Source organism: Rhinopithecus bieti, unplaced genomic scaffold, assembly GCF_001698545.2.
Source record: "Rhinopithecus bieti isolate Rb0 unplaced genomic scaffold, ASM169854v2 scaffold_20777, whole genome shotgun sequence".
Taxonomy (NCBI): domain Eukaryota; kingdom Metazoa; phylum Chordata; class Mammalia; order Primates; family Cercopithecidae; genus Rhinopithecus; species Rhinopithecus bieti.
Window position 1 is genome coordinate 133,578 of NW_016810099.1, and position 133,930 is coordinate 267,507.

Below are 133,930 nucleotides of genomic sequence, written 5' to 3' on the forward strand. Positions count from 1 at the left end.
AAATTTTGAATATATTGATATAAAAAGGTTGATAATAAAACTGAAAAAAAGATATTCCATACAAACATTAAAACTGGGTTAAGGGTACTGTCAACCTCTCTGTACTTCACAAAACTTCATAGAGGTACACACACACTTTGTGTCAATGTTACTTTCCTGGTTTTGATATTCTGTAAAAATGTAGTCATTAGAGAAAACTGGGTTAAGGGTACTCTCAACCTCTCTCTACTATTTTTGCAACTTCCTGTGGATCTATCATTATTTCGCAATGAAGGATTTTAAGAAAAGGTTGTGGGCATTTGTATTACTTTGCATTACATTTATAAATTGAGGGAAAATAACGTTTATTTTGTTGAGAGATATAAGAAATGTCATTAAATTTGCTCATCTACCTTTGTGTCTTTGAGTTGAAAATTTTTCTCATAAAGGCTTCTAACATTTCCTAGATTGTTATTGCTAAGGACCTAACTACTTCATTGCTATTGTTAATAGAGGTTTTTTCTTTTTCTCTTCCACTATATCCTATCCTGACTGCTTGTGTGTTTATAAGATAAAGGCTACTTTTTTTTTTTTTTTAACGGAGTCTTGCTCTGTCGCCCAGGCTGGAGTGCAGTGGCGTGATCTCAGCTCACTGCAACCTCTGCCTCTGGGGTTCAAATGATTCTCCTGCCTCAGCCTCCCGAGTACCTGGGATTACAGGTGCGTGCCACCACACCCGGCTAATTTTTTATCTTTTTCATAGAGATGGGGTTTCACCATGTTGGCCAGACTGGTGTCAAACTGCTGACCTCAAGTGATCTGCCTGCCTCAGCCTCTGAAAGTGCTGGGATTACAAGCATGAACTACCACGCTCAGCCTGAAGGCTCCATTTTGTTTAAATTAGTCTTACCATTAATTGTGCAGGATTTTCCATGTTTCATCATATCATCTACATATAGAGATAGTTTTTCATCTTCATTTCTAATTATTCTTTTAGTTATTTTTCCTTCCCTAATTGCATTAGCTCATATTTCCAGTGCAATTGAAACAGTAGTGGCAATACTATGCATCCTTAATCCTCGCCTTATTCTTGACCTTAGTCAGTGTCTCTAGTGTTTCTCCAAGCTGCTAAGATATCTGGAGAAACAGATGAAGTTTCTAATATTGAACCATGGTTGAATTCCTAGAATAAATCCTTCTTAGTTGTGCCATAGATTTTTTCCTTCAGAGTTGTGTTCTCACTATGTTGCCCTGGCTGGCCTCAAACTCCTGGGCTCAAGCAATCCACCCGCCTCAGCTTCCCAAGTAGCTGGGACCACAGGTGTGTGCCACCACGCCCAGCTAAGTTGTTTGGTTTCGGTGTTTTTAGAGACAGGATCTCATTATGTCGCCCAGGCTTGTGCTATATCTGTTCAGTAGGGTATGGATTCTGTATATTAACATTTTACCAGTGATTTTTGTGTTGCAATTTATAAGGAAAATCATTTTCTGTGTTTTTATTTCCCCCCACTGCAAGACCATGGAGCATGCTTGGTAACACCGTGTTCTGTCTCACTGACCATGAGCTTAACAAGCAGTCTCACACTGGAGGCTTTAGTTTCTAAGGTCCAAATGCAGTGTATAGAAGTTCCCATGAGGGGTTCCATACTGCATATTCATGAAAAAAGAATGGCTATGTGAGGACTCACTTTTACTCTTGAGGATTCCAATGCATGAGGGAAGAAGGCTGCCCTACACACTACGAAATTTAATTTCTCTCAGTCTCAGTATCCTCTCCTTTTGCCCCACTCACCCTCTCACTCATCCCTAAAGTGACCAACATAAATTTGCCACAAAACCTTTTAAAAAGTTAATTATAGTATTTTTAAAAAATTGTGGGCTGGGCACAGTGGCTCACGCCTGTAATCCCAGCTCTTTGAGAGGCCAAGGTGGGCAGATCACCTGAAGTCTGGCCAGGTTTGAGATCAGCCTGGCCAACATGGTGAAACCCCGTCTCTATGAAAAATACAAAAATTAGCCAGTTGTGGTGGTGCGTGCCTGTAATCCCAGCTACTTGGGAGGCTGAGGCAGGAGACTCACTTGAACCTGGGAGGCAGAGGTTGCAGTGAGCTGAGATCACACCACCGCACTCCAGCCTGGGTGACAGAGCAAGACTCCATCTCAAAAAATAAAATAAAAAATAAAAAACATTGTGGATAGTTTGGACTCACAAAAAGGGAAGTTTTCAATCCCTTTCGCATATTTGCATTTAATAGAAAAGGCAATGCCACTGGGGTCTGCTTTTTTATTTTATTTTATTTTTCTTTAAATAGAGACAAGGTTTCACCTTGTTGCCCAGGCTGATCTCAAACTCCTGAGCTAAAGGGATCCATTGGCCTTGGCCTCCCAAAGTGCTGGGATTACAGGCATGAGCCACCGCGCCCAGCCCGGGCCCAGTGATCCTTAAAAACTCAGAGTAATGGAGCCAGATCAAATTGCTGATAGAGTCTGCAAGTTTACAGAAAATAAACATACTGTCTTCTTCCTCAGTAGGTTCATTTCTGGAACCCAAGCTGATTTCTGTCAGAAGACTGGAGGTGTGGTGCTCTTGCTGAGAATTTGGGACTAGAGCAGGGGGTGCATGTGGATACCCACACTCTCAAATGAGAGAGAGCCAAGAAATGCATTTGAGAAATCAGGGTGGGGGGTGAAAGAGGACTCACTAGACATTATGTTAACTATGGATTCTTCTGTGCCTGGGGTAAAATATTTAACAATGAAATTAATTTTTCATGGTAAGTAAATATGACTTAGGGCTTCCCAAGAGAGCTGCACTGGGATTCCAGGACTGGGTTATCTAGTTGTTCAGCCCAGTGGACGAACCAAGCTCCCTGTCAAAGGCCATTGTGCAGTTCTTTTTTTCTGATGCCCATCCTTTCCCTAGTGTTCACCAAATTTGCTTTACAGTTTTAAGTCTCTAGGCAATCCCACGCTGGGGAAAGACTTACAAAGCTACCTATCTTGGGGGATCGTAGAGAGCCACCCGCTTTCCTTCTCACCCTCTTTCTAGGATCCCTTGTCCCCAGTTCTAAAACTCAGTCTCCTGCTTCATGAGCAGGCCCATTGAAGCTGACGGTTCTGGCAGTCCCCGTGGTTAGACAAGGACTCAAGCAAAGGAGGAGAAGTGGGAGAGGAGAAGCAGCCGGGAGGAGCAGGGATACATCCAAGGCCCTTGTGTATCATCCCAAACTTCCCTGCTGACCCATCTCCCTGTATTCATGCCTCTTAGCACTTTTGTGACTTTGCCATTCATGTTTATTTTAACCTAATTTGCATTAATCTACAGGAGAGGAACGTATCACACACGCTTTGTCCCCGCCCTAAGCCCTGCCTAGCAGGTGTGTTATACTCCCCCTAACAGGGCATACTCACATACGCAGGAAGTCCTTTCAAGTTTATCTGAGTTGGTCTCATCTTTATCAAGAGAGAAGGATGCATCCTCCCGAAGGGGGACTGACAGCTCCTGACCCTGATTCTCTACCACGACTAAGTGTGTCCAGGCCAATTCCCATGGAACCTGGTGCAGGCACGACCTCTGGCAAGAGCGGTCACAGTGGACGACAGATCTGGGCCTCTAGAAGTGACTGGCATCACCTCATGTCTAATCTTCCTTTCCTTGGGACATTTTACTCTGTTTCTCTTAGAGCTTCCAAGGAATACAGGACAGAAACGTCCACACATAAAGACGTGTGCATTTAATGCCCAGGGACCTACCATGGGCCCAGCCCTGGTTATCTTCCTAGTTGGTTCATAGCCTTTTGGTTACTCCTTAAATTCCGCCAGAGCTGCCCACTTGAGGGAAGAGGAGCAGGTAGCCATCCCCTCCTATGCAAATGATACAGACTGTGCCTCTCTCCATCCAGCATTTCATCAGGCAGCAGCTGGAACCTGTCACGAACACACAGGGTTAGAAATGGTGTAGGGTAGGCTGGGCGTGGTGGCTCACGCCTGTAATCCCAGCACTTTGGGAGGCTGAGGCAGGCCGATCACGAGGTCAGGAGATCCAGACCATCCTGGCTAACATGCTGAAACCCCGCCTCTACTAAAAATATAAAAATTAGCCGGGTGTGGTGGCAGGCGCCTGTAGCCCCAGCTACTCAGGAGGCTGAGGCAGGAGAGTGGCGTGAACCCAGGAGGCGGAGCTCGGCAGACAGCCGAGATTGCGCCACTGCATTCTAGCCTGGGTGACAGAGTGAGACTCCATCTCAAAGAAAGAAAAAAAAAGGTAATGGTGTAGTGTAGGGTGGACAGGAGGAAAGGCAGGCCCTGCATCTGAGCTGTACCTCCTACTGTCTCCAACACCTAAAACATCCCAGTCTGTTCATCTACACAATGAGCAGAATATCCATTTTGAGAGTGTTAGGAAGAGTGGAGATAAGGTCAGTATGAATATAGAAATAAGGTATAGATATCCTGCTTGAAACCTTCCAAATGCCTCTGTTTCACTTAGAAAAAATTCTAAACTTCTGTCCACGGCCTATAATGCTGGATGCACTCTGGCCCTGCCTGGCTCCTGAGTCTTGTCTCCCTGACTCTTCCCCTCTCACCATCCTCCAGGGAACAATCTCCTTCGGCTCTGCAGACGCTCCAAGCTTGTTCCCAGTCTGTTTTTGCACTTGCTTCTCCCTGCACCCAGCATCCTCTCACATGGCCCAGGCCTCCATGAGGCTGTCTCTGACCACGCAGTCCACAGGAGCACACCCAGACACTCTCTCACCACTGCTTTTTACTTTCTGTCACTTGACACCAGCTGACATGATCTCATTCACTTACTGATGTGTGAGGGCAGGAAATGTGTCTGTCCCGCTTATCACCAACTCTCCAGCTCTTACTGCCTAGGACAGGGTGTGTACTGGAATATGTGATGGGGGAGTGAATGCATGCTAAGTCTAGACGATACCCGGAGCGGGCTATAGACCCACTCATGTGAACTTCTGCTCACCCCTGCCCCGGAATCTTCCCAGGCCCAGATCTCCCCTTTCCCTGAGTGTTCCCACTCCCCAGCCAGCAGGCCATGTTTTAGGGCTGGACCCAGCACCATCTGGAATTGAAACTCCTGATTAGGCCTCCTCGCATGTGAAACTGGGCTGCAGCCTCACTCCCGGAGAGAGTGGCCCTCACTTTCTTTTGTGATACAAAGCTGCTCCTACCCAGGGAGAGCCTGATGGAGTTCAGTGTCCACTTATGGTCCAGTCGTGCCACCCTGGGTACTGGGGCCAGGCACTCTCCTCCTGGGTAAGCAGGAATCAGGCTGGGGTGGGGAGAGTGTTCTGTTACTCTTGAACATGTGCTTTGAGTGGAGCAGCATAAATAAAGAGACACAGCCAAGGGAAAGGTGTATATTTAAAATTCCTCCCCTTCATTTTCTTCTTCAAACGAATCAGTCCCCACTTCTTCATAATCCTTCTCCAGGGCAGCTAAGTCTTCCCTGGCCTCAGAAAATTCTCCTTCTTCCATTCCCTCTCCGACATACCAATGCACAAAGGCCCGCTTGGCGTACATGAGGTCAAACTTGTGGTCGAGGCGGGCCCAGGCCTCCGCAATGGCCGTGGTGTTGCTGAGCATGCAGACAGCCCGCTGCACCTTGGCCAGGTCTCCCCCGGGCACCACGGTCGGGGGCTGGTAGTTGATGCCCACCTGAGGGACAGAGAAAGAGGAGGAGCCACAGAAGAAGATCCAAGTCAGCCAGAGGACAACTCAGGATGGGGCATCTTGGTCACCTGGCATGGCCACAAGTCATGGTCATGGGCGTGGGAGTGGGTCTGTGGGATGCAACAGGCGGGATGGGACTCGGGAAGCCAGCAGGTGGCGAGGGAGGAGCTGAAGAGAAAGTGAAAGCAGGCAGGGCAACAGAGCACAAACCCATCTCTACCAAAAAAAAAAAAAATTAGCCAGGCACGGTGGCCACGCCTACTAGTCCCAGCTACTCAGGAGGCTGAGGTGGGAGGAACACTTGAGCCCATGAGGTCAAGGCTGCAGTGGGTTACAGTGGTACCACTGCACTCTAGTAGCAGGGACAGAGCGAGACCCTGTCTCTCTTTTTTTTTTTTTTTTTTTGAGACAGAGTCTCGCCCTGTTGGCCAGGCTGGAGTGCAGTGGCCGGATCTCAGCTCACTGCAAGCTCCACCTCCCAGGTTCACGCCATTCTCCTGCCTCAGCCTCCTGAGTAGCTGGGACTACAGGCGCCCGCCACCTCGCCCAGCTAATTTTTTGTATTTTTAGTAGAGATGGAGTTTCACCATGTTATCCAGGATGGTCTCGATCTCCTGACCTCGTGATCCACCCGTCTCAGCCTCCCAAAGTGCTGGGATTACAGGCATGAGCCACTGCGCCTGGCCAACCCTGTCTCTTAAAAAACAAACAAACAAACAAAAAGTAGGTGGGGAAGGGCTGGGCAATCAAAGGCTAGTGAAGGAGGACAGGGCTGGTATAGGGGGCTCAGCAAGTAGCCAATGAGAGTCACGAGCGACATTAGGAGCGGGTGGGGAGGTGTCTGGTACATGTGTATGTGTAAGAGGGAAATGCATTCTAGATTCGAAGCTATTCAAAAGTGTACTCTCTCCCAAGTGGTCATCTGAAGTTCCTCTTAGTTGTGTTGCAAGTAAATTTAAGGAAGTTTCCCTGCCAAGAGTGAAAACTGTTGGAAGAGGTCACAGGGATATTCCAGAGCAGTAAATAAAGAGAGCCGAAAGGCCCTGGACTGGTGTTGGTGTTAACCAGGCTCTATGTTTTTGGAAATTGGGACTTCTTAGAAGAAAAGCAGGGACTCCAAGAAGGTTGTTGAAGGTCTTGCCAAGTTCTGGCAGCATAGCAGGTCTCCCAGGCTCAGCCCAGGCCCGTCTTACGGTGGTGCAGCTATCCTGGAAATCTCTCTTCTTCCCAACACATGTCCCAAACCAAAGCCAACCCCAGGAACCATGGGAAACTGGGACAAGTCTAACGTGGCAAACCGTGACATTACTTATGGGGACTGAGAACCACAGTGATGTCCTTGGCCACCTCTCCCACTGAGACCACCACATTTTAATTGTCAGTCTCTTAAATCCATAGCTTTAAATGCACATCCTCCTGAGGGGCTGGGGTGGGAATGGCAGCCAGCTGTGCAGCAACATGGGTAGCCAGCCAGCCACTGCGCCCACAGCAGCCGTCATTCCTCTCAGGCACAGGTGGCATCTTGGAGAGGGGCAACGTGGGGAAGGGAAAGGCAATGAATATTAACTTGGCCACATTACATATGTTGCTAGATCTGAACCGACTGCCATAAACCTTGAGCCTGGGCCAGCTTGCCCTCCTCTAAGTGCTAACATCTCTTGACCTGAGTCAAGTGGGGACAAGCACTGTTGGAGAGAATGCAAGATGCAGTTTCGCAGCATTCACTCCAGGGAACGTACTTTTCTTAGCTTATGCTAATGCTACCATAATGATCCTTCAGGACATAACCCCAGAGCTTCTGCTTGAAGGAGAGAATGAGGGGACATTTCCTTTTTGTTAATTTCCCCATCACCCGCCATGTCTCTCTCATTCATTCTCTTTTTTTCCCATTCATTCTCCTACTAGCTTGTTGTTTGTTTCCATTTGAAAAAGAAAAAAGAACTTCATGTTTTGGAAGACTAGGTTTGCCAGGATGATTAGAACTGCCACAAAAAACATAAGCATAGTGTTGAAGCAAAATTATATATGTAGCTAGGAGGAGAGCAGTGAAAAGGAATGCCACACTCTTCACTCAGCAGAACAGCCAGGTCAAAGCCTCAGACTCACACAGGGCAGCCATGAGGCCAGCATGCAGCTGGTGCCTCACACTTGTAACTCCTGCCAGAAAGAACTGAGGCATGCTCATCTCTTCACCTCCAGCAACGGAAACAAATCCCGACACATAATAGGTACCCGTAAAACCTCTGAATGATTGAAAGCATGACTAGGGGCCGGGCTTGGTGGCTCATGCCTGTAATCCCAGTGCTTTGGGAGGCCGAGGTGGGTGGATCACCTGAGGTCAGGAGTTTGAGACCAGCCTGGCCAACATGGTGAAACCCCATCTCTACTAAAAATACAAAAATTAGCCAGGCGTGGTGGTGCACACCAGTAATCCCAGCTACTTGGGAGGCAAAGGCAGGAGAATCACTTGAACCCAGGAGGCGAAGGTTGTAGTGAGCCGAGATCGCACCACTGCACTCCAGCCCAGGCAACAGAGCAAGACTCCATCTCAGGCGAAAAAAATTTTAAAAAATAAAAATAAAAAGAGAAAGCGGCCGGGCGCGGTGGCTCAAGCCTGTAATCCCAGCACTTTGGGAGGCCGAGACGGGTGGATCACGAGGACAGGAGATCGAGACCATCCTGGCTAACACGGTGAAACCCCGTCTCTACTAAAAAAATACAAAAAACTAGCCGGGCGCGGTGGCGGGAGCCTGTAGTCCCAGCTACATGGGAGGCACAGGCATGAGAATGGCGTGATTCCCGGGAGGCGGAGNCCAGGGCCTATCCTCGCTATTTCGTATCTCCCCACTGACTCTCTGAGCCTGGCATTTTCCAGACTGCGGGCACTTGGTCAACCACCAGTCACGCGGCTTGCTGGTTTTTGCTGATTCCTGGTTAATGGCAATGGAAAATAGCAATCATAGAATAACTATAAAAGCATCTTATTACTCCAAATTGATTAAGATGTGCAGGATAGATATTTAAGTTTTCAAAATAAATTGGGAGAACACATCTTTTTCTGAGAGGGAGGCATCATACTCCTCTGGCAACTGGAATAATTTGGTTAACTCTAAAATTAAAATGGCCACAAAATCATGCTGTACAAGGAAGCGTAAAGTACCCATGAAAACTAACTTTAGGTTGGAGGCCGGGCGCAGTGGCTCACGCCTGTAATCCCAGCACTGTGGGAGGCTGAGATGGGTGGAGCACAGGGTCAGGAGATCAAGACCATCCTGGCTAACACGGTGAAACCCCGTCTCTACTAAAAATACAAAAATTAGCCGGGCACAGTGGCAGGCGCCTGTGGTCCCAGCTACTTTGGAGGCTGAGGCAGGAGAATGACGTAAACCCGGGAGGCAGAGCTTGCAATGAGCCGAGATAGTGCCACTGCACTCCAGCCTGGGTGACAGAGAGAGACTCCGTCTCACAAAAAAAAAAAAAAAAAAAGGCCAGGAGCGGTGGCTTACGCCTGTAATCCCAGCACTTTGGGAGGCCAAGGCAGGCAGATCACGAGGTCAGGAGGTGGAGACCATCCTGGCTAATACGGTGAAACCCCGTCTCTACTAAAAATACAAAAAATTAGCCAGGCGTGGTGGCTGGCGCCTGTAGTCCCAGCTACTCAGGAGGCTGAGGCAGGAGAATGACGTGAACCCAGAAGGCAGAGCTTGCAGTGAGCCGAGATCCCGCCACTGCACTCCAGCCCGGGTGACAGAGCAAGACTCACAAAAATAAAAATAAAAAATAAAAAATAAATAAAGGCCAGGAGCAGTGGCTCACGCCTGTAATCCCAGCACTTTGGGAGGCCGAGGCAGGTGGATCATGAGGTCAGGAGATCGAGACCATCCTGGCTAACACGGTGAAACCCTGTCTCTACTAAAAATACAAAAAATTAGCCGGGCACGGTGGTGGGCGCCCGTAGTCCCAGCTACTCGGGACGCTGAGGCAGGAGAATGGCGTGAACCTGGGAGGCGGAGCTTGCAATGAGCCGAGACTGTGCCACTGCACTCCAGCCTGGGCGACAGAGTGAGACTCCATCTCAAAAAACAAAAAACAAAAAACTAACGTTAGGCAAATTGAACTAAATCATGAACACCAAAAGCATGGCACTTCAGGTCAGTAGATTCTGGCCAATACCAAATCATTACTTGTTGCTCAGTAAACAAAACCAAAGGTGATTAACCAATTAACCAATTTAAAATAGCACCAAACTTTTCTAAAATGGCCGAAACAGACAAAACTTTAACAGCACTTGTGTCTCAACCAAAGCCGAATTCCATTCATGTTACATTTGGTTGAAGTCCCCCTCCCCTCATCATCACATAAAGCCTGAAGCACCCATGGAATTGCATATCTTTGGTAATCTCCCTCTGCTTCTCTGGTCCTCTCCCCTCTTCCTAAGTCATCAGCTCTCACCTTGAAGCCTGTGGGACACCAGTCTACAAACTGGATGGTCCTCTTGGTCTTGATGGCAGCAATAGCGACATTCACATCCTTGGGCACCACGTCGCCCCGGTAGAGCATGCAGCAGGCCATGTACTTGCCATGTCTCGGGTCGCACTTCACCATCTGGCTGTTGGGCTCAAAGCAGGAGCTGGTGATCTCGGCCACAGAGAGCTGTTCGTGATAGGCTTTCTCAGCGGAGATGATGGGCGCATAGGTGACCAGCGGGAAGTGGATGCGGGGATAGGGTACCAGGTTGGTCTGGAACTCAGTGAGGTCCACATTGAGGGCCCCGTCAAAGCGGAGAGAAGCAGTGATTGAGGACACAATCTGACTGATGAGGCGGTTGAGGTTGGTATAGGTAGGGCGCTCAATGTCAAGGTTCCTGCGGCAGATGTCATAGATCGCTTCGTTGTCCACCATGAAAGCACAATCTGAATGTTCCAGTGTGGTGTGGGTGGTCAGGATGGAGTTGTAGGGCTCCACCACTGCAGTAGAGACCTGGGGGGCTGGGTAGATGGCAAACTCCAGCTTGGATTTCTTGCCATAATCCAGGGAGAGGCGTTCCATCAGCAGAGAAGTGAAGCCGGAGCCAGTGCCTCCACCAAAACTGTGGAAAATCAGGAAGCCCTGCAGGCCAGAGCAAGCGTCTGTCTGGGGAGAGCAGGACATGAGAAGAAATCATGAAGACAAGTTTCCGAGAACACCCCACAGTGAAAAAAGCCAGACCACCCACTCTGTCTGCCCCACCGCACTTCTCGACATTGTTTTGTAGATGAAATCAAAACAGCTATGAAGAAGTAAGGAAACAAAAGGAGTTGTATTAATCTTTGGAGGAGTGGCTAAAATATGGGATGGGGCCAGGCACAGTGACTCAATGCCTGTCATCCCAGCAATTTGGGAAGCTGAGGCAGGAGAATCCATTGAGGCCAGGAGTTCCCAACCAGCCCGGGCAACATAGTAAGTTCTCACATCTACAAAAAATTGTAAAAATGAACTGGGTGTGGTGGCGCACACCTGTAGTCCCAGTTACTTGGGATGCTGAGGTAGGGGGATCACTTGAGCCCAGGAGCTCACGGCTGCAGAAATCTATGATCACACCACTGCACTCTGGCCTGGATGACAGAGCAAGACTCTGTCTCTATTTTTGTTTTAATAGGATGGCAAGCTGCAGGGGCACATGCCTCTAGGTACATGAAGGTTTCAGCCCACTAGCTTGGTTGAACAGGGAATAAGAGTTTCAGAACCACAGTGGATGGTGACTTTGCCCTTTGGGGGCCCCAACTCCTTGCCCACTTTCCCTGCTCTTGTCATTTGATTTTGTGGGAACTGCTACCTACACACTTCAACCCAACCTTGGAAGGTGACTCAGGGCACCAATTTCAGAAAGGTACATGGAGCCGGAAAGCCTGAGTTCTAATATCAACTTTGCCATTTCTTGGTTGTAAGAACTTGAGCAAGTTACTGAACCTCTCCAAACTTCTGTTCCTTCTTTTTCTTTCTTTCTTTTTTTTTTTTTTTTTTTTTTTTTTTTTGAGACAGTGTCTCGCTCTGTCGTCAGGCTGGAGTGCAGTGGTGCAATCTTGGTTCACTGCAACCTCTGCCTTCTGGGTTCAAGCAATTCTCCTGCCTCAGCCTCCTGAGTAGCTGGGACTACAGGCGCCTGCCACCATGCCCAGCTAATTTTTTGTATTTTTAGTAGAGATGGGGTTTCATTATGTTGGCCAGGATGGTCTCCATTTCTTGACCTCGTGATCCACCCCCTTCACTCTTCCAAAGTGCTGGGATTACAGGCATGCGCCACTGTGCCCGGCCACTTCTCTTCCTTCTTAGTGAAAATGGGGACAATAGAAAATCCTCATAAGGTTATAGTGACAATTAAATGAAATAGCATAACATGCTGAGCAAGGACCTGATGCGTTGTAGGCACGGATGTCACCTCTTATCAGAGAATTCACAGAATCACAGGATTTTCCCACTGGGTGTAATTTGAACCACAGACAGCTTTGAGGCCAATGACCCTGACAAGCCCTCCTCTCAACAGAAAAAGTGAACATATGCAAAAATTTGGCACCCTTAGCTCCCAGGTAAAGAATATGTGATCAGGTCCAAGCTTTTCCACTTACAGATTAGCAAATGGAAGCTTAAAGAAAGAAAGTGACACAACCTACAACTCAGAGCTTTATAGTCCAACCAACCGAGTTCAAACCCCAACTCTGCCACTTGTTAGCTGTGTGACCCAGGCTAAGATATTGAACCACCCCGGCCCTCACTTTCTTCATCTGTAAAGTACAGGAAGGAGACCTCCTAAGTATAATTTTTTTTTTTTTTTTTTTTTTTTTGGGGACGGAGTCCTTGCTCTGTTCCGCCCAGGCTGGAGTGCAGTGGCCAGATCTCAGCTCACTGCAAGCTCCGCCTCCCGGTTTACGCCATTCTCCCTGCCTCAGCCTCCCGAGTGGCTGGGACTACGGCGCCCCGACCTCGCCCGGCTAGTTTTTTGTATTTTTTTAAGTAGAGACGGGTTTCACCGTGTTAGCCAGGATGTTCGATTCCTGACCTCGTGATCCGCCGTCTCGGCCTCCCAAAGTGCTGGGATTACAGGCTTGAGCCTGTATAATTATTAAGTATAATTATTAAGGATTAAATGAAGGAATGTACTTGACATTTGTAATGGCATTTGTAAGTGCCCAAATGGATCAGCAATCTCTTCCTCTCCTCTTCCAAGTTAAATGCTTTGTTAACCTGTGTTTCCAACCAGCAGAGACCTCATCCTGCCTTACACCCGGAACCTTCCCCAGATACTACCAGAGAGTATCAATGAGTAGGGCCTCAGCCTGGAACACAGTCTATGATGCCAACACAGAGGAAAGGGCATCATCCCTTTGTGTGCTTCTTACAGAATTTAAGCAGAAATTCCCAAACCTTAGGAGCTCCATCGTATAGCCGGGGGTCACATGCCTCTCCCCAGCCTGATCAAAGAGGCATGAGGCCAATCGTGTCCACTCCAGCCTGGCCCACCCATCCCCTGCCCTCCTGACTCTTACCAGCTTCCGTATGCGGTCCAGCACCAGGTCAATGCTCTCTTTGCCCACCGTGTAGTGGCCCCGGGCATAATTGTTGGCTGCATCCTCCTTTCCTGTGATGAGCTGCTCTGGATGGAAGAGCTGGCGGTAGGTTCCTGCCCGAACCTCATCTTCCAAGAGAGGAACACCGTTAGGTCCTACTGCCCAGGGGAGAAGCCTCCCTCCCTATCACACTACCGCAGGACCCCCTTCCGGTCTCCCCTACCTATACAACTCCACAGAGGTTTTAAGCCAGACCACCTCATAATGAATCCACAAAAGGCTAAGAGAATTCCCGGGGAGCTCAGGGACTAACAGAGCCAAGGCCTGTGGCTCATGTGGGTGGTGAGAAGCAGGCTGCCCTGCTGGCTGGAACCCTAAAAAGCCTGAGCTTTACAAAGCTCATCCAACACCGCCGGCGCAGTGGCTCACGCCTGCTATCCTAACACTTTGGGAGGCCAAGGCGGGCGGATTGCCTGAGCTTAGGAGTTCAAGACCAGCCTGGGCAAGATGGTGAAACCCCATCTCTACTAAAATACAAAAAATTAACCGGCTGTTGCAGCGTGTGCCTGTAGTCCCAGCTACTCGGGAGGCTGAGGCAGGAGAATCGCTTGAACCTGGGAGGCAGAGGCTGAGGTGATCCGAGATCTTGCACTGCACTCCAGCCTGGGCAACAAGACAGAGCAAGACTCCATCTCCAAAAAAAAAAACCCACAACGACAAAACTTGGGCCGACCGGGCGCCATGGCTCTTGCCTGTAATCCCAGCATTTTGGGAGGCCAAAGGGGGCAGATCACGAGGTCAGGAGATCAAGAACATCTTGGCTAACATGGTGAAACCCCGTCTCTACTAAAAATACAAAAAATTAGCCGGCCGTGGTGGCGGGCGCCTGTAGTCCCAGCTACTCAGGAGGCTGAGGCAGGAGAATGGTGAGAACCTGGGAGGCGGAGCTTGCAGTGATCTGAGATCACGCCACTGCACTCCAGCCTGGGCGATAGAGCGAGACTCCGTCTCAAAAAAAAAAAAAAAAAAAAAAACCAAAATACCAAAAAACAAAAACCAAAGCGCATCAAACACCAATGCCAGCTGCCTCTCCTCCCTTCCACCTTGACCCTCAAGGTTTCCCTTTCGTTTTTCCTTTCATGCTGCAAGGTGTACCAACAGTTTAACTTAAGTCCATTTGCATTAACATGCTCTAGGGACATGGAGAAAGATTCAGGATGATCTGCCCAGAACCTAGACCCTCCCAAGAGTTGTCCCACCCCTCAACTCCACCTCGTGGTGGCAATAATACATGCCAGGCATTACACATATTTTAGAATAATGTGAAGCAAAGCTATGTTCCAGGTCCTAGAGGAGCAAGAGCCCTAGAGAGGTCTTTAAGGGGTCTCTGCTCACTTCCAAGTGTCCACACAAGCAGATCAAGACACATCAGGCCCCAACTATGTTGCCTCTTCTCTTTGGGGTTCCTCTACTGCGTGCAGAAAAGTCATCTGTGCAGTGGCCTGGGAGGTAACCTGCACTTTGTGCATTGGTGCAGACCATCCAGGGGGTGGAGCATCTGCCCTCTGTTGCCCCTAGACATTGGTGTTCAGGCACTATAGTTCACGCCCAGTCCTCTTTGGGAAACTGTCCATGTCTTGCTTGATGAGCGAGGCTTGAAGCTGGGGAAATCCTGATGTTCAACTGAGAGTTGACCCAGGGGTCAGAAACGGGGAAGTGGCACTACTGGGGATAGTGTGGGAGGGGAGATCTGCCCAGACACGAGGCAGAATTCCTCTATGTTTCCTAAACCTGAAGGAACCTCATTCCAGAACTCCAGCAGCCCCTGTTTGTGAAGGAATGTGCTTGCCGTGATAGGCCCCTTTGTGTGTAAGATGCTCTGAAGTTATACCCACCCCTGAGGGCAGACTCAGAAACCTATACTTAGGGAAACTGGTCACTTAGGGGTGTCTTATAATTCCTACAATTATTTGGGTTTTCTTATCCTTAGTATTTAGTAGCGATGTGACCATTTTGGCATGGTGCCGCAGGTCTCAGGGGTTTGAGTGGGAGGCATTTTGTTCGGCATACAGTCTTGATCACTGTTATGAGATTCTCCGAGACTGTGGGGACCCTAAGGAACTAACAGATGTTACGTGGGGTGGGAGGCTCCGGTTGCACCATCCCCACCTTCCAGCTAGAGATGCTCCTTCCTTAGCTACTGTGGGCCAATGCCTCTGTGGTTTCACGATGTTCTCTGTGGAGAGGATCTCCGCCCCCACTCACCCACTACGGTAGGCTCCAGATCTATCATGACGGCCCGGGGCACGTGCTTCCCATTGCCAGTCTCGCTGAAAAAGGTGGTGAAGGAGTCATCATCATTGATCTTGCTGGCTTGAGCATCAAAAGTGCCATCTGCCTGGATGCCATGCTCCAAGCAGAAGAGCTCCCAGCAGGCATTGCCAATCTGAACTCCTGCTTGGCCCACGTGGACTGATATGCATTCCCGCTGTGGGAAGAGGGAAGCATCGAGGTCAGAGAGTCCAGGCCCCCAGCATGCCTTTGCCCTACACCCCCACAACATTCACCTTGCAGGCCAGCCAGGCCCCAGCCCCACATTGCCAGCTGGCGTTGAGGCTGCAGGTGCCCCAGCTCTATAGCAGCTGGACCAGGACTTAGATCCAAAGAAGACACAGCTGTTTTGTGCTTTGCTCTAAAGGTTGCCTCCCAGGGTTAACCTTTTACACCAGGAAAGAAAAAAAGAGGGCGGTTGCAAAGATGAAGCAAGGGGCTAATTCCAAACCACAAGACTCCTGCACTGGTGAAGAAGGCCCAAGGAAGAACTGGCGATCATGGCAGAAACTCTCCTTCAACCTACTCCCACGCAAGGCAGCATTCACAGGCACTCCTGACCCTGACTTTCTGAGCATTGCGCACACATGCGCACACACACGCACACACACAGTCTCAGGGTATCACAGAGCGAATGAGCACTCATGAAAGGAACATGCTTTGGAAGTATATGCCATGGCTGTCAGTAGTATCATGGTTACCAGTGTAGACATAAAGGATTATTTGTTATCCCAAGAGAGGATTGGGAGGGTATAAATTAGGCCCCTCCTGCATGCCGAACAATTGGAAAATCTTTGCGGCCCCATAGCCTGCCCCTTACCTATGCCAGGCCAAGTGTCAAGTAAAGCTGACCCCGGAGTGTCCTTAGCTCTGCCTTGCTCTGATGTGAAGCCACAATTGCCTGATTGGTATTCGTACTAACAGCTTAAGATGGTGAGTGCGCTGACGGGAATGTAAATTGGTTCAGCCACCGTGGAAAACAGTTTGGAGATTTCTCAAGGAACTTAGAACTACCATTTCACTCAGCAATCCTGTTACTGGGTATACATCCAAAAGAAAATCGTCCTACCAAAAAGACACGTGCACTCACACGTTCATCACAGCACTCTTCACAACAGCAAAGACACAGAACCAACCAGGTGCCCAGCAACAGTGGGCTGGATACAGAAAATGTGGTACATATACACCATGGAATACTACGCAGCCCCCAAAAAAGAATGAAATCATATCCTTTGCAGCAACATGGATGCAGCTGGAGGTTATTATCCTATGCAAATTAATGCAGGAATAGAAAAACAAATACCACATGTTCTTATAAGTGGGAGCTAAACATGGGGTACTCATGGACAGAAAAACAGCAACAGTAGACATTGGGGACTACTAGAGCGGGGAGGGAAGGAGGGGGCAAGGATTGGAAAACTAACTATTGGGTACTATTCTCACTACCTGGATGATGGGATTAACTGTACCCCAAACCTTGGCATCACGATATATACCAATGTAACAAATCTGCACATGTACTCTCTGAATCTAAAATAAAAGTTGAAATTATTAAAGAAAAACGGGGGTGGGGAGAGTGTGTGTGTGTGCGTGCATGCACGCGTAGGGATGACAGACTCATCGTCCCACCCACACCTTGCCCTGGGGAAGCAGTGGCCCACACAAGGTGGCACTGTGCCTGGGGCAGCTGCCTGAGCCCAACAGGAAGCATGTGCCAGGTCTATGGGTTTCTATTTTTATCTATGACCTGCCCTGGCATTTTCCAGCTCCAGGTAACCCAAGCCAGGGTCAGAGCCTCCAGAGGGCACAGCTGAGCACAGAAGCCAGTAGAGTCCACGTCAAAGTGTGGGGCTCCTGGGGACGTGGAAGAATTTCTGGGCATGGAGAGCAGGGCAGCTGCCTTGAGTAGCATCTTGAGGGGTCAGAGTGTCAGGACCATTGCCCCCTAGTTCAATTTTACAACGGTGCCCCCACACTAATCCTGTCTCTGCGCTGGAGCTGAGCGACACCTGGTCCTTGCCTTGAGGGAGGATGAGCACGGGGATGAGCACGGGGCAGCCCGACATGGGGGGAAGTCCGACGGTGGACACAACCCGCTGGATCTCCATAAGCCTGGTGGCTAGGGAGAGGCTTTACCCACAGAGCTGCCCACACCCCAGGTTCACATCTGGCCTTCTCAGTTTACTTTCTGTGCTATATGGCCTGGGCTGAGTTACTGAACCTCTCCTCATCTGAAAAGTATAAGTTAGCCAGAGTTGTCAATGCTGTCTTGCCATTATCATTTTCATTACAGTACTACCTGGCAGCATTTTTCTCCACCCGGAAGCAGCACACATAGAAAGAGCTCTCAGGTCCCTGCTCCTCTCTCCTTTATTGTGGGGTCTATTCTCTGCCTCCATCTGAGGGTTCAATTCAGGCCTAAGGAAAGCAGCGTCTGCATCCAGAAGCCACCAACAACCAGCGAGTTATCCACCCGGACCACGGCGTCACATTCAGCACGTGGCTGTGGCTTCCCAGGGAGGTGTGGAAGCTGAGGGGACACTGGAGAGGCCCGAGGGGGGCCTGGTCCTATATATTATCCTTCTAAGTGACAGTATCCTCTGTGGTCCTAACCCTCAGCATTCTGGGTCTGTCGCCCCCTCACCACCACCACATCCCGACCACCCTCTAGTCCTGCCTACGGTGCTGCCCGGCCCCCAGCCTGCTCTCACTTCTGGAACATTCTGGGGCTTTCCAGGGAGGATGCAGGGATATTTTAGGAAAATCAAAGATCATGGGAGGAAGAGTCAAGGATCTGGGGAACTGAAAACCACTAGCATGACAACATTTTTAGCCTCTTTTAATGCCCTCTTTAATCTCACACTAATACATATGCCAGTCTTTACAAAATGTCTGTCTCTTTCTCTCTCCCCTGCCCCCGTCATGCACACACACACACAGACACACACACCTTAGAAAGAGCTATTTTCCCTATTGAACTCGCTCATAAGAATAATAGGAGGCATAAAATAGACTCAGAAATGACTGACAGATTCATAGGTGCTCCCAAAAGCGAAAAGCAGCTACAGCAATCAAGAGAGAAGGAAGGTCCCTGCTAACAGGAACCAGGCTCCTTGGAGAGAGGGGACGTGTCCAGGTCCGGGGTGGGGAGTGTGCTAGATGAGCCTGGAATGTTGCATAGCGCCTGGAGGCACGGAGGCTAACCCTGGCGCTGCCAGAGCACCTGAAGAGGCTCCTGTTGCCTGAGACAGACAACCTGAGCCTCACAAGGAGTGATGGCAGCATTTGAGTGAAGCAGGATGCACAGATGAAAATCTGCAAGTCCTCAAAGAAAACCCCCAGAGAAAAACTCATTTGTCCCTATCCAGACAGCCCCATTAGTTAGGGAAGGCTCTTTTTCTTTTCTTTTTCTTTTTTTTTCCTTTGGAGACGGAGTCTCGCTCTGTCGCCCAGGCTGGAGTGCAGTGATGCAATCTTGGCTCACTGCAAGCTCCCACTACCGGGTTCACACCATTCTCCTGCCTCAGCCTCCCGAGTAGCTGGGACTACAGGCACCTGCCACCACGCCCGGCTAATTTTTTGTATTTTTAGTAGAGATGAGGTTTCACTGTGTTAGCCAGGATAGAGAAGGCTCTTTTCTTTTCTTTTCTTTTTTTTTTTTTTTGAGATGGAGTCTCGCTCTGTCGCCCAGGCTGGAGTGCAGTGGCCGGATCTCAGCTCACTGCAAGCTCTGCGCGCCCTGGGTTCACGCCATTCTCCTGCCTCAGCCTCCCGAGTGGCTGGGACTACAGGCGCCCACCACTTCTCCCGGGTAGTTTTTCATATTTTTTAGTAGAGACGGGGTTTCACCATGTTAGCCAGGATGGTTTCGATCTCCTGACCTCGTGATCCTCCCGTCTCGGCCTCCCAAAGTGCTGGGATTACAGGCTTGAGCCACTGCGCCCGGCGGAGAAGGCTTTTTTCCTTTAATCGAAGAATGTCTGCTAAGCAATGTGGACCAAATAATAGATTATGCAATATTGCCCTATTCCATCTTCTAATTACGTGATTGATTTGGACAAGAATGCCAACATCATTAGGTGAAAGACTGACGGGAACTGAATCTTCGCCTAGAGCCAAAGAATCACCGTTACAGTCACAAGGGGGAAAGTAAGTCCCAGGGTCTCCAGCCTAACACTGCGATCAACCTCAGCATCGCTAATCGTGGGCCACCCCGACATTGAGGACCTCCTGATGGGACTCAGTATGACACGCACTACCTGTGAGGACTTCTCAAAAACACTCAGCCTTCATCACTGAGCCTGGTAGATTCACCTTCCACTTCACAGGCAACATAGGGATCAGAGGGTTAAGTTCAGTGACATCAGAGAAAACAAAATCAATCCAGAAGGTGGAACGTCCTACAGGGCAGCTGGTCCAGGCCTTTTTTTTTTTTTTTTTTTTTTTTTTTTTTTTTTGAGATGGAGTCTTGCTCTGTCGCCCAGGCTGGAGTGCAGTGGCATGATCTTGGCTCACTGCAAGCTCCGCCTGCCAGGTTCATGGCATTCTCCTGCCTCAGCCTCCCAAGTAGCTGGGACTACAGGCACCTGCCACCATGCCCAGCTAATTTTTTGTATTTTTAGTAGAGACGGGGTTTCACCATGTTAGCCAGGATGGTCTCAATCCCCTGACCTCGTGATCTGCCCGCCTCGGCCTCCCAGAGTGCTGGGATTACAGGCTTGAGCCACTGTGCCCGGCCCAGCCTTTTCAACTCATGAGAAATGAAGAGCTGGGAGGGGCTGTTCCGTATCAAAGGAACTAAAGCACCACCACACGCGTCATGGAGACTCTGACTGAATTCTCGTTTGAACAAATCAAAATATTTGGTGGACAAATAAATTGATTTGCTTTGTTCAGCGTATTCATACAATTGTGGTTAAGTATGAAAACATCCTTATTGTTTAGAGTTGCATCCGAAGCATTTAGGGGTAAAATGTCCTGATGTCTGTACTTTAAAATCCTTCCCAAACACAGCAGATAACAGATGGAAAAATCATTCTTCTTAAATCCAGACAATAGGTATATGGGTGGCACATTACTCTACTTTTCTCAAAGTTTGAAATTTTCATAGTAAAAGCAAAATCATCATAACAAAGGAGACAGAGAAAAAATAGGAGCAGGGACTGCCCTCTCCAGAACCCCCTTACCCTGGGTCATTGCACACAGTCACTTACTCAAATAATATTGACTACGTGCCTACTGTGTCAAGGCTTTGAAGTTCCAGGAAGAAATCACAAGTGAAATTCAAAGTTGCATGAGGCTTCATGGCACCGTGAGGTCCATGCCCAGCCCTAGCACTCTGCAGGCCTCTTGCACCTGCTCCTAGCAGGGACGAGGAGCAGCCCACAGCTCCAGCATCGAGCTCCCAGCTCAGGCACTGAGCTCGACTCCTGCAGCCATGCTGTCTCATCATCCTACCCAGCCTTTGGCCTGGAAGTTCCACAGAGCAGACCCAGTGCTGATGCCCGTGGGAGGCATCCTCACGTCCAAGAAAGGGTATCCATTTATCATAACCAGGGATGCTGTATCGGATCTGAACATTTAGGATACCAGAGCTGGGCCAGCCTCATGGACCACCTAATATGATTCCCTCTCCATTATTTTACAGATGAAACCGTTGAGCTCAGAGAGGAAAAGGGACAAATTCAACATGTCACAGCTCTGCAGCAGCAAAAGAGCCCAGATCAGAATGCAGGGTTTCTGACCCGGGCCTGACTTCTTTCCTTTAGATCACACAGCCTCCTGCCTCACTTGCAGCTCTGAACTCCCAGGGCCCTGAGGTGTGCCCGCATCTACATCAATGCAAGACCAAGTTCGGATAGCAGAACTCCAAACAGGAAATGTCTCTCATGCAGAGCGAAATGGAGAATGGCTCATGGGGCGGCCTCTTTGAAAATGCGTCATCCTTGTCTGACAGAACCAGGCGTCTGCTTCTCGGTGTCCATGTGTGCAGCTGGGGTTGGGGGCAAGGGGCAAGCTGACCCAGCAGAGGATACTTAAGTCATGCGCTCGCTCCAAACTCATATTTCAGATTCCCCTGTCTAGCCAATCAGAGCACATGCCTGTCACTCACACTGCTTCTCTCTCTCAGTTCTATTTTCAGTCTGGGCTTGTAGAGCTCAGACAAGTTCTGTCCTCCTTGGGCCCTGTGAGGGGAGGAGGTCCCCTGTTTGCTGCAGAAGCCTCTCCACCCAGCTTCTTCTAGGGGGTGAAGAGGAGGGAGGTGGAGAGACTAAGGAGGTCCCTTCCTCATGAAAAGCATGCCACTTCTCACACAGACCTCATGCTGGGAGAGCAACAAAAGGCAGCTACTCGTTTCTACAGCAAATCTTTTTGTGTGGTTGCATTTGAGACAGCATTGTGAGGTACTGGGCTCTCAATCATCCTTCAGGTCTCCAGTTAAATGTCACTTCCTAAGGGAAGTCTGCAAAACCCCAAGACAGCATAGGGCCCTGTCATGTGCTCCCCCATCCCCTTCAGTCCTGTCATTGTAATCATCACACTGTATTATAGCTGCCTGTTCATTTTCCAACCTTTCTAGTAGAGAACGTAAGCTGCGTGAGGGCAAGGAATCTTTCACTCGTGGACTCCCCAGTACCGAGTCCAGTGCTTGAATGTAGCAGGTGCCCAGTTAACACAGGGAGGACTGGAATGAAAACATTCCCTGAGGGGCTGCAGTCCATGCAACAAGGACAGTGGCCAGTGCCTAAGAAGCATACGGGTCAAGTGCAGAGGGAGTTCCAAGGAGAAGGAGACATCTTCTAGCTTGGTTTCCTAAAGGAGAAATATTCACAGGGACCCTGAAGAAGGCAGACAACCAAGATGATCTGGGACAGTCCAGGTGGGTGCAGAAGCAGTGTGAGCAAGAGGCAGGAAAATGCAGGGTGGTTCCCGCACACTGCCCAGTCTGTCTGGAGCGCAGGCTGAGGAAAGGCAGGGCCAGTGAGACATCTGGGCCACCTGTGACCACTCCGCCTGGGGAACCACTGCCCCGTGAGCCAAGGCCCCTCGCTGGGAAGCATGCGCCCAGTGCCTATGTTTTGCAGAGCATCAATAAAAGAAATTCTAGAAATTTGCAGGCCGTTTATAATTTTGCTGCAAGAAGCCCTTTTTTACATCAATCTTCTATTCTATTTTAATAATAGTCATTTCCTTTTGCTTTGTTCTCAGAGGACTAAGATAAGCTAATCACCATCCTTGGCAGAGGGAGACTTTGAAGCCTTAAAAAGGCTGTCTTGTGATACTATTTCCAAGTATCACAAGACAGTAAAAGTGGCATATCATCTGGGAGAGGGCCGACCTAGGCCACAGTGTGGGCCCTGTGAAAGCCGGGGACCGCCCCCACTCCCTGACCACCTGTGCTCTCATGCCCCAGTTGCTCTCAGGAAGCACGTGATTACACCAAATTCTCTCTACTTGTCAGGCTGGGAAAATAGATCACATATATTTTAGGAGCTAGGTCAGGGATGGCAAGTGAAAAGCCGGCCCACAGTGTCACAGAGGGGTAATTAAAGTAAGGACAGATGTGGCCCCTGAAGGGCTGCTGAATTCTCTCTGCTCAGAACTCTTCCATCATAGAGCATAATTGAAATCACTCATAACAAAGAATAGATAGCAAGCCAGACACAGCAAATACAGAGTCGGCCTAAATTCACTTTAGTGAGTGAAGGTGGCTCGCGACAGGGGCTCAGATGATAGCACTGCAGTTGGGGCAGCAACAGGGCTCACAGGAGGTCAGCTCTGGCCATGAGGCCATCTGCTAAGGAGACTCCCAGCATAAGAGGCTGGAGGATGTCAAAGGCCCTTGGGCTCTGGCTGGCACTGGGGCAGATGCAGGAGACACTTAGGAGTTTCAATCCGAAGCACACAGTGCCTGCTCCATCTCCTGCTCTCTTCTGCAGCTTATTATCTGAGAGAACTCCTAACAGGAAGACACTGCAGGGGAAATGCCAACCACAAAGGCCACAGATAGTGCTGTCCGTCCCTTGTGGCCCAAGGGAAAAGGAGCATTTGGTCTGCTTCCTCCCCCGGAGAGTGCCACATCCTCCCGCCCACCCCCATCATGACCGGCCCTGTATCCACCAGCTATTTCCCCTTCAAAATTATTTTAACTTTTAATCTCCCTTTGAAGGTCACTCAGGAGCCTCATCAGAAAGCACTCAACAATAGCATTAACCCCCACCCCAAGCTCTGCATGGGTCTGGCCCGAGGTTGGGGGCTCCCACTGGACTTACCAACCCAGCAGCTCTGCCCCAGCCACTGCCCTGTGAGCCAAGGCCCCTCACTCGGAGGCATGTGCCCAGTGCCTCTGGGGAAACCTGCCCTTCGTGATGGGAGGGGAGGAGGAGGCAGCCATGACCTGCAGCGCCTGGGAGCCCACACCGTGCTCTGAGGTCAGAATACACCTATCAACTCCATAGAGCTCAGCCATGCCTGCCTACATGGGGTGATGGGCAGAAGGATGTCCATTTGGCCCCCAGAACCCTCTAACTGCTCCTTCGTGCTCCCAAGTTCTAAAGGAATGCACTTAAGGAAGCCGTGTTGCAGATGTTCCCACCTCTCTATAAACCACAGAAACTTTGTGCCCTGGTATCATTGGCACGCGCTTGGCTTAGGGCACCTGGCCAGGATTCTCCTACCGCTTCCCAAAAAAGGTGTCATAGTCTGAGTTCCCAGAGAGGTGCGTGCTAGAAGGACACTGGGAGCGGACGGGAATGGTCTGCTGTGGGAGTAGCCTGCTGGTCCCAGCATGGGCCAGTGGCTCAAGACAGAGGCTCTGGTGCCCAGCGGATGTAAATTCCAGCCCCTACTCAGCTTCTTACCAGCTGTGTAACTTTAGGCTCCAGGACAGAAATGCTAAAGGGTATTCGTGGTACCATGTAGTGGGTAGCTGGTGAGAAGGGGTTGGGGGGAAGTTCACAGAGGAAAAATGCTCATCTGCCTAGTAGCTAGAGAAATGCATTTAAAAATATACATAAGGATTAGTTACACTTTTCTTACTCAGAACCTACAGAAATGCCAAATCCAATTCTCCTTAACACCAAGGTCACTTCCCCCAAACCGCCTCCAGGGAGGGAAGTGGAGGGGACAGGACAGCAGCCTGAAACTTAATCCTTGGATTAATAAAGTCATTTTTGTAAGGGTGGGATTCTAGGGGTCTGGGTTTATAGATGTGTCATTTTAGCTTTTTACAAATGAGCCAAATGATAATTTAAAAGTTTCTGTGAGTATAAAATGTTCAACAAAAAATATTTGCCATCAAGACACTGCAACGCACACAAGTTAAATGTTCTAGATAGAACCTACTATACAAAATTGAGTGTTTCAAAATAAATGAAAGGTATTCCCATTTCAAAATATTTAACCTTAGGTTTTCTAAACACCTAAATTCTTAAGCACATTCAAAATAAGGTTTTGCTGTTTGAATTGTTGATTTACCAGGCATTGTCAGAAACTCGTCTGTGGATCACACATTGAAGCTTGTGCACAGGGCTGGGTTAAGATCCTCCATGCTCCTGTAAACATCCTCTGGGCTCCACTATGTACCACAGTGGCATTCAGATCCAAATTAAAGCATTCAAGGGAAGCACTTGGAAAATCCTAAAGCACTAGCTACCTGCTAGATATTATAAATATTAAATATCAATTCTAAAGTATGCAGCCTAGCATTTGCTTCAAAATTACGGAGGGAGGGAATAAATGAAGTGAGACAGGTCAGAAGTTGGTAATTACTGAAGTTAAATGATGTGTATAATGGCTCATTATACCATTTGCTTTCCGTTTGCATATGTTTGAAATTCCCTACCATAAAAAGTTTAAAAATAATAAAATTCATGTGGAGCCTTGGAAATGTGAATTATAACCCTCTTCATTTTGGAGGTAAAACAAAGCCATCCAGAGAGGTTAAGTGACTTTCTTGAAGTCACACAGTTAGCTGCAGAGCCAAGAGTCAAAATTCTGAACTCGCAGCTTTGGGCCCCTTCTGTGGCCCCATACCAGGGGCTTCAGGCAGAAGTAGTTTCCTGTGGCCACCCTCCCTAATATTCCCAAATTCTTTCAGCTCCCAGGAGTGTCGGGGAGCCGGCGAGGAGGGAGGGTGCTGACGAAACTGAAGCTGGAAGAGTAGAGCTCCGGGGAGCCAGGAGGCCCTGGGCACTGTCCAAACGTAACTGGGCGGGGCGGAGGGGGTTCTCGCCTGCATTCTGGGTCACTGACACCTGGAGCAAGCCTGCCCAGGGAACCTGACCTTGGCCATGACATAGGCTTATTCTGCCCTCCCTCTGCCCCCAACCATTCCAGCCCATCTCCCTACTGCTGAAAGATCAGGGGTCCGGCAGGGATTCCTGGGATTTCGGGCTTTGGGAAAGTGGATTGGGGGCAAATGTTAGCCACCAGGGGCACTGGGGGGCGGCGAGGGAGACCCTAGAGAGAGGAACTGCGTGTTTGGAGCCGCCCCTCGGTAAGATCCGCGTCTGCAAATGGAGAAGGGGCGGGGGCAGGGAAGGCAGCAGCCGCGAGCCCCCTAAGCCAGGGTAGGAAACAGGTCCAAGGTCCTCTGGCCTTTGGAAGCAGAGACTTCTGAGTCCCAGAGTCCTTCGACTCTCACCGCTGGAAAGACCCGGGAGCTGAGTGCGCCCGGAGGACCTCGCCGCGCTGGGGCTGTGCGTGCAGCAAACCCAAGCCGCTGGCGAGGGGGTGCAAGAACGACCTCCACGCGTGGGGGGATCGCGGCGCCCTAAGTCCCCTGTCACATTCCAGGCCCTGTCAATTAGGCTGGGTTTGGAGACGTGACTGCATCTGGTCCCATAGCCGCCCCGGCCCAGACCACCCATCCAGAATCCCCGGACTCGCCCTTCTCTGCACTCTGTCCACAGGCTGCCCACCCGGGGACCCCAGAATCTCGCCTGCTTCTCCGTCGGGTTCCCCAGGGTCTCCCTCCACCTCGTCTGCGCGCAAAGCTCGCATTAGGTCCCTTCAAGGAACAACCGACCCCTGGTCTCTTTTTACCCCGTAGGATAAAGGGCACCAGGTGTTCCCGCCCAAGGATGCGGACTCCTCGACCCTGAACTCCCACCCCCAGAAGGCCTTGAGCTCTGCAGCTCCAGGTGGACGGGTCCGTGCACCTCCCCGCAGACGCGACCCTCCGTCCTGCGCCTGCCGCGCGCCCGCAGCCCTCCCTGCCCCGGGAAGCCTCACCATCGCTGCCGCTGTCCTCGCCTGCGCACCTCCCAGCTGGGCCTGCCCGCCCCGACTGCTCCAGATACGGCCGCCTCCGCAGTTGTGACACACCGGGAGGGGGGGACGCCGGGGACAGGCGCGCCGGGCCGGCAGCTGCCCCCCGGCATCACAGTGCCGGGGAGGGGCGGGCAGGTCACAAAGGCCCCTCCCCGCCCACCCGCGGCTCAAATCTCCGGGTCCTCGGTCCCGCCTCCGCAGCCGGGGGCGCTCGCAGCGGGGACTGCGCCCGCGGGGGAGGCTGCCCTATTACCAAAGCGCACGTGTCCACGTTCCAACACAGCCGGCGAGAGCAGCATTCGTGACCCCAGCTGCTGGAGAAGGAAATGTAAAATGCAGCCAGGCGAATCGCGCGAGTCACCCCAAACTTCCGTTCTCCTCCGACCCGCTGGAAAGGCTCCTGACTGGGGTGTAGCTGACCGGAGCGGGCTGCAGCGGCCGCGGGTGCCCAGGTGCCGTCTCAGCCGGGCGCCCTAGGGCCGTGCGTGCTTGGCAAGCTGCAGGGCCTCTGCTCCTAAAGCCTGTGCCTCCTGCCGCCAAGGCCCGCCTGGCTGGTGGAGACGGAAATGAGATGGCATACACAGAGCTCCCGGTACAGGCAGGTGCTCAAGACTGTTCCTGTTTTTACCCTCTCTCCGGGTACCTCCCACCCCCACCGGGATTTTCAAATATCCCCCCTTAATCCCTTCCTACCTTTAAGCCCCAAACGTGCCCAAGTCACATATATGTACTCCGGAACTCATACCAGGATTCCCCTGCCTCTGCCCAGTAGGAAGACCCGCCACAGATGCTGATGTTGATTGCCTTCTGCTTGGGAAGGGGTGGGCACTTGGTAAGAGCCCCTCTTCACACTTTAGATATTGGCCACGTTGTCACCCTGCCCATCTCCCCTCACTTCCCCCCAGGTGGGCGATGGGCGGGATGGTCTTTGTTCCTTGTTCTTTCCCTCCAGTGGTCAGTTCCATTCATGTTGAAAGGTGTACCCCAGCCTCTCTCTTCCACTTTCCTCAGACAACTGACCACCAAGCACCAAGCCGCCACAGGCAAATTCATAGGTTTTCCTTAAGACAATACCACTTTAGCCAGACGTGGTAACTCCCCAAGTTTCCAAGCACAGTTAGAGATCTTTCTACTCTTCCACTCCTAAGACATGCCTGTTTGTGGCCAATAGAGAATGGGAGCAGATTTCTCCTTATGTATGCAGCAATCTGTTCTGTTTTATTGGCCACTATTCATAAAGGATAGTACCTGTGTCTTAATCATCTTTGCATTTGAGAGAGTACCAAACACATTGATTTACCTACTGATACAAATGGTACTTAGTAAAGCATGCATTGAATTTTTGTCTATCTTATAATGTAAGATCCTGACAATTAAGACTCAGGATTAAGCTAATTGTGCCAAGCACGTGATAAATGCTCAATAAAGGATTTCGGTTATTATTATAACTCTATATGTATTTCTCTTCCAAACTCTCCCATAGCATATTCTATTACTTCTTCCATAGTATTTCATTCTTTTTTTAATTATTATTATTTTGGACAGAGTCTCACTCTGTTGCCCAGGCTGGAGTGCAGTGGCCCGATCTCCGCTCACTGCAACCTCCCCCTCCCAGGTTCATGCCATTCTCCTGCCTCAGCCTCCTGAGTACCTGGGACTATAGGCGCCGGCCACCAAGCCCGACTAATTTTTTGTGTTTTTAGTAGAGACGGGGTTTCACCGTGTTACCCAGGATGGTGTCGATCTCCTGACCTTGTGATACGCCCATCTCAGCCTCCCAAAGTGCTGGGATTACAGGCATGAGCCACCGCGCCTGGCCCCATAGTATTTATCACTTTCTAGTTTGGATTACAGGGGTGTGTGTGTGTGTGTGTGTGTGTGTGTGTGTGTGTGTGTGTGTGTCTAAACACTACAAAGCAGCAGCACCTTATAGGAAGGGGTGTGGTTTTTACCTTACAGGAATGGGTGTGGTTTTCATCTTAGTGCCCTCCCACCAAAATTAGCGAGCTGAGTGCGTCAGGCGAGCTCTATAAACACAGCTGGATAAATTCACTTTTTGAGTTCTCTTTGTGAACCACCACATAAATCATGAATGGGTTCTTAAGGTGCTGGTATAAAGATGATGGTGACGATGACGATACTAGTAATGACGGTGGCCCTGAATTGCCTTTCATTATGACAGGGCTCTTGAACACCTCATCTTTCCCCTTTATGAAAATTTGGTCTGGAGGGAGCCATGACTACACCATAAATGCTAAATATAGCGTCTGTGGGTTCCAGGGAGATAAAAAAGGTTGGCTGTTATGGACTGAACTGTGTTCCCCCAAAATTAATGTATTAAAGCCTAATCCCCAATGTGACTATAGTCAGAGATAGGGCCTGTAAGGGAGTGATTATGATTAAATGGGGTCCTAAGGATATGACACTAATCCAGAAAGACTGGTGTTGAAGAGACACGAGGAGGGTGCAGACATGGAGAAAAGGCCACGTGAGGACACAGCAAGAAGGCAGCCATCTGCACGTCAAGGAGAGAGGCATCAGGAGAAACCAACTGTGCCAACATCTTGACATTGGACTTCCAGCCTCCAGAATTGTGAGAAAATTAATTTCTGCTGTTTAAGCCACCCAGTCTGTGGTATTTGGTGATGACAGCCGTAAGCAGACTAAGACAGTGGTCTTGGAGTCTTTAGAGAAAATACAATTGGCTGGGCGCAGTGGCTCACACCTATAATCCCAACACTTTGGGAGGCCGAGGCGGGCGGATCACCTGAGGTTGGGAGTTCAAGACCAGCCTGACTAACATGGTGAAACCCCATCTCGACTAAAAATACAAAATTAGCCTGGCATGGTGGTGCATACCTGTAATCCCAGCTACCTGAGAGGCTGAGGCAGGAGAATCGCTTGAACCCAGGAGGTGGAGGTTGCAGTGAGCCAAGATAGCACCATTGCACTCCAGCCTGGACAAGAGTAAAACTGTCTCAAAAAAAAATCTACTTCTTTTTTGTTTTTGTTCTTTCTTAAAATTATTTGATTTGTGGTATCCTGGATCCCCCATCCCACCCTGCTCTATGCTTTCCTCCCTGGGTAGAAGTTTGGAAAGGGGAAAGGACATGTTTTTAAGTCCCTGTGATGTTTAATTTTATGCGTCAACTTGACTCGGCCACAAAGTACCCAACATTCATTGGTCGAACATTATTCTGGGTGTGTTTGTGAGGGTGTTTCTGGGAGATAAACATATGAATCAGCAGACTATGAAAAGCAGATGGCCCTCCTTAACGTGGAAGGGCCTTAGCCAACCAACTGAAGAACAAAATAGAACAAAGAGGCTGAGAAACTGGGAACTTCTGCCTGCCTGACTGTTGAGCTAGGACATTGGTCTTCTTCCCTTGCACTAGAACTTTCACCAGCAGCTCTCCTGGTTCTCAGGCCTTGACTCAGACTGAAACCTCGTCTTCAGCTCTCCTAGGTCTCAGGCTTCAGACAGACAGACTGGAACCATCATCTTTAGCTCTCCTGGTGTCAGCGCTTCAGACCGACTGGAACCACACCACCACTCTCCTGGGTCTCAGGCTTCAGACCCCAGACTGAACCCGCATTTCAGCTCTTCAGCTCTCCTGGGTCTCAGGCTTCAGACAGACTGGAACCACACCATCAGTTCTCCTGGGTCTCCAGCATGCCCACCACAGGTCCTGGGTTTCCCAGCCCCTATAATTGCATGGGCCAATTCCCTATAACTCTCTAGATATCACCTATTGGTTCCGTTTCTCTGGAGAACCCTAGTACAGTCCCTTTTTGCAGATGAGAAACTAAAGGGAAGCCTAGGCTGTTTATGAGAAAGCAACCACCCATATGATTTAGGCTTTTTAAAGAAATTACCCATATCTACTGCATTCCAGTTACTATGTGTGAGTGAAGTTCTTCTTGTATGAATTTTAATGCTATGGAGCCATATAACCAAATATAATAATTACAGTTATGGCCTAAATAGTTGAGCCACATTCATTAGAGCACGATGTAAGATAATCACCCAGGAAAAGACTCTTGGTGATATTCATTATCTGTCCAATATTCCCCAACACTGAGCACTTTCTATATGCCAAACACTGTAATGGCTTTTACTCCTCACAACAAACCTCTGAAGTTAAACTTTTATTATCCCCATTTTAAAATGAAGCATCAGAGACATAGAAACATTAACTCTCATTGCTGATCACATAATTGGTAAGACCTAGAGCTGGGCTATGCCTTCAGAGAGTCTGGCTCCAGAGCAGAGCTCAACTGGATCTGGAAGGGCAAACCTTACATAGAGAGGCTTGTCCTTGTTCTCTTAGGTTAGACTTGAGAGTTCCAATATCCAGGACGCTGCTCTGGGATAGTGGGTGTTACAGATGGAGGTCACCATGTTGGGGGAGCCTGGGATCCCAGAGGATGAGACACAAGAAAGATCTGTTCATTTCCAGGCACCCCACTGCTGGGGTGAGCCCATGAAGTCTAGAGACCAAACGATATCTTACCATTAGATTATCTAGATTCAGGTACTTGTCATGTGTATTTAACTTTGGGTTAGCCCCAAGCACCTTCCGTACATTCACCCGTGTGTCTCAGATGCTGCAGGGGATTAAGGGAAGTTGAGAGTGAACCATTTTGGCCACAGGATCACAAACAAAGTGGCTCTCCTTTAAGGTTTACATGGCTTGATTACAGCCGTAATCAAGAGATCACCAAAACGGAGGTGAATCGTGGGACAAATTCCCTTGGGAGGGGTGGACCTTTAAGCCAACATCAGGCAGATGCAAAGAACTCAGCAGTGAGAACAAGAGGCAGTGAGCACCGGGAGCGGGAGTCAGTGATAGACCGTGCAGAGAACACTGAGGCTAGGAACTCAGGAAAACTCGCCTCCTGCAAACAGGAGGAAAGGCCAACCTGTGACACCCAAGGCTCTGTCACAGATGGGTAACCACCTTCTTCCACTACCAGCTCCTAAAAGAGCACCCAAAGGGCCGGGTACGATGGCTCACGCCTGTAATCCCAACACTTTGCAAGGCCAAGACAGGTTGACCACCTGAGGTTGGGAGTTCGAGATCAGCCTGACCAAAATGGAGAAATCCCGTCTCTACTAAAAATACAAAAATTAGCCAGGCGTGGTGGCACATGCCTCTAATCCCAGCTACTCGGGAGGCTGAGGCAGGAGAATCACTTGAACCTGGGAGGTGAAGGTTGTGGTGAGCTGAGATCATGCCATGCCATTGCACTCCAGCCTGGACAACAAGAGTGAAACTCTGTCTTAAAAAAAAAAAGCACCGAAAAGTCTGTGTGGGTCTATGTGGGATAGATTAGGAAAGATGAAGCCATCGGTCATCACCTCCTGCTTTTGGTATTGCGTAGATGGTTAACTCTTCCCCTTTCTGGGCATTTCTCTCCTATCCAACACTGAAACAATTGGTTGAATAGTCTCATTTTTTCCAATCACTTCATATATTGCTATGAGTATTGCAAAGTACCCAGTCTTTCTGGACCACGTCCTGGCAGTATGTTGCAAGAGCAGAAAAACAGATCTCTATCAATGTTGTAGGTCCACTTTCAAAAAGTAGCCTAGGCCGGGCGCGGTGGCTCAAGCCTGTAATCCCAGCACTTTGGGAGGCCGAGACGGGCGGATCACGAGGTCAGGAGATCAAGACCATCCTGGCTAACACGGTGAAACCCCATCTCTACTAAAAAATACAAAAATCTAGACGGGCAAGGTGGCAGGTGCCTGTAGTCCCAGCTACTCGGGAGGCTGAGGCAGGAGAATGGCATGAACCTGGGAGGCGGAGCTTGCAGTGAGCCGAGATCCAGCCACTGCACTCCAGCCTGGGCAACAGAGCGAGACTCCGTCTCAAAAAAGAAAAAAATAAGTAGCCCAAGAAAAAAATCCGGAAAGAAAACAACACAACTATCGTCTTAACTGTCCTACTCAGCTCTCGGTGATCTCACAGCATTTTCATATGCAATCTGTTTAGAGCTTTGTTATTCACAATAGCAAAAAGGTGGTGGTAGTGCATGTGAGTGTTGACCCAGCTGGGCCAAGAAGCCTCCTCCGGGCGGGCTGCCAGGCTCTCACTGTGGTTGTGGCTCTGTATGCGACCGAGATGGGGCTGAGCTGCCGGGGCTGTGGGCAGGGTGGAGGGCCACCAGCCAAAGGACATTTGGAGGAATCGAGCTTCATGCTGTACTTCTCTTCTGCCTCTGATACAGAATTTGATGCTGTGACTGGATATTTAGTAGACAATATCATGGATGACATGTTCTGGTTATTATAGAGAAATTTGTGGACAAGTACTACCAGGAGTTTGAAGACATGGAAGAAAATCAACTCACCTCACGCCTACTTTTTGATAAATAATATTTGTACATATTATTGAAAGAGATGTGACATTTTGTTACATGCATAGAATGTGTAGTGATCAACTCAGGGTATCCAGGATATCCATCACCTTGAGTATTTCTCATTTCTATGTGTTGAGAACATTTCAAATCCTTTCTTCTGTCTATTTTGAAACATATAATACAGTGTTAACAATGGTCACTCTATTCTGCTATCAAGCATTAGAACTCACTCCTTCTATGTTTGTGTGCATCAAGCCACCTCTTCATCCCACATACACACTCTGCCCAGCCTCTAGTAATTGTCATTCTACTCTCCACCTCCATGAGATCAACTCTTACATGCCTTTTTTTTTTTTTTTTTTTTTGAGATGCAGTCTTGCACTGTCGCCCAGGCTGGAGTGCAGTGGCACGATCTCAACTCACTGCAACCTCCACCTCGCAGGTTCCAGTGATTCTCCTGCCTCAGCCTCCTGAATAGCTGGGATTACAGGCACGTGCCACCATGCCCAGCTAATTTTTTGTATTTTTAGTAGAGATGGGGTTTCACCATGTTGGCCAGGCTGGTCTCGAACTCCTGACCTCATGATTCACCTGCCTCAGCCTCCCAAAGTGCTGGGATTACAGGTGTGAGCCACCGCACCTGGCTACATGCCTATTTTTACTAAATGTATTTACTTGACAGAAAAGTATCCTGAAGGACAGCTGCTGGAGCAGATTGCTGGATTTGGCACAGTGACCTTCACAATATCAGGCACCATAAAGATGGAGGGGCTGGTGTCCTTCATCAAACAGAATTTGATGCTGTGGTTGGATATTTAGTAGACATTATCATGGATGACATGTTCTGGTTATTATAGAGAAATTTTGTGGACAAGTACTACCAGGAGTACTTGGTGCCATAGGCTGGGGACTAGACCTAAGTGATAGTTAGCAGTGACTTTGTTGAGCAAATCATCTTCTATGCCAGCTTCCCTGAACAAGCTGTGGCACTAGGTCCCACCTCCAGGCAATGAAGAGGATCATCCTGGATGTCACCAGCCCACTGGCTTGGAGAGCATGCAGCTATTGAGGACAAAACAATACATCTTGGAAAGACTGACTGTTCTGCAACTCACCATTCATGTTAAGTATTAAGGGTCAAAAACAAATGGCTTGATGTGTTTCTCCAGAAACACCTTCCTGTGTTTAGTAACCCTGGTACTCCTCCCATCTCTCAGGTGCTTTTGAATCAGACTGCTCTGGGGCAAATCCATGCCCAGCATTCCACCAGGGGCCTTTCCGCCAGCAGGCATTCGGTGTGTCAACAGTGTGGAATAAGCCACTATCATGAATCCTCTTTGTCCCAGCAGCTTTGGCATGAACTTTTTTTTTTTTTTTTTAATGAGGAAACACACATTTTAGTGATTTTCCTTGTGAAATTGCAAAGACTAGAAGAAAGTTAGACACTGACATATCCATACCTGAATCTCTACCCACTCCATCTCACCCACCACCTGCTTCACAAACTTCCTACCCAACCACCTAAGATGAGCCTTCTGGGCATTCTCTCTCCTCAGCCATCACCTGCTGTGATGTGTCACCCTCACATCACACCAGGCATTGTCATCGAATTCTCCATTCACTGGTCCTCAACAGCTTCAAGGGCCCCAGACCTCAGGTTAATGACCAAGGAGAGTGCATCATCCATCAGAGAGCTGACTTGCCCATGTGCAAGATGAGGCCATTGTAATGCCAGGTCTTAAAAGAGAGGGTGATCTTGGCCAGACATGGTGGCTAACGCCTGTAATCCCAGCACTTTGGGAGGCCGAGGCGGGTGGATCACGAGGTCAGGAGATCGAGACCATCCTGGCTGACACGGTGAAACCCCATCTCTACTAAAAATACAAAAAATTAGCTGGGCGTGGTGGTGGGCGCCTGTAGTCCCAGCTACTCGGAGGCTGAGGGAGGAGAATGACGTGAACCCCGGAGGCGGAGCTTGCAGTGAGCCGAGATCGCACCACTGCACTCCAGTCTGGGAGACACAGTGAGACTCCATCTCAAAAGAAAAAAAAGAGAGGGTGATCTCATCACTGCTGCTCTGGTTCGGGTTTTGACATAGGTCATTGCGCAGCTACTGGGAGCCTTGGAAGGTGGCCACATTCTTTTCTTGATCCTAGGCATCAGGGAAGCGTCCATACAGGTGGTCATACTTAGGCTGTGTCTTGAAGTATGAGTAAGAGATCACTTTCTGCAGCAGTGCTCCCGCCTCCAATGAGGGTGCCACATGCTCCTCCTCGCTACTCTCCACCAAGCAGTTGAGGGCAAAGGGCCAGAGGAAGGTCAAAATCAGCATGAGTCTTCTCATGCACTCATAGCTTTTTCACATAGGTCAGTTTCAGTCCTTCAACCTCAGTGGGGTTTTTGACTGGGACTGTTATCTAGGGTGTTACTCAAGCCAGCTGCCTGTCTTGAGGTTTCTGAATCTCCCAGCATCAAAGCTAGTCTTGGCTGTAGGAACCAACTGAAAGAGATGTCCTTTACCTAAAAACTACATGTGAAAATCAATCCCTAGTTCTATATTTGAATCTTTGGGTCAAAAAGTCTTCTGTTGATCCTGATATAGTCCCACTGTTTCTAGAAGTCTCTTTAAAGCATTATTTTTGGAAAAATACTTTTATAGATGAACCCTCAGCCTAACCTAGTGATATGATGTTGAGAATTCCATGACTATCTGCTTAAAGATCAGAGTATCTGTGTGCCTTTTAGTTGTTAGTGCTGTGAAGGCAAAAATGCTCTCTACATCGGAGTTCATTCCTGTTGTATGGGGTACCACTGAGTGTAGGCCACCTGCTGGAAATAGACTAAAAGCTATCCTCGTCTTCCAGCACATTAACTGTGTTTGTGCATGTTTGCCGAAAATCCTTTCCATATACATCAGTTTGTTCTGTTCTCTGGGACAGGTCGGGACTCTGCAAGTTCTTCTTCCTGTCAAAATCTTTCCACCGAGATGGTGTTCCACTCATCATCTCAGCCTGTGTAGGAAGTAGTAAATACCTTTGCTGGTCGTCTACCTGCTTTGGTTTAGTACCATTGGTAGAATATTACTGACCAGAAAATATGTACATCACATCTCTAGAAAGAAGAAAAAACATAGCAGTTTAATTCCCAATGTGTACCTTTGATTTTTTAAGTAAAAGTAAGAATCTGTACTGACTTTTCACTTGGTTATTCTGGTTTTAAAGTTGGAGCCACAAGCTATGTGTTTTTCTATAATGGTATGTTGCTTACTAAATACTTTTGGACCTGAGGTATATTTGAGGTAAATGAGGTACACTTGAGGTATTTTGCAAGAACCATCTTTTTTTTTTCAAGTTAGAAAGAGCTGGCCGGGCATGGTGGCTCACGCCTGTAATCCCAGCACTTTGGGAGGCTGAGGAGAGCAGATCACCTGAGATCAGGAGTTTGAGACCAGCCTGGCCAAAATAGTGAAACCCTGTCTCTACTAAAAATCCAAAATTAGCTGGGCGTGGTGGCGCATGCCTGTCATACTGGCTACTCGGGAGGCGCAGGCAGGAGAATTGCTTGAACCCGGGAGGCGGAGCTCACAGTGAGCCAAGATTGCACCATTGCACTCCAGCCTGGGCAACAAGATTGAACTCCATCTCAAAAATAATAATAATAATAATAAATAGAAAGAGCTGAAATGGTCAACATAGAAATAAGGAACACTGCATGGTTACTAACATGGATTAGTGGATTGAACTTTGGCCCCCCAAAGATACGTTTGCCTAAAATCTCAGAATGTGACATTATTTGGAATAATGTAATTATAGATTACATTATAGATGTATAATGATATATATATATATAATATAATTATAAAAGGTAATAATTACATTATTCCAAATAATTGAGAACCTCAAGACATAACTGAGGACCTCAAGATGAGATCATCCTAGATTAGGGTGGGTCCTAAATTCAATGACATGCATCCTTGGCAGAGAAGACACAGAGGTACAGAAGACGGTCAAGCAAAGATTGAGGCAGGGATTGGAGTGATGCTGTCGCAGGCCAGGGAACACCTAGAGCCAGCAGAAGCTGGAAGAAACAAGGAAAGAATCTTGCCTACAGCCTTCAGAGGCAGAGGCCTTGGCTGACTTCTGGCCTTCAGAGCCGTGAGAGAATAAATTTCTGTGGTTTTAAGCCATACATCTGTGGCAATTTGTTAAGAGCAGTCCTAGGAAACAAATGCATATAGTAAGGAAGTGATAACGTTGGAAGCTGAATAGGTAATAAGATTAAATGAAAAAGAATGCCAAACTCAACGTGGTAGATATATGCTTACAATAAGCACATATGAATGTATTTTGAAGGGAAGATATAGACTTTTATTTTCATGGGGTGTTTTTAGTAAGGTTGCTTGAATGAATAGAAAGCATTTCATGTATACTATAAGTAGCATGGACTGTTACAGAAACCTGAAAAGAAGTCCAGTCATCCCATCTGGCAGCAGAGCCATACTAGGACCCAGGCGATTTTTCACTCTGGCCAATTCGATTTTTTGGTTTTGACTCCAGCAATATGCACTCACAAATCCTTTTTTTTTTTTTTTTTTTTTTGATATGGAGTCTTGCTCTGTCACCCAGGATGGAGTGCAGTGGCCGGATCTCAGCTCACTGGAAGCTCCGCCTCCCAGGTTTACGCCATTCTCCTGCCTCAGCCTCCCATGTAGCTGGGACTACAGGCGCCCACCACCTCGCCCAGCTAGTTTTTTGTATTTTTTAGTAGAGACGGGGTTTCACTGTGTTAGCCAGGATGGTCTCGATCTCCTGACCTCGTGATCTGTGGGTCTCGGCCTCCCAAAGTGCTGGGATTACAGGTTTGAGCCACCGTGCCCGGCCACAAATCCATTTTTTTAATTCAAGTACCCACCCAAATCCTACCCACCTGCACCTTTTTCCCTGGGCTGGACTCTTGCCTGTCCTTCAGAGCAGATTCACACCTTCCGGTCCACGAATCTCCAGCCTTTGTCTTCAGTTACACAGAACATTCCCTCACAAACTCTACTACCTTTCCACTCACCAGCCCCCACCTTCCTCTTCCTACAAATTGTCACTAAAAGGTAAGGCAGACACCACGTCAATTTTTGGTCTGGTACCTGATTATTTTAGACAGCCCAGAGAAAGGGTTGATTTGCAGTTCCCTCTATAATTGTATGCACAGTTCTCTATCAGACCATTTAAATCTAACTTAATCCAACTAAATGTGCCTATATGCAGACATCAATATCTATTTAACCTATTGCATGCATCTATTTTAAATAGTTTTAATCTATTTTATATTTATTATGCAGTATTTTCATTACTCCATTGCATATGTATATATATATTTTATATATATGTGTATATGTATACATACACACATACACATATGTGTATCACTTAATACTTTTCTAAGTTTTTCTTACAGACTTTTACTCATTTTACACAATAATATTATAAAGAAAATGAGGGAGGTAATTTTTTTCTTTGTCTTTTTCTTTTTTTTTTTTTTGAGACGGAGTCTCACTCTGTCTCCCAGACTGGAGTGCAGTGGCAGGATCTCAGCTCACTGCAACCTCTACCTCCCGGGTTCCAGAGATTCTCCTGCCTCAGCCTCCTCCTGAGTAGCTGGGATTACAGGCGTGCACCACCACACCCAGCTAATTTTTGTATTTTTAGTAGAGGTGGGGTTTCATCGTATTAGCCAGGCTGGTCTCGGCCTCCCAAAGTGCTGGAATGACAGGCATGAGCCACTGCACCCAGCCAAGGAAGGCAATTTTTGTCCCCATCTTGGAGGTGAGAAAAATTGGACCCAAGAAGATTAAATGATTTATACAATGTTACAGGGCAAATTAGTAACAGAGCCAGAACCAAAACCAGTCCAATCCTATATCCAGGAAGCCATATATTTATACTTTTTTATGTGTGTATGTGTGGGACAGAGTCTCACTCTGTCACCCAGGCTGGAGTGCAGTGGCTCGATCTCAGCTCACTGCAAGCTGTGCCTCCTGGGTTTGAGCAATTTTTGTGCCTCAGCCTCCCAAGTAGCTGGGATTATAGGTGCATGCCACCACACCCAGCTAATTTTTAGATTTTTTTTTTTTTTTTTTGAGACAGAGTCTCACTCTGTCACCCAGGCTGGAGTGCTGTGGCACAATCTCAGCTCACTGCAAGCTCCACCTCCCAGATTCACGCCATTCTCCTGCCTCAGCCTCCTGAATAGCAGGGACTGCAGGCACCCGCCACCATGCCTGGCTAATTTTTTTGTATTTTTTTTTTTTAGCAGAGATGGGGTTTCAACATGTTAGCCAGGATGGTCTCAATCTCCTGACCTCATGATCAGCCTGCCTCAGCCTCCCAAAGTGCTGGGATTACAGACGTGAGCCACCATGCCCGGCCAATTTTTAGATTTTTTGAAGAGATAGGGTTTCATCATGTTGGCCAGGCTGGTCTCAAACTCCTGGCCTCATGATCCACCTGCCTTGGCCTCATGATCCACCTTCCTTGGTCACTCAAAGTGGTGGGATTATGGGCGTGGGCCACTGCACCTGATCTCTAGAAGGCTATATTATAATTACATTAATTAAATTACATATTGTCCTTTATTATCATCAAAATCATGCCACCTCTCTGAAAAATAAAAAAATCATCTGGGCGTGGTGGCTCATGCCTATAATCCCAGCACTTTGGGAGGTCAAGATGGGAGGATCACTTGAGGCAAGTTCACCAGCCTGGTCAGTGTAGTAAGACCCCATCTCTCTCTCTCTCTCTCTCTCTCTCTCTCTCTCTCTCTCTCTATATATATGTATATATATACACACATACACACACACACACATATACACATNCTTTCAGTGTGTACCCTGTAGTGGGGGGCGGGGTTGTGGGAAGGACAGAAACAGCCCCACCCACATCTCTCTGTCCTGGTTATTGCCGAGTTTCAGAATTCAAAAGGTTCTGCTCGTGGTCAAATGAGGCAGATTTTTATTATTTATTTATTTATTTATTTATTTATTTTTTATTTATTTTTTTTTTTTGAAACGGAGTCTCGCTCTGTCGCCCAGGCTGGAGTGCAGTGGCGCAATCTCGGCTCACTGCAAGCTCCGCCTCCCGGTTTCCGGCCATTCTCCCGCCTCAGCCTCCGAGTAGCTGGGACTACAGGCGCCCGCCACCGCGCCCGGCTAGTTTTTTTTTTTTTTTGTATTTTTAGTAGAGACGGGGTTTCACCGTGTTAGCCAGGAGGGTCTCGATCTCCTGACCTCGTGATCCACCTGCCTCGGCCTCCCAAAGTGCTGGGATTACAGGCTTGAGCCACCACGCCCAGCCTATATTTTTTATAAGAAAAAAAAGTAAGGAATAAAACAGAGTACATAATATACTACTTTTTTTTTTTATAAAAAAGAAGAAACTAGGATCTATATCCATACTGATTTTGCATTGGTGGAAAAAACTCTGGAAGAATAAATTTAAAACTAATGACCATGGCAGGGCACGGTGGCTCACGCCTGTAACCCCAGCACTTTGGGAGGCCAAGGCAGGCGGATCATGAGGTCAGGAAATCGAGACCATCCTGGCTAACACGGTGAAACCCCATCTCAACCAAAAATACAAAAAATTAGCCGGGCCTGGTGGCAGGTGCCTGTAGTCCCAGCTACTCATGAGGCTGAGGCAGGAGAATGGCAAGAACCCAGGAGGCGGAGCTTGCAGCAAGCCGAGATCATGCCACTGCACTCCACCCTGGGCAACAGAACGAGACTCCGTCTCAAAAAAAAAAAAAAAACCAAAAAACAAAAACAAAACAAAACAAAACAAAAAACAAACTAAGGCCGCAGCTGTCACTGGGGTGGGTGAACTTACTAAACGAAGAGATGGGAGGTGCTACAGTTTGGCTCTGTGTCCCCACTCAAATTTCATCTCCAATTGTAATCCCTACATGTAGGAGGAGGGACCTGGTGGAGGTGACTGGATCATGGGAACAGTTTCTCTCATGTTTTTCTTGTGATAGTGAGTCAGTTCTCACAAGTTCTGATGGTTTTAAAGTGTGGCATCCCCCCCTCACTCTCTCTCTCCTACCACCATGTAAAATGTGCCTTGCTTCCCCTTTGCCTTCCACTATGATTGCTTGTTTCCTGAGGCCTCACAGCCATGCAGAACTGTCAGTTAAACCTCTTTTCTTCAACAATTACCCAGTCTCGGGTACTTCTCTAAAGCAGTGTGAAAATGGACTAATATGGTTTTCACATTAGACTTTTCAAGCCTTTTTACAAAACCTATGAATGTATTGCATATTTAGAAAATTAAACATGGTCTTAAATGAACATATAAAAAGGCTTAGCACTTCTTTAAGAAATCAGAGCCATTTGCAAAGCCTATCTCCTAGGCTGAGAACAGGAACCAGAAGCTCTGCCTTTTCTGTGGTGTGATGTTCACAAGATCCTAAGTTCTATCACTCCAACTCTCCCCTCCTTATCTCACTTAATTAACAGCAACAATAATAACTAGCACCTGCTCACTATATGCTATGCACCTTTTCAATGTTTTACATGGATTAGCACCAGTTAATCCTCACAACAAACCTATGAAGTAACTGAGGCACAGGAAAGATTATTTGAAGGTCAAAGCAGGTGAGTCAAGATACAAACTCGGGCTGGGTGTGGTGGCTCACGCCTATAATCCCAACACTTTGGGAGGCTGAGGAACACAGAACACTTGAGGTTAAGAGTTTGAGACCAGCCTGGCCAACATGGTAAAACCTTGTCTCTACTGAAAATTCAAAAATCAGCCAGGCTTGGTGGTGTGTGCCTGTAGTTCCAGGTACTTGGGAGGCTGAGGCAGGAGAATCGCTTGAACCTGGGAGGTGGATGTCGCAGTGATTCGAGATGGCACCACTGCACTCTAGCCTGGGCGACAGAGTGAGATTCTGTTTCCAAAAAAAAAAAAAGATCCAAACTTGGGCATTATGGGCCCGGGACCCACCCTCTTAACCACAATCCCACAATGTCTCTCATGTACGCAGCAAAATTACTCCATTGGGGTTAGGCCTCGTTTCTAAAAAAATAAAAATAAAATAAAATAAATTTTAAAAGCTTTACAAAATGATGTTTCCTGGGATGATCAACAGAGCACATCTTTTAGCCACTGTCTTTAGCACCTCTGAAAACAGGCACTTGTCTCTATGGAGACCATGAAATCCACAAACAGGACAGAACACGAACAAGTACTAAAAGGGGAGTAGGAAGCATTCCCGGAATGTTCCAGAGCAGGGGGTGCCCGCTGGACGGAGGATGTCAGAGCCCACAGAGGGACTGGGAATGGGTAGGATGTCTCTGGTGGGGTGACCAAAAACTTTCACTAGCTCCCCAGCTTTCCAGAGGAAGCAGCCCATTCTTTGGGACCCCACTAAGTCCACTGGTAACGAAGAGCATGGCTTATCTGTGAGTCATCCGATGAAACGACCAGCTTGTATTTATACCCACACAGGAGGACGCCCGCCAGGCTCTGTCGTCGCTGGTACATCTGAGAAGGAATACCTCCTGCTCTTTCTGTGGAGGGAGCTGGGCAACGATACTACTAAACAGATGCCAAAGCACCGAGCCCTTGCCTGCCCCACCTCCACCCTTCAGCCCTGGTGCTGGTCTTACTGCTCACCAACTTTTGCTGCTTCTATTTCTTCCCTCCCTAATTCCTAAGGCCAAAATCCAAGTTCATTCAAGAAATCTTTATTACTTGGCCTCTTACATGGATGGCCTCATTCCAGGTGCTATGAGGGAGATAAGAACAGAAATCCTGTACCCGTATGCCTAGGTTCAAATCCCAGCTCTACCATTTAAAAGCTGTGGGCCACTGGGCACATTAGCCCCTCTGAGTCTGCTTTGCTGTCTCTAAAAATGGTAATATCTACCTCACTGGCTTCAACCCGGGAGGCGGAGGTTGCAGTGAGCCGAGATCGCACCACTGCACTCCAGCCCAGGTGACAAGAGCAAGATTCCGTCAGAAAGAAAGATAGAAAGAGAGAGAGAACGAGAGAGAGAGAGAGAAGAAAGGAAGGAAGGAAGAGGAAGGGAGGGGGAAGGGGAGGGGAGGGGAGGGAGGGGAGGGAGGGAGGGAGGGGAGGGGAGGAAGGGAGGAGGGAAGGGAAGGAAGGGAAGGGAAGAAGGGAGGGAGGTCAGGGAGGGAGCGCGGAGGGAGGCCAAAGAAAAAGAGAAACTAGCTATGGATGCAGAAAAGGCGTCAAGTGGGTCGAGAGCCAAGACAAGAAGCCAAAGAGCGGATGGCGCCTCTACTACATTTGGAATAAGCCTGTGACATAAAAAGTATGACATGCTTTTTCCTGATGCAAGACCTGGTAGGTGTACTTCTAAGTGACCATACAATCTGGTTTTCCACTAGAAACTCTCCATATAAATACGGTGAGGTCTCGTTAAGAGCTTTTTTCTGGTCGGTGGCTCACGCTAAATACCCAGCACTGTGCAGGCCGAGGCAGGGTGACACGAGTAGGAGATCGAGACATCCTGGCTAACACGTGAACCCCCTTCTTACTAAAAATACAGAACATTGCCCAGGCGAAGTGGTGGCCCCCTGTATCCCAGCATACTTGGGAGCTGAGGCAGGGAATGGCTTGAACCCGTGAGGACAAGGTTGCAGTGACTGAGGACTGGCCACTGCACTCCAGCCTGGGCGATAGGCGAGACCCATTAAAAAAAAAAAAAAAAAAAAAACAAAAAAAGAGGCTTTTTCTGGCGGTGCGCGGTGGCTCAGCCTGTAATCCAGCACTGTGCGAGGCCGAGGCAGGAGGATCACGAGGTAGGGAGATCGAACCATCCTGGCAACACGTGGAAACCCTCCGTCTCTATAAAAGAATATAACAAAAAAATTAGCCCGGGGCGTGGTGCAGGCACCTGTAGTCCAGCTAACTCGGGAGGCTGATGGCAGGCAGAATGGCGTGAACCCTGGGAGGGGGCTTGCGTGAGCTGAGATCGCGCCACTGCAACTCCCAGCCTGGAGACAGCGCGGACTACCGAAAAAAAAAAAAAAAGAGGACATTTTCTGGAGTGACACACTTCTACTAAACAAGATAGTGGCTTTTCATTTTCTTCACCAAGACTCTGCTATTATCTGAACACCTGTCCGTGCCCACCTCTGGATACTGTAGAAAAAAGTGACCAGAAGGGTGTTGAAAGTTTCAAAGCGTCCAACGGGGCTGTTGGAAATATGAGCTGGGAAACATGAGAGTCAATATCAACTCGGGTCAGTATTATAATTAGAAAGTAGGTACAGCTCACCTGCGTATTTGGATCAGCCTTGGTGAGTGGGCTTGGACTTGTGTCCTTCACTAATCCCATCTTTACCTCGCGGTTGTTCCGGCCACTGGCCTTCCCGCCTCTTTCCTAACCACGCCGCTCTTCTAGTGGACCCATGCGTGGCTCGCACACGCCATTTATCCACATGGGTCCTCAAGATGCTGGATGCCAAGAGGTTGGGTGCTTCATTATTTTTTAAAAGAAATTGGGGTCTCACCGGGCATTCTTTTCTTCATACTGCATGCTTGCCTGATACAAGATAGACACCCAGAAGGAGTGTGGCATTCTGCATACTTAACGTACTGAATCTTTGCAGCATGGTACTAGGAAGTTAAGTTTTGGAAGTAACCACTTTATTTTAAAGTTTTTTTTTCCGCGACGGAGTCTCGTCTGTGCACAGGCTGGAGTGCATGTGGCCGCGTGTCGGTCTCACTGCAAGCTCCGCCTCCCAGTGTTCAGTGGAGCCATTCTCCTGGCTCAGCCTTCCCATGATACTGTGGATTACAGGCGCCCCCACCATGCCCGGCTTTTATTGTATTGTTGTTTGTAGAGACGGGTTTTCAACAATGTTAGCCAAGATATCCTGATCTCCTGACTCGTGATCCCGCTCGCTCCACCTCGGCCTCCCAACGTGCTAGGATTACAGGCCTGAGCCACCGCCCCATGGTCAGTTGTTTTGTTCTTTAAATGAAATGGGGGTGAAATGAACATGATAGGCCGGGCGCCGTGGCTCAAGCCTGTAATCCCAGCACTTGGGGAGGTCCCGAGACGGGCGGAGTCACGAGGTCAGAGATCGAGACCATCTGGCCTAACTACTGTGGAAACCCGTCTCTACTAAAAATATAATCAAAAACTACCGGGCTCAAGGTGGGCGGGCGCCTGTAGTCCCAGCTACATGGAGGCTGAGGCAGGAGAATGGCGTGAACCCCGGGAGCGGAGCCTTTGCAGTGAAGCTGAGATCCAGCCACTGCACGTCACCCTGTGCGACAGACGTGAGACTCCGTTCAAAAAAAAAAGAAAAAAAGAAATGAACATGATTGTGCCATTGTTTGGTGAATTACAGATGCACCATCATTGGTAATGCTCGTGGATGGTCTATTGAGGGGGGGGGGTGATGTTTAATTTTCACATATTCCCCATCCTCTGTATGTATCTGCATAGACATAAGAAAACAAACCCTGCTTGCTTTTCTTGAAAGGTTTCCAGGAGCTGCGTGACGCTCCTGAGCTCCATAACACCTATATGTATTTCGTATCTCTTTGCTTGTATTTGTAATTAAAAGTAAAAATAACCCTTTATTGTTGCGCATGTTGGCATTGTCCCCTTTTTTTCTCTTTTGGGACATATGAAGCAAGTTATTCTTTTCTGTGTCTTTTCTCTTTTGTAAACGTTTTGTTTAAAAATGGCTTCATAAAAGGGCTTTTATAACACCCCCTCACAAAAAAAAGAAATGGGGTCTCATTAGGTTGCCCAGGTTAGCTTTGAACTCCTAGACTCAAGCAATCCTCCCACTCTGGCCTCCCAAAGCGCTGGGATTATAAGCGTGAGCCACCATGGCAAGCTGGATGTTTAAAAAAAAAAAAAAAAAAAAAGTCTCTGAAGCAGGAGTTGCAGGAAAAATGAATTAATTAATTAGGGAAAAAAAAGCTGAAAGAAAATCAACCAGTATTAACAGTAATTATTTCTGAGTGGTGGGTCCTGTATTTCCTTCTATGCAATTAATATTTTCTAAAATATACATGCATTGCTTTAAGACAAGAAAAATACTTGCTGTTTTATCAAGAGGCCTAGAGGTGGCAAACAATGTCTGGACCCCTACACCACGGCAGGAGGAATGCAGAGGCTGGGGGAGGGGGGGGACATGACAGGCTGCTAGGCACCGTGCCCACTGTCTGTCCTGTAGCTTCCTACCAGCCCAAAACACTGACGTTTCCAGAGGCAGCGAGACAAAAGGGCCAGACATTTTTCTGGTTAACACTCCACGTATTCAGTTCCCAAAGGTGCCAGGCCAGGGCGGTGAAGCAGACCTTGGTCAGGCCACGGCTGGGCTGCCTGACTAGGCCAGAGAGTAAATCAGTAGAATTCCCACAGGCCCCATCTGTGGCTGCGAGGTCAAAGTCCATCAGCCCCACGGCTTTTCCGTGCTGGGAGGGAGGAAAGCAGATGACGGCACAGTGAGGTGCCCTACTCGGTTCATGTCATGACTTTCTCTTTCTGACAGTTCCTTGGGCTGCTTTCAGTGGATGGCAGAGGACACCCAAGTGCCATTCTAGATTTAGAAAGAAACTGAACGTCCAGAGTGTGAAATGGCCTGCTCTCATCTCCCCTCTGCGGCAGTGGTGGCTGCCAGCTTGGTTTGCGTTTGCCCAAAAGTAACAGTAAAGAGCTCTGACCACTACTGTTCACCCTAAACTTGGGACTGCTGTGCTTGTAGGCTTTGGAAAGAATGGAGGGGTTTCTACACATTAAAAAGGAAAAGGACACCAGGTCTGTGCTCTGTGACCCCATCACGCAACGGAATGACACACAGCTATGAAGAATGAGGCTGCTCCACATATGCTGGGACTGAGAAAGGTTTTTGTGTTTTGTTTTGTTTCTGAGACCAAGTTTCACTCTTTGTTGCCCAGGCTGGAGTGCACTCACTGCAATCCCTGCCTCCCGGGTTCAAGCGATTCTCCTGCCTCAGCCTCCTGAATAGCTGGGATTACAGGTGCCCACCACCGTGCCTGGTTACTTTTTTTACATTTTTAGTAGAGACGGGGTTTCACCATGTTGGCCATGCTGATCTTGAACTCCTGACCTCAGGTGATCCACCCACCTCGGCCTCCAAAAGTGCTGGGATTACAGGTGTGAGCCACTGCGCCCAGCCGAGACAGTTTAAAAAAAAAAAAAAAGTGGCACAGTGTGTGTAGTGTATGTGACTACTATCATTAGTGTATGAGAAAGAAAAGCTTACTATCAGAGACTGTATCTGGAGGGATAAACAGACTGGCAGGGGTTGCCTCTGGGCACGAAACTGGGGAATAGACAGTGGGAGTAGAAAGAGATTTTATTAGCTGGGTGTGGCAGCGCACACCTGTAGGCCCAGCTACTCCAGAGGCTGAGGGGGAGAATTGCTCCAGCCCAGGAGTTCAGGTTCAGCCTGGGCAACATAGCAAGACTAAAAAAAAAAAGACTTTCTTTTCCATGAATACCCTTTTGTAACTTACTTTTGAATTCCATATTTTTTAATGGTCTGTGGTCTACATACACTCATGTGCAAACACACATGCAGAAGAACAGGGATCACCTGCACGAAGCTATGAGCCATTTCCTCATCCCTTCTAGCCCTTCTAGAGGCAAAGCCTCCGCCCCCCAACCCCAGACACTATCTGTCCTGCTTGCACCCACCTCCACCCCAGGCTGGCCAACAGTAGCCTGTTTCCTCTTCATTGCACCCCCCTCCCAAGCCTCCCCTCCAACCACAGAAGAGGATTACTGGTTCCTGCTTTCCTTAGCACCCCTAAATGTAAAGGTATCTGTTCTATGTTACATGCTTCAGAACCCTGCAGAAACAATCAACATGTCCACTGTTAATACGCAGATTACCCCTCTTGGATGCATCTGCAATGAGCACTCCCCAACTTTGAAGGGGAAAAAAAAGTTCACAATTACAAGACCATGGGCTCACTACCACAGAAGGGACATGAAACAGGGCCCAGGACGCGGGGGGGTGCGGTGGGGGGTGGGGGGCATGGAAAGAATTCTTTGAGTAAGCCTGGAAGGTGCCGAGAGCAGGTGCTAGGCCTTCAGCAGGACAGTGTGAGCCAAGGCACAGAGGCCCAAGGGGAGCGTGCTGTAGCTGTGATGATGGGCAGCTGGAAGGCCGTGCGTATAATGAACTGGGGCCCCACATCAAAGGGGAGGTGTTAGCCAAAACCAGCACACAGAGGCCTTCAATTCCATGAAGAATTTAGATGTTACCCTGTGAGCCATGGGAAGCCATTGAAGCATTTTATCTAGGGTAGTAAGTGGGCCCAGATTTTCATTTTAAGAAACCATTCTATAGAAGGAATCTCAAACCTCACCTGACTGCCCTTCTCCCCCCAGGGTTCTAAGCTCTACTTAAAAGCCCATATAAAAAAGCATAGATTTGCTTCCTACAGACTTGAACCATGCCCTAGAGATTTAATTCTAAGGGGCCCGTGACATTTACCTACTTTACCCATTTTCTAAAGAAAAGTTGTTGACTGGCAACCCCCGAAAATGTACCAAGGAAAAGCTAGCAAGCACCTTCTGTATTTTTGGCATCAACACCAACCAAGGACACGGTGCAGGGCAGCCTGCTTGGCCTCTGGGTACAGAAAGGCCAGCCCCTGCAGAAAGCCCTTCTTCATCCTGACAGCACAGCAGTACTCTATGCTTCCTTGCACAGAAACTCCTAAGATGCTTGTGGCTGGTAAGAAAACAACACTGAAACATTTCAGCTCCTCATATGCTAAGGCCTCGGTGCCACCTCCCTAAGGTTTTATTGTTCACTGCCTTCAAAACCCATGTCTCTCCTCTGCCCCGCCCCCACATCCCTTCCAGCTCACCTGATTACTCAGTTCCATTTTCAGCTCAGCAGTCTCTAAGGCTGGCCTACTTTTCAAGGCCACAGGAGCAGAAAAATTTGGGCATTACACAAACAACAGAACATAACTAGGACAATGGGACACAGAAAGGGAAGAACCTGCAATGGTGTGTACCAAGGAGGCAAGGATACAAGCAGAACCTGGTGAAATAGCCAATGGACAATTTGCAGGGCGGGAGGGAGGGGCTGGCGGGGAAAGAGTGGGCAGAGGCACTGAGCGTAACAGAGCAAGGCTTGGCCAGGACAACCTGGAAAATTGAGCTGAAGACCAAGAGGCACCAGGCAAGATCACTTTACCCAGTGATAAGAGTTGTAAGGCTCACTTGGTTTTCAGTAGTCAATAGGGTGGTTCTGAAAACCACGGCCCAGTCTGAACGATAAGAAGGCTCCCACAGCTTCAAGCGCATGGCAAGACCATGGGAACAGCATCTTGATACAGAATTAGATCAGCTCTGGGGAGCACAGCGCAGGCAAGAAGAGGCCCTTTCCGATCGCACTCTAGCTAATTAAGGTACTGTCCTGTGCGGCATGTTTTTTTGTTTTGAGAGAGTGCAGTGGCACAATCTCGGCTCACTGCAACCTTTGCCTCCCTGGCTCAAGTGATTCTCGTGCCTCAGCCTCCTGAGTAGCTGGGACTACAGGCATGCACCACACCTGGCTAATTTTTGTATTTTTAGTAGAGGCGGGGTTTCACCATGTTGGCCAGGCCGGTTTTGAACTCCTGGCCTCAAGTGATCCACCCGCCTAACCCTCCCAAACTGCTGGGATTACAGGCATGAGTCACCATGCCCAGCAAAGAAGTATGTTTCTCAAGAAGTGAAAGGCCAAGGGTCACTCCACCAGGCTTTTTCTGAACTTCCAGCTCCATTAACATCCTGACCTGAAGAACCAACCCCTTGCCTTTGCTGAGAAGATGGAATGTTTCATGGACACAGTCCCTGTCCCCAAACCCCTCCTTTTCAAGGGGCCGCTAGTCATCTGGGGCACTGTTCTGGAGGTGCTGTGCCTGCTGGTCCCGCTTTGTTTCCACATCATCTACCACGAACAGCCGAAGTGGGGTGCAAAGGAGAGGGCACCCAGGCAGCAAGACACAGTGCACTCCACGAGATTAGGCTGGTCCCATTTCCCCAGGGGTGCCTGTGGATGTGTCGCTCTGTCACTCTGCTTCTGTTGCCGCAGACATGAGGAGCAGAGAGGCTGTGGTGCGCAGGGACCCTCAGTCACGGATGCAGAGCTGGTAGAGGCGAGAAGATGCAGCCTTCCGGATCCAGCGGAAGAGCTGGGCCAGCTTGTAGAGGAAGGGCAGGGAGGAAGGGGAAGCTGCAGGGCAGAGGGAGACTACTGTGAACATCCTGCCCCTGTCGCCTGTCACTCTGCCATCTCCCAGCCTGGGAGACCCCACCAACAATTACACGTAGTTATTTTGCTTTGTTTTTTTAGAGGCAGGGTCTCGCTCTGCCGCCTAGGCTGGAGTACAGTACAGTCCGTGTTCGGCTCACTGCAGCCTCAATCTCCTGGGCTCAAGTGATCTTCCCGCCTCAGCCTGCAGGTGCAGTTTCTCCTCCCCTCAGCATCATCACTCCAATGAGTCAGGCCTGCTGCTGAGGGTCAGGGCCACTGGGCCAGGCCCTTCTGAAGCAGCCTTGGAAAGAGCAGTCTCCACTAGGAGACTAGGGTTTACGAGACTAAAGGGCTTACAGCAACCATAAAGAATCATAAAGAATTTCTAAATCTGTATCAGTCAGGAGGTGGCCAGGGATGAACGCTGATGATACTGAGCATTCCGAGAGCTAACTTGTGACTTCTTTGTAAAGCAAACAAAGCCGTCCATGGGGGATCCCTGCTCAGCGTTCAGCAGACAGGTTAGAAGGACACTTCTGAGCTATGTGAAGGAAACCTCACTGGCTGGGCATGGTGGCTCATGCCTATAATCCCAGCACTGTGGGAGGCTGAGGTGGGAGAATCACTTAAGGCCAGAAGTTGGAGACCAGTCTGGCAAACATGGCGAAACCCCGTCTCAACTAAAAATATAATGTAGCTGGGCATGGTGGTATGTGCCTGTAATCTCAGCTACTTGGGAGACTGAGGCAGGAGAATCGCTTGAACCCAGGAGGTGGAGGTTGCAGTGTGCCACTGCAACCTGGGCAACATTCCAGCCTGGGCAACAGAACAAGACTCTGTCTCAGAAATAAAAATTAAAAATTAGGCCGGGCGCGGTGGCTCATGCCTGTAATCCCAGCACTTTGGGAGGCTGAGGCGGGCGGATCACGAGGTCAGGAGTTTGAGACCATCCTGGCTAACACGGAGAAACCCCGTCTCTACTAAAAGTACAAAAAGTTAGCCGGGCGTGGTGGTGGGCACCTGTAGTCCCAGCTACTCGGGAGGCTGAGGCAGGAGAATAGCGTGAAGCCAGGAGGCAGAGCTTGCAGTGAGCCGAGATAGCGCCACTGCACTCCAGCCTGGGCGACAGAGCAAGACTCTGCCTCTAAAAAAAACACAAAAAAAATTAGCAGGGCGTGGTGGCGGGCGCCTGTAGTCCCAGTTACTTGGGAGGCAGAGGAGAGAAGATCGCTTGAGCCTAGGAGGCAGAGGTTGCAATGAGCCAAGATCACGCTGGTGCACTCCAGCCTGGGCAACAGAGAAAGACGAAAGAACCCTTGTCTCAAATAAATAAATTAATTATTAAAATTAATTAAAATTTAAATAAATAAAATAAATAATTTTTTTTTTTTTTTTAAAAAACTCACTGAATAAGAGAAAGAGAAATAGGGAAATAGGGAGAATCTAAAGACTAAGTTAATAAATGGCAGTTCTCAAAACAGACGAACCATTTGAAGGGTTTCTGATTTCCTCTTAAATTTTGAAACTTAATCATATTCTAAGTCTAAATTCATGAGAAGAGTAGAGATTAGAACATAACTCACATTGAGTAACACAAAAAACCTAAAAGAGCAAGTGCCTAAGTTTGGCCCCATGCACCTGAGGGGTCAATCCTCAGGAAATCACCAGGGTTGTTCCCAAATATCACTTAGGGAGCTCATTCCTTCTTCACAGCCAGGCAGAAAACAGAACCACCACCCAAATATTCAAAAACAGGGGTTGTTAAATTACTTAGGGGCATTCCTGGGAACTGGAATATTTAGCCATTTAAGGCCATGCTTGAAAGCATATGTATGACATGTAACTGCCTACAATCTCTATATCCACAGAAACAGACTGAAAGCATAGCAGAGTAGCAGATTTCTGTGCCTTTCTTTATACTTTTCTCTATTTTCCACATTTTTTTTTCTTTTTTGAGACAGAGTTTCATCCTGTCACCTAGGCTGGAGGACAACGGCGCAATCTCGGCTCACGCAACCTCCACCTCCCAGGTTCAAGCAATGCTCCCTGCCTCAGCCTCCCTAGTTGCTGGGATTACAGGCACACACCACCACAACCCAGCTAATTTTTGTATTTTTAGTAGAGATGAGGTTTAACCATGTTGGCCAGGCTGGTCTCGAACTCCTGACCTCAGGTGATCCACCCGCCTCGGCCTCCCAAAGTGCTGGGATTATAGGCATGAGCCACCATGTCCAGCCTATTTTCCACGTTTTCTAAAAGGTATGAGTTTTTCATTTACAACTTGTTTCGAATTAACACTTCATTAGACATTAACACTTGAATTAACACTTTTGTAGACATTCTGATGAGGGGAAGTTTATTTATTTATTTATTTTGAGACAGAGTCTTGCTCTGTCGCCCAGGCTGGAGTGCAGCAGTGCGATCTTGGCTCACTGCAATCTCTGCCTCCTGGGTTCAAGCTACTGTCCTGCCTCAACCTCCCAAGTAGCTGGGACTACAGGCACGTGCCACTACGCCTGGCTAATTTTTTTTGTACCTTTAGTAGAGACGGGATTTTACAATGTTGGCCACACTGGTCTCTATCTCCTGACCTTGTGATCTGCCTGCCTCAGCCTCCCAAAGAGCTGGGATTACAGGTGTGAGCCACTGCTCCTGGCCGAGGGGAAGTTTTCATAAATTCTGAGGTTCTGGTCAGAGGTCAGCCCTAGAAAAAGTGGAGGGCTATGACTCAGTCCATGTTCAGGAGTCAGCAGAGCCAAGTGGACTTTCTCCCGGCTGCTCTCATGGACTCCAGGACTGGCCTCTCCTTCTGGGTGGGGCTGACTCATGCCCCAGTCCAGCAATTCCTCCTTGTGGAACAGACTCGGGGTGAAATGCCATAGGAGAGACCCCCATCCCCAGTAGGACTCTGACAGGAGTACTGACAAATACCCACTCCCACAGGCCCAGCACTGACAACAACCCCTTCCCAGGAAGGAGGGGGAAGAGTCTCCACCACTTACCTGGATCAAACCTCACCACCAGGAGACAGAGGATCAAGGCAGCCAGGAGGCTCTTTTTGAAGGGCAGAGAAAAGAAGTGGCTCACTGCAGAGTCCCAAAGCTGGCGAACCAACATCGGTAGTGACAGGAACTTGTGGGAGACAGAGCCTGGCCAAGAAGACAGAGCACAGCTTCAGGGGAGTCACGGGAATCAGATTCCCTGACCTCAACCTCCGCGCTTGCTTCTAAGAGCTGAGCAGGCTGGGCGCGGTGGCTCACGCCTGTAATCCCAGCACTCTGGGAGGCGAGGCCAAGGCGGGCGGATCAACAGAGGTCAGGAGTTCAAGACCAGCCTAGCTAACATGGTGAAACCCCGTTTCTACTAAAAATTCAAAAAATTAGCCGGGCATGGCCACGTGTGCCTGTAGTCCCAGGTACTTGGGAGGCTGAGGCACAAGAATCACTTGAACCTGGGAGGTAGAGGCTGCAGTAAGCCAAGATCGTGCCATTGCACTCCAACTTGAGCAACAAGAGTGAAACTGTCTCAAAAAAAAAAAAAAATGCTGGCGTGGTGGCTCACACCAGTAATCCCAGCACTTTTGGAAGGCCAAGGCAGGTGGATCACGAGGTTGGATCATGAGGTCAGGAGATCGAGACCATCCTGGCTAACACAGTGAAACCCAGTCTCTACTAAAACTACAAAAAATTAGCCAGGCGCGGTGGCGGGCGCCTGTAGTCCCAGCTACTCGGGAAGCTGAGGCAGAAGAAGCATTTGAACCGGGAGGCGGAGGTTGCAGTGAGCACAGTGAGCCGAGATCGTGCTACTGCACTCCAGCCTGGGCGACAGAGCGAGACTCCCGTCTCAAATAAAAAAAAACAAAAAAAGCTGAGCAGAAGGGTACTAAGTATTAGCTAAAGCCTTCAGACCTTAACTGCAGATACTCTTGCAACTCTCATGAATATAAATGATTTTCCTCATGTTTATTACTTATTTTGACTATATATTATTTACTATATTGAATGAATCTTTGTAAAAGTTTTTTAAAACCTTTCAGAACGGCCGGGTGCGATGGCTCAGTGCCCGTAATCCCAGCACTTTGGGAGGCTGAGACGGCCAGATCACGAGGTCAGGAAATTGAGACCATCCTGGCTAACACAGTGAAACCCCGTCTCTACTAAAAATACAAAAAATTAGCCGGGGCTGGGCACAGTGGCTCACGGCTGTAATTCCAGCACTTTGGGAGGCTGAGGCGGGTGGATCACGAGATCAGGGGATCGAGACCATCTTGGCTAATGTGGTGAAACCCCGTCTCTACTAAAAATACAAAAATTTAGCCAGGCATGGTGGCGGCTGCCTGTAGTCCCAGCTACTCAGGAGGCTGAGGCAGGAGAATGGCATGAACCCAGGAGGCGAAGCGTGCAGTGAGCGGAGATCGCGCCACTGCACTCCAGCCTGGGCGACAGAGCGAGACTCCGTCTCAAAACAAAACAAAACAAAGAGACGGTGACTTTCTGTCCATGGAAGTATTCACAACTAGACTAGATCATTACTCAAGGAAAAGGGCGGAAAAGATTCAGGGACCAGGGAAAGGGTCTGCAAATTAGTTTCTTATATTCCTTTGGCTATCCCAGCAGATCTCAGCTGCGTCTGTATTGGGGCCAGCATTTAAAGGAGGAAGGACATCCCACCCAGACCAGTATGGTGGAAGCAAGAGAACTCGTCAGAGGACTCCAGCGGAAAAACGACTTTCAAAAGATAAGTCAAGGTCCCAAAACCCAGCAACACCTTCCCATGTGGAGATTCTCCTTCCACTGCCAACTTCAGAGGGTCTGGGCTTCACTTTGTTAAGCAACTCAACAGGCCTCCTATTCCGTGATTCAAGAGTTATTTATACAAAGAACTGCTCCTAAGCTCCCAGGAGTTTCACGATGGTCCCTGAGGTACAGTGCAAGGCCACAAATCCACTTTACAGAGGTCACAAAGGGATAATGTCCTACCTTCCTGGTGTGGCTTCTGGGCCTCCTCAGAGCCTGAGTGTTCCTGTTTCTGCTGCTGCCTCGCTGTGTGAATGGCCTGAAGTACATCCAGTCGCCGCTCCTCACCAAAAGCTGCAGAGCCCACCACTAGCTCCTCAGCCTCCGACAAGCAGCCCAGAGGCAGCAGCACCCGCTGCACATGAAATTCTGCCAAGGCTCCATATTCTGGAAGGTCTTGGTTGGCTGGGTCTTGGAGCCAGGCACCCACCACATCCAGCACAGCTCTAGGCTCTTGCATTTTGCTGTATAAAAGAATGCTGCAGTCCCCAAAAAACCCGATCCCAACAAAATTAGAGTCAGTGCTCAATGATTGGTTCATTTCTCATGACCACTATGCTTCTCCTATCCAACCCCTCCTCACTGTGCCCTCCAGCCCTTTCCGATGAAATGTTGATGCTAATGGGAACTTGCCATGACACACCCATCACTAACAGCATACTCAATGGGAAGCTGAAAGCCTTTCCTCTAAGATCAGGAGCAAGACAAAGATGGCTACTTTGACCAGTTTTTTATTCAACATAGTACTGGAGGTCATAGCCAGAGCAATCAGGCAACAGAAAGAAATAAAAGGTATCCAAATTGGAAAGGAGGAAGTAAAATTATCCCTGTCTGCAGATAATAAGATCTTATATAGGGAAAACCCTAAAGACTCCACCAAAAGAGAGAACTAATAAACGGACTCAGTAAAGTTGTGGGATACAAAAATCAATGTACAAAAAAACAGCGTTTATATACCACTGGAAAAGAGACCAAGAAAACAATTCCATTTACAATAGCTACCAAAAAAAAACATACCTAGGAATAAATTAAACCAAGGTGGTAAAAGATCTCTACACGAAAAACTATAAAACCTGATGAAAGAAGTTGAAGGGGACACAAAAAAATGGAACGATATCCTGTGTTCATTCACAAATTGGAAGAATATTATTAAAATACCCAAAGCAATCTACAGATTTAATGCAATCTCTATCAAAACACCAATGGCATTCTTCACAGAAATAGAAAAAACAATCCTGGTCAGGCACGGTGGCTCACACCTGTAATCCCAGCACTTTGGGGGGCCAAGGCAGGCAGATCATGGGGTCAGGAGATCGAGACCATTGTGGCTAACACGGTGAAACACCATCCTACTAAAAATACAAAAAAATTAGCCGGGCGTGGTGACAGGCACCTGTAGTCCCAGCTACTTGGGAGGCTGAGGCAGGAGAATGGTGTGAACTCGGGAGGCAGAGCTTGCAGTGAACCGAGATCACACCACTGCAATCCAGCCTGAGTGACACAGCAAGACTCTGTCTCACAAAAAAAAAAAAAAAGAAAGAAAAAATCCTGAAATTCACATGGAACCACCAAAGACTCCAAATGGCTAAAGCAGTTGTGGGCAAAAAGAACAAAGCTGGAGGTATCATATTACCTGACTTCAAACTATACTACACAAAGCTATAATAGTAACCACAACAGCATGGTTCTACTCTCATGGTATGGCATAAAAACAGACAAAATAGAACAGAACAGAGAGCCCAGAAATAAATTCAGGCACCTACAGCCAACTGATTTGCAACAAAGATGCCAAGCACACACACAGGGGGAAAGACAGTCTCTTCAATAAATGGTGCTGGGAAAATCGGATATCCTTATGCAGGAGACCAGACCCTACCTTTCCCCACACACAAAAATTAACTCAAAATGGATTCAAGACTGAAGTGTAAAATCCGCAACTATGAAACTACTAGAAGAAAGCAAAGGAGAGATGCCTCACAACCCTGGGCGGAGCAAGGGCTTTTTAAAGTAAGACCTTAAAAGCACTGGTAACAAAAGCAAAAATGGACAAATGAAATTACATCAAACTAAAAACTTCTGCATAGCAAAGGAAGCAATTAAGAGTGAAGAAACAACCTACACAATGGGAGAAAATATTTGCAAACTATCCATCTGACAAAGACTTAAAGACTTAATATCCAGAATATATCAGGAACTTAACAGCATGAAAAAAAAAAAAAAAAAAAGACCTGATTCAAAAGGGAAAAAGACCTCAATAGACATTTCTCATTTCTCAGAAGAAGATGTACCATGGCCAACAGGTATCTGAAAAAATGTTCAACACCACTAATCACCAGGGAAATGCCAATCAAAACCACACCGAGACACCACCTCGCTTCAGGTAGAACAGCTCTTATCAAAAAGGCAAAAGAAAATCAGTGTTGGTGAGGGTGCAGATGTGGAGAAAGGGAGCACTTACACACTGCTGGTGGGACTGTAAATTGGTATAGCCATTATGGAAACCAGAATGCAGGTTCCTTTAAAAAATTCAAAATAGGAAAGACGGCACTTTCTTTTGTAAGTGGTGGCAAGTGCTGAGAGAATGCCATGAAGGCCTTGGGCACACTGCAAGAGTATCTGCCGCCTGCCCACCCCCAAATGCTGCCCTTTTACTGCCAGCAAATCTCTGCACCTAAGCAAGTTGTTGCCAAGTCCCGCTTCTGGTACTTTGTATCTCAACTAAAGAAGATGAAGTCTTGGCTGGTGGGATTACACCACGCCTGTAATCCCAGCACTTTGGGAGGCCAAGGTGGGCGGATCATGAGGTAGGGAGTTCGAGACCAGCCTGACCAACATAGTGAAACCCTGTCTCTACTAAAAATACAAAAAATTATCCAGGCATGGTGGCGGGCACCTGTAATCCCAGCTACTAGGGAGGCTAAGGCAGGAGAATCGCTTGAACCCAGGAGACAGAGGTTGCAGTGAGCCGCAGCCCGGGCAACAGTGCAAGACTCCGTCTCAAAACAAAAAAAGAAGATGAAGTCTTCAGGGGCAAGTGTCTACTGGGCAGGTGTTCCAAAAATCCCCCTGCAAGTGAAGAACTTTGGCATTTGGCTACACTATGACGCTTACTGCAGCATCCACAATATGAATGCAGAATAGTGGGACCTGACCACCCAGTGCTACCAAGATGGGCACCTGGCACCGTGACCAGGGCCTACACCATCCAGACCATGAAAGTGGAGGAGATTGCAGCCAGCAAGTGCCCCCGGCCGACAGTCAAGCAGTTCCACAATTCCGAGATCAAGTTCCTGCTGCCCTACCAGGTCCTGTGTCTTCAGCACAAGCCACACTTCAACACCAAGAGTCCCAACACCTTCTTCTAGGTACAGGGAACTCTCACCGAGTGTCATCAAAATAAACTCAAGAATGGCCAGGTGAAAAAAAATAAAAATAGAACTACCGCATGATCTAGCAATCCATTATCTCTCATGTTTAATGCAGCACTGTTCACAATGGCCAAGATATGGAATCAGTCTAAGTGTCCAACAATAGATGAATGGATAAAGAAAGTGTGTGTGTGTGTGTGTGTGTGTGTGTGTGTGTGTGTGTGTGTGTGTAATGGAATACTATACAGCCATGAAAAAGAATGAAATATTTTCATTCATGACAACACAGGTGGACCTGGGGGACATCAGGTTAAGTGAAATAAGCCAGGCAGAGAAAGATAAATACTACATGATTTCACTCATATGAATCTTTAAAAAAAAAAAAGTTGATATCATAGAAGCAGAGAGTAGAACAGTGGTTACCAGAGACTGGGAAAGGAAGGAAGAAAAGGAAGACAGAAAGAGGTTCGTCAATGGATACAAAGTTACGATGGGTTAGGAGAAATAAGATGTGGTGTTCTATTGCATAGTACGGTGGTTATGGTTAACAGTAAGGTATTGCATATTACAAAATAGCTGGAAAAGAGGCTTTTGAATGTTCTGGTCACAAACAAATGATAAATGCATGAGGTGATGGATATGCCAATTACCCTGATTTGATCATTATACAACATATACACAGCATATATTGAAATGTCAAACTTACCCCATAAATATGTACAATTACAAGTGTCAATTTTAAAAACTTTGCTTTTTTTGGCCGGGTATGGTGGCTCACGCCTGTAATCCCAGCACTTTGGGAGGCCAAGGAGATCGAGAACATCCTGGCTAATACGGTGAAACCCCGTCTCTACTAAAAATACAAAAAAATTAGCCGGGCGTGGTGGCAGGCACCTGTAGTCCCAGCTACTTGGGAGGCTGAGGCAGGAAAATGGCATGAACCCAGGAAGCTGAGCTTGCAGTGAGCTGAGATCACGCCATTACACTCCAGCCTGGGTGACACAGGGAGACTCCATCTCAAAAAAACAAAAACAAAACAAAACAAAACAAAAAACTTCTTTTTTAAGCATGAGAAATTCCCAGGATGTAGCAAGCTGCTCTTTCAGCTCTGTCCACTCGGTCATCCCATGTCACTCCTATTCCCTGTCCCCTCCCTTCTTTTTTTTTTTTTTGAGACGGAGTCTCGCTCTGTCGCCCGGGCTGGAGTGCAGTGGCCGGATCTCAGCTCACTGCAAGCTCCGCCTCCCGGGTTTACGCCATTCTCCTGCCTCAGCCTTCCGAGTAGCTGGGACTACAGGCGCCCGCCACCTCACCTGGCTAGTTTTTTGTATTTTTTAGTAGAGACGGGGTTTCACCATGTTAGCCAGGATGGTCTCGATCTTCTGACCTCGTGATCCGCCCGTCTCGGCCTCCCAAAGCGCTGGGATTACAGGCTTGAGCCACCGCGCCCGGCCCCCTCCCTTCTTTATATCTATTCTACTCCTAAATTCCTCCTCCCTTATCCTTTATTGCTATGTATGGAAGTCTAGGAAAAAAAAAAGAAGTGAAGGGAAAGAATTAGATGTGGAGGGCAATAGTAGGGAAGGGGGAAAGACTAGGTATTAGGCCCTGATTGAGGAGAGGAGATGAAAATCCTCGTTTCTGAAACGATCTGATGAGTCAGCAAAGACGACTCACCACAGCTCCAGGACTTTGGGGGGTAGCTTTTCAGGGACCTGGTAATACTGAAGGACCCAGGAGAGGACTTCTTGCCACCGATCCATTTCTGCCAGGGCCTGGATCCCCACAACACACAGGGAGCACTTCACCTCCAAGGAGCTGTCAGCAAAAAAACCAATTTCAGTTAGAAGTGGTTCCCCTCCATTTCCATGCCCACCTCCACCTTGGGACTGTTCCTCTCCAGCTCCCAACTCAGCAGCCATCATCTCTCTCATCACTGTTAGTACTTAGATGGGCTGCCCTTTCCCCCAGGAACTAAAAGTTCCTGTAAACCTCTTAAGAGGCAAGTCAGTTGTTGCTCAACGTTCATCTTTTTATGCAGGTGAAATCAGATTTAAATGAAGAGGAAGGGTAATCCTGAGGGGGAAATAACACGCATCACCGGTGTGTGGGAGAAAAAAGAGCTGGAACTAAGTTTGCTCAGTGAACAAATGGGCTTGGAGCAAGGTTTCTGGCTGAATGGAGGTATAGCAACTCCACAGCTGGCTAAAAGGCACCACCTAGTAAGGTTCCTCCAGGCACTGAGAAGCAAAGCCTTCTGCATTCACTGAAATGAGCTTCCATCCAGTACCCTAAAACACAGCCAGGGCTCTCCAGATCATCCTTCTCTGAGGTCAGCTTTCGCTGTTCTACCTAACACCTCCCTAGAGTGGCCTAACCCAACTTTACAATGCAAAGAAATGACGCTCTCACCTGCCAGACAAGGCTGGTGGCATTAGAAAGAGCAATGCAAGCCCAAGGTTTTTTTTCTCCGGATTCTTTTCTTCTCCTTCTTTGTGCTAGAGAAGAGGGCTCATTATGTTACCCAGGCTGGTCTCGAACTCCTGGGTTCAAGCAATCCTCCTGCCTCGGCCCCCCAAAGTGCTGGGATTACAGGCGTAAGCCCCCGCGCGCCCGGCCCTGAATAAATTCTTTAATCCAGTCCTCCAATTGGACCAGAACACTACTCCTGCCATGACCCCCATTCCCCACCATCCGCAACGTCAGGAATAAACAACCTTGGGCGGGGCGGGGCGGAGGTACCTGGGAGAGGACTTTTACCACCTGCTTACTGACAGAACTTAGCACTTAATACACATTCAGCCTTCGCATCATGCCATTCTACCCTGGAACAAGGAGCAAATAATTGGCTGTGGGTTCGCCACTAAGCTCTTGTTATACGACTTCCCTCCTCTGTAGAATGGGCACACGATGAGCAACCACCCTCTCGGAGACAAACCACTGATGAAAGCGAGGTGTAAAGCTCCTTGTGGGCAATCTGGGAATGACAACTTCTGAGACCTTGAGCCCCACCACAAGAGCACCCGGAAATCGGTTCATTTCCGAGCCCAACACGTACGTGCCCGCGGGTTCCTCTGGCAGGGTGTGGTTGGCCAGACTCTGCCAGGCCCGCTCGCAGGTCTCCAGCGCCGCCCGGAAGTCTAGGTGCACCACCAGGAGGTCGGCCGCCTCCTCCAGAAGGTCCACGGCCGGCGCCCGGGCCGGGGCGGCGCGCACCGGCTCGCTGCTGCGCAGAGGTCCCCCAAGCCCCCTGAAGGGGGCTGCAGAGGTCGAGCAGTCGCTCTTCATAACGAGTCCGGGCCCAAAGCCCAGGTCCTCAGACGTCGGAGTGACCGCCTCCCCAAAGGTTCCGGGATATCCCGAGTTGGCCTGGGCGAAAAGCGAGAGTCCTCATCTCTTTGCCCACACCCCTTCCCGAGGTCGATTCCCCGAGAAGGAAAAGGAAGGGGCCTGAGGCAAAGGCAGGGCTCGCCTGGAGGCTGGGGAAGCAGTTTACATGTCGGATTTGCAGGATTCTTGCATCCTTGGAATACCTGGCCCTAGCGTCTCCGGTCCCGCGACACGTGCGGGAACTGCCTCAGCTCCGGGCGCCTGTTTACGATCAAAGACTCTCACCTCGCCTCCCGGCAGCGTGCGCGGACATCTTTGCGCTCGCCCCGCCCCACAGCCGCACGGCGTCCCAGCGGCGCGGGGTACTCTAGGAGTTGTAGTTTCTCAGCTCCCGGCCCATCGCCTTCTATAACGGGAACAGGCTGGAGACTGTGGACTACAACCCCCAGCACGCCGCGCTCCGGAAGCCGCCCCTGTCCCCTGAGAAAACAAAGTGCGCTACAGCTTCGGGGTGGGGAAGTCAAAACGAAACAAAACTGAAGCTGTCTTGTGAAATGGAGGGAATCTTCACTAAGCAGTTCCAGCGGAGGCTAACTGAAGAAATGCCAGCAATGGATTTGCAACTACATGCACGCTTCTAATTCAGAGCTTCTGCGACGGCGGCGATCAGGGAATCTGTAATGTAATGTCAAGGCTGAGGCGGAGCTGATCATTTTGGCAACCTTAGTCTTGAATTAATTCACTTTCTCCGCGTTGCCTCCGGAGTTTGCTTTGGGAGAATAAATATTGCCTGGTGAGGATGAGGGACTTAGGGTGGAAACCTTCACAAGGGTCACTGAGAATATGTTGGTCCCAAGGGCAGTGTTCCAAAGTGAATAGTGACCTCACCGACGCGAGGTTGGGGGCGCTGAGCATAAGGGCCTCATTTTCTCACTGCTTTGTACCCCACCCTGGATTTGTTAGAAAACAACGTTAAATGCAGATACCAATTCTACCTCCCCACTGTTGTCACTTCCAATCTGTTTTTATTTTATATTTCTCGTTATCGTTTATCACCATCTACATACCAGTGTCTATATTTTCCTTATTTTTATTGTCTGTTTCCTTCCACTATGATATAAACTCACCAAGGCAGACGTTTTTGTCTCTTTTGTCACTGTGGGAACCTCAGCGCCTTGAACAGTGCGTGCCATCTATAGGTAGTCAAAAAGTATTTGTGGAATAAGTGAAGTTGTGGCTTCACTTTTATCTGGTTACAGAGTCCATACTTACCTTTCCTTGGAATCTCGTGGACTTGATTCTGCCTCAGCTTCCCCTGCAGACTTTTCCGCAAGAGAACGGAAAGCCCAGAAGATGGATGTGTGTATGTCTGGTGACAAGGGCAGGGGATGTATGATGTGGGCAGATGACTGTCTAATCTAATTTCTAGGAGAGCAAAAGTTCTAGGGAAGCTTTGGAGAGAGTTCAAAGGGTAGAGAACTGGGGAGAAACTAAAGCCAAGAGGACCTAGTACAAATGTGGGAAGCAAAGCAAAGCCCGAGTGAAACAATATAATAATGTGTGATTTGTGGATCTGTTTAAAATTATTATTATAGTTACAATTTACCACATACTCTGTTCCCAGTACTTTATTATAAAGTGCATTATGTACAGTATAGTTTTGTTTTTCACAATGTCCTTATCTTACATTGTGTAACTCACTCATGGAATGACTGTGCATGCCCTGAATAGAAAACATACTTAGTTCTGTCCCTGCAGAGCAGAGTAGGGCTCAATACACGCCTTTGAGCCAAAAGAGCCTTGGTTTGACTGAGATTTTGTCACTTACTAGTTGTGTGACCTCGGCAATTTATTTAAATAAGCTCCGATTTCCTCACCTGTACAATTGGGATAACAGTTTGTCCTTCGCTCCCGATGGCTGAGGGAAGAATTAAGTAAAATTGCGCACAAAGCGCCATGCGCGTTAAGCACTGAAAACTGTGAGCCAGGCCTGGGAAGACGGAACATGCTTAGAAGCGGCCAGCTCTAAGCAGCTGCTGCCTGGGAAAGTCCCTTTCCTTAATTCCTAACAAATTTCTTGCTATTCCAAATTTGTCCAGGAGATGGACGCACAGTCTTAAAATAAGCAGCCTTGGCCGGGCGCGGTGGCTCAAGCCTGTAATCCCAGCACTTTGGGAGGCCGAGATGGGCGGATCACGAGGTCAGGAGATCGAGACCATCTTGGCTAACACAGTGAAACCCCGTCTCTACGAAAAAATACAAAAAACTAGCCGGGCGTGGTGGCGGGCGCCTGTAGTCTCAGCTACTCGGGAGGCTGAGGCAGGAGAATGGCGTAAACCCGGGAGGCGGAGCTTGCAGTGAGCCGAGATCCGGCCACTGCACACCAGCCTGGGCGACAGAGCGAGACTCCGTCTCAAAAAAAAAAAAAAAAAAAAAAAAAAAAATTGTATTGTTTGAATTGCTTTATTTTGGGAAAACTAGCAGAGCACCTGAGATGCCGGTATCCTCGTTGCGACCCCTTCCCTAGCCCTCCCTAGGCTCTGGAAATTGGGGTTGTTCCTTCCATTCTGCAGAGGGCTCAGTGTGGCTCCTTGCAGATTTGCTCAGCTTGCTGCCGCAGGGGATGAGTTGTTGTTCTTGTAACAGAAAGCACACTGGACTGGAGATGACAGACACAGATAGAATCCTGGTTCCTTCAGGTGGGGCACAGTGGTTCATGCCTGTAATCCCAGCACTTTGGGAGGCTGAGGCGGGAGGATTGCTTGAGCTCAGGAGTTCAAGACCAGCCTGGGCAACATGGTGAAACCCTGTCTCTACAAAAATTAGCCAGGCGTGGTGGCACATGCCTATAGTCTCAACTCTGCAGAAGGCTGAGGTGAGAGGATAGCTTGAGCCCAGGAGGTTGAGGCTGCAGTGAGCTGAGATCGCACCACTGCACTCCAGCCTGGGAGACAGAGTGAGACCTTGTCTCAAATAAAAATTTAAAAAAAATAAAAATCCTGGTTCCTTCAGTGACAAAGCCAGGTGTCCTCTAGAAAGTCACCAGATTTCTTTGTGCCTCAGTCATCTCATCTGAGGACACTAATACTAACACTTGCTGCATAGGGTGGCTGTGAAGAGCAGAAGAAACCATGTGACAGTCCACTGAACACTTGTCAGTCATGGACTCGTTCAGGCTGATGTAAGGCAAGAAAGAAGAAAGAATCTCGGCCGGGCACGGTGGCTCGTGTCTGTAATCCCAGCACTTTGGGAGGCCGAGACGGCCAGATCACTTGAGGCCAGGAGTTCAAGACCAGCCTGGCCAACATGGTGAAAAACCACCTATACTAAAAATACAAAAGTTAGACAGGCATGGTGGTGCGTGCCTGTAGTCCCAGCTATTCAGGAGGCTGAGGCATGAGAATGGCTTGAACCTGGGAGGCCTCCACAGTTGCAGTGAGCCTAGATTGGGCCACTGCACTTCAGCCTGGGCAACAGACCAAGACTCTGCCTCAATTTAAAAAAAAGAAGAAGAAAGAATCTCATAGCACCCCAAAGTTCTGTAATATTACTTTCTGACCTAGAATCCAATTCTTTTTTTTTTTTTTTTTTTTTTTTTTTTGAGGCAGGGTCTCACTTTGTCGCCCAGGCTGGAGTGCAGTGGTGCGATCTCGGCTCACTCACAGCCTCTGCCTCCTGGGCTCAAGTGATTCTCCTGCCTCAGCCACCCAAGTAGCTGGGATTATAGTTGCACACCACCATGCCAGGCTCATTTTTGTATTCTTAGTAGAAATGGGGTTTCTCCATGTTGGCCAGGCTGGTCTTGAACTCCTGATCTCAAGTGATCCACCTGCCTCGGCCTCCCAAACTGCTGGGACTACAGGTGTGAGCCACCATGCCCAGCCCTGGAATCCAATTATTGACTCTTCCATGCAAAAGTCAAAAATGTCCACATCTGGCCGGGCACAGTGACTCGTGCCTGTAATCCTAGCGCTTTGCGAGGCCGAGGCAGGAGGATCACTTGAGCCCAGGACTTTGAGACCAGCCTGGGAGCATAGCGAGATCCCATCTGTATTGAAAAATGTTTTCTAATTAGCTGGTCATAGTGGCACGTGCCTGTAGGCCCAGCTACTTGAGAGGCTGAGGCAGGAGGATCGCTTGAGCACAGGAGTTCAAGGCAGCAGTAAGCTATGATGCGCCACTGCACTCGAGTCTTCGAGCCTGGGTGACAGAGCAATACCCTGTCTCAAAAAATAAAAATAAAAAGCCTACATCTGAGGTCAACCTAGCCTGTGTTGCCCTCTCCACACTGGTTCCACATTTCAGGTCAATAAACAGCATCCACAGCTGCCCCTTCGAACATCCCAACCAGCCAGAACCCCTCCGTACAGGGACATCTGTGGCAAAGCTCTGCATGCAATAGGTTCAGACCAAGTGTGAACCTTTGGCCAGAAGCGAGCCAAGGAGATAAGTATAGGTGGGGTGGAGATGATGTTTTTCCAGGATGGTCAAGGCACGCCTCCCTAGCTCCAGACGTTCATCAGTGGGATGGTATTTTTATGGCTCTTTTTAAAGCCTGGACTAGGAGTTCAGGGCAGAACTCATTGCTGCCTCTAATGTTCCTCTCCATGTAGACATAGCAGAACTCTGCTTCTGTATCTAAGAAGTGACCATCATAATCGTCCTGTATAGTACTTTACAACAATAATAGTGATGGCTCAATTTGTATAGTATGATATTAACTATGCAGTAGATGCTTTTCTGAGTGCTATATTTATTTATTTAGTTAGTTAGTTATTTGAGACAGGGTCTGTGTTGCTCAGGCTGGAGTGCACTGGTGCCATCACAGCTCACTGCAGCCTCAACCTCCCGGGCTCAAGCAATCCTCGTAACTCAGCCTCTGAGTAGCTGGGACTACAGGCACATGCCACCACGCCTGGATAATTCTTTAATTGTTTGTAGAGATGGGATCTCACTATGTTGACCAGCTTGTCTTGAACTCCTGGGCTCAAGGAATCCTCCTGCCTCAGCCTCCCAAAGTATTGGGATTACAGGTGTGAGCCACCACACCTGGCCTGAGTGCTTTACATTTAACTCATTTGAATCCTTATAACTATATGGTGGAAGCCCTAGGCTCACTCTTATTTTGTAAAGGAAGAAACTGAGTTATGGGGAGGTTAAATAACTTGCCCAAGGTCACCCAACAAGTGCATAGTGGAGCTGAGGGAGGTGCGGGGACTTAATCCGGGCCACTGGGCTCCAGTCTTTCTTCTTAACTAGTATAATACTGGATCTACAAGGTGCTATTGCTCATCTTATTTGACCTTGAAAGCAAACCTGTGAACAAGGTCATATGGGCATATTATTATTATCCCTATTGATAGATGGGAAATGAAAGCTTGGAAACTCTGCCCAAGTTTAAAATCCATGGTTTCAATGGAAAAGCTGGGAAGGAGGTTTCTTACCAGATCCCATGCCCAGGGGCCATGCTTCAAAGGGCCTCCATAGCTCCTCTTCATCTGCCTTGAAGGTGACTTCAGGAGCCCCTCCATTTCTTACCTACCCCAGGAGTCAGAAGATACACTCAGAGAAGGCTGAACAAACCTTCGTGATGACAGACCAACTCATTCCCTCTCCAAGCCTGAGAAATGAAACCAGTAATGGGTGTGCACTGGGGATAATTCAGCCCTGGCTCTATTGTGGAAGGGTATAAAGATACTCTCTCCTCCCAGAGTCTTTCCTGATCCTACCTAATTCAGGCGAATCACTCTTTCCCAATCGTGCTCTGCTTTTTTGATGCCTCACCTGTGGGTCCTTCCAAGTTTCCATAGTTCCTTATAGTTATTTGTGTCATTCCCCTGTTGTACTGTGTCCTCCTTGGGCAGCGACAGGGTCCCACTCATTCTAGGATCCCAGTGCCATCTAGCTTGGTGTGAAATAACCGCACGTAATGCTGCAGAGGGGCCCCACCTCCCCTGTGCTGTTCAGTGTCATATGGCCTTGACTTTCAGGCACCCTTGCTGGTGAGCACTATGTGAAAAGGTTGGAAGCTGAGAAGGTCCATGCCCTGGCCCAGCCCTGCAAAAAGAGAGAGACACTGGCAGGTGTCTCCAGATACTGATCTGCCCAGCCTGACTTCTTGTCTATGAGCAATTTGCAACTAGAGTTCTTTTCCTTATCTCCTAGGAAATAATCTAATAAACTCAGTCACTCTGAACCACAGAATTTTAGAGTTGGAAGGAGCCTTATACTAGAGTCAAGGAGAAACTGAGGCCCCACTCAGCATCTGTTTCCGAAGCAGAGTAAGAAGGACACCAGATGCAACACTTAAAAGCTGGTGAAGTGAGGAAAACAGGTGTCCGTGTATCTTTTTAACCAAAGACATTTCAGTTCACTTCAAAAGCTAAGGGCTACTCAGCCAAGCTCCAGTCTACTTGGTTTTGTAAAGACCTTTCTCTGCAAGTTAGTATGTTCAGGAAAAATGACCCTTCCGGCTGGGTGCGGTGGCTCATGCCTGTAATCCCAGCACTTTGGCAGGCTGAAGTGGGTTGATCACCTGAGGTCATGAGTTCGAGAACAGCCTGGCCAACCTGGTGAAACCCTGTCTCTACTAAAAATATAAAAATTAGCTGAGCATGGTGGTGGGTGCCTATAATCCCAGCTACTCGGAAGGCTGAGGCAGGAGAATCACTTGAACCCAGGAGGCGGAGGTTGCAGTGAGCTGAGATCGCACCCTTGCACTCCAGCCTGGGCAGCAGAGCAAGACTCCATTTCAAAAAATAAAAAAAAAAAGAAAGAAAGCAAAAAAAAAAAAGACCCTTCCTGGGATTCACAGGGCACAACTCTTGGAGGTGCCAATCATATCGCACATGTGTGGGGGGTGGTGCCCCAGAGTTGTGCAGCTTCACAGCGTGCCAGGCCAGATGTGGCAGCCTACCTTGTTCCTGCGTCACACTAACACGGGCTCTGATGGCAAAGTCCAGATACATTCAGTTTTCTGGGGACACTCTCAGTAAGTTTGTGGCAACAGCAAAGATTCTGCCCATCCCCCCAGCCCCAGCCTCTTATCCTCCCTCACTGAGGATGGGCCGCTCAACAGACAGGCTGCCTCTAAGCAGGTACAGACCTGCCTGCGGGGAGTTCTCTGGGAAGAAGAGGATCCCGAATGGCAAGGCATGCAGTCACCATCCCTTCTATTTTATGTCCTGCTGGGAAGCTTGTTTGTTCTTTGTGCGTCTGGTTTTGAAATGTAGCGGGACAGTGGAAATATATTACAGGTAGACTCCACACACCTTTCCCCTAATCCCTCATGACAGAGGTGATTACCTGGGCAGCATGAATGAGTAGGTGAGTTCACAGTTCTCCTCTCTGACAGCCAGAGTCTAAGGGATCAGAAAAACAGAGGTGGAAAAACAGGAATCACATGTTACCATAGCAAACAAGGAAACTCATGTGTACACAGCCTACGATTGAAACCACCATGTTATTACAGGCTATGAAATAAACAGAGATGAAAAGACGTCTCTTCTTCCCTTCCCAGGGCCATGTTGCAGGGACTTCTTCCCCTCTGACTTCCTGTCACAGGCGTTTGTCATTATGATTTTCACCAGCTGCTCCTGGTTTTCAGAAACTCCATTTTCCATACCTGAGAAAACCTGTGAGATTAAAGAAATCTATGGATCCAAGGTTTTACAAATGGGAATCTGGTTGTTCAGTATCCACTGTCTTTTGTCTTTTGTTTTTGCGTAAATGATACATACCTAAAGTAAAAATAATTCAAAGACACAAAAGTACAAAGAGAATGAGAATCATCTGAAATCCCACCATTCCTAAGAACAACTTTTAGCACTTTGCTGCACATCCTTCCACAAGCACACACGGTGTACATGTGTAGCTACACTCAGTTATGCCACTCTGCACCCTGACTTACTCATGGCACATCAGGAGAGTCCTTTTTATTCTTCAATTGGATATTGGAGTTACTACCTAAAACAAGAAATCAAATAATCCTGCTGTTACTAATAATGACTTAGCTGTTTACAGTTCTCCGTAGCTAAACAGCAAGTGTATGTACATTCTTGATCCCATAGAGTCCTGAAGCTGCAAGGAGAACTCTGGGGTGCCCATCTCCCTTCTTTGTATGCCTAATTCTCATCACCCTTCACGTTTGTGTAGTACTTTACAACTTAAGCACTTTCACGTTATTTGATTTGATTATCATGAAGTGAGATGGTCAAGCATAAGATATGTAAAAATGATTGCAATGACAACGATAATAGTCATAACGATATTTATTGAGAAATTCGTATGTGCCGGGCTCTGGGCTAGTTCCATTACATGCGTTGATGCACTGTTTCATTTAATGCTCATTATCCCCATGTTAAACGTAATAGAACTACAGCTTAGACAGGCTGAGTAGTTTGATCACAGTTCCACAGCTAATCCAGGTGGAATTCTAATCCAGGTGTTTCTGACTTTAAAATTCTTTGTTATTCACCACGGCACCATACTGCCTCTTATAACAGCTGATCTTTGTGCAGCACTTTACAAAAAACTCTAACATATATTATCATCTCAATTTTATAGATGAAGAAGCTAAGGCCAGAGAGGTTACGTGTTTGCCTGAGTCTCAGAGCTGGGATCCTAACCAGTGTGATTTCACCTCTGCTGCTGTTTCCACTGCACTGTACCAGACTCTCTCCTCAAAGAAAAGGTGCTGGGTGTCAAAACTCTTCTCTCAAGTCTCCAGAAAGGGGAGTTCTTACTAAGGTCTTTCAAAAATCCTTCCTGCCGCAATGAAATCCGTGTTCCTTTTTCTATGGGAACAAAGGTCAGCCTCTTGCATAGAGACTGAGCTCTCATGCACTAGTTGGGAAGAAGGAGATAAAGTTCACGGAGCTCAGGTCTGGTCTAGATGGTTTCTTCTTCACCATTTTCTTGTGCGTTTGGCATAGGGCAGAGTTGGTCTGTCTCATTCTTTTTTTATTTTTTCAGAGAGGAAGGAGGGAGACTGTTTATTCTTGAGGATATGAAACTAGAGATGATACAAAATAGAATGAGATGCAGGGAAACCATTTAAACCCAGGGCTAGTGGAAGGCACTTACATGGAATTACACAGCATCTTTTTGACGTATAGGCAAAGCGTTGGTTTATGGAGGCATCTAGGTGAACAAAATTAGTATTTTCCCCTCTAGAGATAACAAGTGTTATTTATAAAGCACTCCTTTCTGGAATGAACTCAAAGCACTGAATGGGTGTTGCCTAATTACCCCACCCAACAAACAATCGGGCAGCAAGGAAAAGAGAGAGATAATTATGCCCATTTTACAGGTTGGGAGACTGAGCTGTGAAAGGAGCGAGGCCTTGCTCAAAACCAGCTCATGGAGAGCTGAAAATAGAAGGCAAGCCTCCTAATAGGACCGTCGCATCTCACTGTGTACAGTTTTCCTGCTTTCAGATGTCCTCCTGAGAAAGGACAGACTGCTTGCTGACCAGAGAAAAGCAGCCGACATTCACTGGGGACTACAGCTCCCAGCAGACACCGAGAGGAGACAGGGCTGTGCCCCTAGTGCCCATTCCAGATTCCCAAATATGGAGAAGCACTGGGTTTTGGAAGAGGAACGGAATGTTTACCCTTGAGAGACAGAGAGAGGGAGGATGAGGTAAGTTTGGAATATTTAACTCTGTCACCTAAACGCCTGCCTGGTCTTTGAAATATAGCAGCCAAAGTCATGATCTTTTAATACATCTTTCTAGAAGATCTCACTTTTTAAATTCAGCAGTCAGTTGAGCAGAAGTCTGCTTTCTCCTAGGATTAGATGTGTGATGATGGGGCGTTGTGGTTCCAGGAGGCCAAATACCCTTTTTCCGACTCTGAGCAGCTCAGAAAGTGATGGTGGGAAGGAAACCCAGGGGAAGATCTGCTCTGCTGCAAAAGGAGCGGATGTCCGTGAGGCTGGGGCTGCTGGCAGGCTTGCGGAACCAAAGGACCAGCAGCCTGGGAGGACAAGGGTTACTCTTTGTCTGCCTGGGAGGCTGCTGAGCCCGCCTGGTGGGAAAGGCATGAAAGAACTATTCCCACCAGCTCTGTCTCCATTCTGTCAACAAACATTGACAGAAGCCCCTTTGCTGGAGGCACTAGGCTGGATGCTGAGGGGGATGTCTGACACCGAGCAGATCTCTGCCCTCAGGAGGCTTCCCCTTGAGGATGGAAAAGGAAAGATGGAGCAAGGAAGAAAGAGACAGACAACTTAGGGCAGTGTGTTCCTACACCTTTCATTCAGTGTTTATTTAGCCATCACCCACCATGTGCCAGGCAGGCACTGTTCTAAGCCACTTGGAATGCAGTGGTGACTATGCCAAAAGAAAAGGCTTCTGCCCTTGTAGATTTCACCTCCTGGCAGCCCCTGATGTCTGGGGGAAGAGTTCTGCAAGCAGAAGTAACAGCAGCAAGTGCAGGGCCTTGAGAGGGGTGTGAGGGTGGTGAGCGTGTGAGCAGAAGGCCAGGGTGGTGGGAGGGGAGTGGACAAGGGCAGGAGCAGGAGGTGGGAGAGCCAGGCTGGGGTCAGAGCACACAGGGCCTCATAAGGATCGGGAGGGATTTCTTTCTAGTTGTAGTGGAAACCACTGAACTGTCCCCAGTGAGGGGAGCAGACTCTAAAAGAGTCTGGAGAATGGTGCGAGGGTGTTTCTGAGCAGGGATGGACAGGAGGACGGATTCTGATCTAGAGACAAGGTGCTGCTGTCAACAAGACCCTCAGAAGCTGGGTGTGGAGCTAGGCTAGCACATGGCCTGTTCAGACCATCCATCTGTCCAGAGATGTAGTCACTTGGGAAGCAGTGGATGGCGAGGCTGGAGCGGGAGGATCAGGAAGATGTTTGTTTGTTTGTTTGTTTGTTTGTTTTTTGAGACAAGGTCCCACTCTATTACCCAGGCTGGAGTGCAGTGGCACTGTCTTGGCTCACTGCAACCTCCACCTCCCAGGTTCAAGCAATTCTCGTGCCTCAGCCTCCCAAGTAGTTGGGATTACAGGCATACACCACCACACCTGGCTAATTTTTGTATTTTTAGTAGAAACAGGGTTTCACCATGTTGGCCAGGCTGGTCTCAAACTCCTGGGCTTGGCCTGCCTTGGCTTCCCAAAGTGCTGGGATTACAGGTATGAGCCACTGCACCCAGCCTAATTCAGAAGATTTTTGAGTCAGAAGGCTCTGAGCCTCAGGTTAACAGTAACAGGGAGACTTGGGTACATAGAGCCATTTTTCACAGACTTTGATGTCCATCTGAGAACCTGGTCTCCACCAAGAGGGCACCGTTTTCCCCTAAGAGATTTGTTGCTTTGGAGGCTTGTGAGTGCCATACTGAAACTAAGGTGGCTGAGCTGCACAACTCCAGTGGCGCCGTGGACTCTGTATTGTACGTGAAAGGTGCCCCCAATGCATAACGTAAACCACAGGGCAAGGCAACTGGTGGCACTGCGCGATGGCAGAGGCACCAGTTAGCATTTGGGGAATGAAGTGTCAAACCCGCCAACAAGGACACACGGCACTTTAGTCACTCCCTTGACCCCTGACCCGGCAGAGCTGGCTGCAGAACAGGAAGAGGAATGGGGACGAGAAGAATGGGATGAGAGAGAGCTGAGAGGGAGAATGGAAAAGAGGGGTTAAAGGAGTAGGTAAGGGAAGAAGCACTTAATTTAGGTCATCCTTTTGCCTAGCAAAATGTGAGAGGGAAGTGAAAGATTGGAAAGAAGGGCAGCAAAAGGGAGAAAAGGATTGTACAGGTGGCTGCGTTGCAAGTCATTGTTTTTGTTTTTGTTTTGTTTTGTTTTGTTTTTTTGAGATGCAGTCTCACTCTGTCACCCAGGCTGGAGTGCAGTGGCGCTATCTCGGCTCACTGCAAGCTCCGCCTGCCGGGTTTACGCCATTCTCCTGCCTCAGCCTCCCGAGTAGCTGGGACTACGGGTGCCCGCCACCAAGCCCAGCTAATTTTTTTTTGTATTTTTAGTAGACGGGGTTTCACCATGCTCTCGACCTCCTGACCTCATGATCCACCTGCGTCGGCCTCCCAAAGTGCTGGGATCACAGGCATGAGCCACTGTGCCCAGCCTGCAAGTAGTTTTAGTAGAATTGTCCACAGCTGTGATCACTCTGGTGCAGTGTGGCATGTATCATGATCCCGCCGGTCTGTGGAACTCAGGACAGTAGCAAGGCACCAAGACTGCAGCTCTGGGGGTCTAAAGAAGACCCTGCCCATGAGGAAGACAGTAGGTTTGGAGCCATCCAGTTTCTGGACATGCAGGCCAGCTGCTAGTCCACATTAAGCTCCCCACCAAGGGGTCTCATCCTCACTGCTCTCTTTCTGTCTGATTTTGGGGAGACCATGGTCCCACCCCAATAGGTCAGAGCCGAATCAGTCCAAAGCAAATGACAGTCCCTGCCATGCTGCTGCTTCTCTCAACCCCCAGCAGCCAAACAGAAGAAGGACTTTGCATGAAGAGGGAGCAGCAGACTGTTGTATGTGTGGCAGGGATGATGTGATGGGATTGGTGCGTTCTCTGCCCAGTCAGATCCATTTTCAATTCTCAATAATAGGAAGTAGCAATAAAAGATTCTCTCGAACCATCACATCGAGGCTGCATACTTCCTTGGACATGCAAGATCCAGCAGATTGTAAAGCGAGCTACAGTATTTAGGAGCCAGGACAGACATGCCAATGACATCACCTCTTCTGCCTCTCACCCTGCCTCCTTTCCAGAGCTATTGCATTTAGAGCAGTGTTGCCCTCTGCTCCCTTCACCAAATGCAACTGGCATACAGCTGCAGACACGGCTGCTATGCCCCATCCATCCTACAGGTGCCCATTGTCAAGTGAAGAAAGGCCTGACTTTGGTGTGATAGCATCAGAGTGTCTGGAAAGAATCCTCCATCCCCCAAACCACCCAAGAATTACATAGCTGTGCCCCATCATGCTGGCTAAGAACCTCTGCCTCTGCCTGCACCAGCATGACTTCAGCTTAGCAAGCCTCAGCTCTGAGGGATGATGCAGCTTTGACCGAGGGAAGCCACCACTGCCTGCCTGTTGGTAGGCACAGCCAGGAAGACTCCTTCAAGGAGCACAGGCTCATTTCATCCATCTCCTGGAAGCAGCTTGCCCATGTCCCTCAGGACCCAGCCCCTGCCTGCCTTCCTGGCCTCATTTCTCACTCCCAGTCTCCTCCTCATACCCACAGCTGCAGTCATAAAGCCCACTCTGCCACTGTCCTGGCCCACTCTTTCCTCTCTCAGCCTGGGACTTTAAGCAAATGACTCCTTCTTGGAAGCCCTTCCTTGCTTCCTGACAGGCTGAGCCCTTTTAACCCTCCATAGTTCAGCTCAATTATTACCCCTTCTGGGAAGATTTTCCTGAATCTCTCCTCTCCTCTGTCAGGTGGGTGACTAGCTCCTCGTCTGTCTTCCTGTGGCACCCTGTACTTACCTGCATTGCAGCCGGCTCACCATCTGCTTACGGAAGCAAATCCCACACCAAAACTATTAACTCCTGCAGGGCTTTGCTGTGCATTTTATTTCTAACTCCTAACCTAGCTAGGCAGTGAATATTTCTTGAATGATTGATCAGGATGCCATGGCCTCGTGAGTAACCAGGTCTCCACTAGCGAGGTAAAATAAAGAAGTAAGGCCGTGATCTCAACTTTCCAGGCCAGTCACCTGTCTTACCAAGCACATCCGCATCCTGAGGTGTTGACTCCTGCACCCATACTCTAAGCCCTCCCTTGGCCTCTCCCAACCCAGTCCTTATTCCCACTTCTGCCACCCTTTACTTTGAGGCTCCCCTTGGGCACTCTGTGACTAAGAAAACAAAAGTGTCTCTCTGGATTACCAAAGAGAGTGTGCTGTGTCCTTGGATAAGGACTTCCTTTTCCCCCTTCTCTTCCTGAGTCAGGAGAACCTGGGCTGCAACCTTTCCAACTGCGGATCAGCCCCTGCTCGCATCCCACTCCAGCCCCACCTGAATGGGGGAGGGAACACAAAACCTCAGAGAGGGTCTGGAGGCAAGAAGCACATTGAGTTTGAAAAACGGGACTTGTACAAGCAAAATAGAGGTTGAGAATATCAACATCAGCTAGGAAAACAGAGGGGAGATGTGATGGGATGCTGCCTAGAGGCCTCGTTCAGGCAGGTTGGGAACGTACAGCTGGAAGAAAACTTCAGTCAGATGTCAGCAGGAACTGTCAGTGTTTTACTCAGTGTTTTCACAGATTTCCACTGTGGGGATTATCTCCTTGGAGTCAGAGTTGGGAGTGAGTGTGAGACCCCTGGAAGCCCTTTCTACCCTGGAATTCCGTGCTCTAAGCCAGCTGTGGCCTTCCTGGGACCCAAGTTCCATGAAAGCTATTTTCATCAGCAGTAAATTAGCTCGTCTGGGAGGATGGGAAAGTACTCCTTCTAAAGGAGGCGATTCACTGGGTCAGGATGCCCTGAGGCAACCGTGGAGAAGCTTTGGATCCCAGAACAACAGCCTCCAGTGTTCAGGATGCGGTGGGTGAAGTGGGGAATCTCCACAGAGCCTGACCCATCCACAGAGCGGGCAACACCAGGACCTCCGGATAAAACTGCAGAGACTTCCGAGCTCCCTGGGGCTAACAGCTCACCATTTGTAATACTAGCTATTCCGGGAATGAAGCTTACAGTCCAGGCTTACTCTTCACAATAATCCTGGCTACTGCCATTAGACTGAAGCTCAGAAAAGTTAAGAAATTTGCCTGACATTACCAGCTAGTAAATGGCAGGGCCAGATCCTAACCCAGAAATGTGACATCAACTCAGCTATGACACATCACTCCATCTCCCAGTGCTCCTCCCCAAGGAACCGATTCAGTGAGTTGGCCGGTGGCAGGGACGGTCTGGCCTAAGCTCCACTCTTCCCTTCCCAGAATAAAAGGGAAGACTGAGATCTCAGTGCCTATCAGATTTATGTTGGTGGCACACAAGCGCTGCCTCTGAAGACCAACATATGTGAAGACACAACATATGTGTCCTTTTTCCTGGCTGGGCCAGATTCTTTTAGCAAGCAAGAACTCACTGGGCTGTGCAGAAAAAGCAGGGTTGGAGGGAGACTCGAGCTAAAGAGGCACCTGGAGTAGTGGAGAGAGCCCTAGGCTGGGTCAGAATGTCTAGCTTCTTTTTCCAGTTAGTGCAGAACAAGTTACTTCCTCTCCAATCCCCAGAATCTTTATCAAGGAAAAGGGTGTGGGGTGGTGTAGAACAGAGGTACTAGTATAAGGAAATGCCCACTATACTGACCTTGCTGGGTTACAAGAATAAAATGCAATCATTGCTGTGAAAGAACATTGACTAATATGAAGTGCCGTATGTAGTCATGTTTTATAAAATCCTTAAGCTCTTGTGTCATTGACTGTCCAGCTCAGTGTGTTTTATAGTGAGGTATTGGCACTCAAATGCCCAGCCTAAGCATTGCGATGCTCTAGGGCTCTCTGTAATCTGTTGATCAAATCATCCAGCCACATCAAAATCTTGACAAGATCAGTCCTTCCTGACTGTCCACTCTTGAACTCTGGACTCCTGATATTAACCTCAGTCCCACTTTTCTAAACAAGTCGGCCAGGCAAGGTGGCTCACGCCCATAATCCCAGCATTTTGGGAGGCCAAGGCGAGTGGATTACCAGGTCAGGAGTTTGAGACCAGCCTGGACAATATGGTGAAACCCGTCTCTACTGAAAATACAACAATTAGCCGGACATGGTGGTGGACGTCTGTAATCCCAGCTACTTGGGAGGCTGAGGCAGGAGAATCGCTTCAACCTGGGAGGCAGAGGTTGCAGTCAGCCGAGATTGCGCCATTGCAGTCCAGCCTGGGCAACAAGGTGAACCTCTGTCTCTAAATAAATAAATAAATAAATAAAATAAGTCAAGTTCTTTCTCATCACTGGACTTTGCAAATTCCAAGTCCTTAATTCAGAATACTTGGTCTGATCATCCCTACCCCACATCTAAGGTCAACATTCAAAAAGCAGAGACCCTCCGGGCATGGTGGCTCATGCCTGTAATCCCAGCACTTTCAGAGGCCAAGGCAGTTAGGACACTTGAGCCCAGGAGTTCAAGACCAGCCTGGGAAACATGGCAGAACTCTGTCTCTACCAAAAAGAATACAACAATTAGTTGGGCATGGTAGTGGGCACCTGTAGTCCTAGCTACTCAAGAGACTGAGGTGGGAGGATCACTTGAGCCCAGGAGATGGAGGCTGTACCTATTACTGAACTACTCCACACCACTCCAGCCTGGGCAACAGAGTGAGACCTTGCCTCAAAAAAAAAGGCAGAGACTCTCTTGTTTGCATCATACATTGCAACATCAGTGCAGTGCAGAATGGGTGTCCGTAAATGCCTGATGAAATATGGATTTCCCTTCAATTTCCCTTCCCACCTCTGCCTATTTTTTTCCTTGCTACTGAGATGGTGATTGTTCTGACCTCATTCTATGGGGATGCCACAGAGATTAGCTCATTAAAAATGATGAAGCTCTCCTGACACTTTGTGTTAATGTTTAACAAAATAGCTGGGGTGTAATGACTCAGGGAGACAACGGAGAAACCCTTTGACTTTCTTAGACGGGCAGGACAACCAGGTGCCCCCATTCTCCTCCCACACACTAGCTCTGTGGGAGCCCTGACCCTTGCCCTCAGTGCCTCCCACCCTGCTCTCTCCTCTGGGCAAGGCAAGGGACATCCCCTGGGAGGCCGAACCCCACCCACCGTCGCTTTGGACATGGCCTCTCCCTCTGGGAGATTCTTGCAACCGTGAGATGGCTGGAACTTTTGGAAGCATGGCAGAGTCTGGAGGCCACAGTCACCTGCTGCTGAGGTTCCCGCATCCCTGCCCCTTTGCCAGATCAGACTGTGGGGCTGAGGAATGTGAAGAAGGGCAGTTTACTTAGTTCTTCCCTAGGATAGAAAAAAGGGAGGGGAATGGTCACTGGCAGTGAATAAATTAAAGACCCATGCCAGCTGGAGACCACTGGGGAAAAAACAGCAAATCCGTGAATTATCCTGTTTACACCAGAAGTAAGCTGATAGTCTGGACCTTTACCTAATAGATTGTGCTGAAATCACAGGCCATTCACGAGGAAAAATGCATGGAGCTGTGTCTTTCTTTGCTCGTCCATATTCATTAAAAACTTTGGCACCACTCCAATCCAAGTCTTGCCATCATCCTGGGTAACTTCAATGTCCAAACAGACCAGTCATTTACAAACTCGGAATCACAACCCATTAATGAGTCATGAAATTGATTTTGAGGATTGTGTTCAGCAATCTTTTTCTAAAGAAACAGAGTAGAAAGAAAATATTAGAGTACTTCACATGTAGGAAAGGTGGTTTGGGGGTAAAATATTTATTTTAATTATATATATGATATAAAACATATGCTAATAATAGGTTATTTCCATGACATAATACCTTCATGTCTAACAGGTCACGGTGTAAATTACATTTCTTGTTGTGGGCCATAATCAAAAGTCTAAAAGAGAAAGGAGTATATACAATGGAATGTCATTCAGCCTTACAAAGGAAGGAAATTCTGATATATGCTACAAAACGGTTGAACCTTGGGGACATTTGTGCTAAGTGAAATAAGCAAGTCACAAAAGGACAAATATTGTATGGTTCTACTTTTATGAGGTTCTTAGAATGGTCAAATTTATAGAGACAGAAATCCGGAGAATGGTGGCTGCCAAAAATCTGGAGAATGGTGGTTGCCATGGGCTAGCCAAGGTAGAGGGGGAGGGATGGGGAGTTGTTGTTTAATGAGTACAGAGTTTCTGTTTTGCAAGATGGAAAGAGTTCTGTGGCTGGGTGGTGGTGATGGTGGTACAACCATGTGAACATACTTAATGCCACTTAACACACTTAATGTTCTTCATACAATGTACTTAATACACTTAAAAATGGTTAAGATGGTTAATTTTATGTTACGTGTATTGTACTCCTTTTTTTTTTTTTTTGAGACGGAGTCTCGCTCCATCTCCAAGGCTGGAGTGCAGTGGTGCGATCTTAGCTCACTGCAAGCTCCGCCTCCCAGGTTCAGGCCATTCTCCTGCCTCAGCCTCCCGAGCAGCTGGGACTACAGGCGCCTGCCACGACGCCGGGCTAATTTTTTGTATTTTTTAGTAGAGACAGGGTTTCACTGTGTTAGCCAGGATGGTCTCGATCGCCTGACCTCGTGATCCGCCCGTCTCGGCCTCCCAAAGTGCTGGGATTACAGGCGTGAGCCACCGCACTGGGCCTCTACCACATTTTTTAAAGCCCTGGGAGAAACCTCCCACATCCTTGACCTCACACCACATGACTTTCATCTCCACTCATGTTCAGCTCCCATTCTGAAGGCTACACCCTGGTCCCAGCCATCATCAGGAACTATTTTATCTTCCACTCTCTGACCTCAATGTCCTACCTTTCCAACTTTCTCACTCCTTTTATTTCTTCTGTAACAATGTTTCTGTCTGGTTGCATCCCTAAAACTTTTGACCAATCTACCCTCTCCTAGTCAGGCCACCTCCATTCCGCCTGGAATTGCTGCAACAGTCGTCTCACTGGTCTTCCTGACCAGAGTCCTGCCCACTCCAGTTCATCCTCAACTTCGCGTAAGGAGTGACATCTCTGACGTTTCAATCCAATCTTTTTTTTTTTTTTTTTTGAGACGGAGTCTCGCTCTGTCACCCAGGCTGGAGTGCAGTGGCCAGATCTCGGCTCACTGCAAGCTCTGCCTCCCGGGTTCACGCCATTCTCCTGCCTCAGCCTCCCAAGTAGCTGGGACTACAGGCGCCCGCCACCTCGCCCGACTAGTTTTTTTGTGTTTTTTAGTAGAGACGGGGTTTCACCGTGTTAGCCAGGATGGTCTCGATCTCCTGACCTCGTGATCCGCCCATCTCGGCCTCCCAAAGTGCTGGGATTACAGGCTTGAGCCACCGCACCCGGCTCAATCCAATCTTAATACTCCCTATTAAAAACCTTTCAGAGGCTCTCTATTGACCTCAAGATAAAGTCCAAACTCCCTAACAAGGCAGACAAGCTGGGTGTGGGGCGGCTCCTGGTTGACATGCCTCCCTTCTCGGCTGTCCTCCTGCATGGGCAACGTGTAAGCTTTAACTACCAGCAGGTCTTGCAGTGCACTGAGCTTTCATTTTGCTTTTGGGTGCTAGGGTCCTCCCCAACCCATTCCTTCTTCACTTGGCTAACTTCTTTTTTTTTTTTTTTTTTGAGACGGAGTCTCGCTCTGTCACCCAGGCTGGAGTGCAGTGGCCGGATGTCAGCTCACTGCATGCTCCGCCTCCCAGGTTTATGCCATTCTCCTGCCTCAGCTTCCCGAGTAGCTGGGACTGCAGGCGCCCACCACCTCGCCTGGCTAGTTTTTTGTATTTTTAAGTAGAGACGGGGTTTCACCATTTAGCCAGGATGGTCTCGATCTCCTGACCTCGTGATCTGCCCGCCTTGGCCTCCCAAAGTGCTGGGATTACAGGCTTGAGCCACTGCGCCCGGCCTCACTTGGCTAACTTCTATCACTCAAGACTGGGTTGGCCAGCACTTCCAAGGAGTCTCCCTCTGTCCTCACCAGGCTGGATTTGGGGCCCTCAGGTGAGGTCTCGTAGCACCTATGCCTGCCAGATCAGAGGGCTCGCTGCTCTGCACTGTAATGACCTGTTTCCTTCTCTCTCCACCCTGACCAGACTGTCATCTGCCTTCCCACACAGCCAGGCACTGTGTGAGATTCATCGTGGCATCGCCATGCCTGTTACACTGCCTACCACAGATAGACATTCTCTGAGAGTCGAGTGGGTGGGTGGACAGGAGGTTGTTTGAATGGGTGGACTGCACAGGTTTTGAAATTCCAACCTGGGAATCAAGTTCCATCAAGACTTTCAGCTGGAAACACATTTGATCAAGGATGGTTTATCCAAATTAAGAATAGTTTCTGTCTTTGTATAGCACCCAACCGTTTGTAGCCTGCTGTCATATTTGTGATGCTGTTTAACATACTTAATGACCTGTGAGTTAAGAAGGAAAGCTATCATCATTACCACATTGTAAATGAGGCGCCTATGTTCTCCTAAGGTCAGAGAGTTAGTGAATGTCAGAGCCAGGACACGCACTCAACATCTTCCTTCCACTTGCTCTACCCCACTGCATTTAACCTTTAGGAATAAAAAGAATCAGAATAGCTAATCCTAATATCAGAACCTTTCAGAAAACAGGGAATATGTATTTTCTGGCTTCTGTGGGATTCTACCAAGGCCCTAGTTCTCAGGTACTTAGAAAATATTAACTAGCTTCACTGCAGCAAAGCTATCCTTGAAGTACCTTGCTTTTCACATTTTTTAGAAAAGAAACAAAACAAGCACCCCAAAAGACCAGTGTCTAACAACACATGGCAATAATGCCTTATATGCACCCTACATCTCTGCAGTTGCAAATCAAGCCCAGTTTCTTTTATCTGGTTCTCGGTAGAGAGAAATAAATAAAGCATGAATATCATTTCTATCCCATCTACATCCAAAAGGCATAAAAGAGTTTATCACTATTCCTCATATAAATAACCTCTTCCATCTGCTTGCTGTAGGCTAATTTAAGTAGTCCTAATTGCATTCTGCGTAGGACCTATTTTCCAAGTATTCATTTTATTTGTTCTTATATGGACTGTATCCAATTGCTCCCAGTCTCTTTTACCTTTAAAGCCAAAACTGGACATGAGTCACCAGTAAGTTTCTGGTTAAAGCCAAGAACAGTGGGAGGATGGCGTCATGGGCCTTGAGCCTTGCTCGTGATGCTCATTTGAGTGTGTCTCAGGCACACGCAACTACACTGTGTGTCCCCAGAGCAAGGCGAGCACTGTGGGGCTCAAGGCTGCTGCTTCTGCCCAGGGGGAAGCACAAACAGAGCATGTAGACGACAAAAAGCTCTTCCTCTTTCTCCGCATATGCACCCCATAGGCACTTTGGTCTCTACCTGGATCCGTTAAGCACCCATAACCATCTTTTGCAAAAGTGAACCTAGGCTGGGAGAGGTGGTTCATGCTTGTAATCCCAGCACTTTGAAAGGCCGAGGCAGGAGGATCACTTGAGGCCAGGAGTTCAAGACCAGCCTGGGCAACAAAGCAAGACCCTGTTTCTACAAAAAAATTTTAAAAAGTAGCCAGGCATGATGACCCACACCTGTAGCCCCAGCTCCTCAGGAGGCTGAGGTGAGAGAATCTTAGCCTGGGAATTCAGGGCCTCAGTGAGCTATTATCATACCACTGCACTCTAGCCTGGGTGACAGAGCGAGACCCTGTCTAAAAAAGAAAAAAGAAGAAGTTGGGGGGCACCAAAGACACAGCTGGCACAGCGCTGCCTTGCTTGGCTGCTGCCTCTCTACGCCTCCTGAGCCCACAGCCATTCCCAGACTGCGGGAGCAGATTCAGCCCACCGACCGTCTCTCCTCGGCTTCCTCCTTGAGCCCACAGCCATTCCCAGACTGCAGGAGATGGTTCCATTCCCAGATTCAGCCCACCGATGGTCTCTCCTCGGCGTGCAGGGTCCCCATTCTCCTCACCTGACACAGCCTAGCTTAATGGGCCCCCGAAGAAGAGATTCTCTTGCTGGGCCAGCAGGTTCCTACCCCAACTGTGCATCTTAGTTTCACTGTGAGTCACTGTGGGACGGTAGGCAGGGTCAGATGCTCCCAAAGGTAGTCAGGTGTCAGTCCGGAGATCTGTGAGGACGGTCTGGACTAGTTTCCCTGGGATGGCAGGGCTGGAGGGAGGCCTGGCATCAGAAAGCACATGACTGGCAGAAAGGGGAAAGGAATACCAAGTTCCATCCTCCCCTGCAAGGCCGCAAGACACTGCTAAGAAAAATTACCACGGAGTGCTTAGCGGGAGCCAGTGTTGTCTATTTTCTTATAATATTAATTACTGCCTTGTAACTGTAAGTTAACTACTTGATTTTAAAAGAGCTCACAGATGAAAGCTAAAAGAAGAAAAACAGAGGAACTGGAAATCCCACACAGCTACGAGCAGCAGATAAAAGCTGCCCCCCTACAAATGCAAATCTAGATGAAGAGAAGGTAAACAAGATAATGCCAGCTAGGGTTGTTCAAGGAAACAAGAGAGTGTTCTATAAATATAACCAGAAAAAAAATATTTGTCTTAGCAGATGAGATCACCACACATGGCTCATGATAGAGATCTTTTGTTGCTCCCTTAATTGAAGCTTGGAAGAGAGCAGAAATGAGAGCAGAAATCAGACTACTGCCCACAAGGTTCCAGTGGGCTGGTCCATGTTTAACTAAGTGCAGCTGAAGTCATGAAGACGTGATGCCATCAATCTGAACTATGGCCTGTGTCTCACAGACATGTGGGCCCCGCCCTGCCCACTCAGCACCAAACCAGCTATGGCTCACCCACACTGACCAAATCAGGGGCAAAGCCGGGAAGGGGCACACGGCCACGGGCCAAACACAAGCCTAGGGGCAGGGAAAGGCCGAACAAAGCCCCAGCCTCCACTTTTCTGGGACTTCCTTTTCTGAAGGCTACTCACCATGTGGGACAGGAGCTGGAGCAGAGCTGGAGACCTCCACCCATAGCCAGTGCCTGCTGCATGCCACGTGAGCTCTCAGCATTGGGAATATGACAGTAAACGAGACAAGTCCCCAGCTCTGGGAGCTGGAGATGAAAGGCTTCGGGGGTGGCTGGAGACAGCCAACAGAAATGACGACTAGCCAGATAATTTATGTACTCATAAGTATACACTGAACACAAAATGCACATAGAGGCCAGGCATAGGGGCTCACACCTGTAATCCCAGAGCTTTGGGAGGTCCAGGAGGGAGGATCACTTGAGGCTTGGAGTTTGAGGCTGTCATGAGCTATGATCACACCACTGCAGTCTAGCCTGGGTGATAGAGTGAGACCCTGTCTCAAAAACAAAGCAGAACAAAACCGCAGCTAGAGAGTGATGTGAGGCTCCTTTAGCTCACAAGGTTAGGGCAGGCCTGTCTGAGCAGGTGCCAGAGTTGCAGCTTGAAAGGTGAGGGGGCTGCTGTGTAGCAGGGAAGAGTGTTCCGAGAAGAGGGACCATTGAGTGGAAGGGCTCAGAGTCAGAAAAGAGCTTGGTGTGTTCAGGGGACAAAAAGAAGGCCCATAGGACAGTGCCAGAGTGACCAAGGGAGAGGGGGGAAAAGAGCCGCAAACGCCGGCAGGGCCAGCTCTGTCACTGCAGGCCACCGGAAGGGGTTTGGATTCTGTTGGGTTTTTTAAGGGGAAGAGTGCTGTGATGTGGCATGTACTTTAGAAAGGGCTAAAGCACTCTTGGGCTGCTTTGTACAGAATGGGCTAGAAGGGGCCAAGAATGGTGATAGGAAGACTAGGTAGGGGCTTTGGTCCATGGAAGAGAGGAGGGTGCCCTAGATCTGGGTGGAGGAAGTAGAGGTAGTTAGTAGTTGTCCACTGGGAAATGCGTTTTGAATGTTAAAAAAATGGAGAGGACTGGCTGGGCGCGGTGGCTCCCACCTGTAATCCCAGCACTTTGGGAGGCCAAGGCAGGCGGATCACGAGGTCAGGAGATCGTGACCATTCTGGCTAACGTGGTGAAACCCCGTCTCTACTAAACAAAATACAAAAAATTAGCCGGGCATGGTGGCGGGCGCCTGTAGTCCCAGCTAGCCGGGAGGCTGAGGCAGGAGAATGGTGTGAACCCGGGAGGCGGAGCTTGCAGTGAGCCGAGATCACACCACTGCACTCCAGCCTGGGTGAGAGAGTGAGACTCCATCTCGGCGAAAAAATAAAAAAGGAGAGGACTTACTAATAGATTCATTGTGAGATGTTAAGGAAAAACAAAGAGTTCAGGGTGAGGTTTTTGTCCTGAGCAACAGGGTGGAGTGGTTTTACTTAGTAAGATGGAGGAGACTAGGGAATAAATGGGTTTGGAGTGGGAGGGAAGCAAGTCTTCTGTTTTATTTATTTATTTATTTATTTATTTATTTATTTATTTATTGAGACAGAGTCTGACTCTGTCACCCAGGGTGCAGTACAGTGGCGTGATCTCGGCTCCCTGCAACTTCCACCTCCTGGGTTCAAGCGAGTCTCCTGCCCCAGCCTCCCAAGTAGTTGGGACTACAGGCAAGTCTTCTGTTTTAGACATGTCAAGTTTGAGACCTGTTGGGCGCCAAGACAGCACGTAGCCTGGGAGTGCATATGAATCTGAAGCTGGGCTGGAAGATCAGCAGAAGGTCAAAGGTGAGAGTCATTAGCATGTGTGTGGTTCTTAAAGCCCTGGGGTAGAGGAGCCTAGGACCAGAGTGTGGAGAGAGAAGTGATGGAAAGACTCAGGACAATTAGAGAACAGGAGGAGGAGGCAGCACAGGAGGTGGAGGCTGTAGCCATTGAGAGAGGAACATATGGGCCGGCTGTGGGCCTGGAAGGCCTGGAGAAGAAGCACTTTGAGAGAGGGTGCTGCTCTGTGTCAAGCCATGCGAGAGGCCAGGGGAGGCGACATGGGGGGATTTCCTACTGCTCTGGGGAAGATGGAGGTCAGGGGCAGCCTTGTGAGGAGCCATGAGAGGGGATGGTGGAGACATGAGCCAGGCAGAGTGAGATGAGGAGGGAGTGTGGGGAGGCGGGGAGGCAGTGCACATAAACTGTAGGATGCTCTGCAGCACCAGGGAGAAGGACAGGTGGTGACAGCAGGAGAGGAACATGCCTCAAGCTCTTTGAACAGGTTGTTGGGCTGCCCCTACCACACCCAACTCTACCACTTATCAGCCACATGACCCAGGGCGACTCACTGAAATGCCATGAAACCCCATGCCTCTGCTGCTGCTACCTTTTTTTTGAGACGGAGTCCCTCTCTGTTGCCCAGGCTGGAGTGCAGTGGTGCAATCTCAGCTCACTGCAACCTCCGCCTCCCAGGTTCAAGTGATTCTCCTGCCTCAGCCTCCCGAGTAGCTGGGACTACAGGTGCTCGCCACCACACCCAGCTAATTTTTTTGTATTTTTAGTAGAGATGGGGTTTCACCATGTTGGCCAGGCTGGTCTTGAGCTCCTGACCTCAAGTGATCTGCCTGTCTCGGCCTCCCTAAGTGCTGGGATTACAGGTGTGAGCCACCGCGCCCGGTCAATCTTGTCTTTTTAATTGCAAATGACAAGAGAGAATGGATTGGGCGTTAAAACTTTGGGAGAGCAAAGGGAGAAGCCACGTAAGCAGAGAAGAGATGGTTCCAAGAGTCCTCATAGAAACTTGGCCTCAGAGAGGGACAGAGACCCTTCTGCTGCTGGAACAAGGCAGCCGACAGTCACCAGGGTGTCCTGTTGATCTCCAGTGTGACTCCTGCCCAGGACCACCCCAGTGCTCAAGCAGAGCAGCCTCACCTGCTTTAGCTATGACGTCCACCCTGCGTCAGTGGCAGAAGCAGCACAGAAGCCTCCTGTCGGCTTGTTTCTCTGGGGTCCGATCCCCGGAAGCAGCAGCAGGTTTCCCGCCATCTTTATCGCTTTGCCTCTGCCCAGCATCGCCACATGCAGTGCATGTGGGGAAGAGCTCATTGGGGAAGATTCTGGCAGAAAGATAATCAGAAAGGTTGCACCAAAACCCAGGCTGACCTCTCTCTCCCCTGAAAATGGGGTGCATAGACTTTCTGTTCCTTGCACATATAGTAGTCTGTTTTGTTGCTAGTATTTAACCAGCCTTGTCCAACTGTGAGGCCAGGCTTCCTCTGAGGCCTCTGGGACCTACCCCAGCAAATGGGGCATAGAATCTCCACTGCCTCCCTTAAATGATGGGCTAGGCAGTGACTGGGGAGACGCAGGGAAGAACCCCAAAGATGTCCTCCTCATACTGTTCCAGACAGAAGGAGCCAAGTCTTGATCTGTGCTGGCAAAGTAATTTTTCAAACTGGAATTGCTGGTAAGGCTGCTTCCCTAAAAGGCAACTCAAGTCCTGTCCTCGGCCTGCCTTTCCCTGGAGCCATGGCTCCCTGCCATTGTGCAGCCATGGAGACTTCTGCAGACTCTCTAGGGCACAGGGTTCTTCTAGTCTATTCTCCCCTATCTCAACCCCTTAACTCCCCACTTAGCCACCCTCACCCACTCAGGATAACAATGAACACTTGGAAAACTTCTCTAATAATGCTCTAGAAAAGCAAAAACGGCGCAGTGGCTCACGCCTGTAATCACAGCACTTTGGGAGGCTGAGGCAGGCAGAGTTCAAGACCAGCCTGGCCAACATGGTAAAACCCTGTCTCTACTAAAAATACAAAAAGAAAAAAATTAGCCAGGCATGGTGGCGGGTGCCTGTAGTCCCAGCTATTTGGGAGGCTGAGGCAGGAGAATCACTTGATCACTTGAACCCCGGGAGGTGGAGGTTGCAGTGAGCCAAGATCGCACCACAGCACTCTAGCCCGGGTGACAGAAGGAGACTCCGTCTAAAAAAAAAAAAAAAGAAAAGAAAGAGGCCTGGCACAGTGGGTGGTTCACTCCTGTAATCTCAGCACATTGGGAGGCCGAGGCGGGCAGATCATGAGGTCAGGAGATTGAGACCATCCTGCCTAACACCGTGAAACCCCATCTCTACTAAAAATACAAAAAAAAAAAATTAGCCGATAGTGGAGGCAGGCGCCTGTAGTCCCAGCTACTCGGGAGGCTGAGGCAGCAGGAGATTGCTTGAACGTGGGAAGTGGAGGTTGCGTGAGCCAAGATGGTGCCAACACGCACTCCACCTGGGCGACAAAGAAGGAGACTTCTGGTCTAAAAAAAAAAAAAAAAAAAAAAAGGGCCGGGGCTACGGTGGGTTCATTGCCTGTAATCCCAGCACTTTGGGAGGGCCAAGGCGGCCGGATTCCATTAGGGCAGTAGATCGGGACCATCCTGATAAAACACGGTGAAAAAACCCATGTCTTCTTAAAAAAAAAAAAAAAAAAAAAAAAAAAAAAAAAAATCGGGCCGGGCGTGATGGCGGGCGCCTGTAGTCCCAGGTACTCGGGAGACTGAGGCAGGAAAATGGTGTGAACCTGGGAGGTGGAGCTTGCAGTGAGCCGAGATTGCGCCACTGCACTCCAGCCTGGGCGACAGAGCGAGACTCCATCTCAAAAGAAATAAAAGGGGGGAGGAAGAAGAAAAAAAAGAAAAGCAAAAATGTCCCTAGTTACACATGGTACAGCTCCCAGCCCAGACTTCAGACTCTAGGGTGGCACTCTCCAGGAATCACTTCCAAAAATGCTTCAGTCCAGCCCAGCTGTAGCATCTACACTTGTGTGATGTGCTTGAGTCTCAGAGTGTCCCTGGTTGTCTGGTTGTCCCTGGTCTATCAGATCACTTGGATGCCAGATGCATCTGATCATCTCTTCCCTGTCTTCTCTATATGGTTGTGGTCCACTCAAAGTAGAACAGTTATCATCTCACTAAAAGAAAGATGGGCAGGGCAACATGGCTCATGCCTATAGTCCCAACACTTCGGGAGGCCAAGGCAGAAGGATTGCTTGAGCCCGGGATGTTGAAACCAGCCTGGGCAACATAGCGAGATCCCATCACTACAAAAAGTTTAAAAATTAGCCAGGCAAGGTTATGCATGCCTATAGTCCCGGATACTCAGGAGACAGGTGGGAGGATCACTTGAGCCCAGCAGACTGAGACAGCAGTAAGCTATGATTGCGCCATGGCACTCCAGCCTGGGCAACAGAGCGAGACCCTGTTTCAAAAAATAAAAAGATGGGTTCAGCCGGGAGGGGTGGCTCACGCCTGTAATCCTAGCACTTTAGGAGGCTGAGGCGGGTGGATTACCTGAGGTCAGCAGTTCAAGACCAGCCTGGACAACATGGTGAAAACCTGTGTCTACTAAAAATACAAAAATTAGCTGGATGTGGTGGCAGGCACCTGTAATCCCAGCTACTCAGGAGACTGAGACAGGAGAATTGCTTGAACCCAGGAAGTGGAGGTTGCAGTGAGCTGAGACCACACCACTACACTCCAGCCTAGGTGACAGAGCGAGACTCAGTCTCAGAAAATAAATAAATAAATGAATAAATAAATAAATAAATAAATAAATAAATAAATAAATAAAAAGATGGGCTCATCAAGGACCATGGATCTCCTTTGCTCTGCTCTCTGCAGAGTAGATTCATTAAACAGGAGAGATGAGGGAAGCACTGCCAGTGCTGAGGCCCCTCAGGCCTCCTTGGGTTTTCACGCCAGCAATAGGAACTGTGGCTGGGACCACGTGTCAACACCACATTTTGCCATCCTTCTCTGCTCTGGGCGCCACCTTTCTGGCGGTCTTCACCTGAGCCTTGAGGTGAAGTCTTCCTGTGGGTCCATCTGACTTCCCAGGCAAGAAACAGGACAGGTTTTTAAAATCCCTATTATTACTTGAATATCTGAAGCACTTGGAATAGGAGGGGAACAGGAAAGGAAATCCATTAAAGGCACTGTGAGGCAGATAAAACGCAGAGGGCTGAGAACCGGGGTGAGTGGGAGGGGTCGGGAGAGATAACGGGGTGTAAGGAGCCATCACCGCAGCCAGCGGCACGTGGTGTTTGCCAGCTCCCTAAATGGACAAGGGCAGAACGCGTTTCAGTCTGCCTTTGCGCGAGAGGAACTAATCCCCTTGGAACAGGAATGGGTTCTAAGAGGGTCAAAGGAGCTGCTCGAGGCACCGCGTCATTCCGCGGCAGCAAGGGAATGTAAACCAGCTGCGCGCAGGCAGCGCCTCCGTGCCTGTTCTAGCCCCGCGTCGGGCTTCCTGTGTGGTCCTGAATCCGTCTTCTGCTTTCTGGAATCTTAAATGCACTGGCAGATGGTGGGGACTTTAGAGCTATGTTCCTTAAATATTCTCAGGCCCTAGAGGAAAAGATTCTTGTTTATTCTCATTAGCTTACTTATGTTTCATAACACCCGCACCTTCTCCCCAACAGAACGTGAGGTGTGACTGCACACACAGGGCGCGTCCGGAGCACCGGATGATGTGGAGTGAGATTCCAGGAGGCTATTTGGGGTCATGTACGTGCCATTAGCACTGCTTTCTTTCTGTTTTTGTTTAAGACAGGGTCTGGCTCTGTCACCCAGGCTGGAGCACAGTAGCACAATCAGGCTCATCTCATCTACAGCCTCCAACTCACAGGCTCAAGGGATCCTCCCACCTCAGCCTCCTGAGTAGCTGGGACTCCAAGGGCTTACCGCCATGCCCGGGGCCTTTTTTTTTTTTTTTTTTTTTTTTTTAGAGGTAGGGTCTCGCCATGTTGCCCAGGTTTGCCTCAAATTCTTGGCTCCAAGCAGTCCCCCTCCTTGGCTTCCCAGCGTGTTGCGGTTACAGGCATGAGCCACTGTGCCCAGCCAACAGTAGCAAGACCTGTCTCTAAAAAATAAAATCGTTTTTTTTTTTGAGACGGAGTCTCGCTCTGTCGCCCAGGCTGGAGTGCAGTGGCCTAATCTCAGCTCACTGCAAACTCCGCCTCCCGGGTTTACGCCATTCTCCTGCCTCAGCCTCCCGAGTAGCTGGGACTACAGGCGCCCGCCACCTCGCCCGGCTAGTTTTTTGTATTCTTTAGTAGAGACGGGGTTTCACCGTGTTAGCCAGGATGGTCTCGATCGCCTGACCTCGTGATCCGCCCGTCTCGGCCTCCCAAAGTGCTGGGATTACAGGCTTGAGCCACCGCGCCCGGCCAAAATCGTTTTTTAAAAAATCAATGTAGCTTGTTGGAAAGTATTGTAAAGGCTAATAAAGACATGTCGTTCCCCCCTGAGGGGCCCTAGGTTCTCCTAAGCATCATCCGTGCGTGTGGCGAGATCCACGTAATAACCAAACTTCTGAAGAAAGTTCTCTTTTTCAACTCAGTCATGTGGCCCTTCGGATTGACCTGTCTGCTTCTTTTTCCTTCTATGAATGATGATCTGGTTTTGGCCCAATTGGATGCCATCCCAAATGCTATCTAGATACACCTGAGGTTCAATTCGTTCAAGTTCCTATCTTGAAGCCAAACGGCAGTCAGCGCCATTTTCAATGCGGGTTCTGTATTCATCTACAGAAAGACTAAGTTAGTAGTAGGCCGGGCGCGGTGGCTCACGCCTGTAATCCCAGCACTTTGGGAGGCCGAGGCGGGCGGATCACAAGGTCAGAAGATCGAGACCATCCTGGCTAACAGAGTGAATCACATCACTGCACTCCAGCCTAGGCAGCAGAGCAAGACTCTGTCTCAAAAAAAAAAAAAAAAAAGAAAAGAAGATCAGGGTCTTGATTTCCACTCAGTCCTATAGCGTTTCATGTTTATTGATTGACTGGAGGCTGGATGCAGTGGCTCACGCCTGTAATCCCAACACTTTGGACACTTTGGGAGGCCAAGGAAGGCAGATCGCTTGAGCCCAGGAGTTTGAGACTAGCCAGGGCAATGCGGCAAAACCCTGTCTCTACAAAAAATACAAAAAAAAAAAAAATATTTAGCTGGGCATGGTGGCATGCGGTTGTAGTCTCAGCTACTCAGGGAACTGAGGTGGGAGGATTGCTGAAGCCCAGGAGATTTGAGGTTATAGTGAGCTGAGATCACACTCCAGCCTGGAAGACAAAGTGAGAACCTGTCTCAAAACAATAAAAATAATAAAGAATAAAATTGAATGATTGTAACCAAACTTCACATGGTAAAAAAGCTATAAAATTATTTTGATGGCTGGGCTCAGTGGCTCACACCTGTAATCCCAGCACTCTGGGAGGCCGCAGCAGGCAGATCACCTGAGGTCAGGTGTTCAAGACCAGCCTGGCCAACATGGTGAAACTCCATCTCTACTAAAAATACAAAAATTAGCCGGACATGGTGGTGGGTGCCCGTAATCCCAGCTACTCGGGAGGCTGAGGCAGGAGAATCGCTTGAACATAGGAGGCAGAGGTTGCAATGAGTCCAGACCACACCATTGCACGCCAACCTAGGCAACAAAAGTGGAACTCTATCTCAAAAAAATAATAATAGGCCGGGCGCGGTGGCTCACATCTGTAACCCCAGCACTTTGGGAGGCCCAGGTGGGTGGATCACATGAGGGTCAGGAGTTCAAGACCAGCCTGACCAACATGGAGAAACCCCGTCTCTATTAAAAATACAAAAATATAGCTGGGCACGGTGGTTCATGCCTGTAATCCCAGCTACTCGGTAGGCTGAGGCAGGAGAATCACTTGAACCTGGGAGGCAGAGGTTGCGGTGAGCCAAGATTGTGCCATTGCATTCCAGCCTGAGCAACAAGAGTGAAACTCCATCTCAAAAATAATAATAATAATAATAATTTTGATGTGGATTTCATTCATTGTCTTGAACGAAAATGGCAGCCAATGTTAAAAGTCTGATGTTTTTATTGGGTGTCAGTGACATTTGACAAGTATCAGAGGCTACCAATATCACTGTTACCCAATAAAAACAGTAGGCAGAGGCTGCTTGTCAAATGGATTCCTTGTGAGAAGACAAAACCTGAATCTGCCACCTCAAAAAATAACCCATTGAGTGTACTAAATGTGCCCATTAAAATACTGCCAATGTTTTCATAGTTAACAATTGTCCTTTTCACACACATCAGCAGGATGTGTGACATGTCACTTTATTTATATAATACTTATGTAATAATACTTTCATATTATGCTTTTTCTGAGTATATTTTAATTACCAATTAATCTCATTTTATTTTTTGAGAGAAAGGGTAGGTAGAAGTGAGTATTTTAAAAATCAGAGCTGGGCACAGTGGCTCACGCCTGTAATCCCAGCACTTTGGGAGGTCGAAGCAGGTGGATCATTTGAGCCCAGGAGTTCGAGACCAGTCTGAACAATATAGTGAGACCCTGTCTTTGTAAGAATTAGCAGGGTGTGGTGTTGCATGCCAGTGGTCCCAGCTACTCAGGAAGCAGAGGTGGGAGGTGGGAGGATCACTTAAGCCTGGGAAGTCAAGGTTGTAGTGAGCTGTGATCGTACCACTACACTCCAGCATGGGTAACAGAGCGAGACCCAGGGAAGTACAAATGGCGATTTTAAGAGAATATAGGCAGCGCGTTGTGGATCTGGTAAGAAGTCCAACCAGAATAGCTAGGTCTAGGGCCTGTGGTACAACTAAGACTTCAGATAAGGATTGATGAGGTTGGGGTGGGCCTGGAGAAGTAAAGAAAGAGAGAGGAAGGATGAGGGCACCAAACTGGTTCTACTTCCCCCTGAAGGCCTCCTAGCAGAAGCCGTCAGCCAACAGCAGGTGCATTGCATAAACAGGAATGCGGCTGGAAGAGATGTCTTAGCCCTGTACAAAGACTGCATCTCAGTTGTACCGAGCTGGTCCTGCTATTCAAATCCTGCAGACCTTATTGGACTTCCAGACTCCACCCTCTGGAGGGTCTCCTTCCCTCTCCTGTACCCCAAAACCCTGAGCTCGTCAGGATTCCATCTGGCCTGTACAGGTGCCCCCCAGGTCCTCCAGAGAAAGAGAGGACAGCATCTTGGCTCCTGGGCCCTGGTGTTTCACTCTGGGGAGGTGGGTGGAAAGGAGGGTGGGAGCCTGCAAAGAAAGTCAGGAGGACCTCATCTCCAAGTCGGAGAGTTGGCCTGATGAGGAGAGTGTCAGTGAATGGCGTCTTGCTGTTATTTCTCTGTATCCCTGCTGGGGATGGGAGTTCCTGGCAGCTGGCCCTGGCCCTGGCCCTGGCCTTGGCCTTTGTCTCCCTACACTCTCCTCTTGGCACAGCCAGAGGCTTTCAGTGTTGTGCTTTCAGGGTCACATGGTTTAAGCTTTGCACAGCTGCTGGGGGAAAAAGAGAGAGTGAGGGAGAGACAGACAGAGAGCACTCGCTCCATTCTTACCATATATGAGGCTAAGCGATGGATATCGGCATGACTCAAAGCCCATGAAGGCAATCTCTGCCTGACTCTCACCCCTGGCTATGGAACACACTGCCTCTCACCCTACCTCTGGGCTTTTCACACCCAAATCCTCCCCTGCCCTCCACACACAAGCTTCCACTGACCCTCCCATGCACCCTCCCCTGAGTATATACACACTCTCACACCACACAAAAGACATGTGTGCGCACTTTCTGTCAAACCCATGGAAAGAAAAGCCAGCAACTTAATCAACCTAATAACTTTTGCACATCATGGCGGACAAGAGCTTGCTCTGGCAATTCTCTCTCTCTCTCTCTCTCTCCCACACACACACACACACACACGAATGCCCATGCCACGGGTGTTTTCCATACTACTTTAAGATTTTAGAATCTCTGTCCTTAGTCTCTCTCCAGTGTAAATTCTTGAGTGCCATCTCCTGTTTTTCCACCAATGCTGCACCTTTCCCATCAGAAAAGTTACTTACTGCGATCAGACTTCTCACACCGTGGAGTTTCAGAAGCCAGCCCTCCCGTGTCCCCTGCCAGCCAGTAGTCAGTGTTCCTCCTCTGCCTCTCCCACAGCACCTTGGCCTGTGCTGTGTAGCTTCTGCATGCTTCTACCACTGTTTGTAGCCTCCATCAGCAATTGCAGCCAGCACCAGCCAATGCAGGTGGGGACCATGGTCTGCCTCATGATGCTTTAGGCCACCTTGCATTGTCTTTACGAGCCTAACATCACAAGCGGTCACCAGTAATATGGTCTTACAAAGTATGGTTATGATGGAAGATGATTTTTTTTAAACAAACATATGAAGTCTTAAATATTCAAATAAGGCTTCAAATAATAATGTGATCACTGCCACTGCCATTAGTCTCTTACCTCTCAAGGTCATCAGTGGGAAGGCAGCGTTCACTTAGGTGAGAATTTTTTTTGTTTTTTTTGGCAACAGGGTCTTGCTCTATTGCCCAGGCTGGGGTGCCAACACGGCTCACTGCAGCCTCAACCTCCTGGGTTCAAGCTATCCTCCTGCCTCAGCCTCCCAAGTAGCTGGGAGTACAGGTGTGTGGCATCATAACCAGCTTATTTTTTTAAGTTGTTTTGTAGAGATGAGGTATCACCATATTGCCCAGGCTGGTCTCAAACTCCTGGGCTCAAGTGATCTGCCTACCTCAGCCTCCCAAAGTGCTGGGATTACATGCATGAGCCAACATGCCTGGCTGACATTTTTGATATATTGTTCCCAAGCTAGTATCTCTTTTTTTAAATTTTTTTCTGAGATGGAGTCTCACTCTCTTGCCCAGGCTGGAGTGCAGTGGCGCAATCTTGGCTCACTGCAACCTCTGCTTCCAGATTCGAGCGGTTCTCCTGCCTCAGCCTCCCAAGTAGCTGGGATTATAGCCATGCACCACCATGCCCAGCTATATTTTTGTATTTTTAGTAGAGACGGGGTTTCGCCATGTTGGCCAGGCTGGTCTCAAACTCCTGACCTCAGGTGATCTGCCCGCCTTGGCCTCCCAAAGTGCTGGGATTACAGGCATGTATCATTATTTTATAGGCCCAGTTCTGCTACATCTAAGAAGTTTTGAAACATAAAGATAACAAACAAATATATTATAAAAGCCTACATTGCTTATACCTTGGTTTGTTTGCAGGAATTGCATCCTGTAGAGTAGGGGTTAGTCAACTGCAGCCTGGGGTCAAATCCGGTTTTTGTGTGACCTGCAATGCAAGTTAAGAATGGTTTTGATGTTTTTTAGATGAGTCAAAAAATCTAAAGCAAAATAAGATTTCATGATACATGAAAATTACATGGAATCCAAATTGCAGTGCTTATAAATAGTTTTATTGGAGCACAGCCATGCATACTTGGTGACATTCTCTGTGGCTCCTCACACACTGAAACAAAAGGTCAAGTCATTGCGACAGACACTATGTGGCTTGAAAAGCTGAAAACATGTGCTGTCTCGTTTCTTACCAGAAACGTTTACTGACCCTTGCTGTAGGTGCTACTTTTCAATCCCTGAATATCTTTGGGAAAAGATATGAATCTTTTAGGAAGAAGTGTGGTTTACTAGAAACGGAATCCTTAAATAACAATGGCTTAAACAAGGTAGAGAATAATTTTTATTTTACATAAAAGAAATCTGGAGATAAGCAGATTGGGCTGATACAGTAATCCTGTGGTCATCGGGGCTGAGGCTTCTTCTGTCTTTCTCCTCCGCCATTATTTATTTATTTATTTATTTTTATTTATTTATTTTTTTTTGAGGCGGAGTCTCGCTCTGTCGCCCGGGCTGGAGTGCAGTGGCCGATCTCAGCTCACTGCAAGCTCCGCCTCCTGGGTTCACGCCATTCTCCTGCCTCAGCCTCCCGAGTAGCTGGGACTACAGGCGCCCGCCACCTCACCCGGCTAGTTTTTGTATTTTTAGTAGAGACAGGGGTTTCACCGTGTTAGCCAGGATGGTCTCGATCTCCTGACCTCGTGATCCGCCCGTCTCGGCCTCCCAAAGTGCTGGGATTACAGGCTTGAGCCACCGTGCCCAGCCTCCTCCGCCATTCTTACTGCATGGTTTCCATCTTTAAGATCACCTCACAGTCACATAATGGTTGCTGGAGCCCTAGTCATCACATGGTGTTCCCAGTAATAGAAAGTAGAAGAGGTGGCCGGGCGCGGTGACTCACGCCTGTAATTCCAGCACTTTGGGAGGCTGAGACGGGCGGATCACCTGAGGTGTCAGGAGTTTGAGACCAGCCTGGCCAACATGGTGAAACCTTGTCTCCACTAAAAATACAAAAAACTAGCCGGGCATGGTGGTGGGCGCCTGTAGTCCCAGCTACTTGGGAGGCTGAGGCAGGAGAATGGCGTGAACCCGGGAGGTGGAGCTTGCAGTGAGCCGAGATCGCACCACCGCACTCCAGCCTGGGCAATAGAGCGATACTCCGTCTCAAAAAATAAAAAAAAAAGAAAGAAAGAATAAAGAAGGTAGAAGAGGTTGGCCGGGCGTGGTGGCTCAAGCCTGTAATCCCAGCACTTTGGGAGGCCGAGACGGGCGGATCACGAGGTCAGGAGATCGAGACCATCCTGGCTAACATGGTGAAACCCCGTCTCTACTAAAATACAAAAAACTAGCCGGGCGACGTGGCAGGCGCCTGTAGTCCCAGCTACTTGGGAGGCTGAGGCAGGAGAATGGCGTGAACCCAGGAGGCGGAGCTTGCAGTGAGCTGAGATCCGGCCACTGCACTCCAGCCTGGGCGGCAGAGCGAGACTCCGTCTCAAAAAAAAAAAAAAAAAAAAAAAAGAGGTTAGGATCCAAGAGTGCCAGCTTAACCAGCTCCCATTAAACAGCTTCCCCAGAAGCTCTACCCAAATATTTCTTCTTACATCTAATTGGCCACCTTCATTTGCAAAAGAGGCTGAGATATGTAGTTTTGTGGCTGAGAACATTGCCACCCAGATAATGCCAGGGTTCTGTTAATGAAGCAAGAGGAGAAAGTAGATAAAGGTTAGGCAACTGGCCATCTCTGCCCTAGGAACAATTGGCCTTTCCGTATCCTCTTCAATATACGCTGCATACTAGTTTCTTATAAACCTAAGAATTATTTTTTCAAGCACCATTCTTTTTGTTTGTTTTTTGGTCGGGACAGGGTTTCGTTCTGTCATCCAGGCTGGACTGCAGTGGCATGATCGTGGCTCATTGCAACCTCCACCTCCCAGGTTCAAGAGATTCTCCTGCCTCAGCCTCCCAAGTAGCTGGGATTACAGGCACATGCCACCACACCTGGCTAATTTTTGTATTTTTAGTAGAGATGGTGTTTCACCATTTTGGCCAGGCTGGTCCTGAACTCCTGACCTCAGGTGATCTGCCTGCCTTGGCCTCCCAAAGTACTGGGATTACAGACGTGGGCCACTGTGCCCAGCCTCTTGCTCCCTCTTTCAACAGGTTTCCTTCTTTCCCATGTCTCCTCTTCCCTAATACCTTGGCATCATTGAGACTGGAGAGTCACAGCAACCTCTTTCCTTTCCTAGTTGTCTTGCCTCTAATCCTGTGCTCTTTTTGTTTTATTAACTTTTGTGCTTGAGCCATTTTTTCTTTAGTTTCTTTGTACCAATAATTATATTTATGTAATTACATGAACAGTGATATAATTCTATTCAACAGTACATATTAATGTTCCAGGGACCAGGTACCAAAAAAACACAAAGCTGTTAACAAGAACATCAAACGAATGTGTGGGCTGGGTGCAGTGGCTCATACTTGTAATTCCAACACTTTGGGAGGCCAAGTCAGGAGAATTGCCTGAGCCCAGGAGTCCAAGACCAGCCTGGGCAACATAGCGAGACCTCATCTCTACAAAAAACATAAAAAATTATCTAGCTAATTGGTGTTGGCAGGTGCCTGTAGTCATAGGTACATGGGAGGCTGAGGTGGGAGGATCTATCGCTTGAGCCCAGGAAGTAGAGGCTACAGTGAGCCAAGATTGCACCACTGCACTCCAGCCTGGGCAACAGAGTGTGACCCTGTCTACAACACACACACACACACACACACACACACACACACACACACACAGAAAGAGAGAGAGAGAGAGACAGAGAATGTGGCCTGGCCTTAGTCTCTGTCATTTTTGTTTGTTTGTTTTTGAGATGGAGTGTTGCTCTGTCACCAGGCTGGAATCCAGTGGCGCAATCTCTGCTCACTGCAACCTTTGCCTCCCCAGTTCAAGCGATTCTCCTGCCTCAGCCTCCTGAGTAGCTGGGACTACAGGCACGCACCACCATACCCAGCTAATTTTTGTATTTTTAGTAGAGATGGAGTTTCACCATGTTGGCCAGGATGGTCTCAGTCTCTTGACCTGGTGATCCACCCACCTCAGCCTCCCAAAGTGCTGGGATTACAGGCATAAGCCACTACACCCAGCCGATTTTTCTTAACTTACTAAGTTTATATGTGCTAGGCCAGATGCAGTAGCTCACGCCTGTAATCCCAGCACTTTGAAAGGCCAAGGTGGAAAGATCACTTGAGCTTAGGAATTTGAGACCAGCCTGGGCAACATAGCAAGACCTCGTCTCTATAAAAAATTTAAAAATTAGCCTGTGGTGGCATGCACCTGCTACCTCAGCCTACTGAGTCCCAGCTACTCAGGAGGCTGAAGCGGGAGGATCACTTGAGCCTGGGAAGTAGAGGCTGCACTGAGCCAGAGATTGTACTATTGCATCCCAGCCTGGGTGACAGAGCAAGACCCTGTCTCAAAAAAAAAAAAAAAAAAAAAAAAAGGTTTATATGTGCTTAAAAGAACCAAGCCTTTTATTGAATATTGAAGATTCACCAAGGATTTTATTTGATCATATAATATAATTATAAAATCATTATTAATAAGCCATAGAATGTACGAAAGTATATCTAGTGAAAAATAAGTCTCCTTCCCATTTCTGTCCCCCACCACCAGCTCTCCTACCCAAGATAACCACTTCTTGAATATTCTCAAAGATGGTCTATGCCTTTCTAAGTCCACGTGCATATGTATGCACACATGTGCCTGTATGACATTTTCCAGCAGAAGTGGTAGCGTATCATACACACTGTTCTGCATCTGCTGTTTTCATTTAGCAGTATGTCTTAGGGATTATCTGCCTATAGCCAGATCTACCCAAAGCTCAGATCTGACCATGACAAACCAATGAGCAAAATGTGGGATATACACACAATGGAATATTATTTGGGAATATTCTAATAATATTAGAAAAAGAATGAAATTCAGCCTGCCATGGTGGTTCACGCATGTAATCCCAGCACTTTGGGAGGCTGAGGTGGGTGGATCACCTGAGGTCAGGAGTTCAAGACCGTCCTGGCCAACAGGGTGAAACCCCATCTCTACTAAAAATACAAAAATTAGCCAGGTGTGGTGGCATGTGCCTGTAACCCCAGCTACTTGGGAGGCTGAGGCAGGAGAATCGCTTGAACCCGGGAGGCGGAGGTTGCGGTGAGCTGAGATCATGCCACTGCACTCCAGCCTGGGCGATAAGAACAAGACTCCGTCTCAAAAACAAACAAAACAAAACAAAGCAAAAAGAACACTGATTAGGTGCCTTGGTAGATTCAAGCAAAGAGATGATGATGGCTTGTACCAGATAGGTGATGTGAAGTTAAAGAAAAGTGGGCAAATTAGAGATATATTTTGGAGGCAAAATAGACAGGAGATCAGAGGCTGGCATGGAGACAGAATGCTGCCCAGAGTCTCTAGCTTTTACATTTGGGTGGGTGGTGGGCCATTCCCTGGGGGAAATTAAGTTCCTGGGACTTGGGAGTCAGGACCCTTGGGTTTTAGTCCCAGCAGTTTCTGTCTCTGGGAGTCAGGCAGGTGACTTCCCCTCTGTAGGTCTCCTCATCTGATGAGTAAGTGAACTAAATCCTTTCTGAAGTCCCTTCCAATAAATGGCTGTACAATCAAACTACTAGATATTTACATCTTAGTGAATGTTCATTTATGAGGTTAGTTTTTTTCCATAGCACGAACTGAGATGTGCGGTGGACTTTGAATGGGAAACGGGGATGCAGGGGAGAAGGACATTTGAGAGAGTGGGGTCCTAGGAACTTGAAGGTGACCAGAGCAAGCTGGAGATAGGGAAGCAGTGCCACCAAGAGAGACGCACAGAAGCGGACACCAAAGGGTGCACAAAAGCTATTCCTGCATCCCAGGCCAGCCAAGGGACAGCCCTCCCGCAGAGAGAAGGGTACAAGGGAGGAACTTTAACAACGATTAATCAGTTTCAGTGGGAGAAAAAAACTAAAATACAGCCAGGAAGAAAAAAACTCAGTAGCATGATCCAAATCTGATGGGATTTCATAAGATATCCCTCTAATCCACTTCCTTTGCTTTGTAATTGATTTCAGTTTTAGCCAAAGCAAGCCTCCAAAAGTTAGGCTTTTATCCCCGATCTTGTGCCTGGCACTTGCTCCAGGCGTCTTGTAGCTCCAGTGAAAATGTGAGTTCCCAGGAGAATGAGCCTCGTACTTGTGTTCTTTTACGTCCTTATATCATACCCGTAACAGAAGCACCGTAGGTGTTTACTGATACCTCACATCTAGAAAAGTTGCTGTGGAAAAGTCATGCCCTGACCTGGACATCATACCTTTGTCTCATAAGTACAGTGATTTGTCACTCCATCCTGGACAGAGCTTGGGGGGAAACCGAGGTCTTCTCTGTGGAATGTGAGGTCTTCCGGTCTGTCACAGGCCCAGGCTTCCCTAAGGCAGAATAAGAAAGGAAGGGCTTCGTGTTTCTGAGGGAGAGAGTGGCTAGCGGTGCAGCTGCTGAATGACATCCCAAGGCAACAGAGAGGGCTGTGAGCTGCCCTCACCCTGGCCCACTGCTGCCAAGCTAGCTCGACTCTTGTTCCCTCCATGTTGCAGTGGCCATCAGAGCAGGGAGTGCCCATAATGTTGGCCAATCAGACGAGGACTGCAGAACAGGAGAAATGGGAACTGTGGTCCTGAAAACCTCTGCTTTCTCGGCCCGACGAAATGCAGAGTTATGTGAAGCTTGTGTCTTTCCGTGTGATAGCGTGCTTCTGGCTTTCAATACCCTGAAAAACAACCCACTAAACATATGTGTATACACATATGCTGGAAAGCCTGTACATCTATATGCTTTTACATATGTATATATATAGCAGAGATCTGCTTGCTCAGGAAATATACCCATGGATGTGTTTGTTGTGATCGATACACACACAGGAATATCCATCTGAGGAGGCTGGTATATATCTGTGTGCTCGTGCCCAGATATATAGAGGGAGGGGCTTTGAGCTGAGCCTGGTCCCAGGTGCCCCTTGCTTGTGTTTCTGGGCGAGGAGAGAGCTGAGTGCAGTGAACATGCTCTCTCTCTCTCTTTTTTTTTTTTTTTTAGTTAATTAATTATTTATTTTTGAGACGGAGTCTTGCTCTGTGGCCCAGGCTGGAGTGCAGTGGTGTGATTTCGGCTCACTGCAAGCTCTACCTCCCAGGCTCACACCATTCTCCTGCCTCAGCCTCCCGGAGTAGCTGGGACTACAGGTGCCCGCCACCACGCCCGGCTAACTTTTTTGTATTTTTAGTAGAGACGGAGTTTCAGTGTGTTAGCCAGGACGGTCTCGATCTCCTGACCTCGTGATCCTCCTGCCTCGGCCTCCCAAAGTGCTGGGATTACAGGCGTGAGCCACCGTGCCCGGCCGTGAACACGCTGTCTTGCTGCCAGGCCTCCGACTGCCTGAGGACGCCAGTTGTAACCTTGCCACTCCTCAGCCTTCCCCACGGCCCTCACCTGCTGACGCAGGAGGTGAACCCCACGAACTGCTGCCTGATTAGCAAGGCTGGGCAGGTGTCTGTCTCCCAGAGAGGGAGCTGGGGTGGGGGCACCCCACAGGTGGCTCCGCAGGAGAAAGGGCTACCAGGGGAGCCCAGCCACGGGGGCACCCTTCACTCTCACCCCACAAGCTTTCTCTTTCCATCAGGAGATATTTGATTCAATTGATCTGAGACATGATCCCTGCTCATTTTCACTCTACACATTCTTTGCCCGCTTCCATTTCTGTCTAACTCAAATTCTCCGCTTCAGTCAAATTAGCCTGCTCATGGTTTCCTGAATATAGTTGGAGATTGCCTGCCCCTGGGTCTTTGCCTGCCCCGTCTCCTGCCTTGGAATGTGCCTCTCTACCAGCCACCAGCTGCTCCGTACCCCCCCACCCCCTACCACTTCCAAACACTACCGAGGTCCCTTTCCTACTAGAAGCCTTCCCTGATCACCCAGCTGAGTGCGCTCTCCCTGTGCAGAACCCTCTCCCAGGCTGGCCATCTGCTGCTGGTATTTAGGGTTAGCTCTCTGTGGGCATGAGATTACAAACTTGCCTTTCTCATCAGCCACTCTGGTGTGCCTGACCAGAGGCCCCTCTCCAACCTTCTTCTCAGGCCTTTTAAGTGTCCAGAGTGTTTTAACCAGTCACCCCCAGTTTCTGTGACATTGCCCTGCAAACATGGCACAGAGATAATGAGACGATCTAACAAAACACCTCTACTGACCGCATGTAGCACGTGGTCAATGTGCAGCCCCCGCCTTAAACCAGATAGTAACCAGTTAAGAGTTGATATTCTTATTTGGGTATCTCAAGACGACTGGAAGTCTTCATTTATCGAGTTCTTTACTCCAAGCACTAAGCCTTCTTGACAATCCACTCTGGAAAATCATTTCAGGGGCCCGTTTTTGCTTGTTTGGTTTGGTTTTTGCTTTTCTTGGCCTATAAAATTACCTCTAGGAGTGGATGAATATCAATCTAGGACGCAAAACCCTGAGCTCTGACCTTAGCTACCAGTTATGCTGAACTACAAGGACGACTGGCCAGTTTGGGAATGATTTGTTGTTTTTTTGTTTTTTGTTTTTTTTGTTTTTTTTTTGAGACGGAGTCTCGCTCTGTCGCTCAGGCTGGAGGGCAGTGGCCGGATCTCAGCTCAGTGCAAGCTCCGCCTCCCGGGTTCCCGCCATTCTCCTGCCTCAGCCTCCGGAGTAGCTGGGACTACAGGCGCCCGCCACCGCGCCTGGCTAGTTTTTTGTATTTTTTTTAGTAGAGACGGGGTTTCACCGTATTAGCCAGGATGGTCTCGATCTCCTGACCTCGTGATCCGCCCGTCTCGGCCTCCCAAAGTGCTGGGATTACAGGCTTGAGCCACTGCGCCCGGCCGGGAATGATTTGAACCGTCTGCACGGTTCTCTTTTGAGCTCCCTGTTTTGTTTTGTTTTGTTTTGTTTTGTTTTGTTTTGTTTTGTTTTGTTTTATTTTATTTTATTTTATTTTTTCCCTGAAACATCTCTCTAGAGGTTGGCTTGGGTAACAACAGCACGCTCACTGCTAGAACTCTTGTCCCAGACTCAGTAAGCAGCCAGCATTCACCAAGTATGAAGTTTCTGATACCCAAATGTAGGCGTTCCCTCTGTAAGCCAAAATTGTCCACTTGGGAATCTGAATCAGAAACTCCTTGGGGGATGTGGAGACTGGAGCGATTCCCAAGTCTGCCACAGGACATAGCTTTCCATGTGGACAGTGATACTGAAGGCTGTGGGGTAGACAAGCAGGAATCTTCCCTCCTGGAAACTTTCACTTCCTCCAGCCAGTCCAAGGCTAGATTGGGAGTCACTGTAAGTTTCTGAGCAGCCCAGGATAGGAAGCCCAGCCTCTGGGGAGACCCTGTCAAAGGCCAGCATCTTTGACATCTGTTAGATCTGTCTTGGCTTCCAGTGTTGCTTGAGATCACCTTTTGCTTCAAGCTGACTCGATTGCCTGCTGGTCAGCTCTGGAGCTGTCCACCATTGTGACCACAGTGGTCTCCAGCCAGCCCTGAATTCTGTCTGGTTCTGTTCCCTAACTGTGATGAGTATGCAGGCGCTTGCCTTTCACACCTCACACATGTTACCTGCAAGTTTGCACTGTACCTCCCAACCACAGCCCCCTGCCTGCCTGGGGCAGAACGTGAGATGGGAGGTGAGAAAAAAAATCAAAGCTCTCCATTTTACTATTTACAAACTGTTTTGGTCAAAAATTGAGTAGAGGAACAAACTGATGAAACTATTAAATAAATAGAAATTTCTAATAATCCTTTACATTCTCATAGCATGATCAGAGTTTATGAAGTGTTGGCATATGCATTGCCATGTAATCCTCACACATGCCCCCATAAAATGGGGCCATAAACTGGTGTTACTATTCCCATTTGACGATGAGGAAATATGTGCTTTGGAGAAGTCTACTAATTTGCTCAATGTCGTGCAATTACTAAATGATACTGCTGGAACTGAAATGCAGGCCTTCTTCTTCTAGGTCTAAAGACATTTTTGAAATACCGCTGGTGTTCACTTATCCTTGCTCTTCCTGCCATCCTGTACCAGGGCCAGATCAGAATTGAATGATCTAAATGCTCTGTGTGACCTAAGTACAGCCTCCGTCTGGCTTTTGTCTCGGCAGATTGGGCTAAGTCCAGGGGGGAGCACTGGCTGTTTCCAGGCGTGTGGGCTCATTATGTCCAGGTGGAGGAGACTAATGGGAGTAATGGCTTACTCACTCACTCACTTACTCATTCACTCACTTACTCACTTACTCAGTTACTTACTTACTTATTTGGCTTCAAGCCAAGGAGCCGCTCCCAATTCTTCAGCCCCAAGGGGCCTCCTACAGTAAAAATCCCTCACTGGTATGGGATTTATGCCACTGAGATAATGTGTTTGGTGCCAGTGACTCTGCTGGTTAGAATGAAAGAAAGAGGCTGACTCCTGGCTGTGTGGAAACCACAGAAAAGAGGATGAGGTTCCCATGGGCACACCCTCTGCTTCTTCCTATCCTTGGGCTTAGCTGTGTCTAACAGAAACGGCAGCAAGATATGCCAAGCACAGACCTGCCCCCCTTCTACGGCCTGGACAAAGCCATAGGCAGGGTTTGGTCCTAGCCCTGTCTCCACCCAAGGTGAGATGTCATCATCAGAAAACTCCTATTGGGCATCTACCTGCAGCTCGCAGGATAGCAGTGATTTCTGCAACACCATGCCCTCCAGCAGCAACACAGGCGCCCTGGTTTTGCAATATTGTGGTGGTAGTTCTGAGTATCCCTGGGGTGGGGTAAAGGGACAGGAAGTGTTGTTGATACATTCTCAATGCTAAATGTATCAAAATTCACACTGATTTAAAAATAAACATATACCATCTGGCATTTTTAGGAAAATGAAGAAGGGATGGGTTTGGGGAGGATGAATTGCTAAGTGGCACAAAAACAGGCTATAACGACTCCAAACAGACATGAGTCATTCAGAGGAGCTCAGTCTTGTGTCTTTCATTCCAAACCCCTGAGCCAAGCAGACCTGGTAGCAGAGCTGGAGGGTGGCCAAGTCCAGGAAGCCAGGCTGGGGGCAGGAAATACAGCAGGGTAGTTTTTAGCTGGTGTCCAGGGAACAGAGGGGGTGATGGAAAAGAGGAGAGGCAGAGGAAACCCATTACCACCTGGTGTCTTGCCACTAAGAAGATGGAATTCACTTCAGATTTTGGTCCCTTGGTGACTTAATTACACATTGAAGGTAGACAACTTACTGAGAGACAGAGAGGGTAGTGGGTGAGGAGCATAAACTCTGGAGTTGGTAGGATGACATGAGTAAATATATATAAATCACCTAGGACAGTGCTTAATGTTCTAAGTAAAATTCTAATGTTGGTTATTGCTACTACTGGGTACAATGAAGAGCTGCAGTGGAAATTCAGGGTCCTAGAGTGGCAATAATGTGCAACACAGCTGGGTGCAGTGGCTCACGCCTGTAATTCCATCACTTTGCGAGGCCGAGGCAGGCAGATCACCTGAGGTCAGGAGTTTGAGACTAGCCTGGCCAACATGGTAAAACCGCGACTCTACTAAAAATACAAAAATTAGCTGGGCTTGGTGGTGCCCACCTCTAGTTCCAGCTACTTGAAAGGCTGAGGCAGGAGAATCAATTGAACCCAGGAGGCAGAGGTTGCAGTGAGCCAAGATGGCGCCACTTCACTCCAGCCTGGCTACAAGAGCAAAACTCTGTCAAAAACAAACAAACAAACAAAAAAGCAACACAAATGCATTTAAGACAGAAACCTGTTCTGCAAAGAGGAAGAGGTACCAGTAGATGCTATTATGGCATCCTGGGGCTTTCTGTAGGCCAAGTTTAGGCCACCTCATTGGAACAATATAATGTAGTTTCAGAACTGTGACTTCCAGCTTCAGCAGGCTGGAAGAAATCCATCTCCCATTAATCTTTCTATCAGACTCCAGGAAAAAAATAAAGCAAAAATGGTTTCCTATTTCATCTTTAAGAAAGTCAAATTATTCAAGATACACTGAGCACCTACTCTGCATAAAATAGCCTAATGATTCTAGAAGTTAAAATGAAGTAAAAGATTTGTTTCCTGCTGTTAAGGATCTTATAATCCCTTTGGGAAGACAAGGTCAATACTAATACAGATGAAAATGTAATCTTCTTCTTGAACAGTAAGAATCTATACCTTCACACATTTCTCTCTTTGCCCAGACTTTGAGCAAGCTTAGATTTAAATTCAGTGCCCAAATTCTGAAGCAACTCACTTTTCCTCAGAGGTCCTTCTGGATTCAATTATTTGTTTATTTTTGAGATCTGGTTATGAGACTGGCTAATTTTTGGCAGAGACGGGGTTTCGCCATGTTGCTAGATTGGTCTTGAACTCCCAGGCGCAAGCGATCCATCCGCCTTGGTCTCACAAAGTCCTGGGATTACAGGTGTGAGCCACTGCGCCTGGCCTGGATTCAATTTTTTATTAAGAGTTTTATTGGTTTTTTTAAGATACATATTCTAATGACAAATCATTAGAATTGTTTTGGGAATCAGAAGATCAAAAGCACTAAAACATTATCTACTGGGCATGAAATAGCAATACCAGAAAAATAACCTGACTGGGCATGGTGGCTCATGCCTGGAATCCCAGCACTTTGGGAGGCCAAGGTGGGCAGTTTAATTGAGCCCAGGAGTTTGAGAGCAGCCTGAGTAATATTGTGAGACCCTGTCTCTACAAAATACACACACACACACACAAATTAGCCAGGTGTGGCATCATGTGTCTGTAGTCCCAGCTGCCCAGGGAGCTGAGGTGAGAGCTCTAGGCTGCAATGAGCTGTGATTATACCACTGCACTCCAGTCTGGGCAACAGAGTGAGACTTTGTGAAAAGAAAGAAAGAAAAGGAAGGAAGGAAGGAAGGAAGGAAGGAAGGAAGGAAGGAAGGAAGGAAGGAAGGAAGGAAGGAAGGAAGGGAAGGAAGGAAGAAGAAAGGAGAAAGAAAGAAGAAACAAAGAAGAAATAAGAAAGAAAAGAGAAAGAGAGAAAGAAAAGAAGGAAAGAAAGAAAGGAAAGAAAGAAAGAAAGAAAGAAAGAGAAAGAAAAGAAAGAAAGAGAAAGAAAAGAAAGAAAGAAGGAAAGAAAGAAAGGAAAGAAAGAAAGAAAGAAAGAGAAAGAAAAGAAAGAAAGAAGGAAAGAAAGAAAGAAAGAATCCATGAAGACTCACAGAATCTTTGAGTTAAAGGGAACTTGGAAGTCATGGAGTCAACTTCTGCCCCAAAGTAAGTATCCTCCTATAAGCTCTCAGATGCTTGGATCCCAGCATTTCCCTGAGAACACTTCCAGACCATTCTGTGGTGAGTCAGCAATGTTGGAAAATTTTTTGAACAGAAATCCATCTCCCATTCATCCTCGTCCCTAATGATCCTCCTTCTGCCCTGCGGAGTGACATAGAACAAGCCTCATACCTATTCCTCATTGGTAGCCATTCCCATACATAAAGTCAGTAATCATGTCCTTCAGAAGACTCCAGGCTAGACATGCTCAACTGCAGTGGCCCCATATCCTGCTGAGCAGTGCCCAAGGCCTGCAGCCTCCTCCTCTGGTGGATGAACTCTAGTTTATCAAGGTCCCTCTTGGAACCTTGTGCTACAGAGTGGTACAAATATGACCTGGCCAGCACCAAGATTCCTGGGCCAGTTGCTCCCTGAAACATCTGACAGAGAGTAGGTTACTCTCTGTCTACTAATAGAGCTCTGAGGTTGCATTAGCTCTTTCACCAGCCGCTTCCCATGTGGGGCTCTTACTGAACCTGTTGGTTGACTTAACTCCCCTATCTTCTGTTTCACATGCACAAGTCAGGCCTCTACTTTGCAATAGATATTTTCAACCAAAAGTGCAAGCCATTATATTTATTCATGCTAAATCTGAACTTACTGGTTTTAGTCTAGCAAAAAGTCCAGGAAGACCTTTCTTTCTCTTTTAGAGATAGGCTCTCATTCCATTGCCCAGGCTAGAGTGCAGTGATGCAGTCATAGCTCAATGTAGCCTCAAACTCCTAGGCTTAAGGGATCCACTCTTGTGCACCGCCACACCTGGCTAATTTCTAATATTTTTTCATAGAGACAGGGTCTCAAGCTGGGAGTCCTAGTGCACACCTGTAATTCTAGCTACTCAGGAGGCTGAGATGAGAGGATCCTTTGAGCTAGGAGTTCAAGGCTGCAGAGCTATAATTGCACCACTGTACTCCACTCCAGCCTGGATGACAGAATGAGACCCTGACCCTTAAAAAAAAAAAAAAAGTAACAGGTTCTCGCTACGTCGCTCAGGCTGATCAAACTCCTAATATTAAGGGATCTTTCTGCCTCAGCCTCTGGAGTAGCTGGGATTACAGGCTCATTCTTAATGTTTATCCTATCAACTATAGATTATAACTAAATTTTCATCTATTTTTGATTAGCTGTCTATTCTGTCACTTGCAAATGTAGGCAGCCTGTCTTCAGACTTCAAGATTACTAATGAGATGCAGAGTGACCTTGAACTAGTCAGTTAACCTCTGTAGAGCTCAGTTTCCTCATCTGAGGAAAGCAAGCGAGCAGAGAATGACCTCATAGGTCCCTAGGAATTTCAGTATACCTTATGCAAATAAAATGGCCAGCTGGTAAAAGACAGGGAAGGGGAAAAGAGCATGAACTGACCCCTTTCACTCATGGCATAAAGTGGTCAAATAAATGTTCTGTGTTCAAATATATGTATTTCAACTTTAAACCTCAGGCATTGTCTTCAGGTAATTAAACTCTGAGAACAACATGGTAGATACCTTCATTCATAATTAAACATTCATTTTTTGCATAGTGCTAGTCTGTGGGGGAGAAGAGCTGCAAGATTTACAGGTATTTTGTCAATTTAATTGCAATACATTCGTTCCTAAATTCAGTACATTATCTAAAACTACTTGATGATGAAATATTAGTCTCTTTTTTTTTTTTTTAAGACAGAGTCTCGCTCTGTCACCCAGGCTGGGGCGCAGTGGTGTGATAGCTCACTGCAGCCTCAGCCTCCCAGGTTCAAGCAGTTCTCCTGCCTCAGCCTCCCGGGTAGCTGGGACTACAGGCGCGCACCACCACACCTGGCTAATTTTTGTATTTTTAGTAGAGACGGAGTTTCACCGTGTTGGCTAGAATGGTCTTGATCTCTTGACCTCGTGATCCGCCCGCCTCGGTCTCCCAAAGTGCTGGGATTACAGGTGTGAGCCACCGCGCCTGGCCTGGAATCTCTTTAAACTTTTTCAGCATTTGTTTTTTTCTCCACTGAGAAAGTTAAGTGTGATGGGAGGGAATCTAGTTCTTTTGACTATTTTAAAATAGTCCGTCTCAAAACAAACAAACAAAAAGGGATTCTAGAGTTGACGTTGTGCCCCCCACCCCCATCTTCCGCCCTGAGCCGTCCCCCTTTGCTGTCTTCTCTCAAGGAAGAAGACAGCAGCATTAAGCCTCATTTCATCTTGGAGGATGAGATCACACAGCCTTATTGCCGACCTTTGACCGGTCTATTACTCTAGTTGCTTTTCCTGAGGGGTCTCCCCCGCTTCACCCATCCGAGCCCAACCCTCTCTGACAACGTTTTTAAATTTACCAATCATCCCATCAGCAGTAAGCCCATCAGCAGATAAAAACGTGAGGATCAGAGGGACAGGGCAGCTTTTCTATAGCAGGGCTGGGGCTGAGGCCATCAGAAGGGTCAGTATGAAGTGAACTCCAAGCTCCAGCATCCCTGGCTTAACCCAGGGCCTTGGAAAGCTCATCCTTTCTCTTATTTTCTCTCCCTATTCTTACTTATAGGGGATTTTAAAATAGTAAAGGAGTTACTGTGTTTTTCTGAGTAAATCAAAATAATCAACCAAAAAGCTACAAAGAACTAACCCTAGTTTCCGAAAGGGTTTGTGAGCTAAATAATTTAAATGCCATATGCCAGGTGAGGGCACAACAGATGTGTGGAGGGCAGTGGAGTGGGACCGTGCAGGCCCTGTGGGGAGTGGGGCTCAGTGAGTTGGAAATTCCCATTGGAGAGGATTGGAAAGTCTTTAAAATGTTATTACCCTTGGACCAAATATTCCACTTCTGGGACTCAACTGGAAGGAAATTATTCACACACATGGGCAAGATTTATGAAGAAAAAATTTTATTGCAATATTTACAATCAATAAAAATTGGAAATATTCAATAAAAGGGAAATTATGAGATATTCATATGATAAAAATATTGCATGACATTTAAACTAATGTTTTTTAAAAGTCCTTAAAGGAGGAGGAATTTCCTACAAAGTTATTTTTAACAAAAAGCAGGATGCAATTGTGTGTGTGTGTGTGTGTGTGTGTGTGTATGTGTGTACGGTTTTTTGTTTTTTTTTTTGAGACGGAGTCTGGCTCTGTAACCCAGGCTGGATGGAGTGCAGTGGCCGGATCTCAGCTCACTGCAAGCTCCGCCTCCAAGGCTTACGCCATTCTCCGGCCTCAGCCTCCCGAGTAACTGGGACTACAGGCGCCCGCCACGTCGCCCGGCTAGTTTTTTTTTTTTTTTAGTAGAGACGGGGTTTCAACGTGTTAGCCAGGATAGTCTCGATCTCCTGACCTCGTGATCCGCCCATCTCTGCCTCCCAAAGTGCTGGGATTATAGGCTTGAGCCACCGCGCCCGGCGTGTGTACGGTTTTATCTCAACTTAGTTTAAAGCTAGAAAGCTAGAAAAAAGACTGGAAAGAAATATGAATATTACTCATGGCTTTCTCTAGGTGGTAAGATTATGGATGCTTTTATTCCTTTATGTTTCTATATTTTTCAGTTTTTCTAAAGTAAACGTTTTGGCGGAGTGCAGTGGCTCATGCCTGTTATCCCAGCGCTTTGGGAGGCTGATGAGGGCAGATTGCTTGAGCTCAGGAGTTTGAGACCAGCCTGGGCCATGTGGCAAAACCCTATCTCCACAAAAATTAGCTGGGCATGGTGGTGCATGCTTGTAGTCCCAGCTACGCAGGAGGCTGAGGCAGGAGAATCGCTTGAACTTGGGAGGCAGAGGTTGCAGTGAGCTGAAATTGTGCCAGTGCACTCCAGCCTGGGCAATAGAGCAAGACTCTCAACTCAAAAAATCTCCAGGGTCAAAAATAAAATAAAATGAGAGGTAGGAGAAATTATTAGAGATTCTGGACCTTCTAGGACATTTTTCCCTAATATCCACCCAGGCCATGCCCAGATGGCCTTGCATCTTCAGCTGTGCCATCAAACAAAACTGGGAATTGCAGCTTTACCACTTACCTAGCTGTATAACCTTACACAAGCAAGTCACTTACTCTCTGTGCTTTTAGGTTCTTAATATGTAAAACAATGTTTTACATTAAAAATTAAATGAAATAGCTCCTGAAAAGCCCAGGCACATTGTCAGAGCTCAGTAAAAATGTGTTCCCTTATGCTAGTACTGGAGCAGGACACCTGCAGGTTTGTAGGCGGGGAGACATTAGTGGACACAGTGGCTGGGTGATGAAGTGGGGCTCCAGAGGATGAGCAGAGATTGCGTCTGTGCCAGCACCCTGGCCCTGTCAGTTCCCCTCCTCACATGATGGACATGAGGGGAACACGAATGAGGAACACTGCGAAGGAAATACCATCTGGGACCAGCAAGAGTCCCTCCCAAGGAGTCACCAGCCCAGAGTCGGCCCTCTTCTGAGCCGTCCGGCTGGAGTCAATCTGCTTTGGACAACACAGCTTCAGATGGAGATATACTGAGGTCAAATGATCCTTGAAGACAAAATAATCTCTGGGTTTCTTTTGCTCTGATTATAATGTTGCAATTATAATGAGCAGATGCTGATAGGAATGTAGTCAAATCCATCCCGTCTTCCATCTAACTTATTTTAGTGCCTGGTAGATTTCTGTCCAGCTCCACCGGCTGTGGCAATGCCGGGGCTGGCTGGAAGTGTGGAAGAGGCTGCCCGGGCTCCAGCAGCAAGAGGTTTTCTCCGGTGGGGAGCGGGTGCGCGATCTGATCATTGGAGCGCTTGCAACTGTAGCTCTGCCCTGATCTCCAGGGTCAGCATCATAGTAATAGTAAGAACTTCATTTTATAGCATTTTTCAATCGGTAAGACAACGTCGTATCCTTTATACCGTTGAAATTTCACGACTCTTCAGAGGTTACGCGACTTGCTCAGTATCCAACACTTAGTTCCTTCTCTGGCTTCCGGAGACCTGGGTGCCGAAGCCACTGCAAGGAGGTATGTGTTCGATTGTGAGCCCAGAGAACACTGGCTGTGTAGTTAGCAGGATTCGCTGGGGAAGTGGCCTCTGGAGAGTGCTGGAATTTCCACCCTTAGAAGTGCTAGCAACGTGTGTCGAGAGAAGGGGTCGGAGAGGGGGAGAAAATGAAAAGATGGGGAGGAGGAGAAATGGTTTGCTTTTGATTTTGGCTTGAGCCTCACCCGAGCGTCCCACGCCGCAGCTCTGCGGCCTCTTGGGGGCGCCAGCTCGCGTTGCCATGGCGCTCACGCGGAGCAGCAGCCCGCCCAGCCAGCAGCTCGCGCTCCTGCAGCCCCGGCAGAGTCCCGGCGCGGAACGCCCGCGTAGGCAGGCGCCCGGGGCAGCCTTGCGTCGTCGCCGCGCGGCCTGAGAACCCCCGGGCCCTGGGCGAGCGGGCTGGGCTGTGCAGCCCCCGAGGCTAACTGGGCGGGATCGCAGCTGCAGGGGTTGTGCGAGCAGCCACGGCGGCACCTGTGTCCTGCGGGCAACCACCCTGCCACTGCCGAGGCAAGCGCCCACCGCTGGCGGTGATGCGATTGTGAAGCCCTAGTCGGTGAGTACCCTCCAGTCCCCCTGTGGGCGAGCGAATCTAAATGACAAGGTTATGTGTTTTGATGGATGCCTTTAAGAATCACTTATTTAGATTGCTTATGACGGGGAAGCGTTTCCTTTGTGACATCTTTGGGTTTCTCGGATCTATTTTGTTTCCTTCTAAATGCTGTCCTCTCTCCCCAAGTGGGAACGACACCCTGTCTCCCTGTCTCGATCACGGCACGACACCCACCAGTGCGGATACCACGTACCACACACTCCCCAGAGCCTGCCGGAGAGCAGAGCTGTCTCCCAGCCACGTCCGCCCCATTTTCATTGTGCTCCTATCCCGCAGTCAAAGGAAGGGCGTCCCCAGGCACCCCCGAGGTAGGCCAGGTGTGTCAGGACAGCCAGCAGGCCCCTGGCGAAGCCGGGTCCGCTCTGGCGAGCTCAGCACGGTGAGCCCATGAACTCATTAGGAGCAACGGCTGCTTCGCGCGGGGGACGCCGGTTTCCCTCCGGCAGAGGTGCCCTGCGCCAGTCCGCGGCGCGCGGTGGTGAGCCAGGACCAGTGGCGCACCCGCTTGCGCTCCCAGGCTGCAGGGCGCGCTGCGCCGGCGCAGCTCCCGGGCGTATGCAACAAAAGGACCGCCAAGTTCATTCCCTACGGGAAGCAAAGGGAGGGGCCGCATGACTTCTGGAGGCGGCATGTGTCTTAGAATCAAATGGTTATGACTCCATGGCAAATGCTTTCTGTGTGTGAAGTCCTCTCCGTGCCTGCCAACCCCTTCCCTCCTCTCTCCTCCCTAAAATGCTTTCTTATCGGTCTGGCACTGTGATCAACTGTTTAGAATTTTCATTGTTGTAAAGAAATGAAAAAAAGGGTGAAACCAAGACAAGCTGTAGGCTGAAACGCTGGACCCAGTGGTGCTATTCATTAGCTCTCCGACCTGGCTGCTGCGGAGATTTTTAAAAATCCTGCTACCTGGGTCCCATCCCCGGGGATTCTGACTTAATTGGTCTGGGATATGGCCCAAACACTGAGATTTTTTAAATTTTCTTTTTGTGGGGAGGAGTGGTGGGGGGAAAATTTGGAGTGCATATTGGATTTTTTTTAATTTCCCAGGTGTTTCTAATGAGCTAAGGTGGCCACCCACCATTCTAATCAATCAGGGTGACATTTTTCCAGGTTAATTTGGTAATAGTTTAGTCTCTCAGGCTGCTGTTGGAGGGCAGGGTATGCAACTGTCATAAATGCCTACAAGCTGCAGGCAAAGAGAGCTGGCAGGGCCTTGGGCTGCTCCAAGAAGCTCAGGATGAAGGCAATGTCTCAAACGAGGGAGGGATCATCACTCTCAGAATAAGTCCCTTCACTAAATGAAGTGTTCTGATCTATATTTCAGGGCAAGGGAAAGCAGATGCATATCTTTGCAAGTCTGTAGTGTGAAAGCTGTGGCCCCCTGTACCTTTGTGGACTTCATGGCTGCCTAGGTACTAACCAGAGTCACATGTATATGTCCCCCCACCATCCACCCACTACAGGGAGAATGGACACTTAGAAGTCAGAAGAGGGGGCCGGGCATGGTAATCCCAGCACTTCGGGAGCCTGAGGTAGGCAGATTACTTGGGGCCAGGAGTTGGAGACCAGCCTGGCCAACACAGTGAAACTCAGTCTCTACTAAAAATACAAAAATTAGCCAGGTGTGGTGGCGCATGCCTGTAGTCCCAGCTACTTGGGAGGCTGAGGCATGAGAATAGCTTGAGCCAGGGAGGCGGAGGTTGCAGTGAGCCGAGATCACACCACTGCACTCCAGCCTGGGTGGTAGAGTAAGACTCTGTCTCAAAAGGAAAAAAAAAAAAAAAAAAAAAAAAAAGAGGGGTTAGGAATGCAGCAGTAGTCACTCTAGAAAAAGAAGGGGCAACAAATAAGATTACCTAGAAATTATAAAGTGTTTTTCTTCTCAGGCCTAAAATCCTTCCAAATGGCGAGTTCCTCCTAAGCCTATATGGGAAATCCTAGACACTTCCTCTCCCTGAAAATTGGAGCCCCAGGGTAAGATCTTCCCCACAGGTACTGTTGCAGACTGGGGTCGGGGCAAAAGTTTCCTCTAACCCTTGCCTTCTAAAGTTACCGTGAATGCTCGTAAACACCAAGGCAGGCGGACGCAGATACTACACTACACAGCGAGTTCACAACAACTAAGGGGCTCAAAGAAATTAGGTGAGGCCTTCAAACTCGGGGCCTGAAATGTTAAAATTTTACATACACTAGAAAATGTGATCTACCCACCCAGTGTCAGAGCTTCACCAGGCATAGCTTCCCAGTGCCCTCGCTTTCATTTTGGTTAAGTAGAGAAAGGGTTAAGATCTCCTGGAAGATAGGTATAAATGATGGTACCATATCTTCTGAAACCCTCGGGCATGGCTCAATCATACACTCATCAATAGGCAAGAGGATTAAGATGTTGTTTAAAGCACATACAACCCACCCGATGTGGACGACAAAGCTTGATGTGCTAGGGCCACTGAGGGAGTGGCCGGGAAGGGTCTCCCTACCATAGAATGGCCAGTCTCCCACGTGGCCTACCAGATTGCTTGTCTCTGCATGCTCCTCTCTGCGTTCCCTCGCATTGACTACACTCCCTCCCCTCCAAGCAACCCCAAACGGTTAGAACAACTTCCATCCTTTCCTTTAGTCTTTGCTTTTCTAGTCTGTGCATAGCCATGCACACATCATTTTGTTCCTTCCTGGAGTCAATCTGACCTCCTGAGACAATGCCTTCATTTCACCTGGGCCTCCCACAGGTTTCCCTACTGCTCACCTGGCTGAGCTGGGCGATGGGCGTGCTTCAATCTTTCGCTGAGCCGGAGCTGCCCCTGACTCATTCTGCGTGAAGGATGGCTCACAGAGGCTTCTGCTACTTCCAGCCCAAATGTCCTTTCCTGACAGGTCACCTCAGGGCTGATCCATCTCACGAGACAGGGCAGGCCAGCCATGTGAGGGCTGCCAGCCCGGTAGATGGCTAATCCAGGAATAGCAAAACCATGTCTCATTTCTATTACCCCTCCCTGCCATGACCACCAATGTCTATTCTCTGAAAAGGGCAATTTACTGCACAGGCCACTGGGGGAAAAAGTCCAGTTGATCCAGCTTAACCCATGTAAATCAGTTCATCTGTAGGGCGCTACCTAAACTCAGAGTGGGACTACTGGAGACATTGTGTGGCTTTAATAAATTCCCTTTTCACACTTTTTCAAACTGTGGATTGTGACTCATCAGTGAGTCATAAAATCAACTTGGTGGGCCATCTTATTTTATTTAATTAGTTTATTTTATTTATTTGAGACAGAGTCTCACCCTGTCTCCCAGGCTGGAGTTCAGAGACCAGATCTCGGCTCACTGCAGCCTCCGCTTCCCAGGTTCAAGTGATTATTATGCCTCCCAAGTAGCTGGGACCACAGGTGCCTACCACCACACCCAGCTAATTTTTGTATTTTTAGTAGAGATGGGGTTACCATGTTTGCCAGGCTGGTGTCAAACTCCTGCCTCAAGTGATCCGCCCGCCTCAGCCTCCCAAAGTGCTGGGATTACGGGTGTGAGCCACCGCACCCGGCCTATTTATTTATTTATTTATTTAGTACATTTTAAAGGTTTATAGCTGTTTTATTTAAAAGTATACATTTAACACAATAAAATAAACACTGATATATTGAAGCCTGGTTAATAGTAGTGTGACAATATATGTCATTTTGATGATTACATTATTTTAAACAACAAACTACACTGAAAAATTAATGCTGATAAAACTCTTGGTCATAATATTAAGAAATACCATATATAGGCCGGGCGCGGTGGCTCAAGCCTGTAATCCCAGCACTTTGGGAGGCCGAGACGGGCGGATCACGAGGTCAGGAGATCGAGACCATCCTGGCTAACCCGGTGAAACCCTGTCTCTACTAAAAAATAAAAAAAATTAGCCCGGCGAGGTGGCAGGCGCCTGTAGTCCCAGCTACTCGGGAGGCTGAGGCAGGAGAATGGCGTGAACCCGGGAGGCGGAGCTTGCAGTGAGCCGAGATCCGGCCACTGCACTCCAGCCTGGGCGACAGAGCGAGACTCCGTCTCAAAAAAAAAAAAAAAGAAAAGAAAATATGATTGCTTAAAAATTGAAAATGGAAGTGCACTCGTTTCGACAGTCAGAGTTTAACATAATCTGAAGGGAGAGGATCTCTGACCCAAAATGTATCTTTCAGGTTAAGAGAAGGAAAAAGAAGCGTAGTTTATCTGAAAGGATGACAGGAGTTTGTTTCTTCAGGTGGAATATTTTCCCAGTGTCCTCAGGTTTTGCAGTAGAATCATATCACTGAGCACGAAGATTTTCCTTGGGAAGCTGCCCTGTCAATTTTATCTGCCTCCAAAATTGTCCTCTTAAAAACAGCAGCAGCAGTCTCATTTTCTCCAGCAGAAAATTCCAAAAAAGCTGCCAAAGCTTCCCTAATCACCTTTTTTTCTTTTTTTAATTTTTGGGACAGACTCTTGTTCTGTCATCCAGGCTGGAGTGCCACCAATTTGCCATGGATAACTGTAATCACTTCAGAACTTTTCATTGATGTGACAGAATACACAATAATACAACCATTAATGTCTATGGAGTTTGTCTGAGGAAAAATGGAATATTCATCTGGGGTGGGTCCTTTTTTTTTTTTTGAGACAGGATCTCCCTCTGTCGCCCAAGCTGGAGTGCAGTAGTGTTGTGATCTCAGCTCACTGCAGCCTTGAACTCCCAACTCAAGCGATGCTCCCACCTCATCCTCCTGAGTAGCTGGGACTACAGGCATGCATCACCATGCCCAGCTAATTTTTGTATTTTTTGTAGAGACAGGGTTTCGCCATGTTGCCCAGGCTGGTCTCCAACTCCTGGGCTCCAGTGATCCACCCTCCTCTGCTTCCCAAAGCGCTGGTATTATAGGCGTGAGCCACTGTGTCCGGCCAGGTGGGCCATTTTAAAAAGAAAGAATAGAAAATACCACAGTGCATACATGTAGTGAAGGGAAGATTTGTGTCTTGAAATTTGTGTTTCAGTTTTTTGTTTTTTTTTTTTTTTGAGACAGAGTCTTGCTCTGTTGCCCAGGCTGGAGTGCAGTGGCACAATCTTGGCTCACTGCAAGCTCCGCCTCCCGGGTTCATGCCATTCTCCTGCCTCAACCTCCCGAGTAGCTGGGACTACAGGCGCCCGCCACCACACCCGGCTAATTTTTTGTATTTTTAGTAGAGACGGGATTTCACCGTATTAGCCAGGATGGTCTCGATCTCCTGACCTCATGATCTGCCCGCCTCGGCCTCACAAAGTGCTGGGATTACAGGCATGAGCCACCGCACCCGGCCTGTGTTTCAGTTTTGTATAGTGTGTGTGTGTGTGTGTTTTTTTTTTTTTTTTTTTTTTGAGACAGAGTCTTTGTCACCCAGGCTGGAGTGCAGTGGTGTAATCTCGACTAACTACAACCTCTGCCTTCCAGGTTCAAGTGATTCTTGTGCCTTAGCCTCCCAAGTAGCTGAGACCACAGGCGCCCACCACCATGCCCTGCTAATTTTTGTATTTTTAGTAGAGATGGAGTTACCATGTTGGCCAGGCTGGTCTCAAACTCCTGAGCTGGGGTGATCCACCTGCCTTGGCCCCTCAAAGTGCTGGGATTACAGGCGTGAGCCACTGCGCCCAGCCTGTATATGTATTTTTGTGTGTGTGCACTGAATTGTGATGCAAAATATATTTCTTGTTATGAATCATGGTGAAGAAGCTTTTAAAGTCGTTACCTTAAGCAAATACTGACAGAAACTGGAGTTGAATCAAAATGAAGTATTAAAAGGTCGAATTCTTCAAGAGCTAGCAAAAAAATAGAATTCAATATATTTTAGATCTATGGATAATTTTCGAGTTAGAAGAATCCATGGGGAAAAAACTGTGTTCATTTAAATTTAAAATTTCTATTGGCTGGACGCAGTGGTTCACGCTTGTAATCCCAGCACTCTGGGAGGCCAGACGAGGCAGGCGGATCACGAGGTCAGGAGTTCGAGACTAGCCTGGGCAACATGGTGAAACCCCGTCTCTATTAAAAATACAAAAAATTAGCTGGGTGTGGTGGCGGGTGCCTGAAATCCCAGCTACTCGGGAGGCTGAAGCAGGAGAATTGCTTGAACCTGGGAGGTGGTGGTTGCAGTGAGCCGACATCGCACCACTGTGCTCCAGCCTGGGTGACAGAGTGACACTCTGTTTCAAGAAAAAAAAAAAAAAATTCTATCAAATGAAAAAGGAACAAAGTAGGGGAAATATTTGCATTATATATTGCAAATTAAAAGTTAACCTGTGTTCGGCCGGGCACGGTGGCTCACGCCTGTAATCCCAGCACTTTTGGGAGGCGGAGGCAGGTGGATCACAAGGTCATGAGTTCGAGACCAGCCTGGCCAACATGGTGAAACCCCATCTCTACTAAAAAAATACAAAAAATCAGCCCGGCACGGTGGTGGGTGCCTGTAATCCCAGCTACTCGGTAGGCTAAGGCAGGAGAATCACTTGAACCCCGGAGGTAGAGGTTGCAGTGAGCCGAGATCGCGCCATTGCACGCCAGCCTAGGCAAGGAGAGCAAGACTCTGTCTCAAAAAAAAAAAAGTTAACCTCTGTTAAACCAATAATTTATTTCAGAAAAGGAGAAGAGGCATGGGAACGTGGACAAGGGAAAGGCAGAGACTGGAGGATTGACTTGGGCCTTTGGAAGGCCGGGTTCTCGAAGGCTTTTTTCCTGAGTGTGGTGGTGCGAGAGAGTTAGTGGTAAACTAGTTACAATTTCTGTTTCCCCCACTACATACTGCTCTTTTGATGTTGAACCACATATTTAATAAAGCATTTTGAATACTGCAGAAAGAAAAGAAACATTTTAAAGAATTTTAAAGCATTACAATTCTATGCATAACTGTCTACTGTATGATTCTATTTATATAACACTCTGGAAAAGTTGAAACTATAGGGAAAGAAAATAGAAGAGTGATTGCCAAGGGCTGTTTGGAGGGAGAATGTGACTACAAAGGCCCAGCAGGAGACTTTTCAGGATCATAGAACCATTCGGTGACCTGTCTATAGTTGTTAAAAGCCATAGAACTGCACACGAAAAAGAATAACTTTTGGTATGTAAATTATACCTGAATAAACCTGATTGGAAGACAAAAAACAACTCCCCAGGGATAAATTCACAGTTTATAGAAAGAAATTCATCTACATGAGGCAATGCAATGAACAATACATTGATATGTGTTCACTGTTGATTCAAGCAATCAAAAGTGCAAATTACAACACCATTATACTGTTATGCTTCTTGCTAATGGTTAATAATTTTTCAAAACCACAACATAATGCTATTGAGGTTGCAGTAAAATTCCATATTTATTATGGGTTGCATTATAAACAGATAACATTTGTGGGGAATGCAACATGATAACATATGGGAAAAGTCATAAAATTACTACTACTATGTAGGAAAAGCCATACAATTACCAGACCCAGGAATTTGTCCCAATAAACAAATATCTTCGTTAACAAAGATATTTTTAAAATTTCAGATGCATAAAAAATACTCTCTACTGTGTTGGCTATAATAGAAATAAGTAGAAATCACTGAAATGTCTAATATTACAGGGACAGTTTGAAATTTTGTTGGTACATTGATACAATGGAATATCTTGCATTTACAACCAAAGCCTAAATCAAGAGGCATGTAGAAAGAAACATGGAAAATACTTCTGATAAAAGGAACAATAGCGAATAGAGCCCAGCAAGCACATCATGTTCGTAACTGTAATAATCTGTATGCATGTGCCATATCTGTGCTGAAGTGATGGATTACAGATGAGTCTTAGGGTCGGGGGTGGTGGGAGGCCATGGCAGGCGGATCACCTGAGGTCAGGAGTTCGAGACCAGCTTGGCCAACATGGTGAAACCCCGTCTCTACTAAAAATACAAAAATTAGCCGAGTGTGCTGGCAGTCACCTGTAATCCCAGCTATTTGGGAGGCTGAGGCAGGAGAATCGCTTGAACCAAGATCACGCCACTGCACTCCAGCCTGGGTGACAGAGCGAGACTCCATTTCAAAACAAAAAAATTAGTCTTAAATCTTAAATTTGCAAAATTATCTTGCTGTTGTTATACTGCCTTTTCAATAACAAAGAAGCCTCCAATAAAACCTTCGAGATTGGAAGAAATGAATGTAGAAGAAAAGAGAAATCCCAGAAATTATGATATATTCCAATGTAGAATGTTTTTTCTTAGCCCCAGAAACCAGAAGAATCCCAAGAATCACAATTATGTTGAATAAATCCAGGCTGTGTAGGTTTTCTTTCACTCTTGCTGTCATTTAACTTTGGTGAAGTCCTTGTTTATGGCAGGTAGCTTGTGAATATCAACTGACTGTTGATCAATGCCAAGGCCATCTTTTAGTTGTACTTTTCACAATCACAGGCCTGGGAAAACTTGAATTTATCTATGAAAAAGCATCAGAAATCTTAGTACAAGTAACACTTTCTCTTTTTTTTTTTTTTTTTTGAGACAGAGTCTCACTCTGCCACCCAGGCTGGAGTGCAGTGGCCGGATCTCAGCTCACTGCAAGCTCCGCCTCCCGGGTTCACGCCATCCTCCTGCCTCAGCCTCCCGAGTAGCTGGGAATACAGGTGCCCGCCACCGCGCCCGACTAATTTTTTGTATTTTTAGTAGAAACGGGGTTTCACAGTGTTAGGCAGGATGGTCTCGATCTCCTGACCTCGTGATCCGCCCGCCTCGGCCTCCCAAAGTGCTGGGATTACAGGTGTGAGCCACCGCGCCCGGCCTAACACTTTCTCTTCAACTGTTTATTTTTAGGACTTTAATTTTTCCAGCATAGGGAACATATCTTTGGGGACTTTTTCCCTCATTAAGAGAATTGTAAGAATATTCTAAGTAGGCCACAAGTCCTAGGGGAAAGAAGCGTATGTAATGAGGAGAGCTGTGGGGCAGCTTTTTTAGAAGCGTGCCTGATGTGGATGTTTAGGTGATGGAGCTTTTTCTTTGGACGTGGGAAAGAGGGAAGGGGAAGACGGTAAGAGCAGGAACAAACCCAACAACTTGGAAAAGCTGTTCTCTTCCTTCCAGGCTCTGGTATTTTCAGATCGAATGGCCTAATGTACAGTTCCTGGGTTCTCCTGAACCTTTGGTTTGCTACATAAACTCGAGATAGACATTTGGTGTCTCAGTGCCTCATTTTCATCATCCTTCAGAGGAATGAAAATTCTTACTGTCTTCCTTCTCTCAGGGCATGTTGGATGGGAGAGTTCGATTGTATTATGCGCACCCTATGCTCTTTTTCCTAAGGGTGTCTGAATTTTCTGGTAGGACTTCCACAGACAGGAAACCAAGAAATGTCTCTGTGTGTGTGTGTGTGTGTGTGTGTGTGTGTGTGTGTGTGTGTCTAAGAGCGGGAGAGAGAGAGGCCAGGCATGATGGCTCATGCCTATAATCCCAGCACTTGGGGAGGCTGAGGTGAGTGGATTGCTTGAGCCCAGGAATTTGATACCAGCCTGGGCAACATGGCAAGACCCTGTTTCTACAAGAAATTTGAAAATTAGGTGTGGTGGCACACACCTATAGTTCCGGCTACTGGGGAGGCTGAGGTGAGAAGATTGCTTGAGCCCAGGCGTTCAAGGGTACAGTGAGCTGTTATTGTACCACTGCATGCCAGCCTGGGCAACATAGCAAGACCTTGTTTCTATTTTTTAAAAAATAGAGGGGGAGTCTGGGTGTAGTGGCTCACGCCTGTAATCCCAGCACTTTGGGAGGCCGAGGCAGGCAGATCACGAAGTCAGGAGATGGAGGCCATCCTGGCTAACACCGTGAAACGCCGTCTCTACTAAAAATACAAAAAATTAGCCGGGTGTGGTGGCAGGCACCTGTAGTCCCAGCTACTCAGGAGGCTGAGGCCGGAGAATGGCGTGAACCCACGAGGCGGAGCTTGCAGTGAGCCAAAATCGCACCACTGCAGTCCAGCCTGGGCGACAGAGTGAGACTCCATCCCAAACAAACAAACAAACAAAAAAATAGAGGGGGAGAAAGACAGAGAGATTGTATTTGGATCAACTCAGAAGCAGTAATCTTTGGACTAAAAATGCCAATTACTTTGTTTAGTTTACTATGCAGATAAAATAATTTCCATTCTTAGGGACAGGTATTTCTGTTTACTAAGCACATACACTAGGCTATGTGCTTTCCTATGCATCACCTATCCATCCTCAACAGCTCTGTGGCTTTGGCATTGTTACACCCATTGTGCATTTGTATGCGGGAAGTGGGGATTTGAAGTCATTTTGCTCTCCCAAGAAAACCCATGCTCTTGTCATGACTCCACATCAGACAGACTTGGGTTCAGATTCTGACTGTGGCACTCATTAGCTGTGTGACGTTGGGTACATCTTTTAACTTCTCTGAAGCTCAGCTACTTGTACTAAAACAGGGGTAATGACAGAAAATGAAGTTATTAAGAAAATTAAGAGAGTACACCTTGGCTGGGCGCAGTGGCTCACGGTAATCCCAGCACTTTGGGAGGCTGAGGCGGGTAGATCATGAGGTCAGGAGTTCAAGACCAGCCTGACCAATGTGGTGAAACCCCATCTCTACTAAAAATAAAAAAAATTAGCCAGGTGCAGTGGCAGGTGCCTGTAATCTCAGCTACTCGGGAGGCTGAGGCAGGAGAATCACTTGAACCTGGGCAGCAGAGGTTGAAGTGAGCCGAGATTATGCCACTGCACTCAAGCCTGGGTGACAAAGTGGGACTCTGTCTTAAAAAAAAAAAAAAAAAAAGAGAGAGTGAGTATACCTCCAGGGCTTTTTGATTGTAAACAACAGAAATATACTCTAGGGCTAACTTTGGAGAAGGATGGAAGAAATTTATTAGAAAGATATGAATTAGTTCACATAACTGAATGCAAAGCAAACAGCCAGGTTTTGAAAAGGATGAGAGCCAGGCCAGCTGAAGAGATCTCAAGAACAGGGAGGTAACTGCCTTCCTTCTTCAGTGGATTCTTGACTGCATGAAGCAGCTCCAGTTGTTTTCAGTTCTGTGGCTCTCTGTTTGACACTCAACTTCCAGGAAGAGAGGTCAGACTGGACAAGGCTGAGCCATGTGCTGCCTTCCTCATGGATGGAGAGCAAGGTGCCTCCATCCCCATGCCCACCGGGCCTGCTTGCAGTGGGGGAAAGGTAGTTTCCACAATAGAAGCTAAGATGTAGGCACTGTTACCAACCAAGGGGGTCTGAATGCCAGGCAGGCAAAAGCCACAGTTATCCACCGTGGAGCTGATGCAGTCAGACGTCCCAGCCCAGGACTTGGCATAAGGGAGTGGCTCCACAAATGCTTGGTTTTGCTGGTGGTGTTTTCACATGACCTCCTGCGAGGCAGCAGTTCCAGACCAGTAAATCACCATGTAACAGTGCACCTAGAAATCCTAGCTCAGCATCCTTTGTAGGCGTGTCATGTTGTGATACACACAGAAGATGGTATTTGAGCAGCGAATATCTGAGGTCAACTGACAAGGTGCTCCTGCAGGAGGAGACTGGCTGGGAGGCTCTGGCCACCCCGGCCCTATCTGGCAGCCCTGGGAGCTGCGGGAATCAATACGGCTCTTATGGGCGATGCACCAGTGAAGAAGCCCAATTAGATGACAGAACTTCAGGCCCCCCGCCCACCACCATCGCCTTGGTCCCAGCTCTGCCTGGCCCTCCCTTACCCCTCCAAAAGTTTGAAAGAGGGTCCCTCCCCATGAGGGCTGAGGGCTGAGGCCTGAGGCCCAGTAGAGTCAGCAGTGGTACCTCTGCCTTTGCCCCACCAATGACTGCCAGCTGTCTTCTGCCACTCACTCCTTAGGGCTTTCATTGTCAGGAAGTCAAGCTTTTCAGGAAATAAAAAGTAACTTCTCTTCTTATTTATTTATTTTTTTTGAGACAAAGACTTGCTCTGTTGCCCAGGATTGATGCAGTGGCATAATCTCTGCTCACTGCAGCCTCCGTCTCCCGGGTTCAAGTGATTCTCCTGAGAAGCTGGGATTATAGGCTCCTGCCACCATACCCGGCTAATTTTTGTATTTTTAGTAGAGACGGGGTTTCGCCCTGTTGCCCAGGCTGGTCTTGAACTCCTGACCTCAGGTGATCCACCCACCTTGACCTTTCAAAGTGCTAAGGTTACAGGTGTGAGCCACCAGACCCTGCTGTAAGTTCTTTTTATAATTTTTGAAAAATTATTTATTTCTTTTATTATTATTTTTTTGAGACGGAGTCTCGCTGTATCACCCAGGCTGGAGCGCAGTGGCACGATCTAGGCACACTGCAAGCTGCACCTCCCGGGTCCACGCCTTTCTCCTGCCCCAGCCTCCTGAGTAGCTGGGACTACAGGCACCCGCCACCACGCCCGGCTAATTTTTTTTTTGTATATTTAGTAGAGATGGGGTTTCACCATGTTAGCCAGGATGGTTTTGATCTCTTGACATCGTGATCTGCCCTCCTCGGCCTCCCAAAATGCTGGGATTACAGGCGTGAGCCACTACGCCTGGCCTTTATTTTATTTTTTTTTTAGATGGAGTCTCATTGTTGTTGCCCAGGCTGGAGTGCAATGGCTTGATCTCAGCTCACTGCAGCCTCCACCTCCTGGGTTCAAGCCATTCTCCTGCCTCAGCCTCCTGAGTAGCTGGGATTACAGGCATGTGCCACCATGCCCAGCTACTTTTGTATTTTTTAGTAGAGATGGGATTTCACCATGTTGGTCAGGCTGGTCTCGAACTCCTGACCTCAGGTGATCCGCCTGCCTCAGCCTCCCAAAGTGCTGGGATTACAGGCGTGAGCCACTCCGTCTGGCCAACTTCTCTTCTTGATGAGGCCGGGAACATCTGGCCCAAGGGGCCTAGACGATTTTAGAGCATTTATCTCTCTGCCTGCTTGTCAGTGACGGCATTGATTATGAAAATCAATGACTGTGCTGTGATACACTCCCTGGAGGCCGAGCTGCAATTGCTGGTGCTCACATGGGGGTTTCCAAGCAGGGCCAAAAGCAGCACTGCAGGCCTGTGATCGCTGAGGCTGTCAGAGCACAGAGGAGACATTCAGTCTCAAAGAGATATGCATGTTCTTCTCAATCGCTTTTCTTTTCTTCCTGCTTGTTTTTTGCTTTTGGTTGCCGGAGGAGGGGGGCTGCTGTTTTAAAATTGTGTTTATTTTTTCCCCATATTAGAGTATGTTCCGTGCTCCATTCTCTTCCCAAATGAAAAAGCACAAATAAGCAAAAAGAAGATAATTTCAAAACACCCAACTCCTCACCCATCCCTCTATTCACCTGGCTGTGAACATGTTAGTATTTATCCATCTCAATTCTCCTTCTTTCTAACCTTCCAAGCCTCCACCTCCCGACGGTGAGGTGCCTTGCCTGAAAAACCCCGGCTGAAGGTGGAAGGAACTCTGCTCCTTTTCTGTCAGTGGGAGCTGAGATAAGAAAAAAGGAAGCTCACCTCTCAGAATACCTTTTTCATCTCCCCATGAAATCCTACCATTCTTTTGAGCGACCTCTCAAATACCCCCTCCTCCATGGAACGTTCCCTGCTCTCTTAGATAGAAGCCTTCTCAGTCTGAGAGCACTTTCCACCTGACAAAGACTCTCTCTACCCAAGTCTCACTTTCCCTGCACTATTGTTAGCTCCTTAAGGTCAGACCCTATGTCTAATTGTCCTTGGTACAGCTCTCAGCAACCAGACAAGTGCCTTGCCCGTCACAGACACCAAGGGATGAATGAAAGAAAAATAATCAGACGCTTAAATCAAACAGAAGTTCACATGATCTCAAATGCGAGCGAAGAGAAGGATTTGGAGTCTGTCCTGTGCACAGGACAAAGGAAGGCTTGACTTCTTTCCCGTCCCTATGAGAGGCTCCTCCCCTCAGGTGCGTCTTCTCTGAAATCTGAAAATGCCGATGTGTATGCTGGCGGTTTCAAGCTCATTAGTTCCATTCTGAGGCTTTATCAGGGCATCTTCTACCACTATCCCACTTCCTAAATGGGAAGTATCGTATGCTTTCTCCCCGCTTCCCTCCCTCCCCTCCCTCCCCTCCCTTCCCTTCCCTCAGTCCTTTCCTTCTGTCATTTTCTCTTTCACAATTGAAAACAGAGCTGTGTAAAATAAGTCATATTCAGATAGAACCCAACTGGGCTGAATTTGACCACAGGTAATTTTGAAGCCAATGTTTTTATTTTATTTTTTTTTATTTTTAAAGACAGGGTCCCACTCTGTTACCCAGACTAGAGTGCAGCAGCGGCATCATCATAGCTCACTGCAGCCTCCACCTCCTGGGCTCAGGCGATCCTCCTGCCTCAGCCTCCTGAGTATCTGGGACTACAGGTGTGCACCACCAGGCCCAGCTAAATTTTGTGTTTTTTATAGAGACAGAGTCTTGCTTTGTTGCCCAGGCTGGTCTCGAACTCCTGGCTTCAACAGATCCTCCTGCCTCGGCCTCCCAAAATTCTGGGGTTACAGGCGTGAGCCACTATGCCTACCCTACTGTTTTTATCTTTAACAGCAACGTGTCTAAGCAGTGGAGGAAGGCAGGACTAGAAAGACTTCCCCTCCTCACTGCAAAAGGAACCAATGACAAGGGCAAGTTTACTTGTTTTAGTTCTGCAGAGGTATAGCATTTACTCCTGTCTAGTGCAGAGCACAGAGCCCTAAGGTCTGTGCTCAAAGAATCAAGTCCTACAGAATGTGCATGTGTATTTTAATATATATTTATATATATAATATATGTAAGTTTTTCTTGGATGTAGTGCATATGAAAATATAAGTCCAGAAAAACCCTGTTTATAAAATTTGCTGTGTTTCCCAGAGACTTTCAAGAATTCAGCCCAAATTTGCTTAGGGAAGGAGTCTTCCTATGAGTTACAGAAGGATTCTAGAAATCCCTGTTTTGGTGTTGATTGTGATGTGCAATTGTAGACTTTATTTTGCAGTGCCTTGGTAACTAGAGATTTCTTCTGCATATTCCCATCTTGGTTTTGTCTGTTTTCACTACATAGAATTTCTGGTTACTGCTGGTTGGGTGCGGTGGCTCATGCCTATAATTCCAGCACTTTGGGAGGCCGAGGCAGGCGGATCATGAGGTCGGGAGACCGAGACCATCCTGGCTAACACAGTGATACCCTGCCTCTACTAAAAATAAAAAAAAGCCGGGCGTGGTGGCAGGCGCCTATAATCCCAGGTACTTGGGAGGTTGAGGCAGGAAAATGGCGAACCTGGGAGGTGGAGCTTGCAGTGAGGCGAGATCGCGCCACTGCGATCCAGCCTGGGTGACAGAGCAAGACTCCATCTCAAAAGAAAAAAAAAGAGGCCGGGCGCGGTGGCTCAAGCCTGTAATCCCAGCACTTTGGGAGGCCGAAACGGGCGGATAACGAGGTCAGGAGATCGAGACCATCCTGGCTAACACGGTGAAACCCCATTTCTACTAAAAAATACAAAAAACTAGCCGGGCGAGGTGGCGGGCTCCTATAGTCCCAGCTACTCGGGAGGCTGAGGCAGAAGAATGGCGTGAACCCGGGAGGCGGGGCTTGCAGTGAGCTGAGATCGGGCCACTGCACTCCAGCCCAGGCGACAGAGCAAGACTTCGTCTCAAAAATAAATAAATAAATAATAAAAAAGAAAAAAAAAAAGAAAAAAAAAGAATTTCTGGCTACTGCTGAACATACATATGGAATCAGTTAGGGGAAAAACCACCCAATTTTTAGCCATTGTATTGTGAGAAATTGATGCAGAAGTAGATTTGCAACTTTGTCAAATTGCATTTTAATTTCCTTTTTTTGTAGAGATAGACTCTTGCTGTGTCACCCAGGCTGGAGTGTAGTGGTGCTCACTGCAGCCTCAAACTCCTCAGCTCACGTGATCCTCCCACATTGGCCTCCCAAAATGCTGGGACTACGAGTGGAGCCACCACACCTAATCTTAATTTCCTTCTTCCTGGCAGGGTGAAAACATGCAAATCAGTCTGGAATTAGTTAAAAAGTAAAAGATATATAATTTTCTTAAACCTCACTATGAGATATTAGCCTAGAAACAAACCCCAGAACCTAGGATGATGTCTTCCAGCTCTAGGACATCCCAATCCATGGATCTCCTTAGCTTTTCTCCAGAACACTGGGTAGGTTCCAAACCAGTCCCTTAGTATAGAAGAGGGGCAAGAACATCGAGCCTTTCATGTCTTCAGTAGGTCCACATGACTATGAATGCAGCCCAGGAATCACATTTGTTCTAAACCACTTTGTTCTTCCTTCTTGACTGTCTTAGCCAAAGGATAGATGGGATGGGCTTTTGAGCCAGTTCAGGCATCCTGGGAGCGGTTAGGTTATACATGGCTTGGGATTTCCCTGGAGATTGCCTAAAGCTTAGAATACTCTTGGGGGTCATGATAAACTGAACTGGTGGCAGTCACGGGTGTGTTATTTGGAATGCAAGGGAGGGACTGAGCTCCTATTGACCATATTTTTTTTTTTTTTTTTTTTTGAGATGGATTTTCGCTCTTTTTGCCCAGGCTGGACTGCAATGGCGTCGTCTCTGCTCACTGCAACCTTGGCTTACTGGGTTCAAATAATTCTCCTGCCTCAGCCTCCTGAGTAGCTGGGGTTACAGGCATGCGCCACCATGCCCAGCTAATTTTGTAATTTTAGTAGAGATGGGGTTTCTCCATGTTGGTCAGGCTGGTCTCAAACTCCATGTTGGTCAGGCTGGTCTCCATGTTGGTCAGGCTGGTCACTGCACTCCAGCCTGGGTGGTGCAGCGAGACTCTGTCTCAAAAAAAAGAAAAGAAAAAAAAAAAGAAATCAGTTTTTTTTTTCTTTCTTTGAGATGGAGTTTCACTCTTGTTGCTGAGGCTGGAGAGAAATTGCACAATCTCGGCTCACTGCAACCACCACCTCCTGGATTCAAGCGATTCTCCTGCCTCAGCCTTCCAAGTAGCTGGGATTACAGGCATGCGCCACCACACCCGGCTAATTTTGTAATTTTAGTAGAGATGGGTTTTCTCCATGTTGGTCAGGCTGGTCTTGAACTCCTGACCTCAAGTGATCTGCCTGCCTTGGCCTCCCAAAGTGCTGGGATTACAGGCGTGAGCCACTGTGCACCGCCCAGAAAATATTTTTTAAATTGAAAATAAGAGCATACTCCACAAATCTTCTACTGGCTCCACTGTGGATTGAATTAGATGATTCTCCCTGTTGTTTGTGATGTGTCCAGTTATTTCTGGGCACCCTCCACCTCCCCAGGACACTGCCCATCTCCCCAACCCAGGGCCATTTCTCAACCCAGTGCTCCTTCTCCTACTAGGGGGGCGGACTTTCCAACATGAGCACCTACATTTAGCCATGGATGGGATCCACTTGCACTCTCTGAGGGGCTCAGGCAGATTCCTTCCTTAGGGAAGGGGGTCTGACATGTAATCACCCCATGCACTAAGTACACACTTCATGTGCGATCCGTCAGGATAACCCACACAACCTGCCAGTTCTTTGCTTGTAGTGGGTGCCCAATAAATGTTTGAATGTATAAAGAAAGCACTCAGATAAGCAGACATTTTAGAGCTCTCTGGGGATGAGAAAAGAGAGCGCTATGGGAGTGAGAATTAACTTGATTGACCATGGCTGGACCTGGCAAAGAACAACTCAGAAGTATTGGCCTCATAATTACCTTGTTCAGGCTGCGTAATCAATATTAAAAGTTCGCTGCTTCCACACAATTTTGCTAGGCTCTCCAACCCTGTGAGGATGTCAACAGTTGAAAAAGAAGAAATAATGAGCCCAGCCTGTATTTGCAGGGGAGTGTTAAAACTGCTAGTGGAGCAGGATAGTTTGCTAAACAGCCAGCTGAGAACTTTCCCAAACTGGTCGGCAGCAGCATTGCACACAGAAGTCCCTTCTTCATTGACACGGGGCTAATTCTAGCCACCAGCACTCCAGTGCTACGGGGCAGTTTTGTGGCCTTTTGCTATTGAATTTGCCAGATGTGTCCGAGACAGTCTCATGGGCAGAATATAAACAACAAACCAGTATAAAGAAGTCCACAGTGATTCTCCCCCTTCACGGAAGTCTTCTTTGGCTTGTTTTCTGACCCCTGTAAGCACTCCTTGTACCACACTCCCTAAACCGCGCAGCTTCGGTTTTGCTGTTTTGTATTTGTTTCTCCTTCTCTGGTTGTTACATGCAAAAAGGTTGTGTTCATGCAGGGAGCAGGAATTGCAGTGGAGAGAATGCAGTGTGGAAAGCCAGGCTCAGTTACTTACCAGCCTTGCTACCTTAGCCAAACTCTGCTCTCTGAGCTGTAGTTTCCTTCCTCATCTGTGAACAGACTCCTACCAACTTTCCTCACGTAACTGTTTTGAGACTGAAATGATATTATAGGTATAGAAATAAATGTAAACGTAATATAAATGTATGAGGCCTGGTGCAGTGGCTCACGCCTGTAATCCCAGCACTTTAGGAGGCCAAGGCAGGTGGATCACCTGAGGTCAGGAGTTCAAGAGCAGCCTGGCCAAGATAGTGAAATCCCATCTCTACTAAAAATACAAAAAATAGCCAGGCGTGGTGGCACAAGCCTGTAATCTCAGCTACTCAGGAGGCTGAGGCGCAAGAATCACTTGAACTCAGGAGGCAGAGGTTGCAGTGAGCCGAGATTGTGCCACTGTACTCTAGTCTGGGTGACAGAGTGTGACCCTATCTCAAAAAAAATAAATAAATAAAAATAAAAATGAATAAGTAAATATATGAGATTATCTTTCGTCTGGCATGCAGTAGATTCTCAAGAAACTCAAGACAGTATCGCGTTGTGGAGTTACGGCGGGGGGCACTAGATGTCAGACCTCTGTGTGCACTCGGGCAGATCAGTTTCACTAAGCTCTCGTGTTTTCCTCAGGAGGGCAAAACGGTACTAATGGGAATAATGATGGAACATCACAGAGTTGATATGAGGGTGAAATGAAATAATGCAGGCAAAGCCCTTCCCAACAGTACCTAGTACATAGTGAGCACTTATTATGTAAGCTGTGGCTGCTGCTGCTGCAGCCAGCAGGGAGACAGGGAAATTTGTCAATAAGAAATGGGGGGGGCGTGGTGGCTCCCGCCTATAATCTCAGCACTTTGGGAGGCTGAGGCGGGCAGATCATGAGGTCAAGAGATCAAGACCATCCTGGCCAACATGGTGAAATACAAAAATTAGCTGGGTGTGGTGGTGGATGTCTGTAGTCCCAGCTACTCGGGAGGCTGAGGCAGGAGAATCACTTGAACCCGGGAGGCAGAGGTTTCAGTGAGCTGAGATCACGCCACTGCACTTCACACTGGCAACAGAGTGAGGCTCCATCTCAAAAAAAAAAAAAAAAGGAAGGCCAGGCACAG

At 48.1% G+C, this 133,930-nt stretch overlaps 3 protein-coding genes, 1 long non-coding RNA gene and 1 pseudogene across 5 annotated transcripts in view; 2 read left to right on the top strand and 3 right to left on the bottom strand.

Annotated features, from left to right (window-relative positions):
- Window positions 1–5,342: 5,342 nt before the first annotated feature.
- TUBA8 (tubulin alpha 8) lies at window positions 5,343–28,125 on the bottom strand. Its single transcript, XM_017891327.1, has 5 exons — window positions 26,781–28,125; window positions 15,480–15,702; window positions 13,194–13,342; window positions 10,123–10,803; window positions 5,343–5,655 (listed from the first exon to the last, which is right to left on the bottom strand). Exons 1-5 carry the CDS (start codon window positions 26,781–26,783, stop codon window positions 5,362–5,364), a joined length of 1,350 nt encoding a protein of 449 aa, XP_017746816.1. The 5' UTR covers window positions 26,784–28,125; the 3' UTR covers window positions 5,343–5,361.
- Window positions 28,126–47,712: 19,587 nt separating this feature from the next.
- Window positions 47,713–62,198, bottom strand: PEX26 (peroxisomal biogenesis factor 26). Its single transcript, XM_017891330.1, is given in 7 exon segments — window positions 47,713–50,389; window positions 50,391–50,437; window positions 53,461–53,607; window positions 55,438–55,733; window positions 60,300–60,440; window positions 61,681–61,991; window positions 62,095–62,198. Coding segments are annotated over 6 exon segments (1,098 nt in total). The 5' UTR covers window positions 61,911–61,991; window positions 62,095–62,198; the 3' UTR covers window positions 47,713–50,152.
- LOC108541717 (60S ribosomal protein L18a pseudogene) lies at window positions 58,219–58,793 on the top strand (annotated as a pseudogene).
- A 16,510-nt stretch (window positions 62,199–78,708) lies between the features above and the next one.
- On the bottom strand, window positions 78,709–88,120 carry LOC108541719 (uncharacterized). Of its 2 annotated transcripts, none has more exons than XR_001889039.1 (3): window positions 87,346–88,120; window positions 79,037–79,267; window positions 78,709–78,891 (listed from the first exon to the last, which is right to left on the bottom strand). It is a non-coding gene; the product is annotated as an uncharacterized LOC108541719 (long non-coding RNA). The 2 variants fall into 2 exon arrangements; XR_001889038.1 differs by lacking the exon at window positions 87,346–88,120 and adding an exon at window positions 83,533–83,792.
- A 26,084-nt stretch (window positions 88,121–114,204) lies between these two features.
- MICAL3 (microtubule associated monooxygenase, calponin and LIM domain containing 3) overlaps window positions 114,205–133,930 on the top strand; it is a 234,449-nt gene continuing 214,723 nt past the window's right edge. Inside the window, 1 exon segment of the mRNA XM_017891328.1 lies at window positions 114,205–114,482. The gene's annotated coding sequence lies outside the window, so the exon portion shown is untranslated.

Excerpts from the sequence above, each read along its gene's own strand:
- TUBA8 (XM_017891327.1), bottom strand. Across the intron at positions 10,804-13,193 it reads TGGACCGCATACGGAAGCTG|ACAGACGCTTGCTCTGGCCT; the intron begins GTAAGAGTCAGG and ends TGCTCTCCCCAG. Across the intron at positions 5,656-10,122 it reads GGTGTCCCACAGGCTTCAAG|GTGGGCATCAACTACCAGCC; the intron begins GTGAGAGCTGAT and ends TCTGTCCCTCAG.